The 144,179-nt window shown below is 33.9% G+C and overlaps 7 protein-coding genes and 1 pseudogene across 7 annotated transcripts in view; 5 read left to right on the forward strand and 3 right to left on the reverse strand.

Annotated features, from left to right (window-relative positions):
* The first annotated feature begins 7,415 nt into the window (after positions 1-7,415).
* LOC133291475 (protein SABRE-like) lies at positions 7,416-61,266 on the forward strand. The gene is made up of 23 exons (XM_061489745.1): positions 7,416-7,486; positions 9,951-10,062; positions 23,414-23,680; positions 23,953-24,218; positions 29,985-30,198; positions 31,952-32,122; positions 32,228-32,305; positions 40,969-41,223; positions 42,711-44,816; positions 45,147-47,136; positions 47,380-47,477; positions 48,212-48,568; positions 52,077-52,195; positions 52,794-53,043; positions 54,134-54,358; positions 54,709-54,848; positions 55,412-55,484; positions 56,582-56,683; positions 56,786-56,987; positions 57,383-57,687; positions 57,792-57,959; positions 58,253-58,625; positions 60,684-61,266. Exons 1-23 carry the CDS (start codon positions 7,416-7,418, stop codon positions 60,791-60,793), a joined length of 8,052 nt encoding a protein of 2,683 aa, XP_061345729.1. The 3' UTR covers positions 60,794-61,266.
* Positions 61,267-63,642: 2,376 nt separating this feature from the next.
* On the reverse strand, positions 63,643-69,873 carry LOC133291481 (GATA transcription factor 25-like). The gene is made up of 7 exons (XM_061489749.1): positions 69,425-69,873; positions 69,014-69,103; positions 68,434-68,567; positions 65,718-65,825; positions 65,379-65,484; positions 64,509-64,568; positions 63,643-64,426 (listed from the first exon to the last, which is right to left on the reverse strand). The coding sequence occupies exons 1-7, from the start codon at positions 69,746-69,748 to the stop codon at positions 64,322-64,324; spliced, it is 927 nt and encodes a 308-aa protein (XP_061345733.1). The 5' UTR covers positions 69,749-69,873; the 3' UTR covers positions 63,643-64,321.
* A 27,936-nt stretch (positions 69,874-97,809) lies between these two features.
* On the forward strand, positions 97,810-107,652 carry LOC133291462 (serine/threonine-protein kinase CTR1-like; annotated as a pseudogene).
* A 1,140-nt stretch (positions 107,653-108,792) lies between these two features.
* Positions 108,793-110,053, forward strand: LOC133291471 (uncharacterized). The gene has a single exon (XM_061489730.1). It carries the CDS (start codon positions 108,989-108,991, stop codon positions 109,643-109,645), a length of 657 nt encoding a protein of 218 aa, XP_061345714.1. The 5' UTR covers positions 108,793-108,988; the 3' UTR covers positions 109,646-110,053.
* Positions 110,054-112,828: 2,775 nt separating this feature from the next.
* Positions 112,829-118,706, reverse strand: LOC133291490 (geranylgeranyl transferase type-2 subunit alpha 1). The gene is made up of 8 exons (XM_061489760.1): positions 118,447-118,706; positions 118,162-118,327; positions 117,885-118,045; positions 117,681-117,785; positions 115,655-116,452; positions 115,359-115,539; positions 114,563-114,746; positions 112,829-114,156 (listed from the first exon to the last, which is right to left on the reverse strand). The coding sequence occupies exons 1-8, from the start codon at positions 118,560-118,562 to the stop codon at positions 113,768-113,770; spliced, it is 2,100 nt and encodes a 699-aa protein (XP_061345744.1). The 5' UTR covers positions 118,563-118,706; the 3' UTR covers positions 112,829-113,767.
* A 2,123-nt stretch (positions 118,707-120,829) lies between these two features.
* Positions 120,830-123,433, forward strand: LOC133291527 (protein SICKLE). Its single transcript, XM_061489806.1, has 3 exons — positions 120,830-121,014; positions 121,347-121,664; positions 122,313-123,433. Exons 2-3 carry the CDS (start codon positions 121,352-121,354, stop codon positions 122,933-122,935), a joined length of 936 nt encoding a protein of 311 aa, XP_061345790.1. The 5' UTR covers positions 120,830-121,014; positions 121,347-121,351; the 3' UTR covers positions 122,936-123,433.
* Positions 123,434-123,596: 163 nt separating this feature from the next.
* On the reverse strand, positions 123,597-127,548 carry LOC133291499 (VIN3-like protein 1). The gene is made up of 6 exons (XM_061489773.1): positions 127,519-127,548; positions 126,845-126,984; positions 126,019-126,708; positions 125,431-125,750; positions 124,332-124,630; positions 123,597-124,253 (listed from the first exon to the last, which is right to left on the reverse strand). Exons 1-6 carry the CDS (start codon positions 127,546-127,548, stop codon positions 123,771-123,773), a joined length of 1,962 nt encoding a protein of 653 aa, XP_061345757.1. The 3' UTR covers positions 123,597-123,770.
* Positions 127,549-137,450: 9,902 nt separating this feature from the next.
* LOC133291508 (protein ECERIFERUM 2-like) overlaps positions 137,451-144,179 on the forward strand; it is a 7,834-nt gene continuing 1,105 nt past the window's right edge. The window contains exons 1-3 of the mRNA XM_061489782.1: positions 137,451-137,492; positions 138,765-138,770; positions 140,373-140,813. Of these exons, the coding sequence (XP_061345766.1) occupies positions 137,451-137,492; positions 138,765-138,770; positions 140,373-140,813 (489 nt within the window). The remainder of the gene's footprint in view (positions 137,493-138,764; positions 138,771-140,372; positions 140,814-144,179) is intronic.

A 144,179-nucleotide genomic window follows, 5' to 3' on the forward strand; every position in this document is an offset into this window, starting at 1 on the left:
TATTTTTTTTTCACATATTACAAATGTAGTGATTCCACACAAATAATATCATCAAGAGTTTGTCTTTGAGTAAACACATGATATTTTCACTCTGTAGAATGAGTCTAATCTCTTCGTGACTTGGAGCTTGGATTATCGGTTTCTGCAAGAATTTAGGGCCAGGTACTGTTTTGCATGCAGAATTATGGGCTTGTTTGGAAGGTTTGCGTTTAGCTTGGGAAAAAGGATTTAGAAAAGTGTGGCTGGAAGGAGATTCCCTCTCAGCCCAACAGATTATATCTAATGGGTGTCATCAGGATCACCCTTCTTCGAGCTTGGTGCAACGTATTAGAGGAATGTTGCAAAGATGCTGGCAGGTGCAGATTTCTCATGTCCATCGTGAAGGAAACAAAGTAGCTGATTTCTTAGCTTCATATGCGTATAGCTTTCCATGGGATGTGCAAGTCTTTGATGACCCTCCTCCTGGCTGTCTTCAAAGTTTATACAGCGACACTGTAGGTGTTCGCTGGGCTAGGTTCTGTACTTAGGCTTTTTTGCTGTGTTTTTCATTTCCATTATCTTTCAAAAAAAAGTTATGTCATGTCATTCCAAAACTATGTCATTTTGGAAGTTAGGATAATTTATGAAGGGAGTTTTGGTTAATAAATAAACAAACAAAAATACCAAAACATTCTTCATTAATTCCTTTAATTTGCAAAATGACATAATTTTTGGGTGACAGGACATAATGTTTGTCATGTTACATGACATAAAGTTATGTTATGTCACCTCAAAACTACGTTTAGGAGTTAGAAGAACTCATGAAAGGTGTTTTGATAAAATTCATATAATAAATAAACATACCAAAACACTCTTCATTAATTCCTCTAACTTGCAAAAAGACGTAATTTTGGGATGACAGGACATAACTTTATGGCATGTGACCTGAAAAACAATAAACCTTATATATATAGGGAAAAAATATTTAATGTTACTTTAGACAATTTTGTCTAATATTAACTGAAACAACGTCATTTCGGTGAACATTTGACAAAGTTGTCTAAAGTAACTTTAAAAAAAGAGTAAACACCCTTTTTAGTCCCTGTCAATATCTACGAAGTCCTTTTTAGTCCCTGGCAATAAAAAAGGACCAAATTGGTCCCTGAAATTACAAAAAAGGGTCATGTTAGTCCTTATGTCAACTCCCAAATATGTAGAGTGGCCCTTTTCTTGTACTTTCAGGGACCAATTTGGTCCTTTTTTATTGCTAGGGACTAAAAAGGACTTCGTAGATATTGCCAGGGACTAAAAATGGTGTTTACTCTTAAAAAAAATGAACTCATATATATATGTATATATATAGGAGTGTAAATAGGCTAGTCTGGCTTACAGAGGCCTACGGGCTACGGCCTAATCTATATTAGGTCAAGCTTGACCTATTATAAATAGTAAAGTAGAAGAGGCTTAAGCTTTTAAATAAACCTATTTAGAAAATAGGCCATAGGCTTTTCTATACATGTTGGACCTATAAGCCTACGGCCGGCCTATATCATATTTTTTATTTTAAATAAAATAAAGAGTAAACACCCTTTTTGGTCCCTGACAATATCTACGAAATCATTTTTAGTCCCTGGCAATAAAAAAGGACCAAATTGGTCCCTAAAATTATGAAAAAAGGGCCACATTAGTCCTTATGTCAACTCCTCTATCACTAACGTAGCCCTTTTTACATACTGTTAGGGACCAATTTGGTCCTTTTTTATTGTCAGGGACTAAAAAGGATTTCGTCGATATTGCCAGGGACCAAAAATGGTATTTACTCTAAAATAAATAAAATTATTATTTTAATAATTTTGAATAATAAAATAATATTATTTTAGTTATTTTTTTAATTGTTGGATGTTTAATAGACTTAAATAGACAAACAAACATAGGCCCAGACTTTTATTTTTTAAATATAGGTCTGGCCAGACTTGTAATTTGGGGCCTACACAGGCTAACAGGCTAGGCCAGATGCTATGTTTTTTACATAGGTTTGGCCTATTTAAGCCAAAGTCTATCCTAGTCTATTTACACCCCTATATATACAGGGACAGATCTACATGGGGGGCTAGTGGTGGCCCCCGCCCCCTGCTAAAAAATTATATATTTAAAATTTCTGCATATAGAAAAACCAATTCAAGGGCAGGTCGCAACATCAGACTAGAAAGGTACACATAATATATAAACAATTTTTAGTTAAGTGTATAACTTGTTATGGCAAGCTTTACGTTGTACAAAAATAATAGCATTGTGAATGATTACAGGATGTTGTAGCTATAAACGAATGGAGATTTTCCAAGTTAAAGGAATATAAGGAGAGAAGTATTGAAGTTGAAAATGAAGATTTTGACTGGAACATGCAAAATGTAGATTTACTATAAGTATTTTAAACGAAAAAAATTGAATTAGGTAGTATTTACTATAAGTATTTATTAGAAACTTTTTACCTATTTATGACCGGTACAATTAGAATTAGGTAGTTAAAATGGAAAAATATTTTAAAAACTGAACTAGACCGGCTAGGTTTAGTGGTCGGATTGTGAATCAGTTATATTTTAATTTGATTATTATTCAGTTTATCTGCGATTCAGCAACAAATTTAATAGCTAATTGAATTCTAGTTTAATGTTGAAACATTGGCCAAAATGAATTGGAATGTAATTGGTTATTAAATACACGAGTTAATATTATTTTTTTTCGCCCCCCGTCATAATAATTCCTGGTCCGCCTTTATATATATAAAAAGGTTGTATTTACAAACTCTTATAACCAAATTTTAATAGTTGATTTTTGTCAATTTAACGGGAAGGAATCAATTAATGTCTTATGACAAAATAGGGGTGACAATTTGAGTTGACATGTTACATCACAACATGACACAAATTTAACACAAATACAATGCGTATTTGAAAACAAGTCAAAACTTTTCGGCACAAATACAACTCGTTTATTTTGTGGGTTAATATGACACAGATGAATAACTCGCCAATCTCAAAGTGTGTTACTTAATATAGAGGTTACATGACATGACATGACACGAACGAAGAACCTATCAACCACGAAATTATCACTTATTACACGGGTTAACACGATATAAGACAACATGACACGACACAAATAACTTGTAAGAATATGAATGCATATTAATTTCGTGCTTGCGAGTTGACATGCAACATGCCACAAATGTTTTCGTGTTAGATTTTGTTAACAAGGACACAACACAAATTTGAAAACAGATTGATTCAAACATGAATTTCTCATATTGTGTTAACAGATTGTGTTGAACATTATGACTAATTATTTTTTATTTTTATTTTTTTTTGCAATAGAGCATTTCACCTAGCATGCAATTAATAGCTAGCACCTAACTTGACAAAATATGTCTAGCCAAAGATTTCATAAAAAATGTGAGTAATGTGCTTTTTGGCAATAAATTGATAAGTAACTTGATTTTGTTAAGTTTTTGTAATTGTTATACTGATGATACTTCTTATTTATATATCATGTGCGATCTGAATTATATTTTGCCTGTACATAAGGTGTTTATTAATTAGGTTTAGCAATCTCATATTAACTTATAGGTACCAATCATACTTCACCTTGTAGATGGACATGACAGATGTGAGTTCTTGATGAATTTGTCTCGCTTTATCCTGTCTTGCATACCTCATCTAAATAAACATTATGTTTGTATCGTCTATTAATGAAGTCAATTGTATTAACTAGTTTTTGTTAATAAATTTCATTAAATGTTTATTTATATATGATAAAAGACTACTTTTAAGATTATTATTGTCTATTGTAAAAATTTATTTAAAAAATTTATAAGGACGAGATAGGTAGGGTGCTAGTTTTAAGATTTTCCTATTGGATAGGTTGAAGCTATTCATTCAATAAATTAATTGTAGTTTAATTACTATAAAATAAAATTAATTGTACTATTTTTTTTTCACATATTACAAATGTAGTGATTCCACACAAATAATATCATCAAGAGTTTGTCTTTGAGTAAACACATGATATTTTCACTCTGTAGAATGAGTCTAATCTCTTCGTGACTTGGAGCGAGAAAGTTTTGACTGATTCCAAAATACTTCTTGTAGAAATCAAATCCATAAATTCACCAACCACCAAAATCCAACCGGCATTCCGTTTACCAACCTTGGAATTAAGAATTTGTCTTTAAAGTAACAAATAAAGGCATGCTTATTTCCAGCAAAGAAAAAAGAGTATACTCTCATCCAGACGAGTACATTGGCCCAATAATACCCTATTGCCCGCTTTTGTGAAACCCTATATGAATATCACATATTCACATAAAGTTATCCCACTAAATCAACGGAATATCTTTCAAAAGATATCCTAGGATCTCATGATTTTTGTTAACTAATTATTGTCTTCATTTTGCTGTCCTTTTGAGGTCTTCACCTTATTAGCATAATCCACTCTAATCTCATGCTTATTTGACCGTTGAAATATTTACAAGTACACCATTCCCATTGTATAATCGAAAACCCACCATCATCAGTTGTACGAGATCCTGAAAAATCCAAAACGTTCTAGTAACTGAGCAGGTATTCCATGGTTCAGGAACAAGTGATCCTTATGTTATATGGGGGGGGGGGGGAATGGGAATTTTATTAAAAAAGCAAGGATAAAATGAGAATTGTCTATAATAGAGATCATGGCATTTTAATTTGGTCCCGAACTATGTTAGAAAATTTCCAGTAACTATACTTACTCTAAATCGTTTGTGAATCAACATCATAATGTATTTTAAATCAATTTAAAAGTGAACGGGAAAAAAGTGTGTCATTTAAAATGACACATCTTATATCTTTTCACTCTGAGAAAGAGTTGAGACCCACATCTTTAAAAAAATTTCTTTCCACTCTCTCTTTCATGATTTATTTTCTTTTTTTACTTAAAATAACACAACTTTATATTCTTTAGAATGATACACATTTTTTTCAAGGTGAATACGCTGCAACCAGAAGTTCATCTTAAAAAAAATCTTTACAAATCAATATAATTATTAGATGAAATATGCCTGAGAGTCAAGAATAAAGATCTTTATTCAAATGACACAAGGCATGATCATTGACTTTAGGACGTGTGAGTAGTCCTTATTATTTTATTCCATTTATGGCATCCAAATACAATTCTTATGCATGTCCAAAATCGTGAAAAAAAAAATAAGTATATATATATATATATATATATATATATATATATATATATATATATATATATATGGGAATATGTTCGGTTATGTAACAGGAAAATCAACAATTTTCCTACACAAAAAACAATTGGGAGAGAGAAAGAAATATGAGGAGAGAGAAATAAAATTTAATGGGGCCCATGTCAATTGTTGTTTGTGGAGGACACTTTTAGTTTTTTTATGTTACATGACCAACATATTACCCTATATATATATATCAGCCTGAAAGACCCAAGACTCATGCCCGTAATTGTAAAATCCGGCTCGATTCGGTCGGATTAATTCGAAATCCGGTGAACAGGTCATCGAATCGGTTCGGGTCAAGCATTGAATCAGTCATGTATCGACCCGGTCAAATCCGAACAAAATCGGGGACTCGGTAACCAGGTCGAGTTATGCATTAAAAAAAAAACCAAAAAATCCAAAATTTTTCATCTTGTCAAAACAAATGTATTTTAAAAACTTTTTGTAATTTTATTTGCCAGTATACTCTTCTACAATAACCTCAAATTTCAGCTTCTAATACTGAAGCAATTTACGGAATAATAAATTTAGAGAATGTGACATATGTCATTTTTAATGTAATTAAATTTGAAAATTATGATTTTAATGTCATTGAAAGGTATATTTATAAGAATTTTGAGTTGCAATTTAAATTGACATTGTAATGACATGAATTTTTATTTATTTATGCTTCTTGTTTTTTGAGTTTATTTAATGAACCTTGTTTAATTCATTTTAAATATGGAGAATATAATTGAATTTATATGTTTATATTTATATATATTTTTAGGCTAAAATATAAGTTACCCTCTTGAACTTTGACCATGTTTTAAATTACCACATTGTACTTTTAATTGTTTCAATTAACCCCCTGTACTTTATAATTGTTTAAAATCAACAATTCTGTTAAAATTTTTACAAACTCTGTTAAACCTCCTCACATGCCCTAAGCCCCAAATCTCAAAAAATTCTTCTCTCTTTTCTTCTATGTTCTCCCATCTCTTATTACAATTTTCTTTGGATCTTTTCTCAGTAGTTTGGGATGATCATTTCGATTTGGACCAGAGAAGATTAACGTAGAAGAATCTTCACAAAGTTTGGGATGAGATGATCTTGTTATTATTTGTTTACAAAGTTTCCATCGATGATCTTTTTTTCTACGATTTGGGATGATCTCTTCTTCTCTCTTTTCTTTAACTCTTGATTATTTATTCACAAAGTTTTCGGCGATGATTGTTTCCCCGTCGTAGATGATGTTAATATTTTTTAAGAGAGACCTTGGGAGAACATAGAAGAAAAGAGACACATTAATCTTCTCCGATCCAAATCGAAATTATCCCAAACTATTGTAATAAGAGATGAGAAAACGTAGAAGAAAAGAGAGATTTTTTTTTGAGATTTGGGACTTAAGGCATGTAAGGAAGTTTAACATAGTTTGTAAATTTTTTAACAGAATTGTTGATTTGAAACAATGATAAAGTATAGAGGGTTAATTGAAACAATTAAAAGTACAATGGGGTAATTTGAAATATGATCAAAGTTCAAGGGGATAACTTATATTTTAGCCATATTTTTATATATTTATATATATCCGGGTCAACCGATCCGACCGGTCTGACCAATGACCCAGTAATCTAGTATCTCGACCGAGTTCATACTCGGATCGGATTTAATAACACTGCGACCGAGTTCATACCCAGATCGAATTTAATAACACTGCTGGTGCGCGAATATGCGCGGCAAACCAACGAAAACAACTAACGGTAACCAATCCTTAAAACGCATCGTTTAATCGAGAGCCCACGCGTCGTGCCTGATCGTAAATTTGATTTTCTGTTACACTATGCACCACTTATCACCGAGCACCTCACGGATCGGATCTTAATTCTCAAGCATTCACTGTAACGTTCCCTATCACGACGCTTTTAAAGACCGAGTCTGGTTGGGCTCAGCCTCCATTCATATTTTCCAAAATAAATTTTATTTTAGGGTTCTTTTTTCATTCCTCAACACTTCTCTTTTGAAGCATTCCGCCATGGAATTACGTGAGAGAAGCGGCATGTTACTCTTTCGTCTTCTGGCATTCTTTTAGAACGTGATTTAAAAGACTTGTGATTTTCGTGGTCCGATTCCGAAGTGAACAGAGAAGTGATTTTCCCCATCGGAAATGGCAGTTTCTCCCGCCAATTTCGTCTTTGCTTTCTTGCTGTTTTGTGTTACGTTGACGCTCGTTTTCATGTAAGTCTTCAACCCTTATTTATTTGAAAAATGTTTTCTCGTACTGAATTTTGGCATGTTCAGCGATGATTTCCAATTAATATTGTTCTTTATGCACTTGTGTGTTTCAAGGATGTACGGTGCAAATCAAATATTAGTAGATTGAGTAGAATTTCAAATTCTTGGTGCACATTTTTTAGGTTGAAGTCAATTTGAATTATTAACTGGTTGCTTGGGTTGTTGGGAAATCAAGTATATGAGTGGGTGTGAGTGAAGAGAGTCCCACATTGGTATGAAATGAAGTGCAAGACATGCGGTATTCAGCTCACGGTTCCTTGCTAAGCTTGTTGAGGGAGAATTCCTACACTGGGAGAGATTGTTGGAATTGAAGTGTCACTGGGTATGAGTGAAGTAGTGCCAAATTGGAAATTAGTGTCTGAAGTAAGGACCACTTCAGGGAAAAGATTAATTCTACGCCTATTGATGTAGTTCCTCACTAAGCCCAATGAATGAAGATTTTTTTAGAGTTTTGGGCTTGCTTCCCCCAGATAATGAGGAGTTATGAACCACAAAGCCCATGTGAAGTGGTAACCGGGAAAATAGTTGGGAATTCAATTGTAAATTGTGAGGACCATACCAGTGGAAAGACCCATATATTTAATGCTTTTAGGATTTGGATTTTGGGTTAAGCCCACTGGCGTGATTCTTTGATAAACCCCGGGATCTCCTTGGTCTTTTGGTCTCTCCCTGACCTAATTTCATGCAGAGAAATAACTTTCTTTTCTCAAGTTGCCTATTTTGTTTTACACTTGAAATGGCTATTGGTGATTTGAAAGGCTTGTTTGCTCAGGGAAAGAATGTAATATATGTAGTTTGAATTATGTAATGGAAACAGTTGAATTGAGTCAGGGGCAACCAATTAGGCATATGGTCAAATGGTTGTTGACTAGTTGTATTACTAAGCTTGTTTTCTCCGATTCTAAAAGAGAAAAGTAATTGAAAATTCAACCAACAATGAATTTAACTGAAAAGGGACAGGAATTAACTCTTGAAAAAGTATCTATAGAATCAAGTTCACGAAGAAAAGAAAAATTTGCTATGCTTGCTACAATCTTATCTTTTTTTTCTACCTTAAAGATAATATGGTTTGGTCTGGGGATCCTTCTCTTGGAAGTCTGTTTGCCAACATTTGGTTTAGAATCTAACTAGTAAAAAATATTATAGTTAATACTTTCTTTAGGAAGGTCAAAGTTCCATCTGAGGTTAAAGCTTTGCATTAATCTTTTTCCTTCACTATCATATTGTATGGCGGATTTTGAATAATCTGTTTATCATTTTGGAAGAGTCTTTGGCTGTCCCTGAAACACTAAAGTCGTTTCTAACCATTAATTTTCAAGATTTTAGGAGTAGGAAATAGTGCAAGGTTTTGTGAAATTTTCTATGCTTCCTAACTTGTGATGCATGTGCGCAACACATGGCTTCTATTTTCTTTGCATCACAACCTTTGTTTTCTTAGCCCAAAAAGAGCACTACTCAGCTTTTCACAGGAAGAACATTTTTGTTGCAATTGATGGATGGAAGGCATTCAAACATGGTTTAGTTGGCTAGGACTTTAGGTACATGGTGTGGCTTGAGACGCTTGACGACAATGCTGGTTTGCGGTGTTAGGTTGTGTGGAGGTGAGCTGGGTTGCCTATCGTCAGGTAGGCACGAACTAGGGTTTCCTCTTGTCAGACTTTAGATACCATGTTAAGGAAGGAGGGGATGTGAGACATTTAGTGAAATCCGTGTGTCTAAACTACACTATGGGAACTTGATTATATAACCAAAAAGTAATGAATACACATTCTTGGTTATCCTATTTACCGTAATTACATGATTCTGGTTATTCTTTACAATGAACCTAGACGCTATTTACATGGTTTCCAACAATGACATATGTTTTTTTTTCCATGTGCAATTGAGGATAACATACTGTGCTTTATGGTTTAAGAATGAGTGTTATGTTGCCATTACTTAGTTTGTATTATAAATAGTTCATTAGAGACTAATAAGGTGCGTTTGATGTACATTGAGGATCAACAAAAACAGAATAGAGTAGCACAACTGGTTAAGCCATATGATAATTTTTTTATTCTGTTAGCTGTTTGATGACCAATTTATGTTGGATAGAATAATGCAAAATTCAATATAACACCATTTGTGTTGTGCGTTATTTCTCGTGCACTAGAGTTGGGAAATGAAGGGGCAGGGGTTATTGGTCTTTTCTCTCTTTTTGCTATGGACAAAATTTTGTAACCTGATTTAGAGTTTTGCGCTGTTTTGCTATCTCCCTTGAACTACTTTTTGTTTAATACTTATACTATTTTAGAAATCATGTAAAGTATAATTTCTTTTAGTGTTGCGTTGTCCCTTGGTGTTTAGTAAACCAATTGCACTCGTAGTGGTTGAATCATCCTGTTACTGACTATGCATCTTATAACAGATTTGCTTCTGGGTTGCTGGCTTGGATTTTGAGCCGGATTTTAGGTGCATCTGTTGGATTTTGTGTTGGTGGATGTAACAGCTTAAGAGATGTGGTAGTAAAGTTTAAAAAGGTTTTTCTTTGCCTTATTCACTGCCTTATTTCGTAGTAAGAATATTGAAGGGCATTGCGACGTGTTATTAGCGTACAACTTGATATAGTAAAATTCAATCACTGATTGAATTTTATAACGGGAATCAATGTATATTGCATGACTATATAATGTTCTTCTCTAGAATTTCTGCAAGTTTCATCAAATATAATTTTTATTTGTATATCAAATCCCCATTTTCTCTGCACCCCAAACTGAAAAGGCTATGATGATTACAATGCCCTATTTGGTCAAGATCTTCCTTCTGTTCAGTGTTCACCATTTTCATTCCCCAAAAGATGGCACAAACCTTGGTTGAATTCTGTAGTTCTTCATAGTACAGAAAACTAGTTTTTAATAATCATTTGCTAGTCAATTAAAATGTTATATTGAAACAATATTTTGTTGCTTGTGAAACTCTTTAATTTGTTATGAATTAATTATTGTTTTCTTTTATTATAATTTTACTTAGTCCATTATAGGGTAGCTATGTAGATAGTAAGATATGAGGTAGTTAATTTGATTATTAGTGGTAGGTGGTTAGAGGAATCATGGGTTGTTGATATTTCTCTCTCTTTGTCTATTTTCACTATTATTCTATGGATTGAAATTATCAAATGAATTATTTGGAAAAGCACTATGTGCAAGAGATCAAGCTTCCTCCATAAAGCCACCATTCTATGTATGTAACAACTACTTGAAAAAGGGTAATGAAATAATTGAATTGTATGTAAACTGTACAAAGGGTTCTCTATTTAAAGAGAATACATGATCTAATGGGCTAAGCCCAATACAACAAATAAATAAATAAATATTATTATTTACAACACTCCCCCTCAAGCTGAGGATTAGATATTTATCATTCCTAGCTTGCTAGTAAGCTTTTGAAATCTGTCTGAAGAAAGTCCCTTTGTCAATACATCAGCTAATTGACGCCTAGTGGGAATGTATGGAGTGGTAATCAACCCGCTATCAAATTTCTCTTTGATGAAATGGCGGTCGACCTCAATATGTTTAGTCCGATCATGTTGAACTGGATTATGAGCTATACAAATAACGGACTTGTTATCGCATAGCAGCTTCATAGGTCCTTCACATTTTATTTTTAGATCATCAAGTACAATTTTCAGCCACAATAACTCACAAATGCCTTGAGCCATAGCTCGAAATTCAACCTCTGCACTTGATCTTGCAACTACATCTTGTTTCTTACTTCTCCACGTCACGTTACCACAAAGAAACATGCAATAACCAGTGGTAGAACGACGGTCAGTCACAGATCCAGCATAATCAACATCAGTGTAAACTTCTAAAGAGAGATTGCCATCACGCCGGAATAATAGTCCTTTACCAGGAGTGGCTTTAAGATACTGAAGAATTTTCTCCATTGTCTGCATGTGTTTCTTCTTTGGATCGTGCATAAACTGAATGACAACACTAACAGTATAAGCTAGGTCTGGTCTAGTATGAGCCAGATATATCAGTTTCCCAACTAGCCGTTGATATTGTCCTTTATCAACTGGAGGACTATTGATGGTCCTCAAGAGTTGAGGCCCATTAAGTGTAAATTGTTCCACAAAACCCATGTTTTGGTTATAAATCACTTCCTTCAACCTTCTTCTTTCCATATAGAGCAACTGTTTTGAATAGTGGACCAGAGCAATACCGAAAGTGGGAGTTAAGGTAGACCTGGAGCAAATTTAACATTATCTTTTTCACATATGACTATTGGGTTAGTTTGCTTTGTTCAGGACACCTAAGGCCCATCAGAAGGAACCACAAAATGAAGAGAGAAGAAGGAGTGTTGCGCAGAAAGCCTGCTGTAGTACAACAGCAGTCAAAGGAAGCAATGGGAAGCCGCCACGTCAGCCACAACAGAGAAGGTGGAGGTGCTACCTCTGCTACAATACGAAAGCAAAGAAGCTGAGCAATCAAAAGCCGCCACGTCAGCTGCAGCAGAAGGAGTGGAGGTGCCTCCCTGAATCCGATACTCCCACTCACAAAGGGAGCCAAAAGCAAGGGGGACCACTTCCATTTAAGGCCAAGCTGGCAAAAAGCAAGGCTACCATTGGAGAGGATTTCTATTCGGAGCTGAGCTGGCAAGAAGCAAAGCTACCATTGGAGAGGATTTAAACAAAGCACGACCCTTGATGAAAGGAACAATGAAGATCAAATGAAGAACCCTATAAAAGGAACAAGCAATCCTCATAAAGGAAATCATCAGCGCCCATCCTAGGACTCGTCTTCTCTTTGTTTTCTTTTTGTAAAAATGCTCACTAGGAGCTAACTTCCTCTAAGTAGGTGAGGGTTCCATAGAAGTAATCCCTTTTGTCTCAGGATAAATTTGTAAGGAACACATATTTTATAAATGAATTTTGAGTTGCTCTTTGGTTTAATTTATTGATTTTGTGAAACCCTTTGGGCTGGAAACCTCATCCCGGGACCACTCGGTTGATGAAACACTGACAAGGGCGTGTGGAGCATTCTCAAGATCCTGGGGTAGTTTAGCCTGAAGAAAGGAGGGAGAAACACCTGGAATGGGGAGCACTGCCATGTGAATCCATGCTCTTTTGAGAAGGCAGCATGGTTTCCTTGCATATAACTCCAAGTACTATGGAGTAACGTGGAGAGTAAGGCCTTACCCTCTGCTTACTTATAGCAAAACAAGGGAAGGAGCAAAATCCACTTGTAAAATATGCTACCAAGCAGGGTTAACCAAAGGGATGAAAACATGGAACCCGTAACACCTACTTGACTTTTTTTGAAATTAATCTTAACTCAAACTTCTATCACAACCTTAACCTCACGATAACTGAACTGTGTTTTACCAGCTGATGCTCTTACTTTCATTTCGTTGACTGCTCTTGAAGTTACTTAAATTGATGCCTTTTTATTCGATGACCGTGCTAAGTCATTCACTGCTCTCATCTGGTTCAGAATGGTTAACATTGTTTAACTAGCTGCCCAGAGATTGCTCTTTGTGAAGCTTAGCTGAGAATAGTACTTTCTTTTATTGCTCCATTTTACAAATTAAGTTTCCTTTAGCGCTTCTTAGTTCACAACTGTTCCCTGAGGACGATAAATCTGGGGCTACAATACCCTATATTGCTTGACACGTACGCTTGCGTATAGTTGAAGAGGGTTGCTCTTAGTCAGAGTAGATTGCTCCTGTTGGCAATCCTGATTATTACTCTGCACTCTTGCTCTCTGAAAAGATATTCCCGAGCAGCTCTCGGTTCGACCAAGCAACTATCCTCTTCATAACCTATCTTTTGATTCTACTCAATAGGAGTATTCGAGGGTTTACACCCAAGCTTTCCTGCTTCTTTGAGAAGATCAAGAATATATTTCCTCTGACTGATAAAAATTCCTTTGTTTGAATGAGCTACCTCTATCCCTAGGAAATATCTCAGTTTCCCAAGGTCTTTAACTTCAAACTCAGAGGCTAGTCGTGTTTGCAGAAATGTCTCTCCACAAAATCATCACCTGTTATAATAATATCATCAACATATACAAGGAGCACAGTGAGCTTCCCATCTTGGGAGTGCTTAAAGAAAAGAGTGTGATCTCCTTGACTCTGTTTGTATCCTAAGGTCATCATAACCTTAGTAAATCTCCCAAACCAGGCACGAGGTGACTGCTTCAATCCATACAAGGCTTTTCTTAATCTAAAAACTTTATTTTCTCCGTCCACAGAATCAAAACCAGGCGAGATTTTCATGTAGACTTCTTCTTCTAACTCACCATTAAGGAAAACATTCTTCACATCAAATTGATTTATATCCAAATTGTAATGGCCAACAAGGGATAACAAGACTCTCACCGTATTCATCTTTGCAACTGGAGCAAAGCTTTCTTTATAATCAATGCCATAAGTCTGAGTGTAACCCTTGGCGACTAACCGAGCCTTATGTCTCTCAAGAGTGCCATCAGAATTATACTTTAGGGCATAAACCCATCTGCACCCTACTGCTTTCTTTCCATTAGGTCTATCAATAACCTCCCATGTTTTATTTTTCTCCAACACATTCATCTCCTCTTGCATGGCTTGAGCCCAATTCTCATCTTTCAACGCTTCATGTATTAATTTTGAGATTGAAATAGAATCTAGTGCTGAAACAAAGCTTTTGTGATGCACAGAAAGATTAGTAAAAGAAACAAAATGGGAGATAAGGTATTGAGTACAAGATCTTTTCCCTTTTCTTAGGGCAATAGGTAAGTCATCAGAAGCAGAAGCAATGAGTAAGTCATCAGAGGTATCAGAAGAAATAGGCAAATCATGAGAGGCAATAATATTAGAATCAGAAACAGGAGATTCAGGACTTACCAGTGGTTCAGACAATTGAGGTTGCTGGTGAGACAATATGGGTTGTTTCCTCCTCTGATATACCAATTCAGGTGTCAAAATCTTTCGTATCTCAGGTGTATTTGAAGGTTCTGACACACCAGGAGCAGACACACTAGGAAGAGGTGTAGGAGTAGACAAGGACGATCCAGACTCAATGTAACACCCCAAATTCTAACAATTTATAATAGCATAAATAAATTCAATAATTTTATAAATAACAGCGGAAGTTCAAAATAATCAAATTTGGGAAGTGTTACCGCCGCACTTGTACAAGGACAAGTGCAAGGCTAACTCTATTACATTCAAATAAAAATCTAAGACTACAGTTTTTTTTTTTTATACATAATATTTATGACAGCTAGAAATATCCGAGTCGTGATCCTCACTGCCCACGGCTAGCCCCATCCTTTGCAACATGCTTCACTGAAAATCTGCTCCCCCGCAGCCGCAGGATCATTGCAGTCAAACAAACACAAAAGTCAGCAAAGCTGGTAATCCCAATCAAGATACAAAACGAGGATAATATAACCCAATATCAATCAAGACATTTATTTAAGAATAATCAACTCAATTAATATTTCGAATATGTCATTTATTCATAACTCAAGCAATATTCAAATATGTCATTTAATCATAATCAAGTAATAATTCAAATAAGAAATTTAATCATAAATCAAGCAATAATTCAAATAAGTCATTTAATCATAACTCAAATCAAGTATTAATATCATTATTAATCATGTTTAAGATTATTTAGTCCATTTAGTGTATAAGGGTAATTGTCAACTAACATATTTAGCACAACATTAATCATAATATTACATAAATGATAATATTCACAATTCAATGACATTCATCATAATCAAATCAAATAACGTTTCATTATTAATCATGTTTAAGTTCATTGTACTTAGTGGGAAGAGAACCATGGTAGACCCGGGAAACCCTGCCAGTCTACCCCGTGACCCGGGAAAAAACCACTGTTACCAGCCACGTATAATCAAAATTGGCCATAATCAATTCACATCTTCCTAGTGTGCACACCTCTTCCCAAAGTTGCTACTAGTATCCCGGGAAAAAACCACTGTTACCAGATACCACTTTGGGAAGAACGGATACAATCTTTTTCACATCAATTTCACATCGGAGGCATAAAGCCCAAAAGTTGTGTTCATCACTTTGGAAGGTACCATCCCAAAGCTATCCTCCCACCATTAATTTATTACAAACACACACACAATCAGGAAAGATTCAATCATAATTATTTATTCTTTAAGTATTATCATCTCTAAATGAGTTACTCAAGGGCATTATAATTTTCCAAAGTATCATAATTCAAACAACTATTATCATAAATTCTCGAATTTATATAACAATTCAAATCTTCAACATTCATCATAGTAAAATCCAAATCTGATCATCATCATAACTTTCCAATTTATTCAAGGATATGATAATTCAAATCTTCAACATTCATAACAGTAAAATCCAAATCCGATCCTCATCATAACTTTCCAATTTATTCAAGGATATAATAATTCAAATCTTCAACATTCATCACAATAAAATCCAAATCTGATCCTCATCATAACTTTCCAATTTGTTCAAGGATATAATAATTCAAAGCTTCAACATTCATCACAGTAAAATCCAAATCTGATCCTCATCATAACTTTCCAATTTATTCAAGGATATAATAATTCAAATCTTCAACATTCATCATAGAAAAATTCAAATCCAATCATCGTCATTCAAATAATCCCATCACATCAATTATCATAGTTATAAATATTCAAATTCAATCATTAAAACACATATTTGGAAAGTTTTTCTTAAAGAGTATTATAATTCCATAATTTTCATAATTATTCAATAAGATCCATATATTGCACCTGAATTAAATCTTATACCATACATTGCACATAATTATAATTTCTAAAATAATAACATTTTATATCATATAATGCACATAATCATAATTTCTAAAATAAAAGTTTATATCATATATTGCAAGCTTATTCGGAATTCAACCCACTAGGGCTAGCCTAGTGGTGGTGGGGTGTGTAGTGTTTAGTGGGTGTGTGTGTTGCAGTTCGATTCCCATGTACTTCAAAAAGCTTATTCGGAATTCTCTTTCATTCTAAGGAATAACTTGTATCCATATTCTAATTATCATATGTAGTAATTTAAATTTAAAAAAAACAAATACCTATATATATATATAAATATTCATACAGAAATACTAAGAACATCTAGGGATTAAGATTACATCCAAGTTTTATAAAAGGAATAACCTACGAATAGGATTACATATACCAAAATTCATATCAATATAATCTATGACTCTCTAGGGATTAGGATTACCTGGTCTCCGTTTTCGCTAACTTCTAGAAGAAAAGAGTAATTTGGGACATAGAATCGGTTGGTAACCAGAAGAATAAAAAACTAAGAAGAGAGAATAGTAGAGGAGAAATGTTGAAGAGTGAATTGGTTTGGTTAGGCTAGACCTCTATTTATAGTTGAAGTTTAGGGCTCAGATATGGGTTTCGTGCATTTACTTCCTTTTTTCTTTATTGATGTATCTGACTCAGATATGGGCTTCATACACTATTTTATTATTAATTTCTTATGGCTCAGATTACAGCTAACTTATTTGCTGACTCATTATTGACTCATCATATCTAATCAAATTACCAATCAACATTACCAATCAATCATTACCAATCGAACATTACCAATCAATCATTACCAATCGAACATTACCAATCGAACATTATCAATCAATCATGAATGCTTAAATCATCAATCAATTAATAATCCAATTAATTATAATTTATCATCTAATATATATATACATATATATATATATACATATTAATATTATGTTATTATAAATAATTTACAAAGTATCAAAATTATTTTCCAATAGCATTCATATCGCACAAAATAATTTTATCAAAAATAAAATTAATATTCTACTTTGCTATCTATCACCATAATATTTATTTATATATATCTATATTATTATTACTACTAATTTATAGTTTATTATTATTATTATTTTATTAATAAAAATATGGGGTATTACACTCAAAGAAGGAAGGGGATGAGTCTTCGAAAGAACTCTTCTCCCCTTAAAGATGAAGACCCAGGAGATAAGACTCAGATTCTTGAAAGGTGACATCCATAGAAACAAAATGTTTTTGACTTGGTGGATAATAACACTTGTACCCTTTTTTATCAGGGGCATAACCAAGGAAGACACACTTAAGAGCCCTAGGATCCAACTTACTGCGATGTTGTTTATGAACATGGACAAAGGCAACACATCCAAACACTCTTCGTGGAAGGCTCTACAAAATGGGAACAGAAAGAAAGAAGGAAGTCATGGAATGAATAGGACGGGTATTGTTAAGGACCCGTGAAGGTAAGCGGTTGATCAAAAAGGCTGCAGCTAACACGGCTTCTCCCCAATAAGAACTAGGAACATATGTCTGGAAAAGTAGTGCTCTAGCAACTTCAAGGAGGTGACGATTTTTTCTTTCAGCAACCCCGTTTTGTTGAGGGGTATCAACACATGTGAGCTCATGAATCATTCCTCTGTCTGAAATGAATTGCGACAAGCGTTGGTTGACGTACTCAGTACCATTATCAGATCTTAGTCTTTTAATACACTTACCAAACTCAGTCTCAACCATGTGATGAAATCGAATAAATATCTCTGGTACTTCAGACTTGTCTTTCATCAAGAATATCCATGTTACCCGAGTACAATCGTCAATAAAAGAAACAAACCCCTTGCACCTGAAACACTATGCACTTTAGAAGGGCCCCAAACATCAGAATGAATAAGAGAAAAATGTTCGCTGCTTTTGATAGTGTTAGAAGGAAATGACACTTGATGGTGTTTTGCAAATTCACAAACATTGCAATGGAACGTCTCAACTAACTGATTTAGAAACAGAGAAGGAAACATTGACTTCAATAGACTGAATGGTGGATGCCCCAGACGCTTGTGATGGAGCCAAATCATAGACTCTGCAGTAGAAGGATGACATGTCATTAATAACTGATTTTTACTATCATTTATAGCATGTTCTGGAAGGAGATAATACAACCCATCCTGCTCATTAGCAACTCCAATTGTCTTCATCGTGGTAAGATCCTGAATAACACAATGAGAAGGGAAAAATGTGATAGAACAATTCAAATCAGTTGTAAGTTTTTGAGCGGAGATAAGATTAATAGAAAGTTGAAGAACATAAAGAGCATTTTTAAGAAACAAGGAAGGTTGAATTTGAATGTTACCAGAACCAATAACTGATTTATGGGATCCATCAGCTACGGATATAGTATGACTACCAACAATAGGATGATAAGAAAGAAAAAACTCAGTACGACAAGTCATATGATCAGTTGCACCAGAATCCAAAATCCATGAGGTTTTAAAATCAGTGCAAGAAGAGATGTAGAACGTGTGATCTTACCAGACAAGATCAAAGAACGGTCAGATGGCTTACACATATTATCAATAGCGGGTTTAAGCTGATCCAACTCCCTTTGCTGAATATTCACATATGGAGAAACATGTGGAGACTGCGTAATAATCGAACCATCTTCTAAATTGGCCATAGTGATAAGAGAGAGTGAAAAACAGCACCAAAAACACACAACGTACACCCAAACGACGTTAGATCAGAGACAAAACCAAGCAGGAAAAGTTTTTTTTTCGTGAACAGTACCGCGTGAACAGTGCGCGATGAACACTACCGCGTTTTTTTTTTTGAACTGTTCCGGTCGTCTAATGAAAAAGAAACCTCCGTAGAATGATAGATCTAAGAAAACGGAGTGAAACAAGGGTCCTCACGGTCCAAAAGGTCTCCGGAAATTTTTTTCCGGTGGCGGCTTTGTGGCGGCGAGAGTCAAATAGGGTTTGATTTTTAAAGACGGTGATTTGCGGAAGCAGAGCCCTCAGAATCGAGAGCTCTGATACCAACTTGAAAAAGGGTAATGAAATATATTATTGAATTGTATGTAAACTGTATAAAGAGTACTCTATTTAAAAAGAATACATGACCTAATGGGCTAAACTCAATACAACAAATAAATAAATAAATATTATTATTTACAACACAACTATGTTAAGATCTAGTTGCAAAGTATGGGACTTGGAGTCCCACATCAGAAACATAAGGTTCTAGATTGAGGTTTATATGGACTTTGAGCTTTCCTATCTTACGAGCTAGCTTTTGAGGTGAGGCACTCCGAAGGTTCATATTAATTAGTATCAGAGTCTTCCACTATGTCTCCTAGTTGCAATTGAGCGGAGTGGCTGGTGACGCTGGCATTGTAGTGTTCGCCCAAGGCTAGTAAAAGACTAGCACAAAGTCAGGATGCATGGGCGCCGGAGCTGTGGAGCGTGGTGGGATGTTATGATGCAATTGCAAGGTATAATACTTGAAGTCCTACATCAGAACATAAGGTTCTGGTGTGAGATTTATATGGACTTTGGGATCTCTTATCTTACGAGCTAGCTTTTGAGGTGAGGTTTTCCCAAGGTTCATATCAATTGTCAAGCGGTTACATACAATAAATATGAGCTTTATTGAGGAAGCTCTGCCGCAAGCATGCAAGTGCACACAAATAATTATTCTCTTTTCAGATCATTTCATTTCAAAGAATAATAGTTTAAATAGATAAAGAGTGAGAGATATCAACACAACCATGATTCCTCTAACCACCTACTACTAATCAAAATAACAACCCCATATCCAACTACCTACATAACCATCATATATTAGACTAAGTAAAATTATAATAATAGAAAATAATAATTAATTCATAACATTCCCTCCTCATAAAAATTACTCCCTCAAGATTTAGATCACGTAATTGCATCTTCCATATTCATGTTCGTATCTCCATTGCTTCCCTCCATCATGGCATAGATTAAGAACAACTTTTTACATCCATGGCCCAGAGCATAAGTCTCATTGTAGTGGAAACTCAATCTTTTTTAATAGTATAAAGAGATAAATAGTGAGAGATATCAACCACAACCATGATACCTCCAACCACCTATTACTAATAATCAAAATAATTACCTCATATCCCATTACCTACATAACCACCCTATATTGGACTAAGTAATTATAATAATAGAAAATAATAATTAATTCATAACATTCTGGCTTTGCAGTGTTCGCCTAGGATTAGAAAAAGCTAGCGCCAAGCCAGCCTGCGTGAGCGCCTGGGCTGCTGAGCGTGGTGGAATGTTACAATCCAATTGTAAGATATGGGACTTGGAGTCTCATATCGGAAACATAAGGTTCTAGTGTGGGGCTACGATGCATGGATACGGACACGGGACACGACACGACACGCCGACACGTTAATTCTAAAAAATGTCATATTTTGACACGTTGGGACACGTTTTGATATTAAATAAAATTTTTAATATATATAATATAATTTATATTTAATAAATATAAGTGACTATAATAAGTCATATAACCAATCAAATATTTAAATTTCATAACATAAATATAAATATAAATAATTTTTCGTACTTTGTTAATTTTTCATGTCAAATTTCATAACAGACAAAAATTAATTCCTAAATTATTTCTTTTATATTAAGTTAACAAAATAAAATTAAGATTTTTTCTTTTAAAAAAAAAAAAAACGTGTCCGAGCGTTGACCGCGTGTCGGAAAAAGTTGACTGTGTGTCGGAAAAACGTGTCAGAACATGTCGGAGAGTTGACCGCGTGTCCCCAAATGTTGACCGCTTGTCCGAGCGTGTCCGTGTCCGACACGTGTCCGACACGCAAATTTTCAAAAAATAAGCGTGTCGGTGCTTTCCAGGTGTGGGGTATGTATGGACTTCGGGTTCTTCTACCTTACAAGCTAGCTTTTGGGGTGAGGTTTTCTCAAGGTTCGTTATAATTAGTATCAGAGCCTTCCATTATGTCTTACAGTTGCAATTGAGTGGCGTAACGGGTAATGTTGGCATTGCAGTGTTTGTCCATGGCTAGGAAAAAACTAGCCCCAAACCAACCCGGGTGGGAGTGGGGGCTGCGGAGCGTGGTGGAATATTACAATCCAATTGTAAGGTACGGGACTTGGAGTCTCACATTTGAAACATAAGGTTCTGATATGGGGTTTATATAGACTTTGGGGTCTCCTACCTCATGAGCTAGCTTCTGGGTGAAGTTCTCCCAAAGTTCCTATATTGCAATTGGATCGTAACATCCTACCACGCTTTGCAGCCCCAGTGCCTCACGACCTGAATTTGCGCTAATCTTTAATTTCTCATCATATGGAATGAAATCATTAGATGAATTATTTGGAAAAGCAGTGTGCAAGAGGTCAAGTTTCCTCAATAAAGCTACCTTTCTATGTATGTAACAACTTGGTATCAAAGCCAGGCATGGAAAAACGGGTGAAAAAATTAGAAGACGCAGTTCGGGCACTCTCCATTCAGTTAAAGGAGAAGTTCACCCAACTCTCAAATCAACTAGATGTTTTAGTATCAACCACCAAACCACAACCTCACACCCATTGTCATTGCTCTCATTCTATTCCTAGTCTTCATTGGCTTTCACACCCAAACATTTTCTTTCTTTAACTCTCTTCACTAAACGAGCAACCCCCTCTCCAACTCATCTCTCTTCCATTCAAAATCCTAATTTATTGCCTTCTAACTCTTTGGTATATTTTATTAACCATTTTTACTTGAATTCGAAATGGGATACTCCACAGTCAATTCATTGATTGGTGTTCGAAGAAAATCAGAGACAAAAAGGATTGAGTTTCCACTACAATGAGACTTGTGCTCTGTGCCATGGATGTAAGATGTTGTTCTTAATCTATGCCATGATGGAGGGAAGCGATGGAGATACGAACATGAATTTGGAAGAAGATGCAATTACGTGATCTAAATGTTGAGGACAAGAGTAATTTTTAAGAGGGAAGGAATGTTATGAATTAATTATTATTTTCTATTATTATAATTTTACTTAGTCCAATATATGATGGTGATGTAGGTAATGGGATATGAGGTAGTTATTTTGATTATTAGTAGTAGGTGGCTAAAGGAATCATGGTTGTGGTTGATATCCTTCACTCTTTATCTATTTAAACTATTATTCTATGAAATGAAAGGACCAGAAAAGAGAAGAATTGTTTGTGAGTTGTTACATACATAGAAGGATAGCTTTATTGAGGAAGCTTGACCTCTTGCACACATTGCTTTTCCAAATAATTCATCTAATGATTTCATTTCATAGAATAATAGTTTAAATAGCCAAAGAGTGAGAAATGTCAACAATAACCCATAATTCCTCTAACCACCTACCACTAATAATCAAAATAACTACCCCATATCCAACTACCTACATAACTACCTTATATTGGACTAAGTAAAATTATAATAAAAGAAAATAATAATTCATTCGTAACTAGGTTGCCTTGGCACAACGGTTGCCTTGGCACAACGGTTGGTGTTGGCACAGGTTCAATTCATGTAATCAGCCTCTTGCATTAGCTACCTACTATAGACTCACATAATAAGTCTAACCCTTCCCTGCACCCTGCGTATAGTGGGAGCTTTATAGCAACATCTAACTTTTTTTTTCCAGTGTTGCACAAGTTTCAGTTACTTTTTGATACAAAATAATGAGTTGTTGTATCTTTAGTAAAAAAAAGTCCTTTTAATTGGTATTTCTGTTGTGCGACATAGGTAGAGTGTATTGTCTGAGAGAATTTAATCTTGAATTAGCCATGTGGCTTGCCATGCGAAGTTGTTTTTATCATCCCTTCCCCCTGTATATTCCTAAATGGGTCATTGTCTGTTCTTGCATTTTTATCCTAACAAGTTTTCACTCAGTTTTTGAAACCTATGGGTAACTTGGTTCGACTGTCATGTTTGTTTCTGTGTCTAAGGTCCCGTGGCAATATATTATGTTGATTTATGTCATTGACAGGGTGCTGTTGAATCTGTATCTATTGGTGAAATTAAACTCAGCTTACGCCATTCATTAGTCAAACTTTGTGTGAGTTTTAATTCTTGGGATCCAAAGTTGCAAGTGTTAATATGCAACCTAGAAGTTTCTATGAGGCCTTCAAATAAAAGCCCTGGGAAGAAGAAAACTCGGAAATCCAGTGCTCGACCTTTGGACCGGGGAAAATGGATGATTATAGGCAATATTGCAAGATATTTGTCAGTTTCTGTGACAGATCTTGTTTTGAAGGTATGCATCTCCATATTACTATAGTTTTCTTCTTGTTTAGCCAAATATATGTTAATTTTTTTTTTTTTATAACAATATATGTTAATTTTAGTATTTTCAATACTGGTATCTTTTTGTGTTTTTATTGTTTTGAGGAGTAAATTAACGTTTATTGCGAAATATATACTTCTGTGTTTAAACTAATATTTATTTTATTTTTTGTTTTCACTTGGATTAGGATCTTAATAGAAAATTTTCTTTGAGTCACTGAGAGTCTCTTTTGAATGTTGCAGACACCTAAGTTTACCTTTGAGACCACAGAGTTGAACGTGGATATATCTAAAGATGGTGGATCCGTGTCCGATTTGTCTGTTAGGGTACAAATATTGCCTATTGTTGTTCATATTGGTGAGCCTCAAGTTAGTTGTGATCTGTTATCAAATGTTTATGGTGGAGGATGCAGTGCTTCTAGCCAGGCATCTGTCGCTGCTATTAAAAAACCTTCTGCTCATTTTATTTGTGAAAAATTCTCCGTCTCTTGTGAATTTGGTCATGATAGGTATTATTCTTTCTTGTATACAATTTTCTAGATATTAATCTTGCACTTGTTTGAGTGGTGGTAGGAAGTAGATTTGTGTCCAAGATGTTCACAAGAGGTTCGGTGTAAACCTTACCATTAAAGGTAATGGGAGTTTGTAAGGATAGACTTCAGTTATAGCACCTCTCAGTCGTGAACTAAACTAATAGAAACAGGCTGTAAGTTTGACAAATATTGCATTGTTGGACCCCAATTTGAATATTCCAAACCAACTATAAATTTCTTTCAATTTGATTCACAATTGTAGTGGCACACCATGCTTACCTAAGAATTTATAAAATTATAAGATCTGTCAAATGGAACTTCCTTCTTAATCTTTATGTTTGTAGCTGATCATTTGTTTGTTTGCCCACTTTGCAGTTTCCAAATATCCGCTTATTTAGAAGTTTTTTTTTTCACTTTGTTGAAGTTGTACATGGGTTAAAAAGTGTGAGATCAAAGAGATTTGAGAAAGAGAATGTGAGAGAAAAAGAAAAGTTTAGGTCTGACATTGGAACTGAATATTGTAATTTTGTCACATTTCCTTGTTACATTGAACTAAATATTTATAGAACAAGAAACTAACCTAGAGTCTGATATAGGTTTAATTGATTGTGTTAGCACCTATATCAGGTAGTTAGAAACGATTACAATTAGTTATATATGTACAACAATTCGGGGGTTTGTTTGGAAATTAGATCAGATCAAACAAATTCCGATTCTAAACGAGACTAATGGGCATAATCTCTAGCATTCCCTCCTCAAATTCAGAGAGGAAAGGAGAGCTAAAAGGGGTCAAACATCCTAACTTTTCGCACAAACCATAGAATGGTGATTTGGAGAAGGACTTAATTAGTGCATTAGAGAGTTGATCATTAACAGGAACATGTGCTACAATCAAGCTGTTGTTAAGCAGCTTTTCTCGCAAAAAAAAGATGTCTAGCTCTATGTGCTTGATGCCAATATAGGGCCACATATTATAAGAGGGAAATTCTGCTCATTTTGTCACAATATATGACTAGAGTTGGGTCAGGAATGTGGAGTTCATGCAACAAGATCTGAATCCAGAGAAGCTCAGTAGTTGTTTAAGCCAAACTACAGAATTATGCTTCAATGCTGAAACGAGCAACAATTACTTGCTTGTGAGACCACAATGAAATCGAATTAGGACTTAAGAAAACACATTCACCAAAAATAGATCTGCAATCATTAGGACCATAACCTTAATTTGCATTACAAAAGGCCCAAATAGAGAGAGGGGGCATATGGGCAACACAACAAGCCGTAGGAGGAAGTAAAGCAATGAAGTTCCTATTAGGAATGTGGCTCCTTATATCCTCAGTTCCCTTCGAGTAACGCAAGATGCGTTTAACAACCTGCCGGTGAGATTCCAAAGGCTAGGACATGAACTGGCAAACCTTATTGACATTATAAGATATCTCAAGCTTTGTGATTGAAATTGCAACATATTTAAGGGCGATGTTTGCTATGTTTACAGCCACCAATGATGGGAGTAGAAATCCTTTCGCTTTGAATAGAGAAATATAGTATAAAACCATTAATGTGGTCTTCACCTAATAGCTTTAGTTTTTGAGAGAATTAGTTGTTTAACATTGGATTAGAGCCTCTGTGACCAAGTGGTCACGAGTTCAATCATCACCGCCCTTTATTGTATTAATAAATAATTAAATATTGTAGAGTTTCTTAGAGCACGTAGGTGGGGCCTGTGTGTTGTCCACCTTTCAAGTCCAATGGTTTCTTGTGTGAGTGACCGTGTTAAAGAAATATGATATAAATTATTAATGCAATCTTCATCTTATAGCTTAAACTTTTGAGTTAAATTGGTACTTTACAACGTTACTCATATGAGACTTAACTAACAATTCCCCAATGTATTTAGCTTGAGAGAGAAAAAGACAGCCATTGGGGAGTGTATTGACCTTAATTGCTAAGAAATAAGTAAGAGAACCTAATTCTTTAGGAGAGAAGGCAGAATCGAGCTCCTGAATATGAGGCAGAGAAGAGAAAGTTGAGGATGAGGAAAGAGGAGTAGGAGCTGTAGAGGATCTAAGGGAAGGACAAGCAGTGGTAGGTGAAGATTAAAAGGTGTAAAAAAGTTGTGGAGGGGTAGAAGCAAAAGTGGAAATAGGTTGAAAGGAAGATAATGAAGTTGACCCTGAGACCAACGGTGCTGGAAGACTAGAAGATGCATCTTGGAGGTGGATGCTTAGGAAAAAGGAAAATAAAATTCATTAAAAAGAATAATTTTAGAGATGTAAGGAAGACCAATGGGAGAGAGGAACTTCTAACCCTTTTATGCTGATGAATAAGTGGACCGATTATGAAGTTTGTCGTGGTTGTAAGGTCTTACAAGGGGATAGCATTCATAACCAAAGACCTTAAGGGAACTTTAAACAGGGGATTGATCCCAAAAATGTTTAGGCAGGTATGCATGGGCAAGACCTATTTCAATAATCTACTTATGTTTTCTTTCAACAGAATGAATTTGGTGGTGAGTATTGGGACAAATTTACCTATGAACAATGCCAAGATCTGCCAGGACTTTGGATAAAGGTCTGAACTCCCTAGCCCAGTTAGTTTGTGTATGGATTTAATTTCCTTCCCGAGCAATTAATCAATCATGAACTTGAAACAAAGAAATGTGGGAAGGGCTTTAGATTTAGTTTTAAGAAGATGAATCCAAGAGTAGAGTACATTCATCAAATGGTATTGAAAGCCATCAACGGAAGTTATAGAGGAAGATTATGCAACAAAAGCTGGATTAGAAGCACTAGTGAATGTTGTATCAAAATGGTGATAACAGATGGGTAGCATCATGACCATACTTGTGGTAGAATTAACACTTAATAGAGCTCCGGTAATTGCCATGACCACCTCTACCAGAACGGCCTTCGCAACCATTTTGATAACCATGGTTGGGCCAAAAGTCGTAGTAGTTGAAAGGTGGCCTATAGGAAGGTGGTTGAGGATATTAAAACTGCGAAAAATGAGCATAAGCTCCAAAGCTAGGTGGAAGCTATGCTTGAGAATTCTGAGGTTGAGGCCAGAGATGCAGAGTCTGTAGATTGCTTGGAATTGAAATCGGAAGGTTTGTGCAAGGTTGACAGAGAGTGAGTCAGACAACAACACCGATTTATGGTTGTACAATTGTGCTTCATGAGCTAAAAACAAAGTCTTAATCTCATTTATAGTGTAGGGATCCAAGTAACTATTGATAGAAGTAACAAAAGACTCATATTCATCGTGAAGTCTCTCCAAGATCTCATCAATGTGTGCATGTGGAGAGACCTAAAAACCAATGGATATTAATAAATCAATAATGGCTTGATACATAAAATGTACTCAGAAATGGCCCGAGAGCCTTTGTTAGTGTTGTGGAGTTCAGGTCAAAATTGGCAAACCTTTGCGCAAGTTTGGTAATGAAAGAAACGATGAATCTCATCCCATAGTGCATTCAAAATGCCATAATACTCTGTCACAGAGAAAGAGTCTTGCTTGGTAGAAAAAATCTTATTTCGCAGATCATAACAGGTGGTGGCATCATGTTTCATTGAATAGGTATGTTTAAGAACATCCCAGATCTCAAGAGCAGTAGGTAAGAACATGCAATGTTGACTAACCTCAAGAGTCATAGAGTTTCATAGCCACGTCATAATAAGTGAGTCTTCATCATCCCAATCAACAAATGTTGGAGCTGTTTTGGCAGGAATAGGTCCTTCAATATGAGCAACTTTACGGCGTCCTTTGAGGATGGTACGAACAACCTGGGACCATTGTAAATAATTCTTTCTAGTAAGACGGTAATTCTGATGAAGAGCATAAGATCAGATGGAGAAAGAATAGCCATCGGGCTTGTAATAAATGGTTGACCAGTTGAAGGATGACTGATTGGAGTGTCTTCAACTTCTGACATATCACTGACAAGAGAATCAAGACGATCGGAACCGTAAAAGGTCTTCTTTTTTTAGATCGAACAACTAAATGGTGTCGGATCAAACAAACAAGGACAGATCCAGGAAGAGCAAGAAGAGACGAGCAGAACAGAAGTGGTTCGAGGCCAAGAACCACCGTCACGCGCCGGTGAAGTTGTCGGCAAGTGGGCTTCACGCGCAAAGAGGAGGGTGGCGTGTGGAGGCGCATGTGATGTCTGTTGGCGCTGGGCTTTTCAGGGTGAGGTCGTCCGGTGAGCGCGACCGTGTCTGTGGCTACTCGGAGTCAAAAGGTCACCGGAATAGTGCTGTTTTGGAGTCGGAACAGTGCTGTGTTCTTGTTTCGAAGCTGTTTCGGTCGTCTAATGAAAACGAAACCTCCGTAGAATGATAGATCTGAGAAAATAGAGTGAAATAGGGGTCCTCACGATCCAAAAAAGTCCCCGAAAATTTTTTCGGTGGCGGCTTTGTGGTAGGGATAGGCAAACAGGGTTTGTGGCGGTGATTTGCGGAAGCAGAGCTCTGATACCAACTTGAATTTAATAATATTGAATTGTAATATTGAATTGTATAAAATCTGTACAAGAGCTCTCTATATAAAAAGTACTGAAAGATCTAATGGGCTAAGCCCAAAATACACTTCTAGAGTATTTTAGCTATTACAAATAAAAAGATAAAATTCTAATATTTACAACGGTATCCAAGTAACTATTGATAGAAGTAACAAAAGACTCATATTCATCGTGAAGTCTCTCCAAGATCTCATCAATGTGTGCATGTGGAGAGACCAAAAAACCAATGGACATTAATAAATTAATAATGGCTTGATACATAAAATGTACTCAGAAATGGGTCGAGAGCCTTTGTTAGTGTTGTGGAGTTCAGGTCAAAATTGGCAAACCTTTGCGCAAGTTTGGTAATGAAAGAAACGATGAATCTCATCCCATAGTTTCTCGGAGTGGATGGAACCTATTACACAGGAAAGAACCTTGTTGGAGAGTGATGTGAAAAGCCATAAGAGCAGCAACTGATTCCGTGAGAGTGACGCGGTCACAACCACTATCCGATTCCATGAGAAAATGTAGAGGGATTCTAGGATTCACCAACAAACGGTGCAACCTGTGACCTTTGATCACATTTTCAACATGTTGTTTCCATTGCAGGAAATTTTTCTCGTTCTATTGCTCAAAGACCAATGGAAGAAAGTGATTAGAGCAATTGTCGGAGTAGAGAGAAAAACAGAAGGCAGAGAAAATTGCGGGAGCTGTGGATTATGGAATGGGTTGACCAATGTAGGCATGGGAGGATCGAACTAACCTCTGGATACCAAGTTGAAGTTGTACATGGGTGAATAATTGAGAGATCGAAGAGATCAAATAGGGAGAACGTTAGAGAAAGAGAAAGGAAAGTTGAGGTTTGAAACTGAAATTTAAATATTGTATTTCTTTCGCATTTCGTTGTTACATTGAATTGAATATTTATAGAACCGAAAATTAACCTAGAGTCTGATGTTGGTGTAACTTGTTCTGTTAGCCCCTACAATATCAAGAAGTTAGAAACTGTTACAATTAGTTACACATATGTACAAGAGTTGAGGGTTCTGTTTGGAAATCAAATTAAACCGATTCTAATTCTAAATGAGACTACTTGGTGTTCTCTCTAACGAACTTGTTCTTGTATCTTTTACCATCAGAGTAGGGTTACTTGAGTTAACTTTGATACACTCATCCTTTCTTGATTTCTCATTTTGTGTCCTTCCATGGCTTCTTAGTTTTTTTTTTCTCCTTTTTGGACACAGGGAAATTGGTATAATTGTTAAGAATGTGGGCATTTCCATTGGAGAGGTCACCGTGAATTTGAATGAGGGGTTGCTTGTGAAAAGAAAGAGTTCATCGGAATCTCCTTCTAGCTCTAACAGAAATATAGGGACAAGTATGGATTCTATAAGCACAAAACAACCTTCCAAGAAGCAGCAAACACTTGCTGGATACAGCTCTTTGTTTCCTGAAAAGGTTTGTTATTTAAACATACTTCGTTATTTTTAATCATAATGTATACTTCCTGATCCTTGGCACAATGGTAAATTTGTTACCTTGTGAATGGGTGGTCATGTATTCTATTTATAGAAATAGCTTCTCTGCTTATTTGGGTAAGGATGTATGCATCTAACCCTCCCCCAACCCCACAATGGTGGGAGCCTCATGGGTGCCCTTGCATAGAGAGATGGGAAAAAAAATGCAGAGGATGAGATATCCTCCTCAAACACCAAAAAATAGGAAAAGACATAAGAAGCATAAGAAGTACATTAATACAATAATTGAAGTGTATTTTACTTCAAAGGTATCATCTATTTAACCTTGCTTAAGTAATTTCTTTCATTATCAATCAGTGTTTAAAGTTGAACAATGCACAAGTCTACTTATGCTTAAATTGAACTTTTTTATTAGAAGAGTGAGAGTGGCAAGTAAAGAACTCTAAACCACTTAGTCATAAGAGGCTTTGGTACCATGTGAAAATATTATGTTGACTTGAGTTCTGCAATAAGGTATATTACATCAATGAAAATAAGGAAACCAAATGATTACAAGGATCAATCTTAATTGACAAAAAATCAGAAGAAATACTATTTGATCCCGAAGATTAAGAGACTTCATATCTTTCCTAATATACAATGATATCCTAAATGTTTTCCACAGATATTCTCATACATTCTTTCACTATATGAATGTGTCTGACAGCACCTCCTTTTTCTAAGAATTAGGTGAAGGACAGCCAGGTCTTGTATGTGGGAATCTTAAACAATTAAGAAAAATAATCTACTTTATGAAAATATGTAAGTAGTTGGTAACCTTTCTTTAGTCTAAATGTTTTTAAAGTTTTCATCTATTAACCTCTTCATTCTGAATGAAAGTCAGGGACTGTCTTGCCAAGTATTCATATCTATGATTCCTTGACTTGACATTCTGGTATGGTTTTGTTTTCTCGCATTTGTTCCATTAACATACAAGCCTGAATGTTAGTGTACCACTTCTAGTATCTACTCTTTTCCAGAGATTAACCTTCTTTCTATTGTGCCTACGAGCAGTAGAATAAATGAATTTTTAAGATTTTAATAATTTTCTCTATTATCTAATAAATTTTCTTCTTTTATCAACTGCAATTTGTATAGCTATGAACTTTATATTTTTTATTTAGTTGTATCTCCTGTCTAAATAATCTTGTCATCTAATGGTTCTTTATTAATCTCTTCTGTTGCTGTTTAGTGTTACCAATTCAGGATGTAGGTAGGTCCTATGTTCTTTGATTGGAGAATATTGGTCCATCTAATAAGCAAAGTGCATATATCATCATTTTATCTTTCCGGTTGGTTGTGTGGCATAGTGATGTGTCTTTGTGCAGCATTTCCCCCAACTTAATGTTGTTTGCATGGTACATCATTCATTAATTGCCTTGTTATAGATACTAGTTTTTCAAGGTACCTTCATTTTTTTTCAGAATACTAGGATTTGGCTTTAGGGCAAATGTGGTTCCTTCACCTTTAAGTCTCCATGAATTTCATGTTTGTGTTCTTGATGATTTTTGGTTTCCTTATGGGTAATTAGATTTGGAATCCCGGGCCCTATTCAAATTCAAAGCATTTGTCAACTTTGTGGTACTTAATTGGATAATAATTTTATGTTATATTTAACCAAAGGTAAAATCGTTAAAAGTTTTTTTTTCAAACGGTTTTAATGTCAGCTGTGGAATTATACTTGTTATTGATAGGTCAGTTTCAATCTGCCAAAGCTGAATGTGAGTTTTACACATCGCGAATATGGTATTTCTGTTGAAAGTAACATCACGGGCATCCAATTGGAAAGCATCAAATCACGATCCACTAAGGATGTTGGGGAGAGTACATGCCTTGATTTTCAACTGGAATTTAGTGAAATTCATGTATGGAGTGTGTCTGTTGATTTGTTGAAGCTCTTGTGGTACAATTTTCACCTTTTCACTTTTCCTCTCGCTTACAAATTTTCTTTTGTTCCATTGATATTACAGCTTCTTAGAGAAGCTGGTACTTCCACCCTAGAGATATTGAAGTTGAATTTGGTCTCTTTTGTATACGTCCCAATACAGGTAAGTCATTTACAATCCAAATAAGGCACCTTTGTATCACCGCAAAATTGGTATTGTTTTGTGTTTACTCCAACTGGCAAAATTTTCTTAACATTAAGAACAATAAAATGGGGAATCTTGTGCACCGGGGTTTGCCCTAAGAGCAATAAAATGGTAAAATACACTTTATATAGAGAAATATATTAGAAAGCAAACTGGCTGTTGAAGTCTTATCACCTTTAATAATCAGGTGGATAATTTTTGGGGGCCTACACATGGAGTATTTTTATGCATGAAACTAACATGCAAAGCCACTTTTGGTATTAAACAATTCACATGCCTTTCACCTAATAGCTTAAATTTTTAGGAGAGTTGGTCCTTGTTATGGTATAAGAGCCTCCTTGATCTTTGGTATCTCTATTCTTCTAATAAATGTTGATTTTTAGCACTAGGTAGAGTGTGCTTGCACATTTTTCCTGTTTTAAGCCCAAAGAGTTATTATTGCATAAAGATTTGTCTTAGAGATATGGAACCAGCCTTAAGCATTCACCTAACAGCTTTATCTTTTAGGGAGTTGTTCATTGATGGCCACAGTATTTTGTAAAAGAATTTCTGCAGAAGTTTATATCTAAATGGCAATGTTCTCCTAATATGAATGAAGAATGCTTACTGTCCTGGTGATTATTTTAATAGGATTTTACCTAACTATAAACGAGTATAAATGCATACAGATAGACTTTAGGAAGTTTAACTTTGTAACAGAAACTGCATCTTCTTTTCGTTATAGAAAAAGATGAATTATTAACAAGGTAATGGAAGTAAATAAAAATATATAATTGTGTAGTTATTATTGATTTGTTTTTTCTTTTATTAGATAGATTATGATAGGACAGACTATAGGGAAATTATGTGTACAGATTATAGGTTTGATTTACTCTTGATTTGTTTTCCTAGAATGAGCTCTTTAATTAGGAAAGCAATTATTCTCATTAGGCTACATATTGTAAACCTATGTACGAGATCAGTCAAGTGATAATAAATAGATTGTTCTTGCACATAGATAAGGGGAAAGAGCCTTATGTGACCTATGAACCTTCAATATGTTATTAGTATTGAATCTATCAAGCAATAGTATCCAGAAAAATTACTTGACCTTAGGGGGAGCTTTGGATTTCCAAAGGGGTTTATCAAGAAGAAAAATATCCCCATTCAAAGAATGAGTGAGGAGATAGGAAAAAAAGTGTGATAGAGAGGAAAGAGAAGTATATACTGAAACCCTGGGCATGAACTTCACAATGGAGACTGTATATATAGAATTAGTGCAATTGATGCTATGACATAGTTTCCTCATTACTATCATCACCTGATTTGGTTAGATTATACAATGAAACCAAAGACTAATTATTTATTATGCTCTAAACACTCTTCCACAAGCTAGGGATATAGGTTATAAGCACCAAGCTTGTTACATAGGTAGGGGACCCGAGGACCTCTCAAGGACTCATTGAAAACACCTGTTAAATGATCATTTCAATTGACAAAGCTAGTGACGATGTCTTTTGACATGATTTTCTCTTTGTTAAAGAGTCAATCTATCTCTCTATGCTTGGTCATTTTATAGAAAATTATATTAGCGGAGATATTCAATGTAGCTTGATTATCTCAAATGAGTATTTGCATACTCTCCCTGGATTGAAGCTTTTTAAGTTGTTGTTTTAATCGACTGAGTTTGCAAGTGGTTGAAGACAATATTCTACTTCAACACTTGATCTTCCGACCATATTTTATTTCTCACTTTTTTAGAATATCAGATTACCCCCAATGAAACACGAAACTTAGAAGTGGATTTTCTATCAATCGAAGAATCTATCCAATTAGCATTTGAATATCCAACAATTTTGTTTGAGAGATATAATAACTTGAAAAGAAAAACTAAAATAGTATTGCTATTCAAATCTAATCATGTACAAAAGGATACAATATATAGAGAGAGACTAATGGGCTTAAAGGCAATAATCCAAATCCTAAAAAATAAAGAAACAAATAATTACAAATAAGGAAACAAAAAATTAGAGATACTTTTAATATTTACAACACTCTCCCTTAAGAGGAATGGATATTTATTATTCCCAACTTGTTAGTAAGTTCTTGAAATCTATCGAGTCCCTTGGTCAAGACATTAGTTAGTTGACGAATAGAAAGAATATATAGAATAGTGATCAGTCCGCTATCTAGTTTCTCCTTGATGAATTGGTGGTCGATTTAAATATGTTTTGTTCGGTCGTGTTAGATAGGATTGTGGGCTATACAGATGGTTGACTTATTATCGCATAGTAACTTTATACGTTATTCACATCTCACCTTAAGATCATCAGGAATGATTTTTGCCATAACAATTCACAAATACCTTGGGCCATGGACCGAAATTCTGCCTCTGTATTTACCGAAATTCACTTTTACGGTTTTTACATAACTGAACATGGTTCAGTAATCTGCATATTGCGAGAGTTATGCATGCTACGAACCTCCCATCTTTTAGTATGTTATTCTAGACTTAATTATCTTTCCAACAAGCTATCACACGCTCCATAAAGTTCTCGTTTGCTCTGGTTATCACCGTTTGAAGTTGGACAAGCAAAGCTGTCAACCAACCTCAAACAGGACACCAAACAACCTCTACTCTTTCAGCGATTCTGGACAAACTAATCCACCAATTGCTCTCAAATTTTTATAAAGTAAACTAGACACCTCAAGCTTCAATTTGACATATCATGGGCCTAATTTCACCAAGAATTTAGGGAGAAATAAATTTCCCAACCCAGGTCACCCGACAGCCCCTGCAACAGGGCGTCCAGAACAGTCTGTACTCAAATGCCTCTACAGATCTGCGTACAACTCCAATGGCTATCAAATTTTGACACAATATAATTGACATCTCAGCTTTCAAAATGGTGTATGGAACGTCCCTATTGGACATCTATGGAGGGAGATATGTCCTCGCAAAGTTCACCCAAAATCTGCCATTTTATAGAAAATTCGACGGCATCTCCTTTGTTTATTTAACCTATCCCATTTTATCAAAAGTGTGTTATTATCCTCAAATGGTACCTAATAGACATGGGTGGCACTCAAGGACCAACAATTCCTTGGTGCTCTTACAACCCACAACAATTTATATCAATTTACTCAACTTACAAATCATTACTTACATTGTTAAACTTAAACCATTTCAATCACATTATCTCATTTGCATGCATTCTTTCAACATACACATAATCATAACTTAAAATAGGCCTATTGTCCTTTCATTATAATTCATACTGCAATATTACACAAGGTCCAATATTTACAAATTACCATTCTCCAATGAAAGCATAATACAATAAGTCCTCCGAGATACAATAAAATGAATCTCCAAAATACATCATGATAAATATACAACTAGACTTAGGCAAAATGTGGCATGAACAAATATGACAATATGCATAATACTAAATCCATATACAATGTTCATGCCCTAAGTCTAGCCTATGCCAAAGTGGCCCCAAAAATGCAAAAGTGCTCAAATCTCCAAGTGCTCATCATATGGGCCTCTTGCCCACTGTTACTACCTGAAATAAATGTCCCAACACGGGATGAGATATACGAATATATCTCAGTAACCCAGAGGTTCTAGAGATTACTCCGCCCAATGGCTCACTCAGATGTAAATCAACAATATATTACAACAACCAAAGAGGGAAAAAACAAGGGATTTAGTGAAGTAGGGATGCATAGGGAGCAAAAATACGATGAAGCTGGAATGATGAATGCCAAAGCCACGCAACATCCGGCCTATTGGCCTCAGAATATAGCCTACGGGTTCTCATCCAAGGAAGTGTTCCCAGAACATCAACCAAGACACCCTCCATCCATATACAGCCGAGACATTCCTAGAGTGCTCCTCAACGGATGACAACTCCATGACCCCAGGTCAAACGGAAGTCCCTCACGGAGACCTATTCAGTGGAAGTCCATAACACCCGAAGGTAACAGTCTACTGGCCAGAGACACAGTACATCCTATGTACCCAATATACATACATATATGCATGAGCATGTTATAATACATTATCAACATACACCTCCAACCACTACCCCCAAGGGCATGGTGGAGCACAAACGAAGATTAACCCCAGTACCAAAGGATTACCTTGTTGAAGCTCCCTCTCTAGATAACTCCAATGCAAGGTACCACTGAGCCTGATCCAACCAGAAATGCCTGCACACAGGTCATTCCATATCAATTAGAACCACATGACCACATCAACTTGGTTACACAAGAATTTATGAAATTTCCATAAGTACTTACTACAATCCCTTTGGTCAAGGACCAACGGCAACCCACCAAGCTCACCGTTCCAGGTTCACGTCCGTGGGAGGAAACCTACAATGATCACACAAGGATCATCAATACCATGGTGCAACCAAGTCAAAACACAAAGCCCCACACTCCCACCCACACATACATAGGTTCAGCCAAATGGCCCAAAAAGACCTAGCCATGTTCTTAATTTTATTTCAAGCTTCCAATAGCTTCCTAAGCTTACCAAAACATCAAACCAATTCCTTAATTTCACTCCATTACCATTCAACATCATTTTTCCCAAATTTTCTACTTTAGCCAATTTCTACACTTAGACATATCCAATGGTTCCACTTCCAATTCATATGCATCAAACCAACAGACAACCTATTTAAACACAATTCACAACCACACAACACCAATCACATGATTTTTACATCATTTTTTCATTACTTTCCCTACATGGCCGAATTTTTCATGCTTGTATACCTAGGGATTTTTAATTCATTTCAACACTTCCACACATCATACAATCCTATAATTAACTCATACAATTACTCCACAACTCAATTACACAATCCCACAACATTTTCATTTCACAAAGTCATGCATACCACTCATCAACTTTTTCACCAATAAATTTTATGAGCTCAATCATCATAAAACATCATTCTAAGACACTTTTATCTAATACACATTTTCAATTTGAAGTCCCCAACCACATCAATTCATGCAAGCATGCCGTAGGTTCATGAAAATCAATCCACCAATGAAAAGTGTGGAAACTTACCCACAATTAAGGCCTAGGACTCCTCCACACAATACCCAAGCAATGGAGGATCAAACAACTCCAAGAGCATCAACTTTTCCATACAAATTCATGGCAATGGGTCAAGGTTTTCTCTCAAACAAGAAGATTTCAAGGGTTGTGGAAGGTATGGTTGTGTTTGGATGGTTGATTACTTGAAGTTTGATGACAAACTTTCTTGAATTTGATGGCTAAATCACTAAGAAAATCCAACAAGAATTCCTCCCCTAAAAGCCTCCATGGCCGCTGGTTAAAGAGAGAGGGAGGGAGATGAGTGAATAGTTCCATTTGCTTAGTTGTCGTCTTATAACTTAAGTGGGGTGGGTCCCACCGCTACCTCACGCGATTCAAATAAATTCAAATCTCTCGCTTGAACCACTAAACGTCCATTAATTCCTAGACTATTTAGAAACTCTAATTTTAAACATCAACCATTGTCCTTTAATTTCCCTTGGTCAGATGAATCCGGAGTTTTCCGGTCGTTCGGTGAAATCACAGTTTTAAGTTGTTATGCGCACTGTGGGCACGCTTCCCCAAACACCCTAATTTCAATCAATTTTCACCAGAAATCATATTTCCTAGTCCTATGTACCATTTATAACTTATTTCCAAACCTAGAGCTCAAAATTCATTTGGCACGCTTTACGGTGCAACTGTACGCGGTATTTGTACCTGGTAAAAACACTATTCATCATTTTTCCAGAAACTTGCCTAACCACTCAATTTTTCATTTTGAGTCCATTTTCAGTGTTAGTTTTCCTATTTGAAACCTTCTACTCAAATTTCCTTTCCTAGGTTACGTGTTTGGCAATTTACCATTTTACCCCTCTTATGTATTTTGACCCAGAACTCAGGATTCTCACTAATCCTACCCCTTAATCCATATTTTACATATAATTATATGATTTAGAAATACGAGGTGTTATACGCAACGATGGCGAAAAAGAATCAGCACTAAAGTTGTAAAAAAATAGACGATTGTGGAAGTAAAAGATGCTCCCGGATCGAGAGCTCTAATGCCATCTTGAAAAATAAAACATTATGTACAAAATGGTACAATATATATAAAGATTAATGGGCCTAAAGAAAATAACCCAAATCCTAATAAGTAAGAAATAATTAAAGATACTTTCAATATTAACAACAACATAATATAAAACCATTAATGTAGCCTTCACATAATAGCTTAGGTTTTTGGGTTGAATTGATTTTTTACATGGTATCAAAGCCTCCTTGACCAAATGGTCACGAGTTCAATTCTCACTGTGTTTATTCTATTAATTAAAAATTAAATTGTAACACCCCTAAATTTCTAACAAATTTAACAAAAATAAAATATTCCTATAATAGAGAAATTTTCATAAAATAATAACATTTAATTATTTATTAAGATCTTATAACTATTGCGGAAGCTAATCTAAAACAAATTTGGGGAAATGTTACCGCCGCACCTGTACAGGGACAAATGCAAAGCTAACTTTATTACGTTTAAATAATATTTAGGACTAGTTAGAATTTCTAAGTTGTTATCTTCACTGCTCACTACTAGCCCCAACCTTTGCAACCTGCAATACTGAAACTCTGCTCCACCAAAGGATCATTGCAGTCAAACAAACACAAATGTCAACAAAGCTGGTAATTCTAATCAAAACACAATTATATAATTCAAATATAATAATCAAATCAAAAATGTAATCACATAACAATTTCAATATTCTTCATATATATATATAATTAAATCAATTATTATAAATTATCTTTATTAAATTCCTTTAGTGAGAAGAAAACCATGGTAGACCTGAGAAACCCTGCCAGTCTACCTTGTGACCCGAAAAACCCTGTCAGTCACAAATAATCAAATTGGCCATCATCATAACATCTCTTCCTAGTGTGCACACCTCTTCCCAAAGTTGTTACTAGTATTTCGGGAAACCCTGTCAGACATCACTTTGGGAAGAACGAATAATATCTCTTCACATCATAAATATATCGGAGGCATAAAGCCCAAATGTTGTGGTCATCACTTTAGAAGGTATAATCCCAAAGCTATCCTCCCACTAGTTAATTTATTTCAATCACACACAATCAGGAAAAATTTAATCTTGTCACAACTACCATATTTGGAAAATTTCTATATAAATTTCTCAAGTACATAATAATTTTCCAAATTATAATTCAATATCTATTAGTCCAAATCTAATCCAAATCATAAATTCATCTTTTATCAGAATAAAGCCAAAATCTATTACCATACTTTCCAAATCATTATTCAGCATTTATCAAAATAAAACCCAAATCTAATAATCATAATTCAGCATTTATCATATTATTCTCTAAATTAATCATTTAAAAAGAGTTAGACTAAAATAATTATATAATAAATTTCTAGAAGTTAAAATAATTTAATTAAAATATCCTAATGAAATCATATTAATTTTTCAAAGTATTAAGATTACTTATACCAAATTAAATATAATCTCTGAGAACCTAGGGATTAGGATTACCTGGTCTATGTGTTTGCTAACTCCTAGAAGGTAAGGCGATTTCGGGGAGAGAAGCGGTTGGTAACCAAAGGAAGATAATAATAAAATAAAAATAAAAATAAAAATTTGAAGTAAAAAGAGAGAGTAGAGGAGAAATGTGGAGGATTGGAAGTGAATTGGTTTGGACAGGCCAGACCTTTATTTATAGTTGAAGTTCTGGGCTCAGATATGGGTTTCGTGCAATTATTTCCTTATTCTTCGTTGATGTACGTGGCTCAGATATTGATTTCTTATTCTTCGAATGTACCTGGCTCAGATATTGGCTTCATACACTATTTCATTTTTCTTGTTATGATTAATATGATTAATTTCCTTTTCTTCTCATAGTCTCGTAATAATGTACCTTTTTATTGAAAAAGGAAATATTTGCTGACTCGTCCTAATCCCATGCATTTAATATTATGATGCTCCTAGAAATAAATACTATTTTACTATTATTGGTTATCATAATATAATTCAATTATTATCACAATAATTATTCACATTACCAATCAAACGATAATCACATTAAATGCATAAATATAATAATATTTAAATGCATAGATGACCAATCAATTTATGTGGGAGGGCATTTTAGAGGGATATTATATAAAACCATTAATTTGGCTTTCACCTAATAGTTTAAGCTTTTGGGTTGAATTGGTTGTTTACAAATTTGAGTCTGACCCTTACCTTCATTGATATGGCCTTTCCCTGGAGCTCCTTTAATATGCTTAAGGATATGGATCACTGCATCCTAGCGATCCTCACATGAGATATTTAAGAAAATCCTTTTTAATTTTTTCTGTTGTATAGGCAACTCACACTTAGATATGAAACAACCATAAGTAGTAGAATGCTTGAGAGACAAGCTCGAATAATGGTAATCGGACTCTCTAAACCATTTTTTTATTTGTATTATTTTAATGTGTTTTTCATTTGATACTGTGAATTACACTTCTTGTATTTTTCTGTGCGAACTTCCTCTTATTTTGGGTCCTTTACTTCAGTCAATCTCGCCTATTAGAGCTGAAATTGAAATCAAGCTTGGAGGTTTACAGTGCAACATCATAATGAGCAGATTAAAGCCTTGGTTGCTCCTCCATTTGTCCAAGAAGAAAAAAATGGTACTTCGGGAAGAAGCTTCTGTTGTTGTAAAACCAAAATCAACTGATAGCAAGACCATCATCACGTGGAAATGTAATTTGTTAGCTCCAAAGATGACAATAATGGTTTTCAATGTGGCTGGTTCTCCAGTATATCATGTAAGTATTTGCAAATAGGTATACTCATCATTTGTTTTATAGAGTTAATGTTTCTACTTTAGCTGCAGAAAAAAAAATTTCTGTCACACTTGTGGGACCCGCTCCCTTTTATGTGAGTGTGGCAGAATTTTTTTTTTTTGCAGCAAAAGCAGAAACATTAAATCCTTGTTTTTATTTATGAAACACAACTAACTTAACACCTGTGCTATGCACATTATAGAATAAACTGATTCCGGTTATAAACAGTATTTTTATACATGTAGATTAATATAAATTTTTAATTAAATTCTAAAATTAAACAATTATGTCCTTATTCACTATCACTAATATAGTAGATATTTAAATTTGAAAAATGAAAGTAATTAACTTACTATTTCTCGAAGGGATAAGATTTGTTTTATCATTTACATATGTTAGAGATGCCTAACTAACTACACTGTTATGATTGTTAGGATTACTGTAACAACAATCACAGTCAATAAGCTTAACGGCTCACTGCAACAAAATTAGTAAGAACTCAGACAGTTACTGTATTCAGTTAGGGAGTTACTGAGAACTGATCCTATGAATTTCAGAAAACACATACAAAAAAAAAAAAGTTTCTTCTATCAAAGATTTTCACTCATCACTTGTTTCATTTCTCTCATTTTCTCCTATAAAGTTTTTCATGTTGTAGTAGATAAATTTTATCTCCTACATATACATAAAATTGTGTGGGGTTCATATTTTCTTTTTCTCTCTCTCTTCTCTTCAAATGACCTCACATGAATCCCACATACTTTTATGTGTGTGTAGGAAATAAAATTATATCCTAATCAGAGAAAACACACACCCAAAAAAAAAAGTTTCTTCTATTCAGATATTTTCTCTAATCACTTGATTCATTTTCTCTCATATTCTCATTAGAGTATCTCTTCCAATTATGGTATCAAGAGCTCTAATCGGTCCCTGCCATGGTTGGACTTGATATTGTGGAAATATGAATGTTGTATATATTGTCTGTATAACTGTACAAGAAAGGTCTCTATTTATAGAGACTAAAAGACCTAATGGGCTAAGCTCAAAGAAGATTCCAGAATCTAAGTAATAAAATAATCTAAGGTCATGGTGTATAATTATGTATTTTTTCCTTAAATTTGTATGCACATCCTTATAAACTATTAGAAGAGAAACATTTATAACAGTTATTTGACTATGAGATTTAAGGTTCAAAATATCATTTTCAATAACTAGCTCATGGTATTTTGTTGGAAGGACGCTTAATTGATCCTTTCCATCATAGGAAAGCTATGGGTGGGCTTGTTTGGTATGTTTGATTCTTTAAATTCCTTTCTTTGAAGTCATTATATCTCCAATTTTTTACTCTTTTTAAGTTTTAATTTTTTGGATGAAGTTATCCTTATTATGCCTTTTTTTATATGTTAATTTAAATGATTTAAGTATAGACATTTACTTTAAAGCATCCATGTACTGCTTTCCAAATCTAGGGTTGCTTACAATCATCACATCTGTTTGCAAACAACATTTCAAATATGGGGACTACAGTACACCTCGAACTTGGTGAATTAATTCTCCGCTTGGCTGATGAATATCAAGACTGCTTGAAAGAAAGTTTTTTTGGTTTGGAATCAAACTCTGGCTCCATTATGCACATTACAAAGGTTAGTTTGGATTGGGGTAAAAAGGACATGAAATCCTCTGAAGAAGATGGTTCTAGGTATATGCTAGGTTTATCAGTTGATGTGACTGGCATGGGAATTTATCTAACTTTCAAGCGTATAGAATCATTCATATCAACAGCAATATCCTTTCAATCTTTATTAAAAAGCTTATCTCCTCCAAAGAAAAAATTAACAGAGAGCAGGGGGCATTTATCAAAAACTTCGAAAAAGGGAATTCAAATATTGAAATGCAATGTTGAACAATGTTCAGTATATGTATTGGGGGAGACCGGATTGGAAAATACAGTTGTTCCAGATCCCAAGCGAGTTAATTATGGTTCCCAGGGTGGTAGAGTTATAATAAATGTGTCAGCAGATGGTACCCCGCGCAATGCAAACATAATGTCCACTATTTCCAATGAATATCAGAAGCTAAAGTACTCTATCTTTCTTGAAATCTTTCATTTTAAGTTGTGTATGAACAAGGAGAAGCAATCCACACAGGTAGAACTTGAAAGGGCCAGATCTATCTATCAGGAATATATGGAGGAAAATAGGCCAGTAACAAAGGTGGCATTATTTGATATGCAAAATGCTAAATTTGTACAACGCTTAGGTGGCCTTAAAGAGAATGCTGCATGTTCTCTTTTCAGTGCTACTGACATTACAGTGAGGTGGGAGCCTGATTTACATCTATCACTGATTGAACTTGTTCTCCAGCTGAAATCAGTGGTACACAATAGGAAGCTTCAGGAGCAGGGTAATGAACATATGGAAGAAGTGTCTTATATGAGAGATGCTAATTGTAAAAATGAAGCTACTGAGGAATCAGGGCATCCTAAAAAGAAGAAAGAATCTATTTTTGCTGTTGATGTGGAAATGTTAAATATATCTGCTGAGCTAGGAGATGGAGTTGATGCTATGGTCCAGGTGCAGTCAATTTTCTCTGAGAATGCTCGTATCGGAGTGCTCCTTGAAGGACTCATGCTAAGTTTTAATGGGGCTAGAATCTTCAAGAGTAGTCGGATGCAAATTTCACGAATTCCTAGTATATCTGCTAATGCATCTGATGCAAAGGGATCTGTAGCCACGACATGGGATTGGGTAATTCAAGGTCTCGATGTTCACATTTGTATACCATACAGATTGCAATTGCGTGCTATTGATGATGCTTTTGAGGATATGTTAAGAGGCTTGAAGCTCATTATTGTTGCTAAGAATAATTTAGTTTTTCCTGTGAAGAAAGAGAGTTCTAAAGTTAAAAAACCTAGTTCAGCAAAATTTGGATGCATAAAGTTTTTCATACGCAAGTTAACTGCTGATATTGAAGAGGAACCAATCCAGGGATGGCTTGATGAGCATTATCAGCTTTTGAAGAAGGAAGCTGGTGAGTTAGCTGTTCGGTTAAACTTTCTGGATGAATTTATACAGAAGGCCAAGCAAGATCCAAAATCTACTGATGACACCAATAATTCTTCTCAAGAAAGAAAGGTCAATTTTAATGTTGCTGAGGATGACGTAAATAATTCTCCAACTATTGAATCCATGCAAGAAGAAATTTATAAACAATCATTCCAATCATATTACCAAGCATGCCAGAACCTAGTGTTATCTGAAGGGTCAGGGGCTTGTAAAGATGGCTTTCAAGCTGGTTTCAAACCTAGTTCTGCAAGGTCTTCTCTTCTTACAATCTCTGCATTGGACTTAGATATAAGCTTGACAAAAATTGGTGGTGGTGATGATGGGATGATTGAGGTTCTAAGGAAGCTTGATCCTGTCTGTCTTGAATATGATATACCATTTTCACGACTTTATGGGGCAAACATTCTCTTAAGTACTGGTTCTCTTGTGGTCCAGCTTCGAAATTACCCATATCCACTTTTCTCTGGAAGTTCTGGTAAATGTGAAGGTTGTCTTGTGTTGGCTCAGCAGGTAAAAGAAATCTAATTTCTTTCTTCGTTCTATATATACCTTTTTGTTTATGCTGATTGCATATACTCGTCATCCTTAAGTAATGAAGATCCTGTTAACATATAGAATCATATCTTGAAAGGATCCAGTAAATAATTAGCTGTGTTACAAATGTCCACATGAATGTATTTGTTACCTGTTACTTTCTTCTTCTTCTTTTTTAAGAAAAAAGAACCTATTACTTAAACTGAACTCCGTAATTGTTTCTTTTACTCTATTTGGGGGATTAACTAGATGATTATCACCCTGATAATATTTCTTGGTCATTATTATTTTATTTATTTCAACTAGGCAACTAGCTTTCAACCTCAAATACTTCAAGATGTCTATGTTGGGAGATGGAGAAAGGTGAGCATGCTTCGATCAGCTAGCGGTACTACTCCACCAATGAAGACATACTCAAATTTGCCAATACATTTTCAGAAAGGCGAAGTGTCATTTGGGGTGGGTTATGAACCAGTTTTTGCTGACGTTAGTTATGCTTTCACTGTGGTGCTACGGAGGGCTAATCTAAGTGTTAGGAATCCTGGCCCACTTATTATACCACCAAAAAAAGAGCGGAGTTTGCCATGGTGGGATGACATGAGAAATTACATTCATGGAAGAATTTCCTTATTATTTTCTGAAACAAAATGGAATATTTTGGCAAGTACTAATCCTTATGAAAAGCTTGATAAACTTAAAATTCTGACTAGCTCTATGGAATTTCACCAGTCAGATGGTCATGTTCTTGTTTGTGCCAAAGATTTCAAGGTTTTATTGAGTAGTTTGGAGAGTTTGGCAAACAAACGTGGTTCCAAAATTCCAACAGGTGTCTCTGGTGCATTTTTGGAAGCCCCAGTCTTTACACTTGAAGTTACAATGGACTGGGATTGTGACTCTGGCAATCCCTTGAATCATTATTTATTTGCACTTCCAATTGAGGGGGAAACTCGTGAGAAAGTATTTGATCCCTTCAGATCCATTTCTCTTTCCCTTCGATGGAACCTATCCTTTGGATCCTTTCATCCTTCATCAGAAAAACAATGTCCATCCTCCATTGCAAGAGCTAGTATTGAAGGAGATGCTACTGTACATCATCCTCCTGACATTTTTCAGAATGTTTCACTTACTTCTCCAACAGTGAAACTTGGTGCTCATGATCTTGCATGGATTGTAAGATTCTGGAACTTGAACTACATTCCTCCACATAAACTGCGCACCTTCTCGCGTTGGCCTCGTTTTGGAGTTCCAAGACTTGTCAGATCAGGCAATCTTTCATTAGATAAAGTGATGACTGAATTTATGATCCGTATAGATTCTACACCAGTCTGTATAAAGAACATGCCTTTACATGATGATGATCCAGCCAAAGGACTGACCTTTATGATGACAAAGCTAAAGTTTGAATTATGTTTTAGTAGGGGCAAGCAAAAGTATACTTTTGAAAGCAAACGTGACCTTCTTGATCTTGTTTACCAAGGTATTGACCTTCATATGCCCAAGGCTTTTCTAATTAAAGAAGACTACAGCAGGGTTGCTAAATTAGTTAGCATGACACCAAAAAACTCACAATCTGCATCCGAGAATAAAATCCCCTCTGAAAAAGGTTACTTGACACAGAAAAATCCTGATGATGGATTTCTGTTATCCTGTGATTACTTTACTATAAGAAGACAGTCCCCGAAGGCTGATCCTGCTAGGTTAGTTGCTTGGCATGAAGCAGGAAGAAGAAATGTTGAAAAGACCGATATACGGTCTGAGTGTGAACATGGGAGCGGAACTGATGAGCATATTCAATCAGACCCAAGTGATGATGATGGATACAATGTGGTAATAGCTGACAATTGTCAGCGTGTGTTTGTCTACGGTCTCAAGCTTCTATGGACTATTGAAAACAGAGATGCTATTTGTTTCTGGGTTGGTGGTCTATCCAAAGCCTTTGAACCTGCTAAGCCTTCTCCTTCGCGACAGTATGCACAGAGAAAATTATTTGAGGACAACAAACAGCATGATGGAGCTGAAACCCATCAAAATGATGACGCTGAAACCCGTCAACATGATGGAGATGAAACCCATCAACATGATGAAGCTGAAACCCATCAACATGATGGAGATGAAACTCATCAAGATGATGGAGCTGAAACCTGTCAAGATGATGGAGCTGAAACCTGTCAAGATGAAGTTTCTAATCCCCTTGTTGCTGGAAACATCTCAGATTCTCCCTCTTCTCAGACTGCCACAGCTGCTGGATTACTTTCATCCCCACCACATTCAGTTAAGGTGGACGACTTGCCATCTGGTATGTATCATGTGCTTCAAGAAATTTCCACAACTGCTATTAATTTGGATGCAAATTAGATCAAAGACTAGTAGCACGTTCAAAAATAAATAAAGACATTAGTAAATATGTCTTCTTTTGCCACAAATAGTTTTATTGCTTGCCATATTCTGACGTATTTTTGTTAAGCACCATTTGTTCTTAAGTATTTTCACTAAGAGGTTTGTTCCCCTTCTGCCATTTCCCTTTTTTGTCCATTGCCAGATAAAAATGAAAATACAGATGATTCAAAAGAGGGGATTCGACACTTCATGGTGAATGTTATTGAACCACAGTTTAATCTTCACTCAGAGGATGCACATGTAAGTTCAAAAAATACTTGTGCATTTTAAATAGAGCTTATGGGCGGAAATGTGCATTTTAATTATTGTGCTTTCCTTTTAGGTAGAGACTTGACCCAAGATTAAAAAAATATTCCCTTTTCCCCTTTTGTTTCCCTTTTTAATTTGTTTTTTTGAAAATATCTTATTTTCAGAAACAACAAACAGCTTTGGTTTTCTATTTCACTGTTAATTTGGTTTTTGATTACTCCCTTCATAAACTCCTTTTTCATCTCTTTTGGTATTATAATCAATTTCTTGGTCAAAACACATACACACACAGAGATAGATAGGTGAAGAATAAAGTTTGAAAATTGAAGATTTAAAGGTAACATTACCAATAACACTATATTGTACTTTAATGTGCTGAAATTTGCTGAAATTTGCTCCCTTTTTTTATTTTTCCTTCAAGTTTTTATTTATATTTATAATTGATATTGAACTAGAATAAATAGACTATTTCAAGTATTTTTGGTAATAAACCAAGAAAATTGCACCATTTTATGAATGCTAGGCGAGTAGGAGATAGGTGAAAGTAGTTATCAGTTTTGTCAGTATAGTCATCAACCCTTTCATTCCTTCTTTACAGCAATGTTGTGCCTGGGTGTTACATTGTACTCCTCTGATACTTCACTATTGATCAATCTGATCAGATATGAAATTTTCAAAAGAATATGCCAACTGCCAAGATTATGTATGTACTCATGCTCTTACAGGGTAGATTTTTGCTTGCTGCAGTAAGCGGCCGCATTTTAGCCCAGTCATTTCATTCAATCCTTCATGTTGGTCATGAGATGATTGAGCAAGCACTTGGTACTACAGATGGACATATTGGTGAATACCAACCTGAAATTGCTTGGAAAAGAATGGAGTTGTCTGTTATGTTGGAGCGTGTACAGGCCCATGTTGCACCAACAGATGTTGACCTAGGAGCTGGAGTGCAGTGGCTACCGAAAATTCTCAGAGGCTCTCCAAAAGTAATGCGTACAGGTGCTCTTCTAGAGAGAGTTTTTATGCCTTGTGATATGTACTTTCAGTACACGAGGCACAAAGGAGGCACTCCAGAACTGAAGGTAAGATTTTTTTTTTATCATATTAATACTCTAGCCTGTATGTTATATATATATATAGGCAAAATGATTTCTGCAGCTGCTGTACCTACAGCAAGCAAGGATCCGCGTCCGGATCCTAGGATACGGCAACGGATCCTGAGTTTTTTTTTTTTTTAAAGCTGTGGGGCCCACTTTTCTGTGTCAGTTGTAGATAACACTATCTACGGCTGCTGCAGAAATGTTAAGCCCATATATATATATGGGAAAAATGTTTGTCCTTTTAAATGATAGTCATTTTAGTTAAAACTAGTGTTTAAAATTTAAATTAAAAAAAAAACGCTCACTTTCTTTCCCATGATTTCCGTTGTTTATCTCTTTCTCTAACTTAAAAGGACACAAAAGGACAAACACCAAACCCTATATATATATATACTTAAATTTTATTTTTATCTTTTTCGTACCTTTCATTTGGGTTCATCTACCACTGACCTCAACTTATTTGCGATAAAAGTGTTAATGATGTTGATGACTTGATGTTGTTGATTAATATTCTAGCCTGTGATAAATTTATTTAGAAATCAAAGCCAAGTTGATGTCTTTAGTATGGAATGCGGTACTGAATAGGATTCATACTAATTGTTTGTTGCAGATTTGGAGACCTAGATAGCCATCTCCCCTGATATTTGTGTTATATGCATGAAGAATTCCGAATCAGTTATAAATCTTTTTTTGCATAGTCTGGTTCCTAATTTTTTCTTGAATAGGCTGTTTGGTGTTTGTGGGGATCATTTGATTTGTCCTAACACTTAAGAGACCTTTTTGGCTGTTAATTGAAGAGGAAACAAGAGGCATGTAGTGAAATCCGTGTGTTAGATTACACAACAGAGACTGAATTATATAAATGAAAAATAATAATTACAAAGATATTAGATACCCTAGTTACTATAAATACATGATATGATTGGCCTATGCAATGAGTCTAGACATTATTTACATTACCAACGCTTCTCCTCAAGTTGGAGCGTGTAAATTCTAATGCACCAAGCCGGTTACATGTGTAACTGAGAACCTCTAAATGTCGTAGTAAAGATATTTTCTAGTTGATCGCTTGAGTGGACAAAACTAGTGGCCATGTCTCTAGATAATATTTTCTCTTTAATGAAGTAACAATCGATCTCAATATGTTTGGTCCTCTGTTAAAACACTAGATTGGAGGTAATATGCAACACATCTTGGTTATCACAAATTAGTGTCATTTGCAAAACCTCTCCATATTGGATAGATTCGACAAGCTTGGGCTGTAAAAAGTGGTCCTCCATGGAGGGCAGACCATCCAAATATAAAGGGATGCTCTTTTGGATCAATGTCCGCAGACGAACTTCTCATTTCATTTAAAGCATAGTTCTTTGTCGCAGCACTCATGCACCTTTTCCTCAGTCTGGCGTTTGATAGGAAACTGCGTTTGATGGGATCGGAAAGCAACAAAGGCTGCCAAGGGAGGCAAAAATGGTCGTGGGATCAATGAATGAAGGTGGTCGTTGAGGTTTGTGTCTCAGAAAGCCTTGAGCTTGGTTTGGGGGGCAAAGTTCTACCTCTAGGAGCTCGTCCCTTTTGTCTAATAGTTTCTGTTGAGATATATAAAATCATTAATGTAGCCTTACCCAACAGTTTAAGCTTTTGGGTTGAATTGGTTCTTTACATGGTATCAGAGCCCACTTGGCTTGAAGGGTGGACGATGCACAGGCCCACCTACCTGTGCGAAGAAAGAAATTCCACTAGAAAGAAAGAAAGTGGGTGGCCGTGAGGATCGAACCCGGTACACCGAGGCTCTGATACCAACTAGAAAAGAAGATTTGTACATAATTGAATTGTATAATATTTGTACAAGAGTTCTCTATTTAAAGAGAATAAAAAACCTAATGGGCTAAGTCCAAATACACTTATAGAGTATTCTAACTATTACAAAATAATAATAAAATAATTCTAATATTTATAATAGTTTCGTAAGGGTCTCTACCATCAGATGTGATTCTAGATGACAATAGTGATGCCTGAAATTCAAAGAATTGTTGGTTCTAGGTGGCAATGATGAATTCCTGAAATTCGGAGAGCAGATGGCACAAATCTGCAACGGCCTCCCCTTGTTCGTGATCTGGTTACTGGGCATTATAGGAGGTAATGTGGACGAGAGCACCAAAATGTTAAGAGCAGTTTTTTATTTGACAGAATAGGATAGAGACAGGACATAAAAGAAGATAGAGAGAGGCAAGCGAGTTTAGAGAATTGTTGGGAGGAAGTGAATTTCTTCTTCTTTTCTATTCCATTTAGCCATTTGGCCTTTTATATCAAGTATTTGAAATACTAAAAAGATAAAGTCAGTAAATCCATTAGTTGATACTAATCACAATTAATTGATATCTAATCATTTTATTAATACTAATTGAATTGCTAAAAAGGTAAAGCCGCCTAACTGATACTAATTAGGATGAATTGATAACAACATAATCCTTTTATTAATGAAAGCTAATAAATGCTAATTTGATTTTAAGCAATGATTTTGGTGCCTAACAGTACCTCACACTTCTCCCACTCTTCCCTCTTAATCCTTTTCTCCCACCAAGTGAGAATCACATGGCTTTGGCTTGTGAAGGGCACAATCCTCTATACCACTTCCTAGCATACACCCGGTTGATGTGTTAGTTCCTATCAACATTATATTATCCTTAATGAATGTACAGTACCCAAAAGTGGACCTTTTATCGGTAAGGGAGTTTGCCTTATTAGCGTATGAGTATCCAACAATTTGAATATGACCTTTATCTTCATAGACAAGCCTTGAAAGGAGAAAAAATGAAAAACATTATTGATTCCCAAGTAAACATATACAAATGGGGTACAATATATATAAAGAGACTAATGGACCTAGTACGCTGAAGAAGAAATAAACGAAATCTGCATGTGTATTTATCATTACAGGAAACACTAATTTGACTAAGGAAACACTAATTTGAGGAATGGGTATTTGACTAATAAAGGAAATAAATAAGTACAGATTTACAACTTTCTCCATCAAGTTGAGGAATGGGTATTTATTATTCCCAACTTGCTAGAAGTTCTTGAAATCTGTCGTTGGAAAGTCTTTTTATCAAGACATCAAGCTAATTGACAACTAGAGAGAATATATTAAGTAGTGATTAGTCTGCTATCTAGTTTCTTTTTGATTAAGTGGCGGTCGATCTCAATATGTTTTGTTCAGTCATGTTGAATACGATTGTGTATTATAAAAATGGTTGACTTGTTATCACAAAATAACTTTATTCAATATGCATGGTTAGAGCATCTGCAACTTGATCGTGAGCGGGGATGTGTCTCACTTGAAGGCTGTTCCCAATTAACTTTCTTAATAGATGCATGTATTCCCAGACATACATATATTTAATGAGTATGTTTCTCTGGTTTATATGTATTTTGTCATGGCTATGGTAGCCAATAATCTGTGACAAATCCATACTTGAACTTGCCATTGCAGGTGAAGCCCTTGAAGGAGCTCAAATTCAATTCTCATAATATAACAGCCACAATGACATCTCGCCAGTTTCAGGTCATGCTGGATGTGTTGAACAATCTTCTCTTTGCACGGCTTCCAAAGTATGGACAACCCCTCTTGCTTTGTATTCATTTTAAATCTACTTTTTATGTTTTTACCTACTTCAAACACTCATGTTTGTTTACATCATTTATTACTCGATCAAATTTAACAGTACCATGTAAGTTTGACCATTCTGTTGTAAACGACTACATAGGTAGGATCACTCGTATTTCGTCTCTGGGGCTCTGGAGCCAAATTTATCAGCTATTATATATGGATAGATCAAACTACTGATTTTTTGTTGGTTTTGTTATTTAGCATGGTCAAGTCACGTGGTCAACATCAATCTTTATATATTATCAACATCTAAACTGCTTTTTGTTGTAGATACTGACCTGATGAGGTTAGATGTTTATTGACTCTGCAGTAGTCCTCTATTTAAATCTATTGTTCATTTACAGTGTGAAATTATTTATAAGTCAGACATGTTTCTTATTCATGGGTTTGGTTTTAATTTATGTAGTCCAGGTAATTAAATTATATGATTATTGCCTTGATGCAGTCTTTTTTTTTCCATTCAAGAAACTTAGAATCCAAGATATTTTGTTCTATATGAAGAGTCCTTCAAATTAACTAAGTATATCATAAACAACCTAGGCCTCAAAAAAGTAGCTTGTCACTTTCTGTTGAAGATGACGAAGTTGTCGAAGAGGAAGCAGATGAGGTAGTTCCTGATGGTGTTGAAGAGGTGGAACTTGCAAAAATAAACCTCGAAAAGAAAGAGAGAGAACAGAAGTTGCTTCTTGATGATATAAGAAAATTGTCTGTCTGGTGTGACCCTTCTAGAGATGTACATCAAGAAAAGGAAGCAGACTTGTGGATGATAGGCTGTGGAAGTGCCATGCTGGTAAGAAATGAATCTTGTTAACAAACCTTTAAATGATGTGACTGGATGGTTTGAGTCTAATTATGCATGCTTGTTCTTTGAATTCAGGTGAATCTATCTGCCCAAGAAAAATAAGGCTAGTACTTTTTAAAATGATATTTTTATGGTTGTGTGTTGCAAATAAAACAGGAATAATTGTGTAATATTGTATATTCGTTTTCCCCTTTTTTTTCCTTTTATAAGACAGATTTGAGAGGATGGATTATAAGAAATTTGTGACAGATAATAGGGTGAGTTTATTTTCTTTATTTATTTCCCTAGAATTATCTCTACAAAAACTTTTCTTAGAAGGAAAGTAATGTATAGTAAAAAGAGGACAAGTTAGCCTTCTTAAAGCTTAAACATTGTGTACAATCAAAACCATTGATACAGAATAACTTTCTATTGGAAAGAAATCTTGGAAAATTATAATACACAACACCTCGACCTATACCAAACACCTCGACCTAGAGCCCCTTTTACGTAGCTCAATATATGAATAACAGCCTCCCAATGGGTAGTGCGGAAATGACATAAACAGACTAACCATGCTGACAAAGACTGCAAAAAGTAGACAAGTGATTGTAAGCTAGTTAAGCTTACTTGCAAGTTCAAGATCTGAAATAACATCTCCATCATCTGTTAAGAGTTTGACATTACGAATCATAGTAGTTCCTACAGGTTTAGCTTCGAGCAAATCAAGAACATACTTTCTCTATGTCAAAAAGTATTCAGTTCTTACTACTCATCACCTCAATACCCTAAGAATTACTTTCTTAGACCCAAATCCTTAATCTGTTACTGTGAAGAAAACCCTTGAGTTTTCTAATACCAACCTCATTAGCTACTTTTCTACTATTTTGCTTTGGTTCTTTGCCCTTTTTTTAGGAGTGGGAAAGGATATTGCGTCTCTCCTTGGAATTTGTGGAATCTAAAGCTGTCACAAGTATATTATCACTATCGCTTCGCGTTCAAACTTGTTTTGAGATGTGTAGACTATTTTTGAAGTTATATGCTGATTTTAGTATATGAAAAATTTGCATGTGTAATCAAAGTAGTACAACACTGGCAGGTTCAAGAACTGAAGAGAGAACTTATAAGTGCACAAAAATCTAAGAAGGAAGCATATGCATCACTAAGAATGGCTCTGCAAAAAGCTGCACAGCTGCGGCTAATGGAGAAGGAGAAGAACAAAAGTCCTTCTTATGCTATGCGCATATCTATGCATATTACCAAAGTTGTTTGGAGCATGCTTCTTGATGGTAAATCCTTTGCTGAAGCCGAGATTAATGACATGGTAAGAATTATTTTGCAAACCTTAATCCATCTCCCCTCTCTCTCTGATTTTCCTTCCAAAACTGATCGAGTCCACTGAAAAATCTGTTTATATGAACTGCTGTCTCAACGTCAAATATTCTCAGCAACAAGTTGGCTTCGTATGCATTAATAGGTTCTGAAGGTTTCCTACTTTCAAACTTAAATTCGCAGTGGTCTTTTCTAGTTTTATGTTCTTCCTTGTCCTTTTCCTATGCCTGAGCATGATGGTTCCTTTATAGTCCATAGTTTTCTACTTCCATAGTTCTCTTTTTTTTGGGAGCTCCATTTTCAAGAATATGCTAATTCAGTTTCATTCTGCCAACCACTTAGATCTACGACTTCGACCGGGATTACAAGGATGTGGGCGTTTCTCAGTTTACAACAAAATATTTTGTTTTCAGAAACTGTCTGCCTAATGCCAAGTCTGATATGATCTTGTCAGCATGGAATCCCCCACCTGAATGGGGAAAGTATGTAATTTTTCCTGGACTTTTTCTTGAACTTGTTGGTGCTTCTAGGTTGATTTTCTGGTATTTATTGTTTTGTTTGTTCAAGGTATTTTCTTAATTGTTGGAGATGGGTTACATTCCTATTATTTTAACTCTCCATATTGCAAAAGAAAAGGCATACATCAATATCACCTTTATCTCAAATTAGTTGGAGTTGGCGGTCGATGAACCCGAAAATTAAAGAAATAATAATAATAATAATAAAAAGATTGAGGGAAAGATAAATAAATATAGGGAAAAAGGGCTAAAGATGGCCATCTGAAATGAAAAGCATATAGGAATAATAAAAATGATGGACTACTAGACATGGAAAAGTATAACTAAAACTACAAAATTTACCAGTCTGTAACTGTCAAAATTGTAAGTGTAGATCGGGGGAGGGAAAGAGGAGTCTCTTGAATAATTTGAGATTTGATTATAAGACTGATATTGTTACCTTTTTTTCTATAAAAATGAATTTCTTTCTGTGTTTTCCTTATCTTCTGTGTATCTTAATATTGCACGCTTGCTTCTTCTTTTTCCAGAAAAGTGATGCTTCAAGTTGATGCGAAACAGGGAGCTCCAAAGGATGGAAGTTCTCCCTTTGAACTTTTCCAGGTAAGTATTTCCTTTAGGTTATTTTGTTCCATAAAATCGGGAAAGTTCAATACAGAACAATAGAATCCATCTCTTATTCTAATTTGGGTTTTTCTTATGTTTCATGGCAATTGCTTAAAATTGACACTGTGTGAAATACTTTAGTGGAGTTTCATTAAGTAGACCCTGTCCAAGATAATATAATCTTATGAAGTTAGTATAAAGTTCTTTTGCACTTTTGTTCTCTTATTCCAAGGATTTGTTAATTAGAGAACACATACCAGCTTGGGCGTCAGTGTGAGAAGGGATTTATATGGCATTAATATTTTAGAGTTTGAACATAAATATGTCATAACCCTTTGGCAAACACATTGGTAGACTTTAAGTAGCATTGCTATTCATACCTTTGAAATCAAGTTGGCCTGGGTAGCTGTTTTCGACAAAGGCCAACCATAAACATGCCTGAAATATACCCGTGCTGCTAATACAATGTCAAGCTCACATGTATAATAAATAAGCAATTGCAGTGGAAGAATAAAAATATAAATATAAATATGGAGATAGAAGATTTTAAATATGCATTATGTAGATTTTTCTTCAAGATGGGGAGTTGAAATATAGATGGCAATCATTGGAGCAGCAGTAAGGTTGGTCTTTTGTGACCAGAAGATCAAGGGTTCTAATTCAGGAAACAGTCTCTTTACAGAAAATATTAAGGTAAGACTGTGTACAATCGGTACTCACCCTTAAGGGGATAACATCTCGAACCTTTCAAGTTAGGCTTAGGATTTAATAGATGTATAAAATATATTTAAGTTAATCTTAGACTCTGGATTTACATTTTAAAGTTTTAAATATTTACATTGAATATATTTTGGTATAAGAGTATGATAAAGCTAGCCTTGACTTGTCCATGTTAAAGGTGCAGCGGTAACATTTTCCGAAATTGATTTTAGATTAGCTTCCGCAATATTTATGAGATCCTAATAAATAATTAAATGTAAATTTTGGCAAATTCTGCTATTATAAGAATATTTTAAAATTGTTAGAAATTTGGGGTGTTACATAGACTAATATGAATAATTGCTTTCCTAACATGCACTTACTTTACATTATAGGTAGAGATTTATCCCCTTAAGATCCATTTGACAGAGACGATGTACCGAATGATGTGGGGGTATTTCTTCCCAGAAGAAGAACGAGATTCACAACGCCGACAGGCTAGTTTAGAATTTCAAATATCTTATTAACTTCATTCCAAATCCAAAGCTAAAATTCATAGATATTTTATGTATATGTTAAAATAATGATTATTTATGCAGGAGGTTTGGAAGGTTTCAACCGCAGCTGGTGCAAGGCGTGTAAAGAAAGGTTCATCAGTCCATGAAGCTTCTGCTTCAAGCGGTCACTCAACAAAAGAATCCAAAGCCTCATCCAAATCTTCCATCTCTGCAATGCTATTTCCTGCAACCAGTCAGTCTTCCGTCCAAGTTGATTCAGCCCAAGTGAGTATTTTAATGAATTGTCCAGTACATGTGTTGAAAAGTATCTGCTAAATAAGGAAATAGATCCCATAATTTTTTGATTGTATATTGTGAATTATTTGATTTGATTTGTATTTTCCCTGTTATTAGTGAGTGTAAATCATATAATATAAATTAATGGGGCTGTGAGGAATTCTTAAGCCATTCACAAATATCCCTTTAAACATGGTTCTCAAGTAATAATATTAATAGAATCAGGGAAGGCTCATGCCAGACTGCATTGGTAAGAAAGGGATAGGGAAGAATATAGCTTATTTTTTCCTCTTTTTTTTTTTTTCCATGTTATCCCATTTATAACATTTTAAGATGCAAGATAGATTCACCGTAAGGAGTTTGGTAACTGTTTGCAGGCATCCAAAGCACAAAATGTCAAAGCAAACCCTAGTACTGGTTCAACCCCTGAGTTGAGAAGGACGTCTTCTTCTGATAGAACATGGGAAGAGACTGTGGCAGAATCTGTAGCTGATGAACTTGTATTACAAAGCTTTTCTTCCCAAAAAAATGGCCCATTCGGCTCTAATGAACAACAAGATGAAGCAACTAAGAATAAATCAAAAGATTCCAAAGGTGTCAAAGCTGGTCTTTCATCTCTTGAAGAAGAAAAGGTGGCTAAGTCACATGAAGAGAAGAGATCTAGGCCGCAAAAGATAATGGAATTTCACAACATCAAAATTAGCCAGGTTGATAGTTTTGGACCGTTTGATGAAGTTGTCACTTGTTATCTATCATCACTTATGTTGCAGTAATTCCGATTTATGGCAAAATCATGTATTTTTTCTTGCAGGTGGAGTTATGTGTTACATATGAAGGACAAAGATTTGTCATAAACGATCTGAAAATACTGATGGATCAATTTCACCGAGTTGAGTTTACTGGGACTTGGCGAAGACTCTTTTCACGAGTTAAGAAGCACATCATTTGGGGAGTCCTAAAGTCTGTGACTGGAATGCAGGTGATGAATAACTTAGAATTTCCTTTTTACCTTTCATTTTATTGTTAATGAGAATGACTATATACCCTGGTGTTTTCCTTTGTAGAAATATACGCTATTCATACATGCCACTGCAAATTTATGGAGATATTCTAAAACAAACTTGAGTGGAACTGTTGCATTTGTGATCCCCTTTAAATGGCATTTGCTAATCAAGAAAATCATACCTTGCTAATACGATAGATTTATATAGTGACTATCATTAACTGCTACTACTCAATTCTTTTAAATGTCTTTTGTCATGGATCATGTAGGGTAAGAAATTTAAAGACAAAGGTCAGAGTCAGCCTACTGGAGCTGGTGTTACAGAAATAGACCTTAATTTTAGTGACAATGAAGGCCAGGTGGGAATATCTGATAAGCATCCACCATCTTGGCCCAAGCGACCAAGTGATGGAGCGGGTGATGGATTTGTAACATCCGTTAGAGGAATATTTAGTACTCAACGCCGCAAGGCAAAGGCGTTTGTGCTCAAGACAATGAGAGGTGATGCAGAGAATGAATTTCAAGGAGATTGGAGTGAAAATGATGTGGAGATCTCTCCTTTTGCTAGGCAGCTCACGATCATAAAAGCTAAAAAGCTTATTAAGCGGCACACTAAGAAGTTCCACTCTAAAGGACAAAAAGGTTTGTTCTAGAGTCATTTCCATGTTATTGCTTTTTGACTATTTATTATTCATTACAGTTGTGGACAATTTTTTTCATGGTGCAGGATTAACTTATACCGTTGTAAGGGGAAAAACAAAAAAAAATCTAACATCCAATCTCAACAGTTAATTCCACTTGCATCTAACAGCTCATATAAGTACATATGTAATAAATTAAGGGCATTGGATGTAAATCAGATCAATGACTAAGTTTGAATGTAACACTTACAGTGGAGTAAAATAATCCTCCCTTTTTTAATAATTTGGATAAAAGATAAAATAATAAAATATTATTAGCAAGAAAGGAGATAATGCACTTCTTGGTCAAAAGTATATTATTAGGAGGAAAAGAAATCCGCTTCAAAGAAATACAATCCAAAAAAAATGCTAGCCAAAATGGATCAAGAACTCATCAAAGTTTCTATTCTCTTTTCTGACCGGGAATAGAAATCCCTTGAAACAACCATGAGCAAAGTACCAAAGAGTCTCCATAAACATTATCCTATCCCCTAACAAACATAAAGGCAAAAAGCACATTCGTTTCCACCAAAAAAAAAAAGCACATTGGAAATAAGTGCATTTCACGCTGACACCAAAGAACTTAAAAAACAGCCACTTCCATAAACTCATACCCACCTTATTCACGCCAAAACCTTTAATTGTATAATGAGAAACTGCTCCAAGGTGATACGATACACCCAACGTTCATCAAGAATACGAAATAGATTACTCCATAGAAATGTAGCTTTTTACAATACAGAAATAATTGGGCTATTGTTGCTGAGCTGAACCTAAGAAAGAGCTGTTTGAGGTCTACAACTCTGCAATATTTCATTTGGATCAACCCAATTAAGTACTGCTAGATAAACAACAGAAAACTTTGGAGGGAATTTTGCACTTCCAAATGACTTTGTCAAGGAGGATCTACTGAGAGAGAGAGAGGATCATGGAGAAACACTGATTAGTGTAGATGAGTCAGTGAAATATACTGTCCTCTGATATCCTATTTATATTACTATGTAAATAGTAATATGGCAGTACATGGTAAAGTACAATAGTACAATAATTAATGTACATAAAAAGATCTCTACGGAACCTTCGACGATTAGGATTGTGAGTAGAAAATGACTTACGAGATAACATACCAGAAAAATCAGAGACCGGATTCTTATATCTAAATTTGTTAGAGAATTTCACACGCGTATTAGTTCTGAGCTTCTGTTTCTAACAAATAGAAATAGTTGAGTCTGTTCATTTGTATCAGAGTATGTTGTAACAGACTTACAACTACCGTAGGATTCAGTTAAGAAAGTTGTCTCCCAACTGTTCTTTACTGACTGTATAAATATGAGAAATCTGCCTTGAGTTCATTTGGTAAATAGAAGTTACACAAATTACAGAGAACACTCTTCCTTCCTCTCTACAATTTATCAGTTTCCTTCCTTTTCTTTCATTTTTCTTCACTTTCTCACGCAAATACAAAAACTAATAAAATTGGAGAGATGAACAGAATCAAGAAATGTATAATGGACTCTTAATTCGCTAGTTTATCTATTGCTTTATTGGATTCCAAGTGAATAACTCAAGTTTTAGTAACCTCAATTATTTTAGAAATCATATTTAGTATGAGTAGAATGACACTATTTTGTTCCACCTCTGGATTGTCATTTAAACTCTTAGCCATATGTTATATCCACTTACTTTGGTTGTCTATCCTACTTTTTTTTCTGGGGTTATGTATTTCCTTGGGTAGTTTGAAATTGAATACCCTAATATTAGGATTATATTGGCTTCTTGAATCTAACCTTTAAAGCAATTGCAAATTATCTTTCCCAGCTGGCCGTATGTCAGCTTTGAAAATTAAATATTCAAAGCTGTGCTGTTTATGGTGAAATCTGTCTTTGCTTTAGAAAATAAATCCCCAGTCAATGGACATATTTTGATATTTTGCTTTCTGATCTTGATAATTCATCTCTGCTAGTCTATTCCTTTCTTGTTGACTTGATAACGTGAGGACTGAATTGTCAATATTTCACAGGTTCATCCTCACAACAAACAGAAGCACTACCATCATCTCCCAGAGAGACAACTCCATTTGACAGTGATTCTTCAAGTGGATCCTCACCCTATGAAGCTTTCCATGAATAGATATGTTTATCTAAAGGAATCCTGGCTTTTCAGCTGAGCATGAAGCACTTTTCATCTGGTTCTTAAATGACTAAAAGGATACAAGACCTTGACAGCTATCTTTCTCAATCAGCAGGTACCTCAAACGAACACTTGACAGAGAGACAGCTTGAGAAGAGGGACACCAAAAATGGAAAGAGAACTTGGGACTCACATTCGGAAAATGCATAATTGCTTTTGATAGATTCATAGTATATTTTCCCTGGCAACCTTGGTCATCGTTGATAAAGAGTCTTGCATTCATCTCGTCTAACATTTTCTACTACTTGTCCGCAACATTTGCCGATCTAACGTGTTCTATTTCTTGTCAGCCTCACTTACGGTTGATCAAGAACCTTGCGACCATCTCTATCAAACATTTCCAGGTTCTAAATTCCTTCAGCGTCTGGTAATTTAGGCCTCCTTAAATTTTCAGAAAATAGAAGATTATAAGATTGACATGATTGTGTACAGACATTTGATTATAGTTTCAAAATTAGAATAAATGCAATATTCTCTCTCTCGTGTAGATTTTATCATACAAATACTTCAATGTTTTGCCTGGATTAGGAAACAAAATAGTAGAATAAAAAGTAACCAATAATGGTGTCCAATAGTAAAAGCACTTCTGAAGGCACCAAAAAACTACATACAAATGCCGAATAGTTAGTCACACAATTTTTCAGAAATAAGTAGCTCTGTGAAGGACTAGAATTTAATTTTAAAGTAGGGAGGCGTTTACCGTGTTTCGTTTTTCTTTTGGACAAAAACCAAATGTGAACGCCATATTTTGTAGGGAAATATATTTCTGGAGTTAATGCAGATAAGTTATCTGCATTTATTCCCAAAACGACGTCGTTTTGGTATTAGAATCTTAAAAAATTATAAATATAAAGACTATTATAACTCTGAAATAAATTAAAATTACAAAAACACCATGATTTCTGCCCCAAAACGACGTTGTATTGGCTTACTGCAGATAATTTATCTGCAGTAACTGCAAAAAAGCGAACCCTATTTTGTATGCACAAATTCCATGATATGTAGGAGAATGCAATCATGTAATGTAAGTCAATAATTATATAATCATGTCGAGAGCGCTTTCTCTTAGCATTGTTCTCTTCATCTTCGGCCTGTTTATGATGTTTGGAAAAATATATTGTCTTCATTTAGGGCAGAGCTAATATCACTCTAGCAATCTATTTACATTCTCTACTAACTAGCAATTTTAAGGGATTAATGTTTGTCATTTTAAAAGACACAGAATTATGTCATTTTAATCAAAACTATTGTATTTTATATTAAGAGAAACAGAAATCAAGATGGGAAAGTGAGAGATTTTTTTTAATTTAAATATTAAATAAATAATAATAATTTTAAATAAAATGACTTTCTTTTAAAATGATAAATATTTTTCCTTAATTTTAATTACTTAAAATTGCCCTCCTTTAAAAAATGCTATTCAATTAATTTAATTATAAAAAATAGTGCACACAACGAAGATGAAAGCACTCAAATCCCAATTCTCTACTCTTTACCAAACCTCACATTCTCTGAAGTAGTTAGTTTGCATTTTGTTTGAAGTTGTTGGTTGGTTTGGATGTTGTTTTTCCAGTTTCCTTAAGATCCTTGACATATTTATGGGAGATGAAAGTTTTATGTATCGAATGAACAACTTCAATTCCCAAAGATGCTTTAGCCTCCCTTGTGATTTGATCTCAAATTCCTTAGCTAAACATTGGCTCAAACTTGTTTCTCCTTAACATCATTTCTAATCACAATTATGTCATCAACATTGGTGTTGTAATTCCCTATTAAGAAGAATGTTTAACAAACTATATGCTTGAAAATTAAGCCAGCAGTGACTATTTGAGACTATACAAGGCCGCCTTCAATTTACACATCATGGTAGCATGCAATGTCTTTTGATAACGAGGTCGAATCTACGTATAAATTCCTTCCTCTATATAAGAAGGTATTCTTGACATCAAATTAATACAAGTGTCAACCATACTTAGATAATAAAGCTAACAAAATTCTGACTAAAATCATCTTTGTAACTGGTGCAAATATCTCTTGGTAATCAATCTCATAAGATTGGACATATCCTTTGATCACTAATTTTGTTCTATATCTTTAAATTAATCCATTTGCTCTATATTTCATTGTGTAGATCGTTTTGCAGTCTACTCTATTTCATGAAATGAGCTAAGATAACCACCTTCTCGAGTGGCAATGCAACTCAAGGATCATATGAGAAGAAAGAAATTTTTGGTTCCTAAAATGTTAAAAATCAGGAATTAAAAATTGCTATATTTAGAAGGACTAAATACATACATATTAAATCAGCCTGACCACCTGGTAACATCAGGATTTGGTATGTAGCTGCAGACTACTGCAGTAAGAACCAACCAAGCAGATTTAATTCCTTTCCTCCCCATGTGTATTAGAGAAAGAATATATGCACAAAACTATGATATATATACGTAGATTTTAAATCATTCCTTACAAAACTACAGTAGAAGCAAGATGTCAAATAACTACAAAGGAGTACAAGTTCAAGAAAAATTCATTACTCCATGTAATATTAAGGTATACTTCAATAAGGGATGTCATCCTTGTATCTTCCACCTCTATTTTAGCAGTCTTCATCAACAATCATGACAATCTCGTGCAGAAGACTCAAACGGCATTGGTGAACTTAAAAAATATACACAATCTCTTTAATTTGATAAAAATAAAGAACAATATAACACACACAAAAAAAAAAAATATATATATATATATATATATATATATATATATATATATATATTGCTTGATTAAAATAGCATAAATATTGGGCAAAAAGCAACTGTAAAAACAACACAAATCTCTTAAAAAAAGTTCTCCACTAAACCAGGTTAAAAAATCTTATCCACAATACAGAAGAGATAAAAACCAATAACCTTCATTCCTTCGTTATCCAATTTTTATTATGTGCAAAACAATACAAACACAAATTCTACAATAAATTTTACATTACTATATCCACAGATATCACAAAATACCTAGTCCTGTGCATTGATCATCAAACAGCTAACAAAAACAATACTGTGATTCAATGGCTTGTATTGTACTTTTCTATTTGTACGGTCTCTCAACATGCATCAAACACAACCATAAATTGTATAGCCACAATTACTTGCATGATAAAGGTTTAAGGATTTCATCTTGTAAATCTAATTTATTGACTTGCAAGAATCCATTTTATTTTATTTTTTTGTGTTACCAAGAGTATTAGGTCAGACTGAAGCCCCGGTACAAGATCACCGAGTTATCATTTAAATTCCAGGCTATACATTCAGAGATCAACAGTTAATGCCACTGATCCAAGCAATAGAAATATACCTCTTATATTGATGAGAGCATTGCTATAACTGTACATCCTATCGGTCAATATGAAAGGAATTACTACAAACCTACTAATGCCAAGTTCAACGACCCTAGCATTTTCTGTAACAGGAAAACTCAACGATCAGCTACCAAAGCTGAGTTATCATTCTCAGAGAAAGCAGCAAGATCGTTAGGCGTAGGGATAAGAGTCCGACAGTCCGAGTTATTGCCTTCACCAACCTGGTCATCAGATGCAAAAAAAGGAGGGTAACAAAATGCACATATTACCACACTGATTAATAAATATTGAATGAAAGCAAACCTGCTCAGATGGTGCAAGAGAGTGTTCCTGATTTTTCTTAGAAAGGTCTCTCAAAGCACCCTGCAAAATACCATTGTTAAAAGGTGGGACAACTGACAACTCAGAATTCAGCATAAAAGAAATTGCAGATTCACAGTAGAGCAAATTTGAATTAATGCTCACAAAGAATATAATTGCCCGTCCCTCTAGGCAAAATATAATATGCCTTGCAGATGAGAAGAAAAGAAAATTAAATTACTTTTAGAAGAAAATGGTTCACAACAAAGTAGTTTAAAAGTAATATCAACAAGACTTCCCAAGATTTTGGTATTTTCTCAGAAAAGACCACACATAATACCCCGATAGATTTTCTCACTTTTGTGTGAAATTCCTGATATTATGTTTCCCCACCGTCATGTCCACAATGCAGCTGGAAGTGGAAATAGAATCAAGAACCAAAAGGCACACCTTCATGGTCATATGCATTGCATGTCATATTCAGTACGAGTATTGGATCATGTAGCCCCACAGGATATATCAAAACATCCGTTATAGCCAAACAGACATATCTTAAATATTTCTAAACCAGAGAAAACTTCAAAATCTAAACATTCTGTTATGGGCATTTATTTAAAAAGAAAAACAGAGGGAAAATAAAAAAACTGAATTCTGAAAATACTGATTGATTATACAAAAAAGATTGATATTATAGGTTTTTACAAACCAACTCACAGCTAAAAATTCATATAACAGTATGCATTTACAAATTCCAATACAATGAAGGAACAGGGGATGTGCATGCATAAGAATGTATATATTAGTTATATGAGTGTACACATTCAATATACACACAAATTTTTCCAAAAAAAGCTATCTCAAGAAGATACCAACCCTATTTGACCAAAAAAGCCCACAAGCATTGCAAAGTGACCGTGGACCAGATGGTCCTCGCCGCATCATTGGGGTGGATTTTGAACTTACGCCACAATGTGTGCATCTAAACAAAAGAGATGGTAAAACACCAAGTTTGAGACATCCCAGTCAAGGGAAAAAAGCTTCATTATGCATGTAACATCTTAACACAAGGTACAAGTCTCAAATAATAATGTGAAATATAAGACTGTATCAAATAAGCCTTAAGCTAGAATGGATAACAACTCAAATGGCACCAACCACCAAATCTCATAACATCTTTTGGCTATAAGATTATACAGGTAACACGAAACTCACGAGGTTTGTGATTGACTATCATCCTGCCCCGACTCCTGATCTGTACCCCAACTATTAGCTCCATCTTGTTTCTTAGATGAAGTAAATTGACCCTTGTTACGGTGCATCCTACATTTAAACATCAGATAAGTAAGAAATAGGCACTGACACAAATAAAAATTTACTGCTACGATAATGAGCAACTAGAAAAATGTGGAACATAGATAACATGGAGCAGTTACTGAGAAGACAAATGATTCCTTTTTAAGTACATCTAAAAAAGCAATATCAAGTCCAAGGAAAGTTCTTGCTGAGAAAGACTGTTAATATCTGTTGACTACAAGTTGTTTGTTAATACAATGCATACAACTGTACATACCAATGTACACATTACATATACCGAGCAAATCACAAGGCACTGTTGTTCATCCTTTCATTCTAGCAGATATTAAATATTGATGTATCATGCATCCAACATACTGATGGAGGATGTTGTTACAGTAAGCATTAAACTCAAAATTTATTAGTAAATTAAAATTTTATAGTAAATTAAAATTTATTAGTAAGCATACAACTGTACATACCAATGTACACATTACATGTACCAAGCAAATCACAAGGCACTGTTGTTCATCCTTTCATTCTAGCAGATATAAAATATTGATGTATCATGCATCCAACATACTGATGGAGGATGCTGTTACAGTAAGCATTAAACTCAAAATTTATTAGTAAATTAAAATTTTATTAGTAAGGGGGAACATGAAACCGCTCTCATTAGTTTCTTGTTAACAGTATTATTGTTGTGAGTCAATATTTAACTCACAACAAAGGAACATAAGAAAAAAAAATATTTGCCATCATCTGATTTACAAATCTCTGCATGGAAATCAATCATTTATAAGAGATATGAAGGATTGCTTTCAAAAACTTTTTCACTAAATATAAAATCAACAGCGTGCTTCCCATTTTCATTTTCAGTAAAAACAAAACACAGGTTTGAAACCGTGTTTGGTTGGGTTTTAATGAAAATGCATAGGAAACATTTCTCAAAAAGGGACTAAATCAGACAACAAACAGTCATTTTCATCGTTTTCAGAAACATGAAGTTGAAAACACTGGCAACATTGTAATTATAAAAACAACTATAAGAACCAACAGAGTTGTTATGGAATTAGTCAGTAATCATAAGGGTACTATACCCAATGTGAATTGTCAAACAAATGTTTGTTAGTAGTTTCACCATAAATGATTGAAAATTCACTAAATAAAATCAACAAGCAATAAATGTTTGACAATTAACCTTGGGCAATGGTACCCTTGATTAAAAAACAGGGGTAACAAAGTAAACCCCAATTCCCCAGCAACCAAATGTGTTTTCTAAAATTTGAAAATCTAAACTCATTTCAAGGAAATGAAATAGATAATGAAAACAAAATATGTTCCTATTTAAAAGAGGTACGATGGACTTGATCTTGGAATCTATGTACTGAATTAAAAATCTAGGATGTCGAAAGGTGTGAATAGTAAGAATACTAAACATGCTCAAATTAATATATAAAATAACGGAAAATAGTTTGTCCTTTTAAAGGACCTAAATTAATATCTACCCGGAGTACATAATTATAAGGGGTGAAAGGACATAACTTAGATCCTTTAAAAGAACAAAATGTTTTCCCATAAAATAAATGGCATAAAGTGAAAAGTGAACAAAATAATTCACGTCATTACATTTACAAAGTTTAAATGATATTATTTGAAATTAGAAATTAGAAATCTATCAGACATCAATTTTCACTAATATGTAAACCCAAAGGGGGCAGCCGGGTGCTATAAAGTTGATGTTAGGCGCACCAGGGAAGGGTCAAACCCATTGTGTGGGTCTATAATAGGTAGTATTACCTTGTATTTGCAAGAGGCTGATTACATGAATTGAATCTGTGATCTCCGGGTCACATGGCGACAACGTAAACCGTTGTTCCAAGGTTCCCTTCATTAATATGTAAACATACCATAAAGAAGTTAGACATTAAGTTCAGATCCAGTTCTTCCACAGTTCAAAAGGCCAGGCTTCTCTATAGTGTATGTTTGAATTGCTCCACATCATCCAAGTTAAAATTGCCCCTCAACATATGTTGTCATAGAGTCAATTTGGTAACAAGACTGAAACTAAACTCTTCCAGACCCACTAACTATACAGTCTACACTTTATGCCACTTCATAATGAGAGAAGAGTTTAAAGCTAATATTTATGTAAAAGAACTGCCAATACGGCTGAGCTTGGGCCATAATTTTACTAGTTTCCAAAGAGTTAAGCTCAAATCCCGACACAATTCTATTTAAAATAAGACAAAATTCAATTTAAAATAAAGTCTGAAGCTGAACACAATTCTATGCCAAATGAAACCTGAAGCCCAACACAATTCTATGTAAAATGAAGCTCAAAGCAAACATAGTTCTAAGTAAAACGAAGCCCAGAGGCCAGCCTGCTACCAGATCTTTTCTTTTATGTATATAAACATATATATAATCTCAATCATATTCTATCTACCACTTATCTATAAATTGGTTTAAAGAAGCAAACTCATTCCCAATCATCGTTCACATGATGGATCTGTCATATAAGCAGCACCAACTTTTAACCTCAGACTGTAAACAACTTTGTTTTGGGTTCAAAATATTCAATCTAAATACTCATAAGTTTATATTACAAACCCTGGTACGTTAATTATCAGACCTGAGTGCAACTTCTTGACGTACACCATATCTAACTTTCTTATCAAAGCATCGCTCTTTCCTCTTCTGCCGGAACCTAATTAATGAGGCAGCTCGCTGTGGTTGACTACATCTTGCAGGATATTCCATTGAACCCTGCAGCAGGACCAAAAGAATTAGAGAATGCCACTCAGCAAGGTACAGTTGAACATCAATGCTACTCACACACTTGCATTCACATCACACGTGCATCACTTTACCTTTCACTAGGTAGTTTCATGATAACGATCGCCTGATATCAATATATTTTCCACCAAAAGTTAACTTATTTACAAAAAAAATTAACCTATGCTAGCAAACTGCAGGTTGGTAGAAGTATTTCCTGCCTAGGACTGCTCACAATGTAGCTTTAAGATAGTTATAATCCGGTATCAGTATTTACTACCTAACTTCAATGTATATACAAATGACAAATTATCATTATGCTAATGTCTGGTGATAAGTAGCTTGGATCAGTTGATAATTATCTAAGCTGTATAGTAAATTGTAAAGTGATGTTAATACAAGTGCTTGTGAGTAGCATTACTACTATCAGAAAATACCCTCTGATTTTGTTGAGGCACAGTATCCACACTTGCCGAACCCGCTGAAGATAGTTCACATCCACCCAACAGTAACAATACCGCTTGTACCTATCATCATGTAAATGCAGAATTTTATTATCAAAAGTTCCTCCTTCTTAAATTTTCAAAAATAAAAATAAAAATAAAAATAAAACGCTCTGTTCGTCCATTTAGGTGAATGAACAAAAACTTGAAGGCAATAGGCGAAACTATAATCAATTTTCTTCGTTTGCATGCTGCTTGGGCCCATTCGAGCAACCAAAAGGAATTTTACAATCCTTTTGGTTCAACGTTGAATTACTAAAAAAATAAAATCGAAACGGCAAAAAATAATAATAAAAAAAGGGGGAAAATCTTACTTTTACTTCGGGTGACTAAGGAAAACCGTACCTTATCAGGTGTAACAGAAGGGAAATCATAAACTTGACCACGAAACGACAGCGTAAGCTGGCTAGACTCGTCGCATCGTGGAAAAGACAATTCAAGGCCTCCATCACCACCGTGGCCAGAAACATATACAGCATCGGAATTAACATCCTCAATGACGCCGCTACCACCAACTCCACCGCTATCTTCTTCAAGAGCATGCGTTTCGTACTGAATGTGGTGGTGGCCGTCGATGGCGACCTCGCCGGAGCCGTCGTCGTTTTCTCCGTCTCCGATCTGTCCGGACATGGTCATGGGGTTAGCGTGTCCGTACATTGCTGGCTCCATGATAAAATCGGGGGCTTCCGATGCATTACAGGGATAATTCGAGGGATGTTCGAAAGACAAACCCTAGTAGGAGTTTGAATTTGGGAGTGTGTCTGAGACTGAGTGTGAGGGCGATTTTAAAGAAAGACACGAAGAGCGAAGGGAGTGAACAAGGTTAAGGCCAGCTCAGGAGAATGACAACACAGCAATTACGAAAAGAGAGGGAAAATAACCCTAATGATTGTGATATTTACGAGGCTTGCCCCTATCAGGCCCAATAGGAACGGCACATTCATTGTGATGCGATGGGATGAGATGGGTAATAACGATTTTAAAATTGGTCATATCATAAAAATATAATTATAAATATGATCATCTTTGACCTAAAAACAATTTTCAACTAAAATTTAGGAATTTTTTTTTATTTTTGTGAAGTGTTGACTCTGGGTCTTATTGTGAAGTGTTGACTCTGGTCGGTCTTAAGTTCGTTGCCCAAGGTGTCTTGAAGGTCAAGAAGGATTCAAAATAAAATGACACTCCAAGACACAGGTCAAGTCAAGAAGGATTCAAAATAAATTTCTAGCAATAACAAAAAAAGGGATGTTTAGATTACTCAAAAAAAAAAAGGATTTTTTTTTTCCTTTTCATAAGTAGTGAAAATAATTTCATATTCATCACGTGACGATGAAGGTATGACATATTCATCTCGATGGATTCTAAATCTTTGATATCATGTAATGGACTAAGTTATAAGTGTACGATAGTTGCTCTCAGTCATTTATTTAGTTACGATAATAGAGTATGACAAGTTAGAAAAAGACATATTTAGATCACATTACATATAATTTTCATGTTATACATACATACTTGATCTCATTGGCTCTATTGATATATGTGATGACTGATAGATCTAATTACGATACATATGTAGCTTATGTAGCGAACATTGCTTTCAACCCATATTAATATCATTAATATGTATTGTAAATTATCTAAAGAAACAGCCCTTTTGAAGTGAAATTATATGGATTAAGTTATAGGGATTGATGGCATCTTATTTGACATGGACATTATAATGTATACATTCCAAAAGTCTTATTTCTAATTTTATGATGGGAGAAATCAGAAATAATAAAAGTTTAGAAGTGAATATTATTTATGAAAAGGTATTGACTCGAAAGTCAGGGTATAAACTTATTCTATATGGGTGTGTTTTTCAAGTTATTTGCACAGATTTCTTCTTTGATATCTATCTATATTTGTGATTACTGTCACCCATAATAGAATTGTCCTAATTTCCCTTCTATCTTCCATACTTTTTCGGCTCTTATTTGGGGCTTCACAACAGTTATATGGCCAGTCTTAAATCTTAACGAGGTTTGAATTGGGTTTATCACTTTGTTGGTTATCCTCATCACAGGGGATGATAAATACTAATAAGCTCTGAAACACGGATACTTGATTTTGGGGGGAAAATCAACTTTTTGAAACACGTTGACTAGTGAGACAAATAAATTTAACCGAATTCGACACGCAGTTAACAATGTGAACACGTTTTGACATTTTTTTTTTTTTGTAAAAACGAAATAAAATTACAATAAAAAAATTAAAAATAGTTAATAAAAATTAAAAAGTCTGAACCCTATCCTCTCTCTCGTTCGTTCATCTTCGTTCACAGTGGAGGGCTGGAGGCTGCTGGTCCTTTTCATCTTCGTCGTCGGTCGTCGTCTACATCTCCGGTCATAATCAGAATCCGGTAAGTCTCTTTCGATTCTCAAATCTCCGGTCATATATGGATTTTGGTGAGAAAGAGGAATAAAGCTGATATGATGATTATTGGTCTGGAAATGTAAACAATGCATATAAGAATGTTGCTACTGGTCGGACCTTTTATTTGCTTCATAAATCTGCTCCCTTGTTTCTGTGGCTCAGTTAATGTTAATGTCTTATGCAATGATTATAGTTTTTTTTTATTATATTCTTAATGGTATCCCAAGGTTCTTTACATGGTATCAGAGCCTCACCGTCCTCCACTTTAAAAAATGGAATTAAAATAAAATAAAAAAAAGCACAAAAAGGTAAACAAAAAATGGGCCTGTGCAATTTTCACGCTTCTAGCCTAAAGGGCTCTTGCGTGAGAGGGCGTGTTGAGATATATAGTTCCACGTTAATTGGATGAGCAACTAATATGGCCTTTATAAGGCCTTGGGGACTCTCACCCCTTGAGCTAGCTTTTGGAGTGGTGTATCCCAAGGTTCTTTACAGAGATATTGAATTTGAATAATTGAGAGGCAAATCACGATATAGTGTTGATATTTACTTTCCATTACTCAGAATGAGTGGCAGATATCCAAATTATTTAGATGCAATGACCTAAGTCTTACCTGTTAACAGCAGCTATTTTGAATCAGTATTTGATAGAATGCAAATTATGCAATCAAAACATACTTTTGTTATGTGTTTTTTTGTTTATTTTTTTGGAGCTTGCCTTTAGTTTGTGCATTATGTTTAAGATTGATCTTGCTTTTGCCAGATTTGTCGTATATATTTTGCTCTTGACCTTGGCCTTTTCTCCCTTGCCTTTTTAAAATATTATTATGGTCTCATAAGATTCATTCTCTTGTCTTCTGTCCCAAATCTGTGAACAAATCATTTGTTCTTGTTTTGTTTTCTGCAATACCTCGTCATGTTCTCTAGCAGATTTATTTTATTTCCTTTATTTGGATCCTGAGTTTTTCTGTCTTACCTTCTTGGATATAGCAAACTGTTATCATTTTCAGTGGCTTAGTCTTATTTATTTGACAGATAGAACAGAGTTAAGTTTTCTTGATAGGTGCTTCTAAGGGGCTTTAAATAGAGGATGAATCTAATTAAATAATCCCTATATGGCTTACCATCCGATTCTTATATGCATTGTCTACATCTCCCCTGGAAGTTGTTATTGAAGACAGTGGGTGATATTAAATCACTAGAGGTTTGAACCCATGTAAAGAACAGAAGGGGTAGATGATCAGAATTATCACTGTGCAATTATAAATAAAATAAGAACAGACTTACTTGTCAGATATATGAGACAGAATGATAATGATATGCAGTATCAGAGGAATAAAAATCCGAGCCCACAGAACGTGTCTCCTTAAGACAATTTGCCCCCTCACTGATGCCCAAGGTTGATGGACACTTGTCTCCCAGGATAGAACGGATTTCGTCTGAAGAATGGCGGCACTACCAATCAACAGCCCAAACGAACACAACAATATGCCAGAGGAAATCACACCGGAGTATGAAAAGGAATATGCAAAACCGGAAGGAGAAAAATTCCGGCAGAGTTTCAGTGCAGAAAATTGGATCCATTTTATGAAGGTGTCAGTGTCTATTTATAGACACTGACCGGTCACGTTTCAAAAGGCACCTATTCGACGACGAAACAACACATCCGTTGGACACGAAAAGACACATTCGTTCAACACGAAAAGGCACCCATTCAAGGATGAAACAACATGTCCGTTAGGATGAAACAACACATCCATTAGGATGAAACAACACATCTGTTCGGATGAAACAACACATCCGTTCGGATGAAACAACACATCCGTTCAGATGAAACAACACATCCGTTCGGATGAAACAACACATCCTTTAGGATGAAAAGATACATCTGTTTGTCGACGAAAAGACACACCCTTTCATTACCAAACTTCTTATTCATAACCAATAGAGTGTCTACACAATATATATATATATATATATATATATATATATATATATATATAAATTCCAACAATCCCCCACATGGATAAGAAGTCAAATCATCGTGACAAAAATGCATAAGAATATAAATGCAAAGTGTAATTTCCTCAACGAGAAACAACTGCATCGAGATAGGTGGAGTTACCTTTGAACCTTCTCTAGTGGAAACCTATCGGATATACTCGGTCAATCGGTGGTCTAGGTCGACTTGAACCGTCAACCTTTAGTGTATACCTAGACAATAGGAGTCACACAATTGCTTCTCTAGCATTGTTGGTCCTTTGTTGTGCCCGTTTTGGCCGTGGGACACCTGCCTGGTTCTGCGAGTGTTTTAGAGAATCGGCCTTTGAAAAATTCTCATAGAAGCGGCCCTCACTTCACACTCACATAGGTGATTTCTTGTGATGTAACTCACTATACATCATTTGAACACAACAGATTAAGAAATCATTAAAAGCCTAAGTGCTTACCCTCATAAATACACTGTCTTGTCTTAGGAATGAGTATGAGTTTAAAAACTCCACAGTGTTTAAACAGTCGACCATCACTTAGTTGTCTCTTTGAACCTAGTTCATGGGATCTCCACTCTTCTAGGTAGAGTTACCGCAATGCTCAACAATTGATAGGCCTTAAACCCATTCCTTTCGACAAATTTTCAACCAACTCTCTAGGAATCCCTTTGGTTAACGGATCCGCTATGTTTTCCTTAGACTTAACATAGTCAATTGAAATGATTCCATTCGAGAGTAGTTGTCTTACGGTATCATGTCTACGACGTATGTGTCTAGACTTACCGTTATACATGACGTTCTTGGCCCTTCCAATAGCTGCTTGGCTATCACAATGTATGCATACAGATGGTACCAATCTTGGCCAATTAGGAACATCCTCAATAAAATTACGAAGCCATTCGGCTTCTTCACCGGCCTTATCTAAAGCAATAAATTCTGCTTCCATGGTTGACCTTGCAATGCAGGTTTGCTTGGACGATTTCCAAGACACAACACCTCCACCAAGGGTGAACACAAATCCACTTGTGGATCTAGTGTCGTTAGAGCCGGTGATCCAATTTGCATCACAATACCTTTCTATAACATAGGGGTATTTCTCGTAATGCAAAGCAAAATTTTGAGTATACTTCAGGTATCCCAAAACTCTTACCATAGCTTTCCAATGATTTTCATTTGGATTACTAGTAAAGCGACTTAACAGACTTACTGCGTAAGCAATATCAGGTCTGGTGCATTTCATAACATACATCAGGCTTCCCAACACTTGAGCATATAGCTTTTGTGATGTAGCTTTACCAGTGTTCTTTAATAAACTCAGATTAGAATCTACAGGGTTCCTCACAAGAGTTATTTTCAAACTCTTGAATTTCTCAAGAACCTTAGCTACATAGTGAGCCTGTGATAAGGCCAACCCTGTAGATGTTCTATGGATTTTAACACCTAGGATAACGTCTGCTATCCCCATATCTTTCATATCAAACTTACTATTAAGTAACTGTTTAATAGCTTTAATCATTTGATTATTACTACCCATGATCAACATGTCGTCTACATAAAGACAGACAATGGCAAATCCTTTTTCAGTATTTCGAACATAGACACATTTGTCACACTCATTGATTCGAAATCCATTTGATAACATAACATTGTCAAATTTCGCATGCCATTGTTTTGGAGCTTGCTTTAACCCGTAAAGGGATTTTATTTAGCGACAAACTTTCCGTTCTTATCCTGGAACAACAAAACAAAACCTTCAGGTTGTTCTAAGTATATCTCTTCTTCCAGGTCGCTGTTTAAGAAGGCGGTCTTAACATCTATTTAATGTATTTGTAATCCATTCAATGCAGCTACCGCGATCAACATCCTAATGGATGTGATCCTTGTAACCGGTGAATAAGTATCGAAATAATCGAGACCTTCACGTTGCCTGTAACCTTTTACCACAAGCCTTGCTTTATATTTATCAATAGTGCCATTCTCTTTCATTTTTCTTATGAAAACCCACTTACTTCCTAAAGGCTTATTGCCAGTAGGAAGATTTACCAATTCCCAAGTGTGGTTGGACAAGATAGATTCTATCTGACTATTGATAGCTTCTTCCCAGAATGGTCCTTCCGGAGACGTTATAGCTTCCTTATATGTCCGAGGCTCATTTTTTTAATAAATATGTCATAAAATCAGGTCCAAAAGATGTGGCGGTCCTTTGCCTCTTGCTACGTCTAGGTTCATCTTCTATATCCTCTACAGGATCAGTATCAATTGTAGCATCCTGAGGTATCACAACCTGATCATTATTATTACCACTTGATTCAGGTATCCTCTTATACGGAAATACGTCTTCAAAGAAAGTAACTTCCTTTGACTCAATAATCGTATTAGCATGTATATCTGAGACATCAGATTTATACACTAGAAACCGATAAGCACTACTATTAAGTGCATAACCGATGAATACACAATCCACAGTTTTAGGTCCGATTTTCAACCTTTTGGGTTTAGGAACCGCAACCTTAGCCAAGCACCCCCACACTCTAAAGTATTTCAGGGATGGCTTCTTTCCTTTCCATACGTCGTATGGTATGCTCTTTGTCAAACACCCCCACACTTAAAGATAATTCAAGGTAGGCTCCCTACCTTTCCATATTTCATAGGGGATATTCTTAATTTTCTTGTGGGGTACTTTACTGATTATATAATTTGTCATTAAATGACTTTGCCCCATAAACCAGACATCAACAACATCATTTTATTTAATGTCTGGTTCTTTATACGCAATCACATTAAATTGCAACACCATAAGGAGAAATCGTTTGATATATAGTACCAAACTCTAAACAAAATTCCTCAAAGAGGACATCATTCCTCTCAACAATCCCATTGGATTGTGGAGCATAAGGAGCCATCGTTTGGTGTAAAATTTCAAACTCTAAACAAAATTCCTCAAAGGGACATCATAATCTCCCCCTCGATCGCTCCTTAATACCTTAACCTTTCAATTTAACATTATTCGACTATAACACATATATCAAATAATAAATTCCAATTTAACCCTAAAATGATACACAATCATCATGTCATTTACAATATTCAAAGTCATCCATTGACCTTGATCATGCCATCACTAAGATAGCTTTTTAAGTTCACATAGTATCAAATATTTCACTAGATATAAGGCTTTTATATCCATCAAAGCACATAGTGCATTTTTAAGCAAGAATTATCACTTGCCTAAATCATAAAGTCAAAACTTTCACATTTATAAGTCACGGGTTAATGGATATCAAACACCACCATATACCGTCAAATCCATTAAGTGTACCATATACAATTGAATGCCAATAAATGCATAACATTTCACACATAATAATTAATATAACAAAATACTCATGTCATAAATATTTCTCATTTATCATACTATATACCATTAAATGGCATCAAATTTCACTGCATTTCTCATTGAACCAGCATCAAAATAAGCACATCAAACCAAAGGTCATATATCAATTTTTGGTACCATGCTTATAAATATATAAAGCCATTTCACAAAAGACTTAATATAATTTGGAAAGACCATCAACCATCAAACTGGATTCATCATAAATCATGGTTGTCTTTCACGAAACAATTCTTTTAGAATAAAGCCATGCATATAATTAGAAAAAAGTTCACAAAATTCAAAACATTATATAGCAATGTTTTCACGACAGTTAAAACTTTAATTCACCAAAAAGTTTCCAATGGCATTTTACATATATTCCCTCCCTTTATGTAATGCATTAAATACATAATATACTTGCATGCATTAATGGAAATACATCAACCGACATGTTTGAACTTTTCGTTCATCTTTCTGCACTATAGAAGTTACTAAACTTCAAATTTCAAATATATGCAACGTTTAAAAACCAATTTTTTTTTTCATAATAATGGCCTCACTGCAAATTCAATTAAAGCCAATATCAGTTGTACACACATTTGAAAATGAAAAGCCAAATAAAAATGGACAACCCATAGTGTAAGTGTTACACTCACAAGTCACAATGGTTTACCATTTCAGGTAATCATCGTTTTGGTACCAAATTGGTACGCAATTTTTGAATAGGAAATGCCAGCGTCAAAGAATTTTTTTTTTTAAATTCCAAAACAGATAATCAAAAGCAATATGTATTATTGCACCGTTTTTAACTTCCAGTATTCAAACACAATTATTATTTCCAACACAAAAATCGAAAAGCAATTATATTTCAAAACCAATATGAAACCAGAAAAATCGATATCCAAATCGAAAAACAATCATATATATCAAGATGAAAACAGTAACTATGCATTCAACTTTCAAATGCTATGCAAAACCATTATTGCAAAACCATTATGGCACGTTTATCGAGAAAAGCCAATAATAAGAATAATGTCACCATATCATCATACATCATATAATCCATTTTTGTGACCAAGTAATTTGAACACGCAGTTCGAGAAGAGAATAAGAAATACATATGTAAAATAATGGTAACTGCAAAGCAAAAACTGACACTGTGCACCCAATTCCAAATTCTATTCAAAAGTAATAAGAATCACGAAAATCGAGTAACACAAATGTTATGCACTTTCAACAATTCATGTAAAGACAAAATCGTACATGAAGCATAGACATCATCCCGAGGTTTTTTGTCAAAAAAAAATATATATTATTATTATTTTTTAATTTGTTCCATTGCACGAAGACATTACCGATAAATTTCAAAAGAACATTCTCGGAAATTTTCTTCCCAAATGAAAATTCTATTAACATAGATTATAAATTCAATTTTTGTTATACAAACAGAATTTTCGATCAATCACACAGATTAATACAATAATCACGTAATAAATAAAGAGCAGTATATAAAAGAAATATAATATACTGATCACAGGTTCAAAACACCAAATTGTCTTAAGATTGTTATTGAAGACAGTGGGTGATATTAAATCACTAGAGGTTTGAACCCATGTAAAGAACAGAAGGGGTAGATGATCAGAATTATCACTGTGCAATTATAAATAAAATAAGAACAGACTTACTTGTCAGATATATGAGACAGAATGATAATGATATGCAGTATCAGAGGAATAAAAATCCGAGCCCACAGAACGTGTCTCCTTAAGACAATTTGCCCCCTCACTGATGCCCAAGGTTGATGGACACTTGTCTCCCAGGATAGAACGGATTTCGTCTGAAGAATGGCGGCACTACCAATCAACAGCCCAAACGAACACAACAATATGCCAGAGGAAATCACACCGGAGTATGAAAAGGAATATGCAAAACCGGAAGGAGAAAAATTCCGGCAGAGTTTCAGTGCAGAAAATTGGATCCATTTTATGAAGGTGTCAGTGTCTATTTATAGACACTGACCGGTCACGTTTCAAAAGGCACCTATTCGACGACGAAACAACACATCCGTTGGACACGAAAAGACACATTCGTTCAACACGAAAAGGCACCCATTCAAGGATGAAACAACATGTCTGTTAGGATGAAACAACATGTCCGTTAGGATGAAACAACACATCCATTAGGATGAAACAACACATCTGTTCGGATGAAACAACACATCCGTTCGGATGAAACAACACATCATTTAGGATGAAAAGATACATCTGTTTGTCGACGAAAAGACACACCCTTTCATTACCAAACTTCTTATTCATAACCAATAGAGTGTCTACACAATTATATATATATATATATATATATATATATATATATATATATATATAAATTCCAACAGAAGTTGTGTTTAGTTTTATTTATTTATTTTTCCTTTTTTAGTTTTTGTTCTTTGTGGATTTGTAACTGTAGGTTGTTCCTATATTACTTGTTTAGCTCTTCAATCATGAAAATGGAGTTCTCTCCTATATCCTTGAAATTGTTTGCAAATGAGAGATATGTTTGGTTGAAGAGAAAATAATTCAATGAAACAAGGTTTCTCGTGGCTGACAATTTGATATCTGTGTACCCGCGATTCTACTATTATTATATGAAAGTATTTGAATATAATAAAGTATTTCATATTGAGTGAATTATAAAACAAAAAAGAATACAAGAAGAAGTGAACAATAATGAAAAAATTCCTTCATATTGATAGAGATAGGAGACAAAATTTACATGGATCTAATAAGTCTTGCTTGGGCTGCTTTAATGGTACTTTTTACATTTTTCATTGCACTCGTAGTTTGGGGAAGGAGTGGACTTTAGGGGTACTACTAATTAAGTTAAGGGATCACAACCTGTATCAATTGTTTTTTAGGCCTGATTCTCATTTCTTTAAGTATGTTAATTAGTACGAATTATACTAATTAATGGAATGAAAATCGATCTGCATTTCCGAATTCTATTGTATTCTAGTGGTATAATGCACTCTACGGATAATATAGAAATATAAAATACTCTTTCAATCAAACAAATCTTTCTCTTTGAAGGTTCAATTGAGTTTGTTTTGTTTTAATTGACAATCTGATTTGTTTTAAATGAGAGATATGTTTGTTTTGTTTTAATTGACAATCTGATATCTGTGATCTCTCTTTGAAGGTTCAATTGAGTTTGTTTTGTATTAATTGACAATCTGATTTGTTTTAAACGAGAGATATGTTTGTTTTGTTTTAATTGACAATCTGATATCTGTGATCTCTCTTTAAAGGTTTCAATTGAGTTGGTTCAATCTGAAGGGTAATAACAATCCCACATCTACACTCTTGGGAATGTTCTATTATTATTTTTTAATATTTATGTTATGAAATTTGAATATTTGACTAGTATATGAGTTATTATGAGTTGCTATATGTATTAAATGTAAACTATATTATATATATTAAAAATATTATTTAATATCAAAACGTGTCCCAACTTGTCAAAATTTAGCATTTTTTAAAATTAACGTGTCGGAGTGTTGTGTCGTGTCTGTGTCCGTGCATCATTGCTAATAAGTAATTATTTGGGCATTTATCGTTGTTGAAGGGAAATTTTTCATCTCAAGTATAATAAAGGCTTTTTTTTCCACCACTGAGGTGCATTTCCACAAGAGTCATTCTTTTGACCTCAGGAAATGTCGAATGGTTAAGTGGGCCTGGCTACAAGATGGGACAAATTGCGGCCTGAACTTTATAGCAACAAGGTTAGAGGTATACTTTAAAAAGTTTTGAAAGCGACCCATCTGAAAGTAAAGCCCCGAGCTTAGGCCACTATGTGAAATGAATACCTGGCTTAAGGCCACTAATGAAACAAATCAAACAAGTATTGCTGGCACTTGACAACTCTATTAGCAAGAACAATAAATTTAAAATTATGTTCCAAAAACGTACAACCTATGTTCCCAGAAAGAATAAATATTGAACATAATAATCATTGATTAAAGATGGATATGTACGCTGATGAATTACTGATTAATCTCTCATATTCGACGTTTTCAAATCACGCAAGACTCTAATTCATTAAATTGGACACCCAAATAAATTAACTGAAAAGGCAGTCTCCAAGTGCCATATTCTTCGCCCTACCAACGGGTAAATTAGTCATACAAATAAAGGAAATAGAAATATATAATCCAAAATTAAAATGTTAAGTACTGTCTTGATAGCACTTTTTAAAGAACATTCAATACCTCATATAAAATACTATTAAAGAAATAATGTTAAATAGTTCTCTTTCTAATTCGTATTGGCATTATTTCAATATTTATATTTTTTTAAAGATATAATACTCATCAAGTATTTCATTAACTACTTTTATATTTAACATAATTTTAAACAATTACAACTAAAATAACCTTTAATAAAAAAATTGACAATTCACTCTGAAAATTGTATCCACCAAAATATCGTAATAATTTTTCTAAATAATTTGTTACTTTTATTTCCTTAACCAGTGTTCTAAAAGTAGTAATCAATAAATATTTTGTTAATATGAGCCCAAAGCACGTGCTAAGGAACTAAAACAAATATTAAATAAAAAATGTTTAATATTTAAAAATATAAAAATGTTTTATTTTAAAATAATAATAAATGCTGTATTTATTTTAAGAGAATAATATTCTTATTATTGAATCAAAAAGAGAAAATACTACCCAATTGTGGTGGCTCAGTTGGTAGCATGGAGATTGAGTGGTGGGAGAAGACCTCGGTTTGAATCTCACCAACATCATCTGGAGAGGTGCATAAGTACCGTAATCCTTAGACTCGCACCCGAACTTTGGATTAGTCTCGTAGGCGGCGGCTCAAAGAGCTGAAGCAGTGGAGATACCGGGAGTTCTGATTCGTCTCAAAGAGATAATTAGGATCAGTTTCCAAAAAAAAAAAAAAATACTGAAAAGTTTCTAAAAAAAAAAGAATGTTGATCTAATAGTAATTAGATAAATAATGAATTAGTAATGAATTTTTTAAGGGTTTATCATCTATCATTTAACATGACCACAAAAAATTCCTACACACGCAATATTTTGTAGGACCCGAAAAAAAAACTCTTATAAAACCTATTTTTTAATAGTAAAAATATCTTCTTTTATTTAAGGGAAATCATAGTATGCAGTTGCAGTAAATTTAATTTGTCTCTTACTCTCACCATAAAATTCCGTGCATCCTTTTTTGATTTTTTTTGTTTTTATATTTAGTTGGACTCCACCATTTTTTCTCTCTGCCGGAGAGAAGCGGTCCTTTGTGTCTCAGGAGAGCAATCTACCCCTTTATTTAATATGTACTCTAACAATATACGTTAACAGATCCCAATTAACAAATCCAAAAAATTATAGTGGTTGGACAACCGTCCAATCAATTAAGCGAAATCCGTGAAGATTAAAGTTAACACGCCCTGTGCTTTGAAATCCATGACTGGGTCCTAATCCTATTGCACTTTTTCTCTCTTCACGGGGTCCAATTCGTGACTGGTTTGCAGACCTAATAACCTATAACTAGTAAGTATCTTAAATAATGTATCCATGAAAATATTATACAATCGGATAAGAGATAAGAGTGAGTCAACAAATTGGGGTAAGACAACCGTCCAATTAATTAAGCGAATGCCGTGAACATTAAAGTTAATACATAATAGGTTTTGTGCTTTGAAATCCACAATCGGGTCCTACTCGTGACCGTGGTTGCAAGCCGACAAATCTCAAGCATAGCTATCGTGGCCTTTGCTAATTTGCTTGGCTTGTCTTGGTTAGTGCTCCCTGTTGCTTATAAGGGATCCGATATTTTTTTTGGTTTCATAAACCAAGTTAGAAAGTCAAACAGACTGCAATACAAGGTAATTAGGAAATATATTTTCGTTACTACTGTTATACTAAGATTCAATGCATTTTATTAATAGGAGCATTATATATTATAGAAGAGAAAAAAAATTTAGCAGAAAAAAAATAATTTTAACTGACATGTAATATTTCTATTGATGGAATATACTAAATCTTTGGTGCAACAGTACCAAAAATTTATTCGTAATTAGAAAAAAAATTCTTGCAGGATTATGAGAGTACCAAACTCGATATTTTTTTTATTAAAAGAAAAATATATATATTTTAACACATATTTTTATTATAATTTCTTTTAAGTTCTAAAAATTTTCTCCTTTTACTATAAATATACCTACATTTGTTGCACCAAATATTTTCTCAATTATTAGATAAAATCTATTAATCTACTTCGTATACTTTTAAATAAATGATGGGATTAGTAATTGTCTTTTTTTATAAACAAAAAGTCTAAGTCACAAAATAAATAAAGAATATAAAAAGAAATTTAATTATTGCAACTCAAAGTATGAGGTCTCTCGACAGCTGATAGATCAGCAAGTAACAATAACTGAATGTCAGTAGGAGGTTCCTGTCAAGTATTTGTTCATTTTTTATGTCTTTTAAAAGAATAAATATTTTTCATAAATAATAATAATAATATGAATTATATTTTATAAATTATAAATTAAATAATAAAATAAAATATTAATTATTTTAATTGTTACTTTTATTATAAAATATGTAATATTTAATATAGTTTGTAATTTTTTTAGAAAAGTACATATATTTTTTTAAAAAAGTACTGAAAAAGACTGAAATATTTAAGCTTCATTTGTTTTGAATTTTAGTAAAAAGTGTTTTTTTTTTAAGTATTGGCGTTAACAGATTTAACTTTGAAATAATTGATGACAAAAAAATTGATTTGTGATTGAAATGATATTTTAAAAGAAAGTTTAAAAATATTAATTTTGTCTAGTTAGAAAGTTACGGTATTTTTGAAGTTTAAATAGTTATGTTTATAAAAAGTTGATGAGTTTCGTACTTGAAATTAACATTACTAAAAAAAAAACATATTTACTTGTCGTGCAATCAATTTCACTTATGGAGTTTATTTAATTGATTTTGAAAAGTAAAAATTTCACCCAAATAACACAAGTTACTTTGCAACCCAACTTTTTTTTAATGCAATTGTAATTTTTTTTTATATTTAAATGAGTACTTGTTGAAAATAGTCTCATAATTCTCATTCAATTGACAATACATATCAATCAAACACGTGAATTGTCCCCAAGTCTGAGAGAGTCGCCCCCGATATGGGTGGAGGGGGCAATGCCATTGGAGGTAAATATTTCGTATTATTTTGAGCTTTTGGTATCTTTTAGTATTTTTGGCTTAAACTCATGAATATTCATTAGGGGGCGTTTGGTTGAGGAGAAATTTTTTAAATACTAGAAAAATAGAATTGATAGGAAAATGGTAAGAAAGTTAGATAAAGTGAGATAGATAGGAAAATGTTAAAAAAAGTTGTTTGGTGGGAAAAAACTTTACTGAGTGTTTTGCTTCATTTTCCTAGCTATCTTTGAAAAACCACATACAAATTAGCTTTCCTAACAGTAGATTTTCTTAGCTATCTCCCACAAAATGCTGAAATCTATGCAAATCACTTAGATGGGGAAATTGAAGGAAACCGTGAACCAAACATGACTGTTTTGCTTTCCCACTTTTACTTGCATAAACATCCTCAAAAATACCTTCAACCAAACACCACCTTAGGGTTTAGGGTTTTTGAGTATATTCCTTTACAACAAATTGTGTAACGAGTGTAGAATGTAGTGAATAGCATCGTTGGACCTAGGCCTACACTAATAAGGCAAACCAGAGTAATTTGTGTCTCCTACTTTTTATCTTTTTTTCTCATATCCTTTTGATTGTACGTGATTGATTGTGTTATTTCTAACATTAAGTAAACAATCAAAGTCAGGTTTGACTTTGGGTAGCCAGCTCTTTGGTTAGAGCTAAAAGTTGCAATATGAATTAAATTTTACGGGTTAATTCGTGAACCCACCAAAATGGGATGGGTTGAAATGAGATTTTCAACTCACCAACTCATTTCAACCCACCTAGCCTAAAAGTGGATCAAAGCAGGTTCAATCCTCTGCGGGCGAGTTTATCTGATGGGTTATAATATTTTATTTTTATTTTTTTACAATTACGTAGTATTTTATTTGTTATTAAATTTTTGTGATATTCAATTTTTTTTAATCTTAGTACTCCTGTGAAAAAATAAAGAATAAAATTTTTATTTATGACAAATGTTATCTATATATGGGGACAAATAAGTTCCTAAAAAATGTTTAACTGAATATTAGTATACATTTAAGATTGAGACTGGAAAAAATTAAGAAAAGTGTGAATAAAATAAAATAATATTAGAAAAAATCATAAAAATAATTTTTTTTTAAATTTAATTAATTTTTTTAATTGGCAGGTTAGTGGATTGACCCGCCAACCCACTATAAAACGGGATGAGTTCATTTTTTCAATCAATTTTAATGGCGGGCCAACCTGCCCCGCTCCATTTTTGCGGGTCGAGGCAAACCAACCCATATTGTCACTTCTAGTTAGAGGTAAGTTGAGTACTTGGACTTTGAATCCATTTGGATGTGCTTTTTTGAAAAGAATGACTTTTATGCCTTCCTTATTTTAAAATGACTTTTTTCAGAAGTTAAAATTATTTTGTATTTAGACGTCGTATGTGAAAAGCACTTTTAACTAAAATATTGTACAAAAATCGAAGTATCATTAATAGGAAAAAATAACTCTTCTACGACACGAGAAAATATTTTCGGCAATTTTAGAAAAGAAAAAAAAAAGCTGATTCAAATGTACTCCCGAGATATTCTAAGAGACTTTCGCTAGGAGGTACCATACTGATATTGGGTTTTACTATTGAAGGGGTGTTATTAGTAATTAAAGTATGAAAGAATAAATAAATCAAGTGATGATATAAGTGAAAGAACATATCAATTCATCGCCTTAAGATCTAGAAATGAGATCTAGCATTGAACATAGACTTACCCTGGCTGCCTAAAAAGTACAAAATAAAATTGAATTAAACTTTTTTTTTCTTTTAAAAATAGCACCTTAAATTTTATATTCAATAAATAAAAATATTGAATAAAAAATATACTTTTAGTATTTTTTTAATATAAAATTGCACACGTTGGATTGTTGCGTTTGTTAAATCAGATGGAGAAATTTTACCAAAAAAAAAAAATCAGATGGAGAAAGTATTCAGCGCGTGTTAATATACCCCAATGATTCTGCTAATCATGGAGACAAAGCCACGTCAGCAGAGACTCCAAAACTGAATTAGTTATTCAGTTGCAGAGACTCCAAAACTGAATTAGTTAGTTATTCAGTTGCAGTAGTTATTTAGTTATCTTCCCTTTTTTCTTCTGATGTATATATATATATTGGTTGATACCCTGTAATCGATAGTTTTTCATTCTGAAATTGCCTTTCTTGCTGGACAACTAAAGAAAAGGCCTTGTTGATATTTGGAAAAGGACTCATCAACATAATTTGTGAACGAACATGGCTATATTGTTCATTGAGACCTCTCAGGAATCGTATCACTCGATCGTTTTCTCTGTATTCACGCATCTGAACCAACATACCACATGTACAAGCTGGTAATGGCCTCAGGTTGTTCAGTTCATCCCAAACTGACTTCAGATTTGTGAAGTAATCAGTTACTGACCTGTTTCCTTGATTCAATTGATACGCATCTTCTTGCAAATCAGAGATGCGAAACATGTCAGATTGGGAGAATCGATCACGAAGATCATTCCAGATTTCATATGCTTTATCAATCCAAAGAATGGATTGCACAATCGAATCTTCTATGAATCTGTGAAGCCAAGCATAAACCATCATATTACACCTTTCCCAAGCAGGATAGGTTGGATTATTTTGCGCCGGAGCCATAATGTTGCCATTTACAAATGACATTTTGTTCTTGGAAGTCAGTGCAACGGTCATCGCACGAGACCATGCATGATAATTCTTTCCGTTCATCAATGGCGAAACAAGAATTAGAGAAGGAGACTCACTCGGATGAAGAAAAAATGGATCTGAAAGCTGATTTTGGTTATGTTCAGCCATAGATTCAAAAAAAACTCAATGAGAATCTTGAATGGCGAAAGGTGAATGGACCAGAGCTCTCAATAAAGCTCTCAATGGATGTCCTACTCACTTCAAGACCTTCATCTTCCTCCTACTCAACCGATATCTATCTACTGTGATAATGCTTCTGCAATATATTTGGCACACAATCCTACTTTCCATGAACGCACTAAACATGTGGAACTTGATTGCCATGTGGTTCGAGAAAAGGTGCATGCTGGTCTCATCCATCTTCTCCCTGTGTCATCTTCTGCACAACTAGCTGACGTCTTTACCAAGCCCCTGCTTGCTAGTGCTTTGCGTTCTGCTGTCTCCAAGTTCGGACTAGTGGATATCCATAGTCCTCCTTGTGGGGGGATGTTAATATACCCCAATGATTCTGCTAATCATGGAGATAAAGCCACGTCAGTAGAGACTCCAAAACTGAATTAGTTAGTTATTCAGTTGCAGTAGTTATTTAGTTATCTTCCCTTTTTTCTTCTGATGTATATATATATATATTGGTTGATACCCTGTAATCGATAGTTTTTCAATAATGAAAATTTTCTCTTCCAAGAATTGCAAGAGCGCGTAAGCATCATTTACGGAAAAAAAAAAAGTCTGACTAGACATTTTTGTAATCTTAAAAATGAAAAAAAAAATATTAAAGATTTTTATTTAATAATTAAAAGAGAAATTTAAAAATAGAATTATATGCTTTATGTCTTTGACCCACGGATATAATATTTAAAGAGCAAGTCAAAAGGATAACTTGGATTTAAATTTTATATAGAGCTATTTCTCTCACACGCGCGGGGATTTAATTTTTATTTGACAGCTATATCACACAACACAAATTTAGCTGTTAAAGAGCATAGCTACACACACATTTATAGTACAAGCACACTGCACACATAGATTTAATTTTTATCAATCGTTATTTCATATAAACATTTATAGTACTTTAATATAAGAGTATTATTGTCACGTTGACACACATGCATATTTAGGGTCTGGTTGCTGTTTTTAAAGAAAAAAAGCACTTCTCGTTTTTTTAGTTTGTTTGGATGTCTGTTTTTTAAAAAAGGAAAAATCATAAAAAAGTCAAAAACCTACTTTTTTTCAGAAGCTAAAAATTTTAACTTCTAAAAAAAGCACAAGTGAAAAGTCAAATATTTTTTCAAAATCAAAATATTTTTATAAAAAATATAAATAGCTTTAACTTTTGTAAAACGTACTTTTAAAATAAGAAAGCGATAAAAGTTATTTTTTCTAAAAGCTTAAACAAACGACCTCTTAGTAATTTAATATAAGAGTAGGTTTTGAATTTTGGAAAGAACTTTTCGAAGAGTTAGATAATCGATCAATATATCATTTAACTCGGGATTAGTTTAATATTTATATGTGTTTTTTTTTTCCCGGATCGTAAGAACATACAAGAAACTGCTGATTTGCTCAAAATGATAAATAGAATTTAAAAAAAAAAAACATATTAGAGTATTATATGTCGTCACAGACCCAATATATCATGAGTTTCTCTTTATATACTACCGATGTAAAATGTTTACATTACCACCCAATTATACGTAATAATCATATTTTTAAGAATACTGCTTGATTATTATATTGGAAAAATCAAACTATTTTAGTAATTTTGATCGTAAACATTTTGGGTATAAGATTATGAAAAAAATATGTGTTATTTTAAAGGATATAAAGTTGTGTTATTTTAAGTGAGAGAAAAAATAGATTATGAAGAAAGAGAGTGGACAAAAAAAATAAAGATATAGATCTCATTTCTTTATGAGCAGAAAATAACACAAATTATATCAATTAAAAAAATAAACACTTTTTTCAAAGGTTATTTTTTATATAAGGTTGTCCATGTTTTTCCTGTAGACTTAAATCATTGACATTGGAGTCAACTTTAATTAACAGCTGAATTCAACCTTTTTTGTGACAGGAGTCACCTCTCGTGATAAACTATTTTATTTTACTATCTCGTGTAATATTTGAAGGAAAATAATTATTTCATGTTACATAGAATAATTATTTCATGCATTAGATACAAATTGAACGTGAGATTTACTTTAATTTTTTTCTCTTTTTTATTCTCTCTTTTCTATCTTTTATATGTGTTCAAAATGAGAAAAATAATCCCTATATTTGAATTTGTATCTCATCATCAAGTAGTCTTTGAAAAGACTTGTCGCGAGTCTTGGTAGGATAGTTAAATCTCACGTCTGATGATGTGGAACGATACATGAAATGAAATAATCACTCCATACTTTTATTTATTAACGAACATAGAAATTATTTGATTAAATAGAGCACATAATCAATTTTAAATAGCGAACATGAGTCGTCGATTCAATTGAGGGGTTCATTTCAGCACTTCGTGAGGAACCATTGTGTTATTTTGTAAATTATAAAATTGAACAATAAAAATTTAAAACTTTCTTAAATTTATATTTTTTATTGCTCAATCTGTATTTTAATTAATTAATATATAATGTTTTAGATAAATTTTATAATTTAGAACAATTAATATAGTACTATTTTTAAATAAAAAATACTAAAATTTGGTTGATAAAGAAAGAAATACTTTTCTTGTTATATAATTTATTGGCATCAATTGTCAACAATATCCAATAATATGAAAGCTGTCTAAGTAAATTTTAGGAATTAATATTTCTCGTATTAAAAACACACACACACACGTATATATATATGGGCTTATCATTTCTCAAGCTGCCGAGATAAAGTTATCTTCAGTTACTAAATCATAACCGTACAAAGATAGATCAATGGTGATAAAGGAAGAGAAAAAAAAGGAATCATAACCATTCAAAGGTGAATCAATTAATATAAGGAAATAAATAAACAAAACGACGTAGTTTTGGGGTGGCCGGAGATGAACTTATCTCAAGTTGCCGGAGAAATGTTTTTTCCTATATATATATATATATATATATATATATATATATATATATGGTCAGAATCATTTTATACCAGTGTAAGTTACACTCTCAATCTTATCTTTTGATCACACTTATATCTAAGGGCTCTAATTTTTTAGTAATGTGAGTTATTGGATACAAGTGGATCAATGGTCAAGATTGGGTGTAAAACTTCTAACTCTTACACCAATGTAAGAATATCTTGTCCCTAAATATATATATATAATTTTATCCATATAACGTAATAAACATTAATCTCGTAAATTGTTATAAGTTATAACAACTTGAGGATACCAAATGGTGGTAACTCACTTGGCGCATGAGAGCTAAGCACAGTGGCGGAGCCAGGAATGGAAGGGAGGGGGGCGAAAATTAATTTTTTTTCTCTTGCATAATATAACTATTTATTTTACCTATTGACCTCATAGGAACTCATTTAGGTAATTTCTTATCAAAATATTAACATTTAACAACATTTGAAAGACGGAAAAAATGCACTATTGGTCGGGTCTAACATACATAAAAAGTAGTTTAAAGCAATAATTAAAAAAAAAAAAAAGAGTGTTAACTAAAACAATGTTTTTAACTATATTTTTTTAAAAAAATAAAATAAAAGACTGCAACCAAGTTGCCCCAAAAAGTGAATCTAAGTTAGAGCAAACCCATTTTCTCTATATGAAACCACTACACAAAGAGAAACACAACCATGCAAATGAAAAAAGAGCAAAATGGTGGCAAAAAGGCCAAAACTTTCATTAACCAAAACATAGCATATAAAATAAAAAAGAAAATGCAGAAAATGTTACACATATAACACATACACATCAGGTGAAGTGGATGTAGATTTCAACTTGGATTTCAAATCAGAACTTCCAAAAGAAGCACATAAGCACATTTAACAGTAACAACAGTATTGTGTTTGACCTTCAACTGCATTAATTTTTTTTTTTTTTTTTTGGAGAGGGGAAGGGGGGCGGCCGCCTACCCTGTCTCCGCCCTTGGCTAAGCAGGTGGGGGTGAGAGCATGTGTTCGAATCTCTCCAGTATCACCTTTGGAAGGGGTTTAAAGCCTTAATCCTGGACCCGCCCCAAATCAGATTAGTTGCGAAGCAATGAACCGATTGAAATATTTAAAAAAAAAACAACAACTTGGCATTGCCTAAATTTAAAGCCAGTAGACTCCACTCCTCTCGAAACTTTACTCAACAAAAGAAAACACCATGCAAACTTTGGAAACATAACGATACATTAAGATTTAAGATTTTGTTGCTATTCAATTATTGGATGTTTCAAAAGGATATCTTTGACCGAGACATTACGCCAACGAAAGTAAATACACAAACTATCCAACCATATATCGGGATATCCTGCCCCTAATGTAAATCTACCCATATATTAATCTACCCATATACTTCTTTTTCTTTGGCTAAATTTCATAAAATTACGTTGTAGCTAGGGTCATTTTTAAAAGATCACCCTACATTTTCGATCCAAACAATTAACCCCCTAGTACTATTAAATTAGAAAAATTAAACATATTTAATAATTATATGACAAAATTACCCTTTTTCTTCTATCATCACCTAATTGTTGGTCACCATCTTCAACTTGCCATCGGCACATTATGTACAAGTAAAAATATAGACAATTATGAGGAAAATTAAAATTAAAAAGGCAAGTTAACTTTGAAAGAATGTTGATGGAAAAAACAACACTCAACTGAAATTAAGCAATACTTGAATGATGAGAACGGAAATATTTAATGTGCACCGGTGCATAAAAAATTCAGTGGAAAAAGCCAATAAAAAGCTTGCATTTTCTGAAAAGTTTGTACAATAAAGAGGGAAAGTAAAATTTTTGATCCAAGTGTCATCAGTTGAATGGGAAGCCCATGTGCTCCCGGTTCACTAAAAATGTACTCTGATGAGAACAGAATTCATCTTGGACTAGAAAATCAATTATATATATATATATAAAAGGAAAAATCCTAATTGAGAGAGATGTGATTGTGAATTCTATAGATGAAAATAGATTTTGAGAGAAAATAGAGAAATAAAATAACCTTAACTCAAATCGAAGTGAAAGAGGTGTCATGGTCGTATAGAGAACAAGGGTTTGGTTTAGAGAACAATAAAGTTCGTGTTCTTTTTTTACTTTCTCCGACATTGGCGCGACAGTATAAGCATGACGATAAAGAATTTACCGGCCGGTTGTATCTAGTAGTTATTAATGATGAATAGTTATAGTTATAGGTGATGGGTAATGGTTAACAACAAATACATTAAGGGGTGAAAGGTGGTTAGAGCAACGAGATTTGGTGTTAGGATGGGTATAAGGATATTTTTGTCTTAAATTTATTAAATATGTTTAATTATTGATAATTTGATAGTAGAATGGAGTTAATTGTTTGAATTGAAAGTAAAGGGTGGTTTTTGAAAACGACACGTAGTAAATGGTGGTTCAATGTTATTTACCCTTTTTATTTTTTTATTCACGTAAACATTATTGAATAATCGAATATATTTTGAATAAACATAAACGAATTTAACAAATATTTGCAAAAATTGTCATTTCCTATATACTTAACTTTAACTTCTTCTTTTTTGTATCATGTATGGGGAATGACCCCAACCAGGCTAAGAGGAAGAGATACGAGTTCTATCCAAACCACTTAAATCAACTAAATACAGTAGATAAAACTCACTGGGGGATCTGAAAAAGAGCAGAAATCTTCTTGTTCTAGATTTTTAAATAAGATTAGAGCGCCAATCTGTACAGCAATTCCCTTCCTATATGTGTGATTGCTGGCTCTCCTATTTGGATGAGCCACGTGATTGCTACTTCAGAATCACTTTCAATGATAACTTTCCTCTAACCTGCTTCTCATGCCATTTCCATCCCCTTTAAAATTTCCCATAATTCTGCCACACTAGCATTACAAATACCAATTCAGTAAGAAAATTCATTCGACCACTTACCAGAACAATATCTAATCACTTCCCCACACGCTGCCATTCTCGGATTTCCTTTGACCGCTCCATTAGTGTTTACTTTGACCCACTCCATTTCAGGAAAATTCCAATGTATAGGGGACATTTGATAGAGGATAATTTTTTATTTATCCGGGAATCACGATTTTCAGGAATAGGGTGGGAAGATGAGTTTTCTGGGAATGTTACTAAAACGTTGTTTGGTAGACCAAAATATTTCCGAAAATATTGGGTTAATTTTCTTGATATTATGTTTAGTTGTATTAAAATTTTTCTTGTCATAGAAATCCTAGAATATCACCCCTTGGATGGTATTCCTGGATGATATTTTCAAAAAAAATTACATACAAAATAAAATTCATGAAAAATCAGATTCCCGAAAAAGTTTTAAAAATCTTGTATCAAACGTAGATAAATATGATTACCACTTTCAGTTTCCCAAAAATTCTAAAAAATTCTTGTAACAAACGCCTATTTAGATCTCCTCTTTTGTTCCATGCTCAACTCCATTTTCTTTCCTATTAGCAACTGTCCATACTTCCTCAGCATACATAATTATATTGTTCAGGTTGTATGCATTTGGATTTTCTTAGACTCCACAAAGTCTTTCATTTCTCCATAGCCAAATCTTCCTAACAGCACCGCAAAAACTCCATGAGGCCTTTCATTTTTCCATACCTTAAACTTTTATATTGTCATAATGATTATGCTGTTAATAATTATCACCGAAATATATATTTTTGAAAGTATGTGACTCCCATAAACGAAAAGTATTATTATTAGTTTACATTTCCAAGAAAGTGGGTGCGATTAGAATAATTTTATATTAAAATATGCTAATAATTTATTTTTTTTCAAAAAAGAGAGTAAATATTCAAGTGAGAGTTTATTTATTATTTTTTGAACAAATATTATTAAATTTACTAGATATTGTAATTTAAATCAACCGAAAATGCACTTTTATTTATTTATTTTAAGTTTATTTTTTTAAAAAATATGCTTGTCATTTCCTTCTGTAAAAAGAAAGGGACAAAGTCAAAAATATTCTACTACTTTCTTTTTGTAGAAAATCCTCTGCCATGTCGACATGTTCCTCCTGTCTCTAGAAGACAGTCCCATCACGTGACTGTGGATAATTTTATATAAATAAGCGGCAGGATATTCTTACACGTAAGAGTTAGAAGTCTTACACTCAATCTTGACCATTGAACCACTTATATCCAATGGCTCACATTACTAAAAAATTTGAACCGTTAGATATAAATGAAATCAACGGATAAGATTGAGAGTGTAACTTACACTGGTGTAAAATGATCTCACCCTATAAATAAACTACTTCACGGTGGCCATTTCATAAAAGCTCTAGGCCTGTAGCCCCCCCCCCCCACAACACACACACACACACAAAAAGACTACAGTACAATCACTAAGTTGCATTATGGTTGGAACAATTGCCACTGAAGTCAATGCATATGAAATGCGTTGTTAACGAATCAAAATGACTGTTTATGCTAATTTGTTGAAATACTTAGCTATTAATTATTAGTTTTATTCTGATTGGTGCTTGTTTCGCATTCGAGGACCACATTCCCTTCTTAGTTTAATTCCAAAATGAACCGCACTTGGTTTAGCAGTACATTGAACCAAGCAGATAAGCCATACATTATAATACTAACATGCTTTCCTTCAATGACACCTTTCCTCCCTCTCCCTCCCTCTCTCTTTGTATACACACGCGTGTATATCTTTTATGATACCCTTATTAATATTGTGTGAATTCATATGCTATCAATTTTATATTTTTGAAGACATATTATATGTAATAACATCCTCCGTCAGCAATGTCGCATTTAAATTATGTTATGATATTTGTTTTTGGTACATAATTTTGTTAAGATATTATTTCATTCAAATCAAAACAATAAATTTTCTTATATATGCACAAACTCTCTCAACTTGAATTGAACGAGGGTGTTGATATCATATTAGGCAATCTATTTTTCCAAAAATTTAAATTATTGAATGAAAATATTTGAATTACCTTATGTAAAGAATTAATTTAACCCAAAAGTTTAAGTTATTATGTGATGTTATTTTATATTTCTCCAATATGTTTCATCACATGTAGGATTTAATTATTTTATTTCTCTAACAGACCTATCCTATCTTTGTTAAGAAAATATGATATTTAATCATTTTTATTAATAGAATAAGGGACCATGTGATAACTAGAAATCTGATAGCATGTAAATAATTAGTTCAATTCAAAAAATTAAGCTATTGGATGAAATTATTTTAATAATTTCATATTTCGCTAACACTTTATTATATCTCCTAACACTTAAAATATTAATAAAGTATGACTTAATTTTTCGCAAACTAAATAAGAAGTTTAATAATTAGACTTGATTTGTCATACATAATTATAAAATGTGGTTCAAATAACGAACTAAGCTCTATTTTGACAAGTTTTATCTCAATGTAGTCTAGACCAAATTAATGCTCTAGAGGAAATTAGTCATATATTCAAAGATAATGAGAGGGGGGAAAAAGCCTTCATTCGTAATGGTTTGGATCAGCATTTTAGTTGAAACTTTGTTGCAAAATAATGGCAATTTTCACTTTATACGTAAACGTATGTCATGGTTGCCTGGCATATTCCAAGCATTTGGACACAAGTTTTTGGACATATATTTATTTTATAAGGCGCGCCCGCGGTTGATCAAGATTGCTTTTAGCCTGTATGATATCGAGCACATGGATTTTAGTTTTGGATTTAATTTTTAGTAAGCATATTCAGTATGACTTATAATGTTCATAATCTATATGTACATCAATAAATGATTTTTAGAACATTTTATATACAGAGAAAATGGCCACCGGCTTACAAATATGAACCAAGAGGTTTTGCGATACTTTGCAAAATAATGTTAACATCTCAACCATGAATCATTAGATAACGTTCAAATTTTCTAAAATTTATAGGTTTGAGTTGAAATAATATACCACTACAATTCCTTCTGACATGTATAGCATAATGGAGATGTCAAAACAATTTTTTTTACTGAAAATAGATTATAAAAAAGGTTAATAATCAGATATTTAACTATTTTTTGTTTTTACATTTTTTTAATTTTAGAATTTGAACTTCTGATTAAAGAGAATAAGCTCTTTACAATCAACAAATAATTATTGATACAAATTAAGCCTTCATTATAAGTAACTAATCAATACAAAATATAAACTGTAGTAAAACTTGAAGTTCAGATAAGTCTTTCTAATTTTAACAGTCAAACTTAAACCAAAGATAGGACAATAATGCAAACCATACAAAAAGGGAAAGAAAATCTATGCATGATCAAGTATCTTTCTAGCGAAAAAATAAGTAGGAAAGCATGGACTAGATTAGGAAATAGACAGATTCACGCAGACCAAGTGAATAAAGGAACACAAAGAAGAAAATCAATTAAGATTTCAAGCCAAAAATAGTAACCAAAAAAGCCTTTACAGCAAACACATACCCACACGATAAAGCCTTTGCAGGTTTATTTAAATTTATTTATTAACATATTGAAAGACTTTAACACAAATTAAACTTTTAAATAAGTTTTTAGATGAGTTCAAGCTTCTGAAAAAAACTAAAAATGAATCCCAATGTCCAATTTTATTTTTTTTGAAATATTCCGATCGATTCATTGCTTCACGACTAGTCCGATTCTGGATGAATTCCGAAATTAATGTTTTAAACCTCTCACAAAACATACTGAAAAAAATTGAATGCATATTTTTATCTTTGCCTGCTCAATTTATGACGCCAAATGAGTTACCATTATTTTTTGAGAGTTATTAATCTTATGTTGCATAAAATGGTATCTTATGTGGGTGAAACAAAATTGTGGGTCCACAATTTAAAAAAAAAGAAAAGAAAAAAAGAAAAAATAGACACAAAATTTTATGAGAGTGCAACATAAGATAATTGTCATATGTGACATAAGAATACTATTTTCCTTATTTTTTATATATAAAGTTCAATCTTTTTTTTTTGATAAATAAAGTTCAATCCTTTATAAACAAGTAATTGTGTTAAAGGCAAAACTTGAGCTAAGGGAGTTTGCTTCGGTGGTTAATTACCGTACATTATTTGTGACCAAAAAATATAAAAAAAGGAAAAGTAGAGTACATTATGCGCACCTCTTTGCTTATGTGTTGTCGCGAGCCGGTTGGCCACTAATTTGACGTGTCGTGTTATCGCGAAGGGTGTACACTCACTCCTCCAGCGCACGTTAGCATACTTTCTTTATATTTTTTCGATTACCCGTACATTGCAATTTTCCATGATCTCTCAAGTGGGATAACAACTCTTTCTTCTGCATAAAATACAGCGTCGTCACAATCAGACAACCAACCAACCAACCATAGCTCGCACCGATTTTTAGACCCAGTCTCACCCTCTTCACTCTCTCTCTCTCTCTCTCTCTCTCAGAGACACTCTCCACCGCCTCTGAAATCCGAATTCTCAAATCAGTGTTTTAGTTTTAGTATATTAAAATACTAGTACTACCAACTTTCATTTCATCGTCGGTTACAGAGAGGTTAATCGCTCTCTGAAAACTCGGCGTGGAGTTTCGACGCACATATACTAGATTTGAAAGGAGTCGCGCATTGATTCCGCGACTTTAAGAGTATAGTGCAGTTTACTCGTTTCATATAGAAGAAGCCATACTCTACGATCTGGTGACTGTTATAAGTTGTGCTTGTACGGTCAGTGAATAGATACATATACAAGCCAATATTTTCCGTTTAGGTTGAGGAAACAGAGACGACGGCGACGAAGACGGAGAATAGTGGTTTGCACGTGAGTGCGTGTATCACCATAGAAAGGGGTAGGTTCGTGTGGGTGGGTGGTTAAGGGAAGAAAAAAAAAAAAACGGTTGGAGATCACGGTGATTGAGTGATGCCTCACAGGGCTACTTACATTTTCCCGAGACAGTTTCCGGAACGAGGGTTGGATGAATCTTCGAAGCAGATATTAGATCACGAGAAGAACAAATTCGTCAACTCAATCAAATCATCAGATACTTTTGGCGTTGAAAGCGACACATCGAAAAAGCAGTTCCTGTCAACGACAAGTCGTCGTTACACTCCCGCTACCACTGCAAACGACGATGTCGTTTTCTCCTCGGGTAAACACTCTGCCGTATCGGACCTCTTCGCCGCCGGCGAGAAGTTTCCTATCAAGCACAAGCGAATTGCCGCGTTCTGTGATTGGTTGACCGACAAAAAAGGGGATCGTAACCGATCGGGTCACCTTATTAAACCGTTTTCCCACCGCGAGGACGAGGATGAGGCGGACCGTGAGCTTCTGCTTCCACCGGCGCCGTCGTCGGAGACGGTTACTGTCAAGGATTCCGTCGACAGACAGGTGTCGTTGCAGCGGTTGTCAAGCGGGAGCAGCTACGCCGGGAGCTTGTTCACGTTGGATGGCACCGCCACTTTTGGCAGCGACATTACCAAAGAAGATACGTCGTCGTTTAGAGTCTCCACCGTTGCGGCGACAAGAAGGCACAGACAAGAACAAGAAGAAGAAGAAGAAGAGGAGGAGGATGGTAATCGCAACAAAGAGGGTTACGCGCAGAAGTATAAAGAAAGCTACTACCTGCAACTAGCGTTGGCGAAGAGGCTCACTTACTTAGCAAGCCTTGCCTCCGAGCCTGTTCTCAATCTCGACAGTGGACTCGAAACCTGGGATGCCGAATCCGTTTCGCATCGTTTATGGGTACGACCACGAAACGAAACAAAACGACACATGAGGTGGTAGAAAATTTTCTTATTATATATATAATTTTTTTTTTTGGTTTTTCAGGTGAGTGGGTGTTTGTCGTACACGGACAAGATATCAGACGGTTTTTATAACATAATGGGAATGAATCCGTATTTGTGGGTGATGTGCAATGATGTGGAGGAAGAAGGGAAGAGCATGCCGACTCTGATGGCGCTTAAAGCAGTTGAACCCAGCGAGACGTTGATGGAGGTTGTTTTTGTTGATAGACACGAGGACTCTCAGCTTAAGGAACTTCAAGATAAAGCTCAAGAGTTGTATTGTGCTTCTGAGAACGCCTTGGTGCTAGTCGAAAAGCTGGGAAAACTCGTTGCCATTTGTATGGGGTAAGATAAGAATATTGTGTTTCTTTTTCACTTCTTTTCTTTTGCTGTTTTAATTTCATTTCTATTATTATTACTATTATTATTGAATTGCATATTGACGTACATTTTATTTAAAGGGGTACGTTCCCTGTGGAGCAAGGAAATTTAGACAAGCGCTGGAAGTTGGTTAGTAAGAGGTTGAGGAACTTTCATCAGTGTGTTGTGCTTCCCATAGGAAGCTTATCTTCAGGACTCTGTAGGCATCGCGCGATTCTCTTTAAGGTGAAGAATTTGTTTCTTAGTTATTGTATGGATGGATTCGCTACGAGGGGTGTTTGTTAATAATGGCTTTGGTTTTGTGGATGCAGAGATTGGCAGATTACATAGGTTTGCCGTGTCGTATTGCTCGAGGTTGCAGGTATTGTGCTTCGGATCATAGATCGTCTTGCCTTGTCAAGATTAAGGATGACAGGCAGCTCTCAAGGTTAGTGCAATGGCTACGCTTGCAGTTCTCGTTTTTGCTTTGTGTTTCTGAGTTTATGTAGTCTTGTCAATCCAAACATGTCTCTGCTCTAATGTTAATCTTAGTGCATCGCTTCAGTAGTTTTGACCATTTTCCTTCTTTCTTCCCCGCAAGTTTTATTATTAATTTTGCTTCTATCTTTTCATACTCATCTAGGATTTTTGGGCTTTAGCAATCTTCAGCAAGTTTTTAGATACATAAGTTGTGTGAAGTGTATCATTATAATCTTTCGGTACATGCAATGATAACTTACTGACACTGTGGAACATTTGGTTTATTTTTGTGATTTTGTAGATCAGTTTATCAAACCTGCCGTTGTTTCATATTTTCCATGGATTTATTGTTATATATGCTTTATTTTTTAACAGGGAATATGTAGTTGACCTGGTTGGGGAACCAGGAAATATCCATGGGCCAGATTCCTCAATTAATGGAGCATATGTGTCTTCCATACCTTCCCCATTTCAAATTTCTCATTTGAAAGAATCCCTCTCGCCATATGTGGATGTTGCAGCATGTTCTCAATCTCTACGTTTCAATCAATGTTCTATTATTCCTGAAAATCACCTTTATTCAGGTATGTCACTATGCTGTACTTAATTTATAACTATTTCCATTTCAAGTTCAGAATCTATGTAGCCTTGGTGTATTCTTGGACATTCAAGTGCATATCACTTGAACCTTATTTATGGTAGGGCACCAAGGCCTAAATAGTTTTACCAGGTGGGTTCTTTAGTATGAATCATACTTAATAAAATTTGGCAATTAATTTTGCAAATGATGCAGATGCACACAAACATCATGTTTGCGTGTATTAATTGAGCTATTTATGTCATCAAGCAAGCTTGAGCCACGTGTTTCATTTTTCATTCCCTGAAATTTTTTGCCTATTTCAAAGACATTTGATCTTTCTTTCGTACTTTCTCTCTTGGCCAAAGCATAATTTTTCACAGTTCATGGATTTAAAGATGCTTTGGTTTTTTCCTTCTCGAGCTTGTGGAAAATGGCTGGTTCTGAAATTTAAGATTGACACTCATTGAGGACAGGGAATCCTATTCTCAGATAGTTCTATTTTAATAAATCTTAATTTGCAGAGCTCATTTTATTCCTATTCTAAAGTTGTTCTTAGTTGTTAATCTCTTACAGGCCGTGTACATGAAGATCAACAAGTTAAAGAAACTGATTTGGTTAAAATTAGTAAGGGCTCCATTTATGCTGTCGTTGACCAAACTTGTCGTGGTACTGAACCACCTTCTAATTCATTTTGACTTGAAAGATAATGACAAGGAATGTGCAATTCTAGGCTTATTAATTTTTCCTTCTATCTATGAAGCAGCCACGGAAGCATCATTACATGAATATCCCAGGCTTGGTAAAGTTTCAGTTGTAGTACAAGAAACTTCCAAAAATGAGATCATTGTAAAGGGAAGTTCTGGGATAGAAAGTAACTTCGAGGAATCCGTACTGAGCTTATCCAGCCATTCAAAAGAGGAACAGGTAGACAATAGACTTGAAAACCACTGTGATGGGAATATTCCTAGATACTTGAATCTTGAACCATCACTTGCCATGGACTGGCTTGAGATATCATGGGATGACTTACGAATCAAAGAGCGTGTGGGTGCTGGTAATTTTCTGCTTCCCCTGCTTCCTTTCGAAGGAACATTACATACGTGATGTCTCTAAATGTTGATGCTCTTCTCTCTATGCAGGATCATTTGGGACAGTGTACCGTGGCGAATGGCATGGATCAGTAAGTGTTATTATGTGCACTTCCTTTCATCATTATGAAATTTGCTGTATTCTATGCACATCTAAGTTCATGAATGTTGCAATGTAATGTCTTTATAGTCTCTAGTTTCTTTATGTGTTTTATTATAGTTTATTGCATGATTGGCATTTAGCAGCTGACATGACTTGATTTTATTTAACCACGGACGCAACTAGTATTGGCTCCTTGAATACACATTTTGGATACACAGCCTATTATTGTTTCTATTTTTATTTTTTCTCATTTTGGTGCATTTATCCATTGTTTTAAAATTACAGGACGTTGCTGTCAAGGTTTTAGCAGTTCAGGATTTCGATGATGATCTGTTGAAAGAGTTTTTGAGAGAGGTTAGTCTTCCAAAAATGGATTAAACAAGTGTGTACTATGATGCCTATGAAAATTACGCTTGTTTTTATTTTTGTGACGTTTTTATCTTGATAGGAGGAATTTATTTTTGGATATATATATATTTATTAATGAAAATTATACACATTCACATCACACTTCATGTTTTGGCATCAATTTTTTATTTTTTATTTTTTTGGTAATGTCTTCGTGGATGTTTGATCCAACCACTTACAAACTAGTCAAACCCTTCATGATCAATAGTGCATTCTTGGATCTGAATTTTCTCATATTAATAAAAATATGATATGATCGTGTGAAAAATTATAACTATACAAAGGTGAATTAATAGTAATAAAGAAAGAGAAAGAAAAAATATTGAAATAGGTAGTTACAAAATTATAACCGTTGATTCACATTTATATAATCGTAATCTTTCCACATAATCATATTATGTTTTTTTTAATACGAAAGGATCCATTTCCTACATTCATAATGGCTTTTGTGGGAATTTACATAGTATTAAATTATTAACTAGTGTCAAGTAAGAATAAATCTTGGGTATTACAGGAGCACCAAATTTACGTAATATTGAATTGGTGCTCCTTCTTTTTAAAAAAGGAAAACTTTTATTCCACTTAAATTACTATATTTATTTTAGAAAAAATATTTATCATTTTAAATGACATAAAGTTGTATTATTTTAAGAGATATAGACACAAACTAATATTTTTTTATTTAAAATTTAAATTAAAAAAAACATCCACTTTCTTCCCATGATTTCTATTTTTTGTATTTATTTTTCTCCTAAAATGACATAATTTATGTCATTTAAAATGACAAATATCAAACTCAATTATTTTTATTTCCCTCTAAATCCCAATTTTTTTACTTTTTAAAAAAAAGATGTACGCAGCAGTACAAAAGATTTGTTCGTCAAGCAGAGCATTGGGTCATTGTAGGAAATGCTTTCTTCCTATTAATTATTCATGTAAATATCACATTGTAAATAATTGTTTGATGCACACGTAATCTTAAGTATACCGAGTACAATTCCCTAATGCAATCTCACGTAATCTCAAGTCTCTTCTTAATCACTTACAAAGATGGTATTAGATTGGGTTCGAACCCGCTTCTTCTCTTAGGTCCGAAATCTCCATTTCCGTCACATATTCCAGCTGACTGTCAAGGCTGGGCTTTGATCCAAACTTCCACCAACCACCATAGTAGGTACCCCGACACCATCGGAGGCCCCAGTTCGGTCGTCCCTCCATGCACCTGCTCCAGCAGGTACGTCATGCACCTCCGCATGTTGTCTCTCTTTATGGAACGTGCAGTTCACTCGCGGCTTTATCGTCATCGGTAAACACCGCTGCCGCCTTGGTTCGGTTCGTTGATTCCTCCTGGTTCTGTTTGAGGGTCATCTGCTCCATATCTCCTTGTTTGGATAGTGGGTTTGTAAAGTTTGTTGCTCAGCCCTTGTTTCTTTGGCTATAGAAGACGTCTGGCCTCTGTTCTTGCTCCAACAAGGCTCTTCTTCCAACAATCTCTTAGTTCATCCTCATGGCTTCCAATGTGTCTTGTGATTCTTCCCAAGAGGGTCTTATCTCATTTACATCTGCTGGATCTCCTTCCATAACTTCTGAGAAACTAAATGGCAAAAAATTATCTAGACTGGCATGCCTGCTGTTGATGTGTGGTTTTTGGGTCAAAATTTCTTCAACCATTTAACTAGAAGGATAAGATATTGATGCTGGCGTGCGACAAGAATGGTAGAAAGTTGATTACCAATTGGTTTCTTTACTGTGACTATCCATTGATCCTAAATTGTTTCTGTGTTATCGTTGCCACTAGTCATGCTATGAAATCTGGAGATAGGCTCAAAGTGTTTTATGCTAATGACATATTCAGCGACTCTGTGACCCAGTACACAATCTTGCTTCCCTTTAAGTAACAGACCATGATTTGCCTTCCTATCTCAAAAAAGCACAAACCACCATTTAACAGATTAAGCTGATTTTGACTAGTAATGATCTTCAGAAGGTGCTGTAAAAGCTTGTCAACGGGTATATGGTGGTTGTTCTTCATGGTCTTCATAAGGGTTTTGATTATGCTCGGAACCTAGTCTTGACATAAGGATTTTGATAATGTTCGGAACCAAGTCTTCACAAATCCGATATCCCTTCAGTGGAAGATTTCATTGGATTGCTATGAGTTCCTTCTTTGGAGGGTGCTCTGAGATTGGTCCTCAAATGGGTTCAAAATCTTCAACCTTTGTTTCTCACCTTGGTGCTTGCGGTAGTGGCGGGCACAGTATTCGTCCCCAGTGTTCATATTGCAAATGTCTTGGACATTCTAAAGATCAATGTTATTCTTTGCATGGCTTTCCAGAGAAGTCTGCTAATATGCCATAGTCTCTGGTATCTGCCACTGAGAATGAATCTATGGGAGAAAACTGCAACATTTTATTAGATAATGAGTAAATATGCACAAACCCTTTGATGTATATATAATCCTGATTATGCTGAGTGTCACTCAGGCAATTTCACAAATCCTCCAAGTCTCTTAATCTCTTCAGGACCTTGTATCAATTAGTTGCTGATGAGTTGGTAGTATACATTTTGCATCCGCGTTTCTTCTTTTTGTGGTCGACAGACCCTGAATTCATTGTTGTTTTCTATGTAAGAGTTATGCTATTTGAGCAAGTAAATATGCACAACTCTTTCATGCCTGCACATGTGGTAGTATCTTAGTTTAACTTAACCCACACTGGACCAATGTTAGACACCTTTTTCTACACGGATCAGATTTGTCCAGACCATTTGTTGTGCAGAAGGTGGAGTGTGGTGTGAGAAAATAATTTCTCATGGTTGTAAATTAAATTACAAAGACTTTTAGGAGTATGTGCCTCATTACAGGTCTCACTTTTTCATGCCATGTTTCTCCAGCTAGAATAATGCTGGATTCTATAAACTAATTATTTATGTTGGTTGTACACTATAACAATCACAAGGTGTGGTTTGTTGCAAAAAGTTGTTGATTCTGTGTAATACTGTCAATTTGTAGTGTCAAACTTAAAAATTGTATCCTTCTTTTATGCATACCTAGTTTGAGCATCAAAAGATTAAGAATTCATTTTATGAAACTCACTTCTCTGCTCACTTCTCTGAAGGGGGAAAATGAAGCTAGTTAAAATTGTTGTTGCTATCTTCATTGCTTCAGGTTGCAATAATGAAACGTGTTCGCCATCCAAATGTGGTGCTCTTCATGGGTGCGGTTACAAAACGTCCCCATCTATCTATAGTGACAGAGTATTTGCCTAGGTAAGACATCCAACTTCTTTCGTAGTTGACTTTGTTAATGAACTTTCTTGCATAAAGATTTTTTAGTGTCTTACTGTTGTTGTTTACTGGTGCATTTATTTCAGGGGTAGTTTATTCCGCCTGATACATAAGCCTGCACCTAGTGAAATTATGGATCCAAGGAGAAGATTACGGATGACTTTAGACGTGGTTTGTACCAGATATTATTATTTAGTCATGTCAATAAATTAATTTGTAGATAATATATGATTTGTCTGATTGCAGGCTAAAGGAATCAATTATCTCCACTGTCTGAAGCCTCCAATTGTGCACTGGGATCTCAAATCCCCAAATCTGTTAGTGGACAAAAATTGGACTGTAAAGGTATAATGAAACTGATTGAGCAGTTGAGCTTTCCTTTGAAACTTTTAAAATTTTTGTGCTAGTAGATGATTTCTTTTTCCATTTCATGCTCAGGTGTGTGATTTTGGATTATCCAGATTTAAGCCGAACACTTTCTTATCATCAAAATCTGTTGCTGGAACAGTAAGTCTCTCACACTGACTATGTGCATAAGCATAATGATAAAAACTTTAGTTTTCTAGTTCTCTTCCAATTAATTCATGAGTGGTCCACTGCTTCTTGGGGAAAAGAATTATTTGAGTAGCAATTTCAAGTTTGAAGTAAAGAGAGTTCAATTAGTTTTGCTGTACATGAGTGAACCTTGGTTCTCAAGTAGACAAGAGTGCTGTTACTTCTTATTGACCTTCCTCTTACAAGTTGGTATGATACAGATGAAATTATATAATCATGTTTTAGGTAGATGATTGATTACCAATGAAATTGGATCTATCATTGTCACTTGTTTGATGTTGGTTTTATCTTTTGGGTTGGAAGAATGTGCTTTTTTCAGGTGTGCTTTAAGGGAGCAAATTTATTTGTTTGTATTATCTGGCTTAGTAGGTTCTGCATGTTGGTGTGATATAGAGCCAAATTCCTTTTAATAAAAGGGGTCATTCTATTAATATTTTGCAGGTTGATCTTTCACTTCACCGTGCCTTACCTTGTGTGTAACTCTTAATTTTATTTTCAGCCTGAGTGGATGGCTCCAGAATTTCTTCGTGGAGAACCTTCAAATGAGAAGTCTGATGTTTACAGTTTTGGAGTTATCCTGTGGGAACTCGTGACTCTACAACAACCATGGAGTGGACTTAGCCATGCCCAGGTACACTTATTCAGTATTTGAGGTCTGAATTGCAGATGCTTGAAGTCGATTATTTTTATTTAATGTGATCATTTATACGGTAATAAGGATCATTTTCAAGAATTTGCTAATTTAGGACTTTAATGGAGAGGTATAAATGTGAACTTGCATATTTTCAAACAACTGCTTGGCAAAACAAAACCTGCAAAGTTTATAGGTGAATTTTGTAGAGTAATCTTCATGTGATCACTCAGGTGGTTGGAGCTGTCGCATTCCAGAATAGGAGGCTTGCTATCCCTCCGAACATCTCCCCAGTGTTGGCCTCCCTCATGGAATCTTGTTGGGCTGAGTAAGTGTTAATTATGTCATATTTTCTGGCAATTCTCAGTATGTTTATAGTACAACCGATCCATTTGGTCCAACTTTTTATTGAAAGCCTTAGTCCTGGCAAAAATGTAGATAATCATATATGTATATATATGAATCTTGATATTTCTAGTGGCTTTCCAATGTAGGATAATCTTCCTGGTTCAATGCATACCTTGTTTAGATGATTGTTAGGCTTGGTTGGGACTATTTCTGGTTTTCACTTCGTGGTAGTTTCTATTTAGTTAGTTGATTGAATGAATTTTATTTTGGAATTGTTGAGTATTGGATTAGTAAAATTGAAGCCAAGAATTAAACAAGCAGGCTAACTTCCATCGAGTAAAATAAGTTTGAAACTCTTTCTTGTGACACATTTCATATTGATTTTAGCAGTTTTCACTTCTGTTCTTAACTACAGACCTTTTATGTGTCTTACCAATTCCACCTTCTATATGGACTATGGAGAACCTTTTACTCTTAAGGAAAAAATGATCATCATTCATGTTTTATTTTGCCTTGTTAATGGTATCCTTTCTACATTTTGTAGCATTGATTTCTTTCTAATGCTTAATGCTTACTAATTTGTTGGGCAGTGAACCTGCTGATCGCCCATCTTTTACCAGCATAGTTGAGTCTCTGAAGAAGCTGCTGAAGTCACCAGCGGATGCAATAAAAATGGGTGGGACACAAGGAGTACGCTGCCCATGATTGGGGTTTTTTGTCGCTGAAATTTGTTGCTGTTGTATGGAAATGTTAATTAACAAGTAACCTGAACCCTTGGTTGCAACTCTGTATATTGGTTGCTTCCTGCTAACCCATTTTCAGAAGGGCAGTTAAAAGCCATCAAGTGTAATAACTTTAAAAGAGGTACTAATAAAGTGCTGCCTGTGTCCTACATGGTCCTGGACTGCTGAAAAGTATAAATGATGACCTCAAGCTCTTTTGTCTATAGCTTGAGAGCTATTAAATATTCGAGCACCTGTGCTTTGTGACTTGCTGCTTCCAAGCTATAATTATTTGGAGGGTGCTATTGTTTTAAGCCTGTGAACATGTAAGAATCATTAGGACAAAACATGTACAAGACATAGTTGAGAACCATGTTCTCTTAATGCTATAGTTGTAGTGCAAGTTGGCCACTTCATTCTAGTAAGACAATTGTTTGTAGTTATGGAAATTTGATTACTATTTTTCCTATCGCTTAATGTACCTAAGCATTAAAACAAAGATTTCAAATCCTTATTAAAATCGTAATTGCTGTAGTAATTTTTTACTCGATGAACTTTGGACAATAATTATGAATTAATAATTTTTAAGTGTTTCAAAATGATCAAAGTGTCAACTCAAATTAATACGTTGTCCACATATTTAATAAATGGATACTAATACTTTGAAGTCATGTTTTAATGGTGTTCTTGAATACAAATCAACTGTTAACTCAAATTAATTAGAATTTTTTTTACAACTATAAAGAATTGTTTACAGATTTTAACGTACTGTGAGTCTGTGACATTTAAAATTTCTAAATAATATCACAGCAGTAGATTAATTTACTAATAGTTCATAAAAGTTTTTTTTAAAAATAAAATAAAACAAACAATCTATTAAAAAATAATTTTGATTACATATTTTTATCATCATAACTTTAAATTAAAAATAAGTTTTGGCTTATGGAGAAATAGAACCAGGGACATTGACCATACTGACACATTTGTGATTAAAAATTATCTGTATGTCACGCTTTAATAAAATTTTGCCAAAATACCACTCGCAACGCCACCCAGCAAAAATGAACTGGATACGTGGCAGCGTCTGTATGGTTAACCATTCGAGCTGAGCAGTCCAGCGAGAATGACATGATGTTGAGACGTGGCAAGGGTACATGCATTCTCGCTGGGCAGTCCAACGAGATTAGTCATTTGAACAGCTTTTGTAGAGAATGCAGCTTTTGTAGAGAATGCCTGTACTTTTGCCATGTGTCAACATCCTTGTCATTCTCGCTGAACTGCTCAGCTAGAATGGTTGACCATGCAGACGCTGCCATGTGTCCAATCTACTCTCGCTCGGTGGCATAGCGAGAATGTGACGTGGTATTTTCACAAATTTTTTTAGTGACACGACAATCCAATAAATTTTGCCCTAAAAAATGACAAAATGGTCATTGCCAGGGCTTCTCCATGCTGTAGTAGCACTCAATAAATAATAAATCAGAGAAAAAAAAATAAATCAATAAATGGTAGTATAGTACTATTCAATAACCAAGGTGACCAGACCAAAGCTCACTCCATGATTATTAAAATGAAAGGAAAAAATATATCAAATATGGCGGCTAAAGTTAAAAAAGACTTCCAAGTCAAAGGGTGGAGTAGCAGTACTACTACTAAACAATTTCATCTCTGCACTTCCCCTATCATCTTCCCTTCACATAGAGAAAGATTCAATTCAGGATTCAAAAAAACCAAACTGAAATGGAGAACAACGAGAAAGACTCAATGGTGCACGACATCGTTTTGCAAGTCATCATTGCGTTGGTGATGGCGATCTCGTTCCTCTTCATGCACGACATACCGAAGAAGATGTGGACCAAGTTCCGCCTCAGAAACCGCGCAGACATTCAAGCGAAGCGTCACTTCGTCCAAGGAGCGCAGCTTCTGGCTCGAGCCAGATCCTCCAAATCCCGAACCCTAGCCAAGGAAGCCATAGCCGAAGCCGAACGAGCCATCTCGCTGGACCCTAGGGACGCCGCCAACTACCTCCTTAAGGCTCTCGTCCTCGATTTTCAGGGCTTCCGTACCTCCGCTCTCGATTCACTCGACGTTGCTCTCTCCCCTCTCGCTGCTAAGTCCCTCACCGATGCGGAGCGTGGCGACGCGCTTCTCAAGAGAGCCGAGTTGAAATTGGGGACGACGACTCACCGCGCCAACAACCGTGTTGACTCGGCAATCGCTGATTTGAACGAGTCGGTTAAGCTCAGCGCCAACAACGCGAGGGCTTTTTGTGTGTTGGGAGAGTGCTATGAGAAGAAGAAGATGAACGATGATGCTAGGAAGGCTTACCACGATGCTCTCCAATTGGATCCTCAATTGCGTGTGGCTCAACAAGCCCTCCTCAGGTTCGGTTCTTAAACTCAAAATTGGTCTCTAATTTTGACACCGATTTTGATATTACAGTGTCCTGTTTCGTGTTTGGATTATACTTTGCGCCTTCAAATTCGTTGAGTTAGATCTATTATTAACATATTTGGTATCCAAAAATCGTGGTTAGATTGTGTTTGAGTATGACTTTAGGTTTGGATCAAACCGTGGTTGGCGAATTATAATCCAAACATGCTAAGGCTAATGTTATTTTGGTAATTTTCCAAGTTGTACACGTTCGCAGGATTGTATCTATAATCGCTGGGTTTAGAGATGTGAGTATTGTGTGCGGTGATGTGAGCTTTGAGATGAGAAATCTTAATTCGCTTTGTACTTCTTGCTTTGAAAATTGGGAGACGGTCTTGAAATTCACGAGTACCTTTTTGTTTTATGCCACTTATCAACTTTTAGGATGCTACTTGTTATTAACATCTTCATCATTTTTACTAGTTTATTCTTTCCAGGAAACTGGTCTTTTATATAAATACACACACGTATCAAACCATGCTTACTAATTACCCAAAAAAATAAATAAATAAAAAATAAACTACTTACTGGTTGTCTATTTCAAGGACCCAATGTCAAGGCTGGGAGTGTTTTTGAGAACTATATTCCAAATCTAGTACCTAATATTTAGAATTTTATTCTACTTGTGTTTTTTTGTTTCAGATTTGTTCAACTTTATAGAGTCTTTTCCGAATCGGAGCTCGTAATAACATTTGAAACATTTAATAATCGTCCAAAAAAAATAAAAAAAATAGGTTATCTACGGTTTAATTTCAAACAGAAGAATACCGGCTTTTTTACTCCTATAACATTTTTTTTAATAATTAATTACCAAATTCACCTTTATTTCAAAAATTTAACCTCCACAACAAACATAACACTAATCTGCCCCTGTTTGACCGTTGACCATCAAGCCTACCCGGGTACACCTCTCTCTACCCGGGTATTTTTTGAAATTTTTTGCCTACCCGAGTAAGGAGGTACACCGCGTATAGTTATTGAATCTGGAAAAATAGCTGAATTATTTACCCGGGTAAATCTCTGAAATTTCAGTCTTTAACACAGGATTTCTGCAATACGATAGATCATGTTTGATGCTTTGATGTTCTGTTGGGGTATAAGTCTTTAACATAGGATTTCTATTTTCTTCTGTAATATCCCATGAAACAAAGATGGTGTAAAAATTCAAAAACAACCCAAAAAAAAAAAAAACATTACGCACTAAGAATAAAATCCGCGACGTATGGCTAATGACAAATCACACAAAAAGAATAAAGTAGCAAAGTATATATGCGATATGAGTGGATGAAATAATAAAGAAATAGTTCCATTGAAATCAGAATTTTTTTGATGGGATATCACATTTTCTATGTCGCGGAAGAAGAACGCTACTATTGTTCAATGAAGATGCATCATGAATAGAGAATGAGTCCTCCTCTTCTTTTTTTACATAAATTTACAGAAGCTGTCCTCATTTATTATGTGAACCCACGCACAAAGAAAGATCACATGGGAAACACTCTTAGCGCTGTTTCTTCCAAGTCCTTCGAATTGAGTAGAGCTCGGGGTTATACAGAAAGTAATGGAGAGTATTATGCTTTTGAGGAGCAGAGTGTGTTTTATTGCGCTGATGATAGAACCTCCAAAGCTTCAATCAAGAAGATGAGACGATTCGGCAGCAACTGCGTGGAAAAATCCATCATCTCTGTCACAAATGGTGATAACGTAAATGCGCTTTCTTCACAAATGGGGTTTATGGTAAAGATTTATCCGGGTACGCCCTTCTCTACCCGGGTAAATAATTCAACCATTTTTCCAGATTCAAGAACTATACCCAGGTACACCCCTCCTTACCCGGGTAGGCAAAAATTTCAAAAAATACCCGGGTAGGGAGGAGTGTACCCGAGTAGGCTTGATGGTCAACGGTCAAACAGAGACAGATTGGTGTTATGTTTGTTGGGCAGGTTAAATTTTTGAAGTAGTTTATAATCAAGGTCAATTTGATAATTAATTATTAAAAAAAGATTATAAGGGTAAAAAAGCCGAAGAATACCTGTGTTTTTCTGTGTCCTGAAGTTCATGTTAATGTTGTTCAGCCCATGCACAAGGCTGGCTTGTTTTGCAAATTTATATAGGTTTAATCTAACTCTAATATCAATAGTTGCGTGCTGATTTATATTCAAGATTTAAAGTTTTCTAAGCTTGCCAAAAGTTCTCAAAAGCGAATAAATCTTAGATGCATCTGTTGCACTTAGATTAAGTGTATTACACCATTGAGAGCATTACACGTCAAAGGAGAGAGAATTTTGGCTGACATGTAATGTTTTCATTGATATGATACACTGAATCTTTGGTGTAACAGTAGCACCAAAAATTTATTCCTCAAAAGCTTACGAAGGATGGTCACAAAAATGAAAAATCCTTACACATAAGAGTATAAATTTCCGTGACATGCAAAGGATGCGATTATGTTAGTTTTAGAGGGAAAAAATGACTGGTTCATGAAATAGATCGGAAAGCAAAGGAAAACAACCCCTGAAAGTTTGGACCTTTAATACGTTAAAAGGGAAGAGTCCCCGTGCCCTGCAAGTTATTTTTTTTTTTGGTAACCAAAAAATATCCCGTGCCCTGCAAGTTACCAATGAATAACTAAACTTAATTTTCTAATAGGTATAATAATCACCTTAACTTTTAATTTATTATTCCTTTTTGTCAATTACATAAAAAAGTATTTTTAAATAATGTTATATATAATAAAATAATTTAATAATTATAACACATTTTCTTGTAATAATGCATTGAACCAAACAAATATCCTATTTATTCTTAAAGATTTTAAAAGAAGAATTTCAAGAATTTTAAATGCTAACCAAATAAATCGATATTTTTATAGTATACTAAAACAGAATGTTTATCATAATATTCGTTCTCAGGAATGCATTTATATAGCTTAGAACAAAGGCCCCTTGTGCATTAAATGAAAGCATTGAAACACTGAATATTGTGTTTTCCCTATTACCTGTTTTGAAAGTCTGTAGTAACTGTGTAATGTCCATTCTGAAATGGCGCAACACCATTAGATTTCATTGCCAATTGAAAATAAATACGAGAGGACTATCATCCTATCGAATCCTGAGAATTTATGTTAGTGGAAGGATCGCCACTATATGGATCTACTTGAATCTGATTAATTGTGTTTCTAATAAACTAGTAGGAAAATTAAAAAGTGTAAATGGAGATAATAATGTTGGAACAACCGTCCAATACGAGTTAGTTTATCACAAAATACTTCATCTACATTTATTTTTGAATTTTTCACTCCTATTGATAAGATAACACCAATCTGACCTTCAAGGATTGCGTGTAGAGGCAATAGTATAACTTCCATCCCCTTCCCACTCCACTCCTGTTCAGACATACACGACCGCTGCAAGGCCTTTCCCTTGGACTGAATTTACAACTGACCTATCTGTTAGATCCACGTTACTCATCCTGAAGATATTTGCTAGTTGCTGATTTGAATCAGTAGGTACTCAGCTAGGAATGGCCTCTCCATCTGTGACCACCATTAGGTTTATGCAATGTCCAAAATACTGGTTTCAGATGTCAGGGACCAAGAGCTAAAGATTACATATAAAGATGCTTCATATGTCTCCAGCCATCAAAACTATATAAATTGAGACAAATTCATGACGAACAAGGAATATAAAAGGGCTTGCATATGCTTGAGGATCAGAACATTTGCAAATGATTAAGGCAAACACAACGCGTTTAGAATAAAGGGTATATATCACTCGTTAATGATGTAGATTGGTATTTGTATACAGTAAAAAAAAATGTTACCGACTTGTTTTACTGTACTAGCAGCTGATGAGAAAAAGAAATTGCACTTTATCATTGCAAGTATACCCAATGTGTGAATAATCTATTTGATGAAAGAGCTATACATCACATTGTACAACATCAATATCAACTACACCTTTATCCCAAATTAATTGGGATCGGTGGTAGATGAACTCGAATAAAATATACGAAAAGGTTGAAAAAAGATAATAAATAAAATAGTAGCAGAAAAAAAATATTTCGTCCATAAAATCCATGATTCTGTCAAGATAATTCTCTACCATCCAGCCACTTTAGTGCAGGCAAAACTTTGACGAGAAATAATCTGAAGTTCTCATCAGCAATTGCATTTCCTTTTATGTCTAACTCTGTCAAATTCAAACTTTCAAATATCATGAAAGCTTCCCAAAATTTTGTAGCACTGAAGCAGCCGGAAAGGATTTCAAAACGGTCCCATGCAAATTCTTCAGTATGAGACAAAGGAGAAAAGCATAGGTATCTTCTTGTGTCAATAGAGTGTAAACCTATTTCATTGTGTGAGATATTCAACACTTTAAGAGACCTAAGTAGTCTAAGAGGCCCCAGAACAGTTAAACTACGAAGTATGTTGTGACTCAAATTCAAACAAGACAAAAGTTGCATGGCCTCCAATCCTGTCAAAAGATTCGGGATGTATGAGACATTTTTCTTTCCACTTTAGATACAACAACAAATAATCAAAAGCTATAACTTCAAAAGTACATATCCAAGGATAAAACCAAATACATTTGTCAGAGCAAGAGAGTACAGACATCCTTTCAGGACTCAAATTCAATTGCATAATTTGAAACCCCAGATGGCATCTTGTGTTCAATTTTGTTTGTTTCCACAATTCATATGTAATACAAAATCTAGATTAACTTGTTTATAGTTGAGGAAATGCATATTGCATGAAACGAACAAAATCCAGAATGACAGATTGCTAAAGTACCAAAAACAAAAATAGAAGAGCATAAGTTAAAAGGTACAAACAATTTTGCTAGGAACTTAAAGAGAAAATTCAATTCATGAAAATTATACCTTCAATTGATTGAAGTTCGTTGTGGCTAAGATCTAGCATTTGCACCCACAATAGATTCTCAGTGCATCCAAACCGTGACAACGATAGATTTTGTAAACGTAGACAGACATAACCAGCAATTGTCTCTGTTGCATCTTTATGGTAGTGGCAGAATGGTAGTAAAGATTCCCTGGTCGAAGTTATCTAACAAATGACAAAAACATGAAAAGGAAAAATTAATTATTTTATGGCAGAAACAGAAAAATTTGCAACAAAAAAGGCAATGTAAACATAAGAATATACTTAAAACTGGTTGCCCACATTGAAGCATCAAAATTTAGCACAATTTTATGGAAAAACCAGTTCACTTGACAACAAATCAACAGTCATGAAGAAAATGTCATGAATAAAAGCACAAGATATTGCAATCTATGAAGCTCAGCAAGCATTTAGTTCTTTCAGAAATCATCCTAGAAATCTGAAAATATCATGTGTTTCCTGGAAATCCTCTCTGATAATCCTGATCAAACACATTTCTGATCATGTCACAGACAAAGTAAACATGTTGATTTGCAAAACATGCCTTGGGAGTACTTATGAGTATATAAAATGAAATGTTCTGTTATTCTTGCTGGCTGCCATACTGTAATGTATATTGATTGAAATTCACACCTGACATCATTATTAACAACAGTGAAAAGAGTACGGAACCAAGTAATTGTAGACATGTAATACTGAAAAAGAATAAACTACCTAATGAAGTAATATCAGGGTCAGGCTACACTTAGACATGTAATACTGAAAAAAAAAAATTACCTGATGAAGTAATACTAGACTACGCTCATCCTTATAGTATAGAGAATGTGTTGGATCTAACTTCATCAGATCATCATAAAGTTGAAGAACTTCTTCAGTATGAACCAATTTTTTAGCACGTGGAAATGATAAGGAATCAAGAGCACTCAAAAGTCTAGCAAGTGTAAGCTTTCCAATTTTACTACAAAATGCAATAAGCCAACATTTAGAAACAAAACAAGCGAAAAAGGAAGGAAAAGAACTTAGAAGGTGGCATTTCAAACAGCAAAATCATCCACTTAACAAATCAATCTTACCAGTCAAACTCTGACAATAAATCCCGAAAGTTAGTTATTTCTTTAACAATTGCCTCTGCACACCATGTGGAAGTTGCTGGAATATGACCAATCTCAGTAGTTAGTTCACCAGCGGAAACAATGAAGTCTGATTCCTGAAAATGCTCAAGTTTTTGGAAATTGTTATCCTCCCATGAAGTCATTTTTCCAGTGTGTCCTTCAGCAGGTTCTGTAGAGGCAGTCAGTTTACACAGTTTAAAGGAAATTTGGTAAGGATGGCCAGATTGATATCCATTTGAAGATACAACACCCTTAGAATGATCGATGGTAATCTCTACTGGGTAAGTTTTCGACATTTGGAGGTCAATGTTTCCCATGTTTAAATATGTAACCCAAACTTGAGCAGTATTAGAGTTGCTTGTTGAAAGCGGTTTCCAAACAAGATCCCCATTTATAAGTTCAGATTTAACAGTTACAGTGGATGAGTTGACACCTTCAACAGCTTGATTGAAATAAAGAACGATTGGAAGCGTTTCTATGTCTGATAGTGTACAATTTAACACAGATAAACCAGAACCATGAAGGCACTTGTTTCCCTGCAGAGTTATATTAGATCCATGGGAAGGCCAAGATGAAATAATTAGAGGAGCATCGGTTTTCACTGTTTGATCAATAAGCCAAAGATGATAAAACCAGCCACTCTGATCATCTGGATCCGTAAAAAGAGCATTGTGGACAAGCTCAAACTCCTCTTCCAAAATGAGCTCTTTAGGGAAATATCCTTCAGCCTTTCTTTTCAGCAAATTAGACAAAAGGATACTGAAAATTTTGCAATGGAAAATGTATCAATAAAACTAGTTATTGAAGAATCACATTTTATCCAATGAAACTCAATCTTAAAAGTAGCTGAGGATTTAAGAATTGAGTTGAATTGAAAATCTTTTGATAGGACATGGCATATCACTGTGTCAAGAACTAGAAGGGGTCATTTTAAAAATATATGCGATAATATACTATATGTTTATGCTTATCTCCATAAGAATTATGTAGAATTTTACAAAGAAGCATCATTATTGATTATGGACAAAACAAAAAAAAAAAATATTTGGATTTCTTTTCCTTTTTCAATTTAAATGTGGTAAATTTCATGAGAAATGCTTCATGTTGATTCATGGAATCAATAGTTTCTTTTCTTTCCTTTTTTATTGTGCTAGCTTTAATGTAGAGGTTTTAATTGCATTTTGATGGAAATCAACAAAAGTGTTATCACCTTGAGGGTTTTCTTTGCCAAACTATTTAATTAAAGGAGCATATCAATTATCCATTGCATAATTAATTGAATTCATCAATTTCATCTATGGGCCCATGAAACTTTTGCCTTGCTGCTGGACTGTTATATCATTTTCCTTCTCTCTCTTACAAAGTAGATGAGGCACAATAAAGCCCTATATTAGACTGTTTGGGACCAAAATGGGAAAATTTTCTATCACAACTTAACATTCAATGATTACCAAGTGCCAATACTAATTTTTTACTAAGCTTCAACAATCAGGAACTAGAGTTTCTAGTGTGCAGTAGAACATTTAAATCTTTGATGTGCCAGGCATAGATATACTAGTTATGGTAAAATCCAATATCTTTTTCCAGAAATTCTAAGATGTTGACATCCTTATCTTCCATTGTAGTCTACAAACACAGATGGACATAGGTGTTCAAGCAAACCACTGATCTCGGTGATGACTAATCAGGCTTAGTTACCAGAGGTACACATCCAAGACAGAACCCAAAAGTATTTAAAAATGCAAGGTTGATAGATAATAATGTTTGTTCCAACAGCATTCCATTAGAATAAAACAAACATGAGTGGCTAAACCAATCTCATTTGTACCATTCCAATACGTAGCAAGTTATAATTTCATCCTTTTCGAAGGCAATTAATGGAAATTTTACAAGTGCTGAAAAAACATAACCCAAGCATTAAGTAATTTAATCACTGTATAATGTCCCTTTCTAATGATTAAACATTTAAAAATGGTGATACTCATACCTACGATTGTGCCACGCAGAGTAATTGCTAAAATTGGCCCCAATCACTTCCTCCGTATATTTCAACTCATCCTCATCCGATCTTTTCATCAGTTCAGTAACAAACCTGGAACAATTATCAACAGAACACAAAGATCTTTCAAATTGCATAATTTGGATTAAAAAAATTAAATAGGGCACAAAAACGGAACAGAATAAATTTAACCTTCGGTAGTTCCACGCATGGAAATTTCGAGGATCGGCCTTCTGAAAAGCATCGAGAAGGCGCAACTCGTTATCTATGGATGAATGCCCCTTGCTTAGCACCCATTTTCGATGATGCCACGCACCGTATGACTTGAAATTCTTCCTCAACGCACTCTCAACCTAAATAACAACATCAACAACAACAATTGAAACAATTTTCACAATTTTTTTTTTAAATTAAACTGAAAACACTGTTTATAATTTTGTTTTAATTAAAAGTTAATAAATAGCCGCACCACTCTGAGCTCTTCATCGAGAAGAGATTTGATGGAGTTAGGATCAGAGAAATCTGAATGAGAGAGGAAGTGTTGGACTGCGAGTTTTCTGTAATTCCAAGCTGTGTGCCATTCTGGATTATTCTCCACTAACTTGGCGTTTGCCTCTAATGCTTCCTTAGTATATCTGCAAAAACAAAACGGATTTAACCGATTCGTATCAGAATAACACGTGGCTTCGAGAAAAGAGAAAGAGAAAGAGAGAGTGGAATAGGGATAGGGATAGGGATTGGAGAAAGAAGCAACATGCGATTGTGGTGATTGGCGAGGAAGTGAGATTGAAGTGAGCGAAGCTTTTCAGCTTTGGCTGATGAAGCTGCTGCGTCTTCTTGCTTCAACGGTTTGCGAGGACGACCGTGCATTTTTTTTTCACTCTGCTATGGCCAACCATTAAGCTACAGCTACTAATCGGAATGGGAATTCACCCATCTCAGATCTAATGTTTTCGTGAGATTCTTCTACTTGGAAGTGAGTCAGCTATAAAGTCTTCAATGGGTTTTTTTTAAAGTACCACCATTTTAGGAAGCTGAGAGGAAACAAATTACATTTTTTTTGGTAGACCAAAAAATTTACATATTTAAATAGGCAATACGATATTCACACATATGTACCACCGATACGACACGTGAAATCATGCGACATTTTGACACATCAATCTTAAAAAATTATGGATTTTGACACGCTGGAAAACTTTTTAATATTAAATAATATTTTTAATTTATATAGTGTATATTTCATTTAATATTTAATAATTTAACAAAAAAATGAAACTAAATTAATAATACTCATCAACACGTTATAAAGATGGAAGCTTTAATAAAAAAAATAAGAACTGGGATGAGAGCGATATAATATCAGATAGAGAGATCAAATCATATTAGAGAGAGATCAGCGAGAAGGAGATACAACAAGAGCGTGATAGGAATTGACAACAACGATGCTGAGATGATCTCTTATCTACTTAAGGAGAAAAAAGATAAAAAAATAAAATTGATATGATCAGGTGGAAACTTTATTAACATATTTTAATTTTTAAAAAAAATAATTTATTTTTAAAAAAATTACGAAAATGCCATTTGACCGTGTCGGACACGATCAAATTCGCATGTCGGAATGGTCAACGTGTCGAAAAAAAGTTGACCGCATGTCCGACACCGTGTCGGAGCGTGTCGCCGTGTCGAGCGTGTCGGACACGACTCTCCCTGTTTTTACAAGTGTCTGTGCTTCCTTGATTCTCACTACCAAATAATGTTATTATCAATGTTACTATCATATTTTAATCGTTGATTTTTTCCAATCAATAATTATCATTTATTGCGAATTAATTAATAATTGACTAATGAATTTGATTTTTGGAAATAATAATCGTTAATTGGCGAAAATTAACGGTTACGATATGGTACTAACATTATTTGATAATAATAATATTCTATCTCATTTAAATTACATCTTAATAATTTATTACATCTTAATAATTTAAAATTATATTTTAGATTCATCATTTTTTATTTTTTTGGTGAGAGTAAATTCATCATATTTATATATATGGGAAAAGTGTTTGTCATTTTAAATGACATAAAGTTATGTCATTTTAAGAGAGAGAGACACAAATAATTTTTTTATTTAAAATTTAAATTAAAAAAAAAACCACACACTTTCTCTCTCTCATGATTTTCATTTTTTGTGTCTATCTCTCTCCTAAAATGACATAACTTATGTCATTTAAAATGACAAACTACAAATCCTTATATATAAATATCACATCAAAAATCAAATCCTTATTTCATATGTGTATCTTTGGTACCTAGTTTACTACTTTATAAGTTGTAATGTTTAATAATTTTTTTTTATGGATGAGTGGTTTTATTATTTTTTATGAGGGAAAAGTGTTTGTCATTTTAAATGACAGAAAGTTATGTTATTTTAAGAGAGATACAGACATATAAAATATGAATTTTAAATTAAAAAAAACCACTCACTTTCTCTCTCCCATGATTTCTGTTTTTCTGTGTCTATCTCTCTCTTAAAATGACATAACTTATGTCATTTAAAATGACAAACACCAAACCCTATTTATTAATTAGTTATTTAAAATTTTAGTTAAATTTTATGTAAGTTATTGTGAGTTTTTTTAATTAAATTTTAATTAGTGATTGTAAGTTTAATATTGGAAAATTTACTATGAAACTAAATAAATATTAAATATTATTACGAGAGAGCGCGGCAGAAATCATGGAAGAAAAAAAATAATTTATATTAAATAACAATTGTTGATTTGATTCCATTGAGATGATCAAATTAGTTGTAAAAGATAATAAATTTATTTTAGTGGTAAGTGTATTTTTTTTATATCAAAAAATAATGTTGATTTGATTTTATCTATTTAATTAATTGTAAAGATGGTAAACTTTTGTGTGATAAGCGTATCGGTTACCATATTTTTAGAATGAGGATTGTTTTTCTTATGTTGCATGAGATAAAACAATCTTCAATACACATAAATTTTATATGAAATACACTTTAATTTTATTTTATTTTTCCTACTCTCTCTTCTTTTTGTGATAGTAGAAAAATTACTCTTATGCATAAGAAAAATAATTCTCTTTTAGAATATCAAACGCAGAAAAAAGAAGCAACAAAAACCTAGAAACAGAACCCGTAGCCCGTGCTGCAACGCTGCGTCGTTGACTGGTTCTCGCTGCAATTCGCCGTCACGCACTCTCCGACCGTCTGGTTGCTTCTGGGACTTGTCATTGCTTGGTTCTTCTAGTCGCACTCTACGCGTCGCTGCAACTTGTTTGAACCCTAATCCTTGTAAATTTTATTTCCTTTTTGTTTTTTGATTTTTTGATTGATGTTGCATTAATTAAATAAAAAATAATCGGATTTCTTGCACTACGCCAAATGCATCAGAGTCTGATTTGGGGTTTGTTTCAATATTACTTTGTTGAAATTTCAGTTTTGAAAATTTCGTACTTTTTAGTTTGTAGTAAACTGGCTATGGCTATCGTTCACCTTTTCAGCTTTTGTTTTTGCTGTTCTCATGCCATTTACGAGCACGGTTTAAAGCTGCCGTTTGTGAAAAATGTGTGATGGCTGTTATCCATATTGTGACTTGTGGGTTTAATTGCTTTTTGGATTCTTAGGTTGCATGGAGGATTCAGAGCAAAGGAAGAAAAGGCTGAAAGAAATGCGCTCGCAGGCTGATCAAGCTGAAGTTTCTGGTGGTGTTGAAGGTTCTGGGGTGCCTGGTATTCTCTCAAATCCCCTGATTGAAGCTCCTTCCACTACGCCATCACGGGATAAATCATATGCTGCTCCAAGATTTGACTATTATACAGATCCAATGAGTGCATTCTCTTCTAACAAAAGGAGCAATGCCAATATCCAGGCTGCACAGGAATATTTCCCACCTCCAAATTTTGGTGGTTCTCCTATGGCGCAATTTTCATCACCACATCCAGGTACTGATTTGTCTATCTGTTACTGTTCACTTGACTTCAGTATCCTTTAATTTGAGATGATTAATAAGTAACCAAGCAGACATTGCTGACCATCAGAGTCCTTATATGCATACTGGAATAAGGACTTTAGCCCTTCCCTTCTAACTCCTTTTTAGTATAGGGTAAACTGTTATTTTTTACCCCTTCAAATACTGAGTTTTCGTCGATTTAGTTCTCAGAAGATTATTTACTTCAATTGACTACAATCTACATCTAAAATTTGACCCAATTAAGAAGGAAAACAGGTCTTCCAAAGATCATGTAAATCAAATCAATTTAGATTTTAGGTTAAAGAAACTTGGTTGAGTCAAATTCGGATATCAATTGAAGTAATTTTTGGAGGATTCAATTGATGTAATTCCAATCTTTCAAGGACCATAACTTCAGTTTACTCTTTAATGTATGAGATGTTTCTCTGGTCTATTTTCATTAAACAATGGTTGACTGGAGGTATGCTGCATTGTTTTTATGAGTTATTACATGTTATTGTATTGTTATGATATTTAGTGTTAACTACAGGGAGTTTCTCTCTTGTACTCTGATCACTATGTAGATTTACCTTTTCTTTTTCCTCTCTGATAATTTACATTCATTGATTTGAAATAACAGGATCAACAAATCCACAGATGACTCCCTCTCCCACTCAAATATCGCCAGCAGCCTATAGAAATCCAGTCTGGAATGGACCTAGAAGCCCTGCTCAATATAACTTTCCATTCCGTCCATCAAGTGGGGGTATATATTCAAGTCCTAGATTTGAACCATCAGGTCGTCCTTTATATAACTCTGGACAGGGCATAATTCACCGACCCAACCACAGTCTAAATCCTTCTCCAGGCTACGGGAACCGCCCTAGCCCTAGTCGAGGGCGGGGCAGGGGGTTCTGGCACAACACCAGAAGCCCTGTTTCAGGACGGGGTAGTGGACGGGGACCGAGTTCTCATGGTCATTGGTCCAATGAGGACAGAGCTTGTGGTCCAGATCGTTTTTGCAAGAGGTCCATGGTTGAAGATCCGTGGAAGCTTTTGCAACCTGTAATATGGAAGGCAACGGATGCTTATTCAAATACTTCACATACACCTGAGAATTTAAAACCCTGGACTTCAAGGTCAACAAATACAAAATGGGGAGAATCATCAACTGCTTCTGCCAAGTCCAATTCTGAACCAAGCCTTGCTGAGTACTTGGCTGCTGCATTCAATGAAGCTGCCAAGGATGCAGAAAATGTTTGATGGCTGCTGGAAGGGCCCATCATGATGTTACTAAGGAAAAAGAATGTCCAACCAGTTAAAAAACTGCAAGTTTAAATTACAAGTCATTTCATGGATGAATGCCAAGGCTCAGCTGTGTTAGTGTTAGTGTTAGTGTTAGTGTATGTTCTATACACCAAACATCCTGAGAAGTTTTTAGGAATGTGTTCGGGTTACCTCGCATGTGCCAATTAGTTGACCTCACAGTAAATTTACTCGTGCGGTCACAATTTCCATGCATGCTCTGGCTAGAAACCGTCAAACCGCGGAACGACATTTTGAGTGCAGTTATGGTGAATTCAAGTTTACATGTTTTGTCATTGCTGAACTAGAGAGACTGACTGAAATCATTTAATGGGCTATTAGGTTCGGATTAGGCTGGGAAAACTGAATGACTTTATATATGTTGTAAAATATAATTTTTGGAATTACACTATTTTACTAGAACATCTCATTTATGCCTTTACTTGACATTATAGACCGGTGTTAATCTTTTGTTTGATTTATTACCACAAGGTATTGATATTTGAGCCAAGCTAGAAATACACTGACGAATATATGAGGAGAAATTTAAGCTAGAGCCTTGGAGGGGATATGTGATATGTATTCAACAATCAATCCACTGATCAATAATCGAACCTAAATTGGTAAAGACAAAAAAAAGCAATGCACCCCACCTCCCATCGGAAAAACAATTGGAAAACCTGATCCATGGACTGCCCCTACAACTCCCACAAATTGTAAATAACTTTCTAAGTACCCAGTGCAATATAAACTTAAGTGTACTCAACCAAAACAAATATTTAGTGTTGAACCACTAAGGTTTTTGCTCGCAATATATCTCGTCGGTGAAAGTGTGTATGAGCTGGTCCGCCAAGCTTGCTGGGTCATCAATCAACGCATCAACAAAAGCACTAACAACCCTTCTCTCCTGCTGTGTAGCCTTGAGGCTGAACCAAGTGAGAAATTTTACTCTGAAGATTTCATCTATGTGTCCTTGATGCTCTAACCATTTGACTACCCTGACAGAATACTCGTAATCATTTTCCTGCAATTGCTTTCTAGAACTCAATCCAGTAAATTGCCTCATTTCATTGGGTTTAGAAGGTGTGGAAGGTGAAACCGCAGCAAAATTTCTATATGAAAAAAGTTCGACTGATGGAGGCTTGGTGAGGAATTCTTCAAACCTGCCCCTGATGTTCAAAAAGAGGTCTTTTGCAGGATGGTCTCCAGATGATAACTTTATGTCAGAGTTGAGAGATTCTACCTGATGATTTTCAGTAGTTATCTTAATTTGGTCCTGTGCACATATGTCCACAGCTGTAACTGAGGATCTCTGAGGTGACCATCTTGTATGATTCCCACCGCGTCTAATAACTTTTGAAGGAGAAATTGTGGGTTCATAAGGTGTCACCCATTTAGCTTCTGCTGCACCCAAAATCCCTGTGCTGCTGAAGAGAGAAGCCTTGCAAAAGTACTCAGTTGAAGGATGGAGGTTTTCTAACTTGAATCTTTTCTCAGGCCTCAAAACAATGAAGGTGGGTTGTTCAGGGTAGTCCGTTGTTGATATTCGGTGCCAAAGCCTGCAGCCTAGAAAGTTCTTTAAAAGTTTATCTTTGTATTCTAGCACAATGACCACTGAGGTAGGAAGACACTCTTCAAAACGTATAGAGCATGCTGCCAAAATAAATTACAAGAAGCCAAATCAGTGTAGCTCAATAGAAAAGCAAAATTAAATAATACAGGAAAATATAATGAAATCAGTGTTATTTACTGCTGATGATATTCTCTCCCCTATAAAATGCATATAGCGGAGCGAATGTGGGGCAAATGGAAATAAGGAATAAAATTATTTGTAATAGTTTGTTAGAGTAGCATTTACAGAGGATGGAAGATGGGCTAATACTTATTTTCGTTATATCCTATATTTTTTTCTACTGAAAAGTAAGGTGAAAGGGCAATAATCATTAGCCAAAACAATATTGTTTAATGGTCCTATTAATTAACTTCTACCTCTTCGACATGATGTCATATACAAACACGTAACATAAATAAAACAACAAAAAGAATGCAACCTCATTCATCTCAGTAATTACGCCTATCATGGGACTTGGAAGGTTTAATCCTTTTGAATTTCCAAATCTGCTATAATAAGCACTAATTGAAGAAAAAGTAAAACATTTTAGTTTCCCACTACATTCCCCAAATTTCATCTCATTTTTTAAGATGATTTACCAAGCCTTTGGTGAGAATCAAGTACTCAGATACAAATAAATGTTTATAATGCTATTGATCCATAATTTCAAGAACTAACCCAGTATCTATTTGTTTATAATATTGTATAACAGCTATCAAGGCAGTTTGCACTTTGACTACTGCGCTAAAGTGTAATTAACATGAAAATCAAGATAACTTCTGGTTCTGTCTTGTAATAAGAAGCTCAATTATCTGACCTTTACAAAAAATAGAAAGCTTACTTGCTGCATCTTTCTTTTCCACACAATTAGAGAAGAGGTCAGAAAACTTTGAATCAAAACATTCAACTGCAGTGGAGCACAACTTCTGAACCTCAGCACCACATGAGAGCCTGCTCACAATTCCACGTGTCATCCTTGCATATACATGATCCAGAGGTCCCACTTCATTCTCCAGTAATTTGAGAGCAGATTCTACAATCTTCTGCACTTCCTTGTAGACTTCCGTTCCTACAAGAATTTTGTGGGCCAAAAATATTCGCAAAGAAAGTATATCCACTCTTCTTGCTTCTTTGGCAACCAATAATTGCTTTCGCCATGTCCTGTAAAATCCATATATCCATTCAAATAGTCGAGTATATTTTACATGAGGCACCTTAAACTATTGCAGAGAAACCAATATGGCTTTGGCAATAAAACTTCTTTTGTGCATAAGTTTTCCCATTAACATATGAACATATGACAAGTAATTAATAGGATTTCTCTGTGTTCGTGTGTTTATACACATACAAATTTATTAGTGTATGCTACTATCTATGCATATTTTACTTGCGCACGTGTTCGCGTTTAAAAAGCATATGACCTACTTACCTCATTAGTTCATTAATTTTTCCACAAGAAACACAATAGAAGCTTCCATCCAACTTTATTCCGCAACTGCCCTTCAAAATACCAGAAATTTGATTATTCAAGGCACATTGCAAATGGCATGACATTCCACATGACTCCTCATTGGGAAGATCAGAGCTGCAGGTCAACCACAAACTAGGATCCTTGTTATCGTCATAACAATGACATATACAACAAGAACATCTCTTGCAAAAAGAATCTTCTGGATTCAATGTAGCTCTGCATGCTACGTTCTGACACAATGTGATTTTCACTGTTTCCTCTTTACTGCTCCCGAGAGGAGCATGATGTAAATCATGAGATGGAGGTCCTCTTTTCCTTTTAGATCCAATGCAACTATTGGCAGGAGAATTGGTAGGAGTATTTTGGATGATGTGCAAATTGGATTTCTTGGAAATTATCTTCAGAAGATGTTCTATCATTTGACTCTTATTATATCCTGTGTACTTCCTCTCTTTGCCTAATTCAGCACAGATTATTTCTAGAAGTTCCCTGCGTGTAAAGGATTGAAGCATATTTGGGGCATCTTTTGATACTCTAGCAATCTCATGGACTAGCCTTTGCTTGTCTTGCAAATTCAGCTCACCACATTTTGCAGGGTCAAGAATAAAACCTGTATTGAAATATGAACAGCATTCAACTTCATTATCGCTAAAGTGCAAATAAATGAAGTTCAACATAGTCATATGGAAATCTTTTAACAAATTTACAAAGTTCATGACTGTCCTCTAGCAAATTAAAAAGTGTATTTATCATCTGCCAAAAATATCTATGATGTATAAACAACATAGTAGTTAATAGCGCCGCAATAGCACCGTGAGCTGCGCCGTATGGGCGTTGTGGTGCGTCGCCGCAAGAGACTGCGCCGCCCCGGAACACAATAGCAGCTATTGCGATCGCATTTGTGGCCAAATCGCGGCCATATTGCTGTCATAAAGCAAAATGTCAATGTTGTCCTAAATTTAAATGTGTAACAGAAAATTTGTAAGAGTTTTTTAGTCTATCTGCGTCTCTCTATGTCACTTATGCTATCTCTGCCTTTAAAAAATGTTTCTTTTTGTCATTATTTCTGTCATATATCTATTCCGCTATTTCCGCAACTGCAACCCACTATAACGCTATAGCGTTTCTCGGGGTTGGCCGCAACGTGCCACAATCCACATTTGATAATTTTGATAAACAATATGTCTTAATTTAGGATAACTATTATAAAAAATGAAGAATGATGACGACAAAATGTGTATGTGTTTATGGCTATGTGAGGAAGGTGAAGACCAAAAAAGAAATAAACTATTATACTTTGATTAGTATATAGTTGGTCAAACTATGCATTAGTCATAATTCATAAATTGAAGGGCTTAAGGATAACAATAGCCTGTTAAAATTTCAGGCCCCTTGCTGCTTGTTTTGTCATCCTGAATAAAAAACAGGAAATTCTCGATTACATTAACCTCTTAAGACCATTTCATACAGTTCAATTCCAATGCACATCTCATATTTGTGAATTTCAGTAGATCTAGCTAAACATATTTCCTTTATCTTTCATAATTCCTACTTTATCTCATTAAGAGCAGGACATCAAGACAGCTGGTAGGTTTGAAAACTTATAATCTCTTCCCTTTATAAGTAGACAAGGTGCCATAAGACTAAAACACCCAGAATGGGATAACAGAATAGCAGCAGTTACAGATCAATAAACACACTTCCTTTTCCTTTTCTTTCTTTTTTTTAAAAAAAAATGTTAAGGTGAAAATATTGAAATTATTCTGGACAACTCAAAATCAGCTGCATTATCAATTCCAAAATTAAAATTAGAAGTTCCAAAACTGTCAAGTAATGTCCACTAAATTTGATGCCTTCAAGAAACTATTGTGTGGAAAAACTTGTGATTCATGTATCAGGAGGACTTGCTGGAGGCATAATATGGAAAATGCACACATACTGAACTAAAAGATGTCTCAAACACCAATGAGATTTCAGGGATTTACCCATATATGTTAAGCCTTAATTTCTGTAAATGACCAAACCACATAACCCAAAACCGCTAGGGGTAGAAATTATTTTAAAAAATTGAGAGAAGTATATTTTCTACTTGACTAGTTTTACCCCCTTATTTGGTAGGTGTTCCTGTTAGGAATAATAATTAAAAAACAGACAGTCATGTAAGTACTATATACTCACTAAAGCATGAACCACTTGTTATATGAAAAAAAATCTACTTATTAGGCACTTTGCATTTAGATGGCATTAAGTAATTAGTACCATAGTGGAGAAATTAAGGATGAGAGCTTAAATAGGGAACTCCAGTCTTGTATTTAAGTGCGCTAAGAAATAAGAATCATCTTCCTTTATAGATTTCCTTTTTCTTCTAATATTTCTGTGTTAATGTGATGGAAACAGGTAGGTAAAAATAAAATCACCCAACTAAACAAGGAAATAAAGCAATGCCATAATAATAACCCAAAACCGAGAACAATAGAGAAAATTGTATAACCTACATTGTGAACAGCACAACACCCACGATCAAATAAAGGGGAATACAATGCAAAACAAAGCCATAAACGTTCAACATCGTGTTATTTTTTATACTAAAGGAAAAATAAAAAAAAAATAAAAAAAAAACTTAAACCCCAGAAACCCAGTGGAACACCGAAAAAAAACAAAAAAGGAGGAGAAAAAACTGACCTGAGGAGCCCGAGTTGGTTTCCGTTAAAACACAACTCTTCTTCTCTTCTTCGCTCATGATTCTTCACAAAGTCACAAATCAGAATATACAATTTTTATCTCAGACTCAGTCGCATTACTAAATCTTTTTCTTGTAGAAAAAAGGGTGAGTGCACTGGCATGTAATTGAGCATTCAATGCTAGGAAACAAAACTTATGCCATGATGTGTGATTTTGTATAATTAAATTCCCGAAAAAGGAAACGCTGAAACAGAATGCCACAATACGAAATATTAAAAAGTGGCTTTTAATTTTAATTTTATAATATCTATATTTTTTTACTTTTTTTCTGAGCACTTTTTATGCCCTACTCGCTGCATGAACAGCCCACGCGCCATGCTCACCTGCTCCTTTTTTTTTATTCTCTTAATTATTGAATAAATTTTATTTTTGTTTTATTAAGTTATTTGGGTTTATTTTTAAAAAAAAATTCACATAAAATTTATCATAATAAAAAAGGATGGTTTTAGTTACCACCATTTTAGCCTTAACGACAACTAAATTTTTTTCATCAAAAAATTAATAAGAGTGATAAGTTTTCTCTGATAAAAAAAATAGGATATTGTTATTATCATATCTTAATCGTTGATTTTCGTCAATCAACGGTTATTATTTTCATAAATCAAATTCATTAATTAATTATTAATTCATAATAAATGATAATATTTGATTGACAAAAATCAAAGATAAGATATAATAATAAGTGCCTGTTTGGATCCTCTCTTTTTTAAGTTAGAAGCTACTTATAAATATAAGTTAGGTCAAACAGGTTTTGAGAAAAGCTCTTATAACCAAAAGCTCTTTTTTTTATAATGAAGAAAAAAGCTGAAAACTAAAAGCTCTTAGGAGGAGCTTTTTTTAAGCTCTTGGTTTTCTTGAATTGTGTTTTTTTTTTTAAATGAAGAGTGATAAAGATAAAAAGAGAGATAATTTACTTGAGATATGTGCTTTTAAGTAATTTTTAAGCTAAAATTTTTATGTAATTTCCAAACAGCTTTTAGCTTCTTCTTTTAAGCTCTTTTTTTTTAACTTTAACTTATAAGTAGCTTCTAGCTTAAAAATAAAATCATCCAAACAGGTTCTAACATTAGTTGATAGTAAATATGTCAAAAATATTAAGATATGTGATACTCTAGCTCGAATGCCATCCATTTCTGTTTTTTAATTGGATACAGGGCTTTTGTAAGCCCAACAACTACACGGGCTCATTACTTTATCATCTCTAGACCGTTCATCACTTCAATTGTGGCCGCCAATCTAATTAGCCAAACAAAACAATTTTGGCTGAGTTGATTTTTCATTTTCCGGGGTCGTCAAAGACTTTGAGGGCTCGTTTTTTTTCTTAGGGCTCGTTTTAGGATAGGATAAATTAATTACGAGCTCTTAGGTTAACGGATAAATATTACAAAAAAAAAATGACTTTGAGGGCTCGTTTCTATTTAGGGCTCGTTTTAGGATAGGATAAATTAATTATGAGCTCTTAGGTTAACGGATAAACATAATAAATTTATTGGGGAATGTTATATTTATAAACTTTTTGTTTACAAATTCTGACAAACAACACTTTTTGTAATACACTCTTGAGTAGAGTTTTACCGGTAAGACATAGTTTAGTTTGTAAAAAAAAAAAAATTGTCAATATATCCCTATTCAAATTTATTATATTGACTTATTTTATCTTTACCTGTAGCATAATAAACTATGCTATTAGGGAATTGGGTTATGATTCAACATATAAAATAGCAAATATGACATCTATCTTATGTCGTGTAATCCTATGCTTTTTTGTTTCCAATTTTGTCTTGCAAACGTAACGGTCAGTCATAACCAATTTGACTCGACCGGCCAGGTTGACCCAAAAGTCGATGACATAATCGGTTTGAGTTAGATAACGGACCGGTTATGCAACAGATTTGATAAAAACCAGTTTGAAACCGATGACTATGTCAGCTTTTGTTAACCCGATCGGGTCATACATATTTTTAAAGAAAAAATTAAAGAGAAACAAGCCATTTTTTAAGCAACAACCAAATGCACAATTTCTAAGTTGCAATGAACCATTTTCAATTCACAAATACACATAAGAATCACACAAAAATAAAGCATGATTGAACATTTAAAGTTGAGAAAAATAAAATTGAAATGAAAATGAAAATAAAAAAAGTAATTATCTGAATCGGTCATCTCATTTGAAAATTCTACTTTAATCCAACTATGTGTATACGTTTAAAGGGAAAATAAATAAATGAAAATGCAGCTACGTATATGTGCATAAAACTGCAGCTAAAAGGTATCGGTATGAGGAGAACCAAATTTTATGGTGGTAGAACCAAATGAAAATGCAGCTACTTATATGTGCATAAACCAAATTTTATGGTTTCTGGCGTGTATACGATGGAGGAAAAATGATATGTGATTATTTGTAAAGTGCGGCCTTCTGTCTATTATAATTCAATTTAAAAAAAAAATATTAAATCAATTTAAAATTGAAAGGAATTATGAAACTAATACAGTAAAATATGCATTGGGAGGATACACGTTAAATCACGGTCATTTTGCTAAGGTTTAGCTGTGGTTAATGTTTATGCAAGGGAATTGGGTAATTTGCTATGTTAACCTGTTGTGCAAGAGGTGGGTGCATGACTGCTTTAGGTACATTTAAATAGTGCAAAATATATTGAAAATGGATCCTCTCATGTATTTTTTAACATGATCATGTTGTGAGACATTGAAATCTGTGATATCCTCTCTCTTTTTTTAACAAGTGATGGGATCTATTTTTTATGGGCTTTTAACTCCAGTAATGTCTTTTTTAATAAGTTTGTCCGGAATAATTTTTGTGTCAATAGTATTACCATTATAATGCAAAACGACGCGATATATATGCAATCGAGTTAAGACACGACATGATCGGTAACGCGTCCCTTACATTTTCAAACATCTACTGTGTGAGAATGAGAGTTGCATTTAATGTGTAATGGATGCGGTACACACAGAGACGCGTCACTTGCAATTTTCAGACACCCACTGCATTAGAATGAGTGTTGCATTGAATGAGTAAGGACGCGGTACACAGACAGCCGCATTTCTCAGTGTCAGGTTGCAGTCCAGGTGGAAACGTGTCTAAGCAAACGTGATCTATTGGATTGTCACTTATAAAACTGAGTAGTCACTTATACTTTCATTTTCCAGGTGGCTTTGATTTCACATTACAAGTAAGTATTAAATTAAATTTTAATTATTTAATTCGATCAAGCTTTAGGGTAGCCCAAAATTATTTTATTAGGGTTATCCTTGTAATTAACTTTGTAGCAAAATAAATAGAGACAAATATAAAGTTTTAATAATATAAGTGCTATTAAAGAACCTAATAATATCATCATCAAAATGCAAGGTTACTGACCTAAGATTTTAATAATATAAACATAGCACATTTAGACTTTTTTAATAATATAATAAATAAAAAATTTATGCAAGTAATTATACAACACTAATAATATAAGTAATAACAAATTATAAAATATAAATCCACTAACCTAACATTTTTAAAAAATAAATATACGAAACAACCTAATAATATCATTACTCAAATTTAAGTAATAACATAAGGTTCTAATAAATTCTAAAAAAATTTAACTTATAACATCATACTTTTTGAGCTGCCATAAATTATGATAAAATTATATAACAAGTGAGTGAGTGTGGATTTTTAGCTTCTGACAAAGTGGAAAAAATATTAGGACGAATGAAATCACAAATGAGTGGAGTTTAGGCTTTGTTTGGGAGTTTGGAAGGGAAGGAAGGAGATCTAAGGGGGAGGGAGGGGAAGGAAGGGGAGGAAATTGGAGGGTATCCCCTTCCCTTATATGGGAGTCAAAAAATGGAATGGGAGGATAATGTAGGGTCAATGAGATATTTTTACCATTCTACCTTTTTTTTTAAATTAAAATAATTATTATACTTTACAAATTAAATTAAATTTAAAATTTCTAAAAAAAATTAATCATTTAATTTTTATTAAAAAATATTCTCCCTCTAAAAATTATTCTCTCTCTAAAAATTATTTTCTCTCTCTAAAATGATAATACATAAATTATTGTTCTGATTTTAATGGGAAGGGTAAAAAAGTAATTTTAAATATTTTACCTCTTAAACCCCTTGAAATGCAACTTAAATTTTATGAAGAAGGGAGATTTTGGAGGGTTTAGTAAAAATTCTCAAAACTTTTTCCTCATTTTTTTTAACTCACAAACAAGGGAAGGACTTCCTAAAACCTTCTCTTCTCTTCCTTTCCCCTCCTAAAACCATCTCTCAAACAGACCCTTAAATTTTGATTCAATGAAAAATAATAATAATGGGACCACTCTCACACGGACAAAATAGCCACAAAAATTTCACTCTCACTAGCCCACAACGTTTCTTAAGCAAACACGTTTACACTCACTGGACAAATAAATTAGCTCCCGGACAGCATGTGCTCGGACACAAAGGAATGGGACATTCTTAAGCTGATGGAGGGGAGTTGTAAATAGGTGGTATAAGGCTTCCAAGACGCGGCATGCACATAACCACTTTCCAGACGTGATGGTCAACAGACCACGTCCCGTGCAGACGTTGGTACCTGACACTGCCAAAGGCGACAATCCATAAACCGCGTCCTTACTCATTTAGTGCAACATTCATTCTAACGCAGTGGTGTTTGAAAATTGCAAGTGACGCGTCTCTGTGTGTACCGTGTCCATTATACATTAAATGCAACTCTCATTCTCACACAATAGATGTTTGAAAATGTAAAGGACGTGTTACTGATCATGTCGTGTCTTAACTCGATTACACATATATCACTCGTTTTGCATTATAATGGTAATACTATTGACACAAAAATTATTCCGGACAAACTTATTAAAAAAGACATTACTGGGGTCAAAAGCCCATTTTTTATTGTGTCTATAGCATAAAAGATGCTATCTCATATGACATGAGAAAAGAAAAACCCATTATATATTTTATGAAAGAATGAAACTATTTTATAATAAAGATATTTTATTGGGAAATAATACTCTTATGCTACATAAGAGTACATCATTTTCCTACACTAATTCGTTTTCCGTGCCAATTAATTTTTCTTTTCTTTTTTAATATAAAATATGGGACCCACATTTAATTTCTCTCTACTTTTTTTATCTCCTACAATCCTACAACATAAGAAAACTTAAACCCTATTTTATTCCGTGATGAAAGAATAGAAAGTGATCATACAATGGGCCCAATTCTCATGTCAAGAATAATTAATATAAATAATTATTGGCCTAAACGATAAAATAGAGTTTACTGAAGGTATTTAAAGACATGACATGTTTGATTTTGCATAAATAAAGTATTAAGTTCAAAGTTTTTGTGAACGTAAAAAAATTTCAAAAAGAATAGCCTACCGTAAAAAATATATGTAATTTATTAAAAAAAAAAAAGACATATCCTTCGTATTCTTATTTCCTGAGAAAAGAAAAACTTATCTCTCTCCTGTGTGAAAGAGCCTTACTTTCTTTTTACAGCATATATATTACTACAATCCATATTTCATATTCATATCGATAACTATCATCACTTTTTTCATCATGGCTTGTGATTGCAGTGAGTCAGTGACAATGATGACAACGGCAATGATCAGTATTGAATCAAAGAATAAGGATAATTTTATCTTAAGATTAACACATATATTTAACGCTTGTTTGGACTTTGGGAGGTCTTATTTTATCTTTTTTTTTCTTCTTATAAGTAAAAGGTAAGTTAAATAAGTTTTTACAAAAAAATTATAATAAAAGAGCATTTTTTAAATTAAAAAAAGCTAAAAATTAAAAGCTCTTAGAATGAGCTTTTTCTAACTTGTATCATATATTTTTTAAATGAACAATTTTTAAGTTAAAAAATTTATAAAATAATCAAATAGTTTTTAGCTTAACTTTAGTTTAAAAATTATTATTTTTTGGTATTCTAAAAAGAATAGCTTTTATTTTTTTATTTTTTTTGAAAAAGAATAGCTTTTAACTTTAAAAAAAATGTGTCAAAAAAACTGTTAATTGTTATTTTGATATAATTCAATTAGATTACTTATTTTATTTAAAAGCACATTGCGAATACTGAAAAGTGACATACGTAGGCGAATTGTAATTTATCCAATGAATTATTGCATACTCTTTTTTAATTTTTTTTTGATATTTAAGATAAATTATTAAATATTCATTATTTATTAACTAGATCACCAAATTTTTAAATATTTATAATAAAAGAAATACCAAGAAATATTTAACAATTCACTAAAGTAATCAAATATCAGTTTAAATACCAAAACAACCTCCAATAAAATAAGAAAATGTAAAACTAATAATATTTTCCAATTTTGATTTGACATGTGATTAGTTCCCAGAGCAAAGTGCCCTTTTCATGAGCTGTGTGAGTACATTCTAAATTGAATTATTGTACTTTGGAGTTAGTACTAACCAAATGACACATCAGGTAAACCGATTTTTCCGTTTTGAATCATCCATTGTTCGTACCTTTTGAATGCCAATTGGTACTCGTTCACTTTTGGAAAAGACTTGCCCAACATAAAGTGCAATCAAGACTGATCACTAACCCTTTCGCCCTCACCGCCTAGTTTGTTGCTTTCAATGCGTGGCTTAGGCTCTACTTGTTTTTAAGGTTAATTTTTTTCTTAATTTCAAAAAGCTAAAAAAACAATTATTGTTTTAGTTTTTTTTTTTTGGTACAGAATTCTTTCGTTTTTTAGAAGGGATTTTCATTTGTTATTTAACATGACACAACAAATTTTCTTACACACACAATATTTTGTGGGCTCACAATTTTTGAAAAAAAAAAAATTACGACACGCAAAACGAATCTCTATAACATTACATAATCACTTTTTCTACAACATAACTCTTATAAAACCCTTTTTAGAATGTTCATGTTTCTTACTCTTTATATATCATACTAAACTCTCTCCCTCCTGCCACATGCGGACATGCTTTGTGTGCAAGTGTTGTTACAATTTTTTGAAAAAAAAATAAATAAATTATTTTTTGAATCTTTAACAAAAATTATGGGATCTAATTCAATCCGTAGAAAAAAATCAACTTGTGATCTCTTTAGATTCTAAAATAGTTCCAGTTAGTTGAAATCAGGGTCCTTCTGAAATTCAAAGAAAATTCACGTTAATCATTCAAAAAAATTAACATAGGTCTATTTTGAATTTCAGAGGAATTAGAAGTCTACTTTTTTTAAAAGATTAAATTAGGTCTCATAATATTTATTGAGTATTCAAAATATACTTTACTCTAAAAATAATAAAAGAAGAGAAGCTACTCTCAAAGTTCCTTTCCAAGATCTCTTTGTTACTCCTCTTTTATTTTTTAATACATTTAAAATTCTCTTAAAACAAAATTTCGGAGGCAAAAATCTCCATCTTTAAATATGTAAATATAAAAAATTTCTTAAGTCGAACCTGCCAAATATATTTAAGAATGAAAATGAGACTTAACACAGTGACAACTAGCACCCTTCTATCAATATATATCTTCAATTTTTTTTTAAAAAAAAAAACACTAAATTTCGTGTCTTTAAATTCATTCGCTTTCAATATGGTTTGACACGCTCCTATCCACTGGTTGAATATAGTTTCCCTCCGTTGCTGCTCTCGAGAAGTTGCTAGAATGAGACTCACTCTTTACATTGAAAAGAGGGCAACGAATTTTTTTTTTTTTGATAATAAAGAGGGCAACGATTTACCCTAACGAACTTGTGTTACTTGTTATTTATGAGAATAATTATATTCACAATTTTTTTTTATAAATTTATAAATTATATTTTATTTTATCGGTAAGATATAATATAATTCAGAAAAATATTTTTGCAGTTAATGCAGATAAGTTATCTGCATTTATTTTCAAAACGATGTCGTTTTGAGATTGGGTAATTAAAAAATTATAATTACAAAGACTATAATAACCTTGAAATAAATTAAAATTATAAAAATATCATGATTTTCGCCCAAAACGACGTCGTATTAGACTTACGACAAATAACTTATCTGCAGTAATGGTAGAAAAAACGAACCCAATGTAATTTGTAAACAAAAAATTTGTAAATATACCATTTATTATTTATTGCTTTCTTATTTAGATTGTTTATATAAATTTAATGAAGTAGTGTATGGTATTAAATATTCATCGGGTCAGATGTTTTTTTTTCCTCATCCACCTAATCAATAATCCATGTGATAAGAGTTGGTTTTTGACCACGGTAGCTCTTATTGAATAATTAATTATCAAATTGACCTTCATTTTAAATTATTTCAAAAAATTAACCTCCTCAAAAAATATAATACCAATTTATCCATGTTTGACCGTTGACCACTAAGCCTACCCAGGTATCACCTTCCCTATCCGGGTATTTTTTGAAAATTTTTACCTACCCGAATATATTTCTTGAATCTGGAAAAAATGCTTGAATTATTTTCCGAGTAAGAAGGGTGGTACCCGAGTAAATGTTGATGACCGAAGAACATGTGAAGTCACCGGAGAGAGAATTGCTTGTAACAATGACAGGGATCATCAAGAAAGTTGATGACTGAAGCCAGAAGAAATAATACAAGAATATCCAAAACAAAGGATATGACTCAAAAGCCCTCTGGAACCAACCTTTCACTTCTTCAGGTGTGTGTTATTCGATCCTTTCACTTCTTCGGGTGTGTGTTATTTGAACCAGCCTTTCTTTGTCTTTTACTCTAAACATGGTGAAAAGAAAAAGAAAAAGAAACAAGCGCACCTCAGGGGAATAATTCCAACCTTTTTCTCTTAACAATAATAGCATTGAGATGACATTGGATACACAAATACACAAATATATGATGCATATGATGCAGACAGATTCGAACCAACACATCAGTTCCTCCTTTTAATTTATGATAACCTTTTACAATTTAACAAACATTTTCACTGCCCTTTTTATTTATGCTCATTCAAAGAAAGTTTCCTAAAATCTTTCTCTTTCACTCCTTATTTTATTATTAAAAACGTGTTGGTTCTATCTCACTTTTTTTTTTTGGTTTTCTTTATTGAAAGAATAAAAATTAACGACCAGAACATGACATAGACAGAGCTTGTTCTAGAGGAATCAGCGACGAAGAAGACGGTGAAACCTCAAGGAAAAAACTTAGGATCTCCAAAGACCAGTCAATTATTCTCGAAGAGGGCTTCTTTTTACTGGAGACACAATCCTTTGTTTTGGATAAATATGCAACATTTATTCGGGTACCACCCTCCCTACTCGGGTAAATAATTTAAGTATTTTTCGAGATTCAAGAAATATATCAGGCATCACCCTCCCTACTCGGGTAGGTAAAAAATTTCAAAATATACCCGGATAGGCTTGGTGGGAAACAGTCAAACATGGACAGATTGATGTTATGTTTTTTGAGGAGGTTAAATTTTTGAAATAGTTTAAAATAAAAGTCAATTTAGTAATTAATTATTAATTGAGGGTTATAGTGATAAAAAGCCGATAAGAGCTAGGTTAATTTAAATTGAAATTAAGCCGATTGTTATTTTCAGAAAAAATTATATAACTACAAGGTGCAAACTTGTAATATATCCTAATTCATTTATTTGGAGTTGGTGGAGAAAAGAAAGATCATTAACTAATAATTTGCATGCATGTGGCTCCGAAAATAAAGGTATTTCATTTTCATGTAATTAGTAGCAGTAACACATTTTTCAATGGGCTTCAATGGGACAGCTCTAAATGCATGGAAGGCGACATGCACGAGATACAAAGTAGACCCACAATAATATCACAAAATTAAAAGTATTTATATGTTTCATGAAAGATCCTACATCGTGTCTCAGTCTCATACCAAATTTTACAAAAAACCCGTTTCGCCAAAAACATTTCCATTTAATGAAAACTCAGTGTTTTTCTCCTTGCAGTTGCAGGTATGATTTCATCTTCATGAGGAAAATTGATCATTTTTATAGTTCGGTCGTTTGCTTCTTTTTATAATATTAATGTTCACCCAACATTATACAATAAGTATCGTCAATATTTAAGTCTTCACACATAGAACTGAAAATAAATCAATTTCAAAGTATAAGTAAATTGGTTAATAGCTATTTTTTTTTACAAGTGAATAATTAATGTTTAATCAAGTTGATTAGGATTAATCAAAATCACGAATCAAATCATGAAACAGAAAAAATATATATATATATATATATATATATATATATATATATATATATATATATATATATATATATATATATTACAGTCTCCTTTTAAAAGTTATAATTAACACCAATACTTTTATGTGCTCTTGATCTCATGTTACTTTGATTTTTTGTTGGACCACTTGTATTAACACCTATTTCCGGATGGCTAATAATTACATGTTTTTTCTTGATTAAATGCATAAGTTATAAATAACTAAATTGAAAACAAACAAAAAATTAAGTGCTGAATTTTTTAGTAATGCTAAACATACAAAAGTTCCCAAGGAAAAACTCATATAATTTTTAAATCTTTATATTTATAATATGTAAAGTCACACTGATACTTCTTTTATAACTACCCAATGGTTATACATAATAGATAAGTATTCTCTTTCTAATCTCTCTAGCTATAGCTATTCTCATCCATTTTCTTTCCCAATGATTTAGATTATATGCTTAAATGTGAAGATTAGAAAAACTGGGTGGAAAAAATTTAAAGCTTATTAAAAATTAGAAAAGTGGGTGGAAGTTTTTTTAAGGACAATTGAGAAAGACGAGAAGTAAATAAAATAAAATATTCAGTTAAATATTTTATTGAAAAATAATCGGTAAAATGTTTAACATTTTTAAATTGAAGAAATATTGGAATATTTTAAAAAATGAATGATAAATAGTTTCCAGAATAATATTCAAAAGTCTCACATTTTTTTTCTCCCTTTTATACTTGAGGAGAGTTATATTAACAAATTTTTATTTCCAAAAAAAAAAACAATTTTTTTTTTTACAAACTTGCAAATTACATTATGTCTTATCAGTAAGATTTCGTTTAAGAGTATCTTACAAACTTACAAAAAAAGTTTGTAAATAATAATAGGGGGAGATTATACTTACTACATTTTTTTTACTACTTCTTACTACCAAATCTTAACCGTTGATTTCTGTCAATCTAACGGTTATAATTTATTGGATCACACTTATTAATTAATTTTTTATTAATAAATTATAACCGTTAGATTGACAGAAATCAACGGTTAAGATTTGATAGTAATAAGTAGTAAAAAAAAGTAGTAAGTATAAACTTTCCCATAATAATATAACATAGGAGGGGTTATATTGACAAACTTTTTGTCTTACAAACTACATTAAGTCTGACTAGACAAACTTCAATCAAGAGTATATATAATTAGTCAAACTTAATATAATTTATAAATTTGCAAAAAAAAAAAAAATTGTCCCCTTTTTATATATATAGTTCTGGGAATGATAATACAGAAGTCTCTCACATTGTTATTTCACAGTTTCTCTCTCCTTCTCCTTTGATGACAGGTTCCAGTGCCTAACATGGAAGAAAACCCACCTCCAAGCTTTAGGATTTCATCGGTGGTACCAGCAACACCAACACCTCAGGGCGATAAAAACGGTGAGTACCACCTCGGCTATATGGACCTGCTCATGAAGCTCCACTACATCAGAGCCGTTTATTTTTTCAGCACGGAAGCTGTTCAAGGCCTCTCAATTCAAGAACTTAAGAACCCCATGTTCACACTCCTCGACCCGTACGCTCACCTCTCGGGTCGGATCCGGTTATCCGAATCCGGTAGCCCCTTCATCAAGTGCAACGATGCTGGTGTGCGCATCGCTGAATCTCACTGTGACAAGACCCTACAGGAATGGGTCCATCAAAACGGGTATTCCTCCGTTGAAGATCTTGTCCATGATCACGTGCTTGGTCCTGAAGTTAGTTTCTCTCCTTTGGTTTTCTTCAAGGTATGTGTGATCCAAAGCTATTATCTTGTTCATTTATTGCTTACTTTTTATTTTTATTGTTCAGGGTTCTGAACTTCTGAGACCCATTTTGTGCATGAGATTGTTTGTTTCACGGGTCAAATATTTTCCTATGGTAACTGACCCACACGTATTATATATCTAACATTTTTAAGACCTTCATTCTTTTAGCATACATCACCCGTACGGAATGAATTTTTTTTATGTGAAATGAAATATGTGAGAATATCTCAATTATGGAAATATAAACTAATAATGATAAGGCAAAATATTAAAATAAAAAATATGAGAAAAAAAATAATTATTAAAGTTGTCTCTCATGATTCCATGTTATATAATTTAGAGAATCCGTTCCCTTGTTCCCAAGGTATATTATTGTATGATGTAAATGTTTATGGCCTTGTAATTTTGACGATTGATTTGCATGTAATAATTAACAAACAAAAAAAGTAAGATCGAAATTCTTAATATCATGAAAGTGTGACGGTTTACTAGATTTTGGTATGAATAATAACATATATATCACTAACTAATCCTACAAAAGAAGTAATATCAATGAATATATATAGCCCTAAACCAATGGCGGACGCACCTTAGTGCAAGTGTTTGCACTTGCAGACATAAAGTTGGAAAAATTTGTTTTTTCACATTAGATGAGTGCTTCAAGTCAAGTAAAAAAAAAAGAAATAGAAAGATTAAAGGAAAAAGATAAAAATATGTCCAATCCAACCAACCCCTACAATTAAAGCTTAAAGCTTAAACCCTAGTCCATTGCTTTGTCTCTTTTTTTTTTTTTTATAAATTTTATTACCTCCAAATCTTAATAAACATCAACATTCCTGAAATTCAATCTTCATCAAGTGGAGGAGAATCTCACGGAATTTTTTATGTTTTTTTGTGAAATAAAAGTGGCCAACTTTGGATCAAATAGACATCGACAAAGGTTGGTTTTTTACCGATTAACTCTTGTAATTGTACTATATTTGACAAATGTCTTTTTGTGGTGTTTATTTTTTTAAAATTATCATTATCTATTATTTCCTTAAAACTTTGGTTGATTCACCAAAATTTTATTTTTGAAGTGGAAACAAAAATTGAATCATGATTATGATCTTTAAAATAAAAAAAATAAAATTGTGCAGACATAAAAAAATATCCTGAGCCCGCCACTGCCCCAAACCCTAAAAGTAGTAAAGAACTACGGAAATGTAGTTTCAACTTGATTTCTATGATTACAGAAAAGAGAAAAAAAAAATTCTCCGACAGTAAATTGTGTTGATGGATAAATAATTTGAGATATTTTGATTAATATGATAATTAAAATTGTAAAGTTTTCAAATTATTTTATTTTATATTCTCATAAGATTATGATTTTGGACCTAGATATTTAAAATTATCAAGTATATATATATAGATATATATATATATATATATATATATATATATAAACTAAAAAATTTAACACTTCATTTGAACAATTGATTTTCACCAATATGACAATAATAATTTATTAAAACTTAATAATTAATTAATGGTTGTAACCTAGTAAATTAAAATCATCAAATTGGCAGAAATTAATAGTTCAAATGCAGTGTCAAAATATTTTAATAACACCCGTGTCAAATGATCTGGCCATATATACTCCATGAGTCGAAAGATTCTTCCCCTCTATCTATCTATATACACACATAGATTAATATTTTTTATGTTATAAGAGATAATTTTATATATCCTACATACACAAAAATATGTGGAACCCACGTGGGTTCATATGAGAAGAAGAGATAAAAAAAGAAAATGAATCTATATATTTTTATATATGTGTAGAAGATAAAATTATCTCATATAACAAGAGAAACATTAATTATATATATAATAACATAACTCCCAACTGCTAAAGAAATATTATGAATTATAAAATGGAAAAGATAAATATAATTTTTATTTCTAATTCCGTAATTATAGCTAACAAAATAAACTTAGACAAAATTAAGTGATCATGGAAATTGTTATTTGATACTCATCAACCATGCTATCTACTTGCACTTTGTGCTTATGGTAGCACGTGATATATATCTTGCAAAGCATATTTTGCCGTGTATATATTTAGCTATTTGGAGGGGGAAGTGTATATTTTGCACTGCATGCCTACTTAAAAGTTGACTTGACGGATGGACATATCCTCTTATTTAATTATTATTTTTTAGAATAAAGTGGTTTAAACCTAATCTAAGATAAAAAAATATTAAAAATTGATATACCCGTTCTAATTATTTAGATAAGTAGACTTTTTTGCATATATCACAAGTTTTAATTTTTTGAGTTAATTCCGAAATTAATTTCGAATCAAAACTTAATTAATTACAATTAAAGCTTTTCGGCTCTCTCAAAATTTTTAAGTAAACACATGCTAACATAAATACTTAAATTGCCAATTGACTTTTTAATTTTTTATAAATTGTCTACATTTTTAACATCCTCATTAACTTCATGGTACAACTTAATTATTGATTTGAGTAGTTATAATTAATAAACATAAATGAATGCCAAATCGTGAAATTAAATGCACCGGTGGTTTCCTTTCCCACTTGTTTGGACTCTTATCCGGAAGGTTTTATTGCCATGTGAGTATTGTCTAGATCTCACCATTGATAGTACATTCATTAATTTTGTACGTAAAACTAAAGTTTGTATGTATTATTATATGTTATGTTATATTAAATACATGAGCTGTGATACTTATATATATATATGGAAAAAATATTTCTCAAGCAGTTTGAGATAATTTTATTTTCGGCTACCTCAAAACTACATTGTTTTATTTATTTATTTCCTTATATTAATTGATTCACCTTTGAATGATTATGATTCTCTTTTTCTCTCTCTTCCTTTATCACCATTGATTCATCTTTATACGGTTATGATTTACTAGTCGGAGATAAGATTATATCAAACAACTTGAAAAATGATAAGCCATATATATATATGCAAAAGACTAAGATAAAATTTTAATAAATAAGGGGAAAATACACCAAAGGTCAATATTTAAAATTAGCAAATCTTATTATATATATCTTGTTATTTAAAAGGAATACCGATGCAACTTTTTCTGGAAATGGATTCCTATCACGTGGAAAAAAATATGATATCGTCGTGTAAGAAGATTACAACTATACAAAAGTAAATCAACGGTTATGATTTCGTAACTATCTATTTTAATATTTTTTTCTCTCCTTCTTTATTATCATTGATCCACCTTTATATCATTATGATTACCCACATGACATGGTCACGTGAATTTTCACATGAGAAGATCCGAATCCACTTTTTCTAAAGGGTGCACCCTAA

This window comes from Gastrolobium bilobum, unplaced genomic scaffold, assembly GCF_033153095.1.
Source record: "Gastrolobium bilobum isolate Gb01-03AN ecotype WA unplaced genomic scaffold, APGP_CSIRO_Gbil_v1 utg693, whole genome shotgun sequence".
Taxonomy (NCBI): domain Eukaryota; kingdom Viridiplantae; phylum Streptophyta; class Magnoliopsida; order Fabales; family Fabaceae; genus Gastrolobium; species Gastrolobium bilobum.

Bases quoted from the DNA above. Each gene is read 5' to 3' on its own strand.
- LOC133291481 (XM_061489749.1), bottom strand. From the start codon at position 69,748: ATGGAGCCAGCAATGTACGGACACGCTAACCCCATGACCATGTCCGGA. The intron at 68,568-69,013 runs GTATTTTCTGAT...GTCCTGCTGCAG, and splicing joins TGCCTCAACAAAATCAGAGG to GGTTCAATGGAATATCCTGC. The intron at 64,427-64,508 runs GTTTGCTTTCAT...TCTGATGACCAG, and splicing joins CTCTTGCACCATCTGAGCAG to GTTGGTGAAGGCAATAACTC.
- LOC133291499 (XM_061489773.1), bottom strand. From the start codon at position 127,548: ATGTGCATTGGAATTGAACTGTATGAAATG. The intron at 126,985-127,518 runs GTCTTAAGAGGT...GCTTTATGACAG, and splicing joins GAATTGAACTGTATGAAATG to CAATATGGCCGCGATTTGGC. The intron at 124,631-125,430 runs GTAAGCTTTCTA...TTATTTTGGCAG, and splicing joins GGAAAAGAAAGATGCAGCAA to CATGCTCTATACGTTTTGAA.
- LOC133291527 (XM_061489806.1), top strand. From the start codon at position 121,352: ATGGAGGATTCAGAGCAAAGGAAGAAAAGGCTGAAAGAAATGCGCTCG. The intron at 121,665-122,312 runs GTACTGATTTGT...TTGAAATAACAG, and splicing joins ATTTTCATCACCACATCCAG to GATCAACAAATCCACAGATG.
- LOC133291475 (XM_061489745.1), top strand. From the start codon at position 7,416: ATGGCAGTTTCTCCCGCCAATTTCGTCTTTGCTTTCTTGCTGTTTTGT. The intron at 44,817-45,146 runs GTAAAAGAAATC...TATTTCAACTAG, and splicing joins GTCTTGTGTTGGCTCAGCAG to GCAACTAGCTTTCAACCTCA. The intron at 53,044-54,133 runs GTAAGAAATGAA...CAACACTGGCAG, and splicing joins GCTGTGGAAGTGCCATGCTG to GTTCAAGAACTGAAGAGAGA.
- LOC133291471 (XM_061489730.1), top strand. From the start codon at position 108,989: ATGGAGAACAACGAGAAAGACTCAATGGTGCACGACATCGTTTTGCAA.
- LOC133291490 (XM_061489760.1), bottom strand. From the start codon at position 118,562: ATGCACGGTCGTCCTCGCAAACCGTTGAAGCAAGAAGACGCAGCAGCT. The intron at 118,046-118,161 runs GTGCGGCTATTT...GTTGTTATTTAG, and splicing joins TCGATGAAGAGCTCAGAGTG to GTTGAGAGTGCGTTGAGGAA. The intron at 114,157-114,562 runs GTATAATTTTCA...ATCTTTTGACAG, and splicing joins CGAACTTCAATCAATTGAAG to GATTGGAGGCCATGCAACTT.